The 140134-nt window shown below is 50.1% G+C and overlaps 3 protein-coding genes across 3 annotated transcripts; all 3 read left to right on the top strand.

Annotated features, from left to right (window-relative positions):
• The first annotated feature begins 1622 nt into the window (after positions 1-1622).
• On the top strand, positions 1623-15748 carry CRIP2 (cysteine rich protein 2). Its single transcript, XM_041420001.1, has 8 exons — positions 1623-1794; positions 10779-10873; positions 12739-12796; positions 13260-13400; positions 13579-13647; positions 14101-14195; positions 14422-14479; positions 14634-15748. The coding sequence occupies exons 1-8, from the start codon at positions 1752-1754 to the stop codon at positions 14699-14701; spliced, it is 627 nt and encodes a 208-aa protein (XP_041275935.1). The 5' UTR covers positions 1623-1751; the 3' UTR covers positions 14702-15748.
• A 7862-nt stretch (positions 15749-23610) lies between these two features.
• On the top strand, positions 23611-27620 carry CRIP1 (cysteine rich protein 1). Its single transcript, XM_041420002.1, has 5 exons — positions 23611-23792; positions 26511-26605; positions 26698-26755; positions 26881-26928; positions 27275-27620. The coding sequence occupies exons 1-4, from the start codon at positions 23753-23755 to the stop codon at positions 26919-26921; spliced, it is 234 nt and encodes a 77-aa protein (XP_041275936.1). The 5' UTR covers positions 23611-23752; the 3' UTR covers positions 26922-26928; positions 27275-27620.
• Positions 27621-32565: 4945 nt separating this feature from the next.
• On the top strand, positions 32566-102637 carry TEDC1 (tubulin epsilon and delta complex 1). Its single transcript, XM_041419983.1, has 10 exons — positions 32566-32663; positions 32828-32969; positions 35093-35284; positions 36211-36289; positions 41969-42171; positions 53936-54094; positions 59629-59727; positions 78405-78491; positions 81470-81679; positions 101427-102637. The coding sequence occupies exons 1-10, from the start codon at positions 32566-32568 to the stop codon at positions 101781-101783; spliced, it is 1626 nt and encodes a 541-aa protein (XP_041275917.1). The 3' UTR covers positions 101784-102637.
• Positions 102638-140134: the final 37497 nt, after the last annotated feature.

The following is a 140134-nucleotide window of genomic DNA, read 5'->3' on the forward strand; positions in this document are numbered from 1 at the left end:
TAAGACACGACCAGCTAAAGCCACTTTGCTCCTGAACCAGCATATCCGCTTGGGATTTAGCGCATTTGCAGGCAGGGATTCACACCTTTAGGTGATTTGTCTTAATTCCCCTCCGCCTCCGTGTGTGAAAAGCCCTTGGCCGGCTGGTTCTGCAGCGTGGCAGAGCCGAGGCTTTCTCCTGTGGCCTCCCCAAACAGGTCAGAGGGTGAATGCAGCCTTCTTCCTCCTTCTCTTGCACCCCTCAGCCCCCAGGGCTGGAACACGAGCTGAGGCCGCCTCAGATTGTGGAGGATTTAGACAGGAGACCCTTTTCAGGCTGTCCCCTCAGCGTGTGAGACTGCTGCAGGCACAGGGACGCTGTGCTGGCACCTGCCTGCTGCCCTGGGGGGCTTTGGGGCTGCAGATACACCGGGTGCCACAGAGGGACCCACAGGAGTGCTCTGGGACTGTTCTGGAGCAGGCAGCTGGTCTTCTGGAAATCAAAAGCTCCACAAATCCCCGGCTCCTGCCCTGGTGGCTGCCGGCCTGGGCTGGGACACACCGGCTCTGCGGTGGCACACGCAGGGCTGAGCCCCTCCCGGGCGCCCCGGAGGCAGCGCTGCCACCTGCCCCCGCGCAGGGACCCCTCCGGCCACAAAGCCACACATTGTTGTGACAGCAGCTGGCCGAGGAGTGACAGGGATGCCTGGGCCTTCCAACCCAGCGGGGTGCGCGGGCCGTGGAGAAACTGTCGGACATCCCCGGCCCCCGTTCTCGCCGGCAGGGTCACTCTGTCCCATCCCGGAGCCCCGGGTTCCCTTCCCAAGGCTGTCGGTGCGCCGGGGGCCGGGCGGGCGCTCGGCAGCTGCACCAGCTGCCGGCACAGAAAGGAATTCTGTGACAATGGCGGCGGAGCAGAGCCAGGCTCACGGCTGATGAATAATGCAGGGCTGCGCTGGCGGCGCGGCAGATGTCGTGTTTACCAACACGGCAGCTCCCCAGCCACGGGCCCTGCGCCCCTGTCATCAGCCCTGTCACCCCCTGCCCTGCGCCCACCACAGCCCCGCCGCGGGGCACCATCCGGGCACAGAGGGGCTCCCCTGCCTCGCCATGGCATCCTGGCTCCTCGGCTGTCTTCGCCGCGGCTTCACGGCTCCCTGAGCATCCCTTCGCAGCCGGAGGGGCTTTTGAGATGGGAGTTTCCATGGCAACGGAACGGAATGGCGCCGGGAGCCGGGGGATGCGGGCGCTGGAGCCGGGCAGCGAGCGGGGCTGGGGCGGGGACGAGCTGCGCGTTCCCGCGGGGGATGGGAGATGCCCGAGCCCCTCTGCGGCGGCTGGCCGGGACCGCCACCCCTCACTTATGTCCCGGGGGCGGCCGCTGGCCGGATTCAGCCGGGGAGGCTCCCGGCCGGCGCCTCTGGGGCCGGTAAAAACCCACAAGTCGCGTCGCTCAACTACAACCTGTTTATTATGGAGGTTTTTTTCCCAGGCAAGAGAAGTCGGGAGCACTCGTGCCCCGACTTTGGTCTTTGGGGACGGGAGAGAGGGCAGGGGGTGTTCTCTCCGCCGCCGGGACCGGGCACCTGCTGCGCCGGGCTGGGGCCGGGCGGTACCGAGCCGTACCGAGCCCGGCGCCGCTCGGCGGGCAGCCCCGCCCCGGCTCCCCCCGGGCGGCTGTGGGCGGGGGCCGGGCGGAGCGGGGCGCACGGCGCGGCACATCACAGCACGGCTCGGCACAGCACGGCTCGGCTCGGCTCCGCTCTCCCGCCATGGCATCCAAGTGCCCCAAGTGCGACAAGACCGTGTACTTCGGTGAGCGCATCCCCGGGGCCGGGCCCCGCATCCCCTTCCCCGCGCCGAGACGCATCCCGGGACCTCAAACCGGTCCCGCAGCCCAGAGCCGGCGCTCATCCCTGCCTTCCCCTTCCCTGAGTCCCGGTGCATCCCCTTTTGCCCCACTGGGATGTATCCCCGCGGGGCTCACCCGGAGACCTGCCCGGCGGCAGCTCCTTCTCCCCCGCGGCGCCCCCGGGGTGGTCGCGGCCCCTCCGCCCTGCGTCCCCGGGCTGGGCTGAGGGCTGGCCCTGGGGCAGGCGGCACAGAGGGTGTGGGTGATCCCGGGCTTGCTGGGCTGAGGGGGGCAAGCAGGCGATAAGGAGCCCTGGCTGGGGAATGTGCCCGCACCTGGGGTGCTGAGAGTGGGGCGGCTCCTGTCCCCAGGTACTGCTGGCTTGGGTCAGGGGAACCCAGCCCACCCGACACGGCCCGTACTGGGATGGGGCTCCCGTGATTCAAAGGATTTCTAGGGGCGAGGAAGTTGGCAGTGGCAGGTGCAAACAAAACCTTTTCGCAGCCGGTTTCTTTGATTCCCTGCAAATCTGGCCCCAGGTGTGCCATTCACCCCTCCCTGTCTCGCCGCGCAGCCAGCCCCCAGCGGGCTGTTCCCAGCTGGGCGAGCTAACGAAGGGTTTGGGGTTTCTACGGGACTTTTTCAAAGGCAGCTCCTGGGCTCGGAGGTCCATCTCAGCACGCCCGGGCTGGGTTAGGGCAGCAGCGAATCCCTGCAGGTCTCCGAGGGCCCTGCTTGGGGTTGTGATCTCTGGGAAGCAGGGCTGGCGTGTCTCCTGTCAGGCAGCGCGGGCTGAGCGCCGCCGCCCGGCTCGCAGGGAGGTGGGAGCAGCGGCTGCTCCTCGGCCTGGGTGCCCCCGGGACGCTCCCCGAGGAGCTGCCCCAGCCCGGAGCCTCCCGGCAGTGACCGGACCCCCTGGGTGAGCACCCTTGGGCCTGCACCGTGAGCTCAGGATGGCTCTGGGGATGGATCCAGAGCTCCAGCCCGAGCTGCCGCCAGGGACCTGCTGACCACGGGGTCCGGCTGGCCTGGCGCTGCCTCCCCACAGCCCTCCCTCCCTATCTCCCCCCGCTGCTCCGGGGTCCAGCCCCTGTTGCCTCGGTGTGTTTGTTTGGTGGAGAAATACCAAAGGGTCCTGATGATGTTTGAGCATTGGAGGCATCGGTGCTTTCATTCTTTTCCGGCCATCTCCAAGTAAACACAGGGAAATAGGAATTTGCTGCCTTCCTCCTTTAAATAAACCTATTTCTGTGTGGGTGGGAAGGGCTTGGCCCCTTGGATGTCTTTCTTTGAATGAATCTTTTCCTTTTTAAGCAAAAATAGTGCCTCCCCAGCCAGCTGGGCACTGACCCGGGGGCAGAGTTGCTCCTCTCGCTTCAGGGATGAGCCTGCCCTGCGTGGGGGGGGTCGGGGCTGGGCTCAGGGAGCCGAGGAGGAGGCCAGGCAGGCTGTGCCAGGAGGAGAAGCACCAGCCCCCAGCAGTGTCTGTGCTCTTTTTCTCTCCCCATGTCCTAGGGCACTTGTGGGTCTCCTGAGGATGTGGTTGAGGGGTAGCAGGGCTGTACCCCTGCCCCAGCTGCTCTCTCCCGGGAGGGTTTCTGTAGGTGCAGTGGTCCCTGTCCCTGCCCGTGTGGGGACTCCCTGCCCTGGAGGCAGGTGCCTGCAGCGGGGCAGTGCCAGCCCCCATCCCACACCTTCCCGCAGGGAATGCTGCCCCTGAGGGAGACGTGGGGAGAGGGGGTAGTGGTGAGCTGAAACGGGAGCAAAAAACTTCTCTGTGCTTAGAGCTGAAATTAGCTGGAGCACGTCCCTGTTGATGCCTTCAGCTTTCCCTTGAGGAACCGCCCAGGCTCTGGAAGAATAAACCTGAGTCAGTTTATTCAATGCATGAAAGCTCCATGCAAATTCTGAGCCGTCTTTCCGGGATGCGGGTCCCGGGCTTTCCGGCCGGTGGGCCGCGTGGGTCGGTGGGAAGGCGATGGGAGCTCCGCGTCCGGGCTTTGGTGTCGCTCCTGAATTCCTGGGCCGGCCCGGAGCTTAACGGGGAGGCGATTCATAAAGCTCCGCTTGTTCGGGAGCCTCCCTGGCTGTGCTGAATGAGCGCTGGCAGCCCGGGCTGCCCGAATGCCTGGGATTGCAGCCGCGGGCCGTGAGTGAGAAATGCCGCCGGCTCCTGTTCCCGGCCCCGCGCGGTGCCCAGCGCCGGCACTCCTAGGTACCCATGGAAAACTCATTTCCAGCATGCCTGTTGCTTCATGCTCCCTGGAAAAATCCAGTGGGCTCCTCCCTGCGCAGTCAGGAGGATGTGGGCGTTTCCTGAGCTACAGAATGAGCTTTTTTCCTTTAAAAAGAACAGGGAAATATAAAAATAGTTTTTTGGCTTTTTTTTTTTTTTTTTTTTTTTTTTTTTGAAAGGAGGTTGAGGTCTGTGACATTGTTTCCAGGAACGGTTGGGGCTAACTTTCCTGCTTCGGGAGGTTGGCTGGATGAAGTGAATGTCCCATGCTGGCAGGTGGCAGCGGGCTGCGCTCGGGGCTGGCTTTGGGCTGTCACTCCTGGCAGGAAGCTCCAGGGGGACCAGAGTGTCCCGCAGCCAAACAGCCACACATTTCCCCAGCTCCCTTTCGCATTGCTAAGCCTTAAATGAGTTTTGCAGGGTCACCGGGAGCCCTGGCCAAGCCTTTCCCCCTCCCATCCTTTCTTCCCAGAACAGCGGGGGATTGCAGCAGCAGGGGGTTTCCTGTTTTCCCATCCCGAGCACGAGGCAGGCGCAAGCCCCAGGGATGCAGCAAGCACACGTGTGGGGGGCTCCGGCTGCGGGCGGCTTTTGGGGAGATCGCTGGGGGCTGGGGGGGCTGCTGGGAGGCTGCTGCTCTGTTTGTTCACCAAGGGGCATCACGAAAGCAGGTGGGAGTCACTCAGTAGCACCCCAGGTTTAAAGCTGCTCTCCAGCGTTGGTTTGCCAGTGGAATTCCAGGGGGGGGACTGAGGACACGGACACTTCCAGCTGGGAAGCGAGGCAGGCCCAAGCCCAGCGTGCTGCCAGGGGCCTGCAGCAGTGCAGGGGGACAGGGGGTGCAGCCAGGTCCGGTCCGGGGTGCTCTCCCTGCACAGCACGGCACCACCGGGGCCGCCCGGCGAAATTCAAGCTGCAGAAGCCACTCTGCAATTAATAAGTAACTGCTGTGCTTGGCTCCAGGCAGGGAGACGGTGGGGCAGGAGCGGCAGGAAGGCTGGATTTCCATTACAGCCGTCCCTAACAAAGGAAGCGGCTCTTCGAGTGCAGCCGGGGCAGTGTCGGCACAGCCCTGGTCCTCCAGCTCGGAGCGAGCTGGACTCCTTGGGCACTGCCTCCTGCCAGGCCTGGGAGCGGGAGGGCACCTTGCAGGGTGGTAACTAAGGATGCTCCACTTCCCTGCTCCCTGCGCAGGGCCCTGCCGATGGGAGGGATGCCTCTGTGGGAAGCTGAAGAACAGGCTGATTAGCATTAGCTTTTCCCTCAGGAAAAAAGCACAGGCTACAGCAAATGGTCTGTGGGAGTGTGGAACAGGGCGGTGTGAGGGCTGGGTCCCCTTGCTCTTGTGTTCTGGGCTTTGCTGGGACGCCTGGCAGTGTGGTGCTGGCATTGCCAGCGGTGGGAGCGGTGCTGCTCCAGGGGCTGTGGGTGCAGGGGTTTGGAGCTGGCAGGCAGCCCTCTGCAAAGCCAAGGCTGGTCCTGGGTGACTCCGTTTGGTGTCTGGATTTTGGAGTCCTGCACCCCTGTCCCAGCTTCTAGGCAGGCAGAGATCCTCGTGTTCCCATCCTCCCTCCCTCCCTGGCAGGAGCACAGGGATGGGGAGAGGTGAGGTGATGGGACTGGAAAGGAAAGGCAGGGAAAGGCGGAGCAGGAACGCCCAAACAAGAAGTAATGGAAAATCTGTCACTGCAGTGTTGCAATCGAACGCAGAGCCTGGAGCACAAGCCGTGGTGCCACTCCTGGTTGTGGTGGTGCCCATTGCTCCTGCCATGGGCCCTGATGCTACCAGGGAGGTGATGGTGGGAGATGGGTCCTGGCATGAGGATGGGGAGAGCTGTCCCGCCATCCTGCTGTGCACTTGCTGGTGGGGAGCCCCAGTGCTGCAGCCCCTGAGCATCCTCAGCCCTGGGCTGAACCCTGCTTGGAGCTGTGGGGGGCCAGCAGGGTGGGGAGGTGAGGAGCCATGGGGCAGGAGGGGCACTTTGACAAGCTTGGCTGCTGCCGCACGTCCCAGAACCCTGCTCTTGCTGAAATGGGCCAGGAAACTGTCTTATTCTCCCAGCACTGCCTGCCAGAGATGACATCTCAGTGTGCAGAAGGAAGGAACAGCGTGCTCTGAACCAACAGCTACCCAGGGAGTGGTTTGGTGTGTGCCTGCCTGTGCCCGGCTCTCCCTGGCCACTCTGCCCCTGGCTGTGTGGTGGGCGAGGGCAGGGCTGCAGGTGGGCCTCTGATTTTTCTGGCGGTGTCCCCCTGGCAGTGTGGGCTGCAACCCCTGCCCCCTCTGGGGTCCTGCCTGCCATGCCTCACATGCAGGGCTGCTATGGAAAGCAGCTGATTCCTTGGGCTCAGGCCTGGCTGAGCTCAGTGCCTGGCTGGAAACACCGCTGATCCTCCCCCAGCACGGACACAGCCAAGCAGCCCAACCTCAAACGCATCCCATTCAGATGCTGCTTGATGAAGCCCTGTGGAAAATGGTGAGGGACTTGCTGGAGGCTGCCCTGCAAACCAGAGCAGGAGATCGGGGGCTCCTGGCCAGGGAAGTGCCTGCAGTAGGTGAGGCTGTGGCAGAGGAGAGGCAGGGAGCAGCAGGGTGGACGAGAGCAGTGCTGTGCACCAAGGCTGTGGCTGGAAATCGAACAACCTTCTCTTGCACCCGAGTGGCTCAGACCCCTGGAAGTGGGAGCCCCCCCGGGACAGCCTCTGCTCCCCCCCAGCTGTGCTCCGCGGCAAGGCCGTACTGAGCTGGCTTTGTTGCACACTTGGAGGGAGCCCAGCAAGCTGGAGGGCTGCCTTCCCTTGCCTTGCTGCAGGGAAGCTAAATATACACGTTTGGCCACAAATCAGGGTGCGGTGCAAGCGTCAGCACCGGCTGTGGGATGGGGGAGAGGAGCTGTGCCTGAGGAGGGCAGGGCTGGGGATGGGCTGGGGGGCACAGGAAGGCAGTGCAGGGCAGCGTGGCTGGGATATATGGCTGGCATGGCAAGGGCAGGAAATCTTCAACCTTCCTTCTACCTTTTCCATCTCCTGGCCACTTTGTGAGGAACTGGGGAAGGGATGAGGCTGCTGGCTCATGGCTCTTGGCTTTGTTTCCAACCGTTTACCAGGCTCCTTTCCTTGCACTTTTCTTCCTTCATTCCTTTGTGTCTGCAACTGCTCTGAAGTGAATCTACAGTCAGTCTGACAGCATCCCTCTCTGCCAGGGCTGCCTGTCTCTGGATCCCTGTGGGGATTTGGCATCCTTACTGCCAGACTGGGCTTTGTCAGCCCGTCCCCGTGCCCTGCCAGGACTATGGTAGGATGGATGGGGCACAGCCCAGTCCTTTGCAGAGATGCAGCTGCAGTTATGGTTCCTTTTGCTGAATAAGCCTCTGCCTGGGAGCAGCACTGACGTCAGGCTGTGGAAATACCTGTGCGAGGGCCTGGGGCTGGCTCGGTGCGGCCGGCGGCACAGAAACTGGGAGGAGGGATGCTCTCTTCCCGTCCTGAGAAGGTGCAGCCACCTCTGGCCTGTGCCAGCTGCTTTGTCTGGGCACGGTGGGTAATTAAGGGCTGAGCGCGCTGTCTCTGGGGCGGGGCTGCTGTGGAACCATTGGATCAGTCTGCCTCGACAGCCCCCTCGGCTGCTTGCCTGCTCCTGGCCTCTGGTGTCCCTCGGTAGTGTGGGCTGCATCCCCTGCACGGAGCAAATCCACCCCACGACCACGTCCTGCAGCCAGCCGTGTCCCGGCTGTGCCTCCACCTCTCCTCGGGGGTGTTTCCTCTGGGGAGAGGCTTCTCATCCATGGGCACCCCGTGCCCACCCACACAGGGCTGGCAAACTGCTGAGCCACACACACGTGGCAGAGGCCAAATTCCTGGCTGCAGAGCTGAGTGTGTAAGGGGGGATTCGGGGGCCAGAGCAGGATGTGCTGGAAGAGCACGGGACACGGCCTTTGGTGGCCGAGGCTGGCTGCAGTGACCCGCCTGCACTGTGCCATCCCCTGCTCCCTGCTCGGAGCCGGACACAGCCCCACACTGCCAGCCCCGGGCTGCTCCAGGGGTGCGGAGCGGGGCTCCCCCGGCAGCAGGAGGATGTGGCCAGAGCCTTTTCCTCTGGAGCTGATGCAACAGCGGAGCAGCTGTGGCCGAGTGACAGGAAATCTGGGCGCTGGTCCCTTCCCTCCGCAGTGATTTATGGGATGGTGTGGCCGCAGGCTGCTGCCCTGGAAATGGGCTGGGGTGGCTCCAAGCTGCTTCCTCTGCTCGGTGCAAACAATGCCTTCTGGAAAGCCATCCCGGCTGTGCCGGTCCCGGATGCATCCCCCGGGAATCCTTGTTTGCAGCCAGAGGATGCCCGACCGGCCTCTGGGCGGCATTTCCATCTGGAGGCGAGGGCAGCCCCCGTGGTTCCCGGGCTGTCCCTGTGCTCCGGGCGCTGCGGCCGCCCCTCCCTCCTGCCCCATCCCTCCCGCGGGCTGTGCGTGCCGCTGAGATCCCTGTCGCTCTGCGTGGCTCAGGGATGCATCGGCAGGGCGGTGCACCTGGCAGGGAGGAGCCAGGATTTCCATGTGCTGAAATATTATTTGGGGGGGGGGGGGGGGGAATCATTGGGGGAGCGTTTGGTATCGCGGGAGCAGGAAGGAGCTGGTGGGGGCTGTGGTCAGCTGTAATTGCCATGGCCTCTGGAAAACATCCGCCGGGAGCTTCCTCCTTGCTTTGTAGCCGTGGCGGCGCTGGGTCGGGCCGGGGGGAGCTCGGGTGACGCAGCCGGAGCACAGCCCGGCTGGCTCTGTGCGCATCCGCTGGGACACAGCCCAGCGGTTCTTTGGCCCCGAGCCCCTGGCTCGGCTTTCAGCCCATCACGCTCGGTTTCCCTCCCTGGTCACCCCCGGGAGGAACCTTCCTGCCGGGAGGGCTGGGAGGATGCAGGTCCCCTGCAATGGCCCCAGGGCAGTGGGGTGCTGGGACCTCCCTATTCCCCCAGTTTTGGGGAATCCCTGGGGTCTGGGGGGCCTGAGGTCTGTTCACCCTGCAGCTGGTTCTCTGCTCCCAGAGGCAGATGAGGGCTGCAGAGGAAAAGGAGGACAGCTCTGGCCCTGGCCCCTTCCTGTGTGCTGCCTTCTGTGAGGGGCTGGGGAGACACAGGCCCTCCTGAGCCCCTGGGCTTGGAGCCAGCAGGGATTAGCCCTGGCAAATTTGGGCAGGCAGGCCAGACCCCAGGCTCTGGTGGGGCATCCCTTCACCCTGCTGTCCGCTCCTGCCTGGGTTTGGTTCAACAGCCTGTGTGTCATCAACGGGAGGTGGATTTGGAGTTTCTTCCAACTGATGCGAGTCCCCGAAGTCCATCTCTCGTGTGCTTGCTTGGGGGTGCTCTCGGGAGTCTCCTGTGCACCCTGGTGCAATGGCTCTGCCCTGTCATGCTGCCCCTCCCTCCTGCCCGGCTTTGCACTGGGATGGAATTTTTGGGTGATGATGGCATTGTTTCGGCTTATCTTGGCCTTGTGACGTGCCCGGATGCAGCTGTTTGCCTTGGGAGGAGGGTGGCTCTAGAAGCCAGGACCTGCCCTTTGGGGAGCTCTTGACCCCCATCTCAAATGGATGCAAACAGGTGACATTTGCGGAGGTCCTCAGGGGGAAACCCGACATCGCGGAGGAGGTCTTCTCATGGAGTGCAGCCAGCTCTGGTTGCACTTTTATTTGCTTGTTAAATATTTTATTTGGCTCTCCTGATTTAGTTTTACGGTGGCTTTAAGGGGCTCACACTGTTTTCCAGCTGTCTCTGCACATGAACAGGGCAGAGGGAGGGCCAGCAGGAATCTGTGGGGGGCACAAGGCAGCCCACGGCTGAGCTTGAGCTGGGAGGGAGAAGGGATGGTGCAAGGCTGGGGATGCAAGTGGAGCACTGGCAGCCTGTGCTGCCTCCCAGGGTGCTCCTGGAGACCTACAGCTCAGAGCCAGATGGAAGGATTGTATTTGTATTCATACAACCAGTCTCAAAGCATTTGCCTTGCCTGAATTTGCCCACTGGTGCTGTGTCACTGTTTTCAGTGCTGGCAGCGAGTTGCTCTGCAGGTTTGTGGCCGTGCAAGGACAGCGGCTGTGCACCCATCCACGCATCCTGCCTGTTCCTGGGCTGGGGGCAAGGGGGACAGGTGTTATCCAGGCCACATGTCCATCCTGGGTGACAGTGGAGGCCGTCTGCCATCCCTTCCTCCTGGGAGCATCTCTGGAGCTGCGGCTGAGGCTCCCCGGGGAGCGGCTGGCTGTGCGTGGGGGAGTGTGACTGCAGGGGCGGGGTGGGCATGGAAACGCCAAATATTTGAATGGGATGAAGTCATTCCGGGTAACGGGGAGGGTAAAAATAGACACGGGGAGTAGGAAAGAAAATGCTACCGTTGCTGGACTGGCGCGTGGGAAAGCACGGCTGTGGGACGGCAGCTGGTGGTGTCCTGCTTCCAGCTGGGACAGGGTTAATATTCTCCTTAATAGCTGTGAGGGGTCAGAGAGCAGGGCTTTGTGCCGTGTCCCACAGGGCTGCAGGGGCCCTGGGGGGTGCAGCACAGTGGCTCCTCCTTCTTGCAGCGTGGCTGAGGTGCACAGTGTGAGCAGCCCCCCTTGAGCGAGTGCAGCCCCTCCCGGGTGCAGCCCCGTGGTTCCCAGGGCCTGGCTTCCCCCAGGGCTTCAGCGGGTGCTGGGCAGTGGCTCACCCCTCTCTTGTGTCCCCTGCAGCCGAGAAGGTGTCTTCCCTGGGCAAGGACTGGCACAAGTTCTGCCTGAAGTGTGAGCGCTGCAACAAGACCCTGACCCCGGGTGGGCACGCCGAGGTAAGAGCTGCCAGGGCGGGCAGGGTGGGAGCCGTGCTGGCACTCAGGGGGGCCTGGTGGGATGAAAATTCCAAAGCCAGGGCTGGGGCAGATATCTGATGCCATGTGGAGGCGCTGTCCCTGCGGCATGCAAGCCCAGGAGAACACACTGTGGCTTTAAACGCTGCTGCTGCAGCTCAGGGTGCTCTTGTGCACAGCCCTGGGCGAGCCACAGAGTGGTGCTGGCACCACGTGTGGTGTCCCTCCTCTGTCACCCTGGGCTCCCAGGCAGCTCTGGTGGAGCTTGGCATTTGAAGCAGTTGAAGCTCTATGCGCTGGGCAGACTTGTTTGGGCATTGCACAGCTCTGGAGAGGTGCGTGTGCTGAGAGCCTGCACTGACCTGCGGTCAAAAACACCAAGAACGGGCAATGTCCGGGTTGCCACGGCAACGAGAGCTCGGCACTGGTGCTCTCTGTGCCCGGAGCTTGTGCTGGAGCGTGATGCCACTGCCGCTCCCCTGCGCCTGGCTGTGTGGAGGTGCCACGCTGCTGGCTGCAGCTGCTCATGCTTAGGAGCAGCTGTATTTCTCCTGTGCAGTGTCCCTGTGTGACACGCGGCGCCCTGGCTTTGCACAGCACCTGTCATTCCGCAGTGTCACCAGCTCCTTAGCTTGGCTCTAGCAGGCAGCACAGCTGAGGACCAGCAGGGACAGCCGTGCTGGTGGCCCCCAGCCCGTGGGGAAGCGGGGCCCGTCCTGCCAGCGAGGTGGATCTGTGCTCCAGACCGGGTTAAGCCCAGAAGATTTGCTGCTTCTCCATATAAGGTTGGATTCTGTTCCCATAGGGGATGGCAGCCAAGCCCCACTGACTCTGCCGACAGCAGATTTGGCCCTTCCCTGCTTTTTCTCCCTCCTTTTGAGGAGGCTAGGTTGGAAAGGTGTCGCGGGGAGACCAGTTAAATGTTTACCCTCCCCTCTGGCATGGCAACGCTGTGAGCACACTCATATTTATGCCTTGCAATATTTTGCAGCTGCCTTTGGCCAGCCCAGAGCCTTCTCTGTCCCTCAGCCTTACCTCTGGCAGTCCTGGCCATCGCCTTTGGGCACCTCTGCTCAGCTGCCACCCTGCCCTGCCTGGGCAAGCAGTCCTTGCCTTGCAGCAGAGGGATGGAGGGCAGAGCACGCAGCAGGAGCAGGGCTCAGTGGGGCCGAGCAGGCGATGGGGTGGGATTCTGCCTGAGCAGGGGCTCCCAGTGGGTTTTCTACCCGGGGCAGTGCGTGTGGCAGCCCTGCTGGCCCCCTGCTCCAGCCACAAATGCTCTTTCTTTTCTCTTGGACTGGATTCCAGCTGGCCCATGAGAAACGGGGAGTTCTGGGGCTTATCGCCTGCCTCCTGCCTTCCGGTGGTAATCGCCCCAGACGATAGCAGGGTCGATAGCAGCTGGGCTGGGACCAGAGCCCATGTGGGGCCTCTGATCTCAGGCCAAGGCAAGGGAAAGGCGAAGCTGAGCTCCCACGGTGCTCTGAGCACGGAGAGTGGCCTGGCTGCACAGCATGCTCAGGGGTGAGGCCATGCCTGGCTCCGGTGCCACACGGCTGGGCCGGGGTGTGGAGGTGCCCACGGCTGAGCTGCCGTGGCCACTGCTGCTCCAGCCACAGGGCACCAGCCGTGCACAAGAGCCCAACCTGTGCACAACAGCCTGAGTGCTTGATGCAGGCAAAGCCCCCAAGTGCTCAGGCTGGGTTAGGCTGGTGCTGCAGACCCAGAACTGGGTGGTTTTAGGGTGCTGGCATGGCCGTGGTGGTCTCTGAACACCAGAGGATGAAGGTGCTCCTGAGGGAACCGTGGTCACCGCTCAGCATCCTAACACTGCCCTCTCTCCCCAGCATGATGGGAAGCCCTTCTGCCACAAGCCCTGTTACGCCACACTCTTCGGTCCCAAAGGTACGTCCGTGTCCCCCCTGCCTGTGGTGCTGGGCTCGGGGCTGCAGGAGGGACCAGGTCCCCTCATCCCCACTGGTGACCCCAGCAACATCCCAGAAGCCAGGCTAGCATGGGCTGAGCATTGAGCCAGCAAATGGCAGTCCCAGGCCTGCTGTCTGCTTGTGCAGAGGGAGAGAAAAGCTGCTGGAGGGAGGGAGGGAGGAATCTATTCTGACAGCTGCCTTTTTTTTTTTTTTTTTTTATATTTAAAAAAACAAATTCCCATTCAAACAGAAGGTGGAGTTAGTCTCCTGTCCCAGATGTGGCTGGAGAAAGCCTGGGTCAGGAGAAAGCAAGCTGAGGCTGAAGTGCAGCAGTGGCCCCTGACTCAGTGGGGCTGGGGGAGGTGGGACGGGGGGCTGGGGGGATGATGGAGACCCCGAGGGCTCCCAGGCCACCGCAGCCTCTCTGTGCCCCTCTGCAGGGGTGAACATCGGCGGGGCCGGGTCCTACATCTACGACAAGCCGCAGATCGAGGGGCAGACTGCTCCGGGACCCATCGAGCACCCGGTGAAGGTGGAGGAGAGGAAGGTGAATGCTGCACCTCCCAAGGGACCCAGCAAAGGTGAGGGGCAGGGCAGGACGGGCAGCCTGGCCCTTTGCCGTGCTGGGCAGCCAGTGCAGAGCCACCGTGTTTGGTGACGGTGTGAGCTGCAGGGCTTGTGTGTGGGGTCCACCCACCCCAGTGTGTCCTGGCTGAGATGTCCCCTCACTTCCCAGGCACATGTCCTCTTCTCTTCCAGCCTCCAGTGTCACCACCTTCACCGGGGAGCCCAACATGTGCCCACGCTGTGGCAAGAGGGTCTACTTTGGTAAGGTGGCAAGTGGGCAGTGCGTGCTTGCCTCGGGGTGGCATGGCCCCGCAGGGTGGCATGGCCCCACAGGGTGGCATGGCCCCATGGGGCTGGGCTCTGTGCAGGAACCCTGGGGCATGCAGAGGGGCTGGGAGTGGGGTTTGGATCAGAGAAGCGGTTGTGGGTCCAGAGGGATGTGCCTGAGGGGCCTTCAGGGGTGGGTCCTCTTGGATATACTCCTGGGTGCAGGGCTTTATCTGCATTGTACCTGCTGCTGTGTCACCTCCCATGTGGTAATAGCTGTCCTCAGCCGTCCTCTGTCACCTGAGAGGCACTAGAGGGGTGGGAGGGATGTGGGAGGCTGGAGATCCTGAGGGCTGTCCTGGGATTTTGTGATATCCCCATGGGGAATGCTCCCCCTCGGCACGTTGCAGGGGGCTGGTGTGACCCTCCCTCCTTGTCCCACTCCAGCTGAGAAGGTGACTTCTCTGGGGAAGGACTGGCACCGTCCCTGCCTACGCTGTGAGCGCTGCAGCAAGACGCTGACCCCGGGGGGACACGCCGAGGTAAGGGGGTGCCAGCAGGGCAGGGCTGAGATGTCCCAGGCCATCCCGATGGCACCCACTGCCTTTGCAGGAGGGCAGGGCTGGGAGGAGCAGCCCCTCAGCCGGGGGAGGTGCTGGGGTTGTTGGGGTGTCTGCAGGAGAAGAGCACGAGAGGTGTCCAGCTGGGGACTGGATTTTTCCCCAGCGCCCAGCCCAGGTGACAGGTTTCTCTCTCTGCCCCACACAGCACGATGGCCAGCCGTACTGCCACAAGCCCTGCTACGGGATCCTCTTCGGGCCAAAGGGTGAGTGAGAGCCTGGGGACACAAGGGGGGCACTCAGGCCAGGGCCGCGTGCCCTGCCGGGGCTGCCGCTGTCCATGCTCGTGCCACCACCCAGAGGGGACATCTCCCTGGAGCGTGCCCGTGTCCTCACCCTCCTGTTTCTCACCCCGTGCAGGTGTCAACACCGGAGCTGTGGGAAGCTACATCTACGACAAAGACCCCGAGGCAAAGAACCAGCCCTAGGCAGCGCCCCGCCCGCCTGCCCGCACGCTCTGTGCCCCTCCCGTACTAACCTGCTGCTCCCAGCCCAGCAGACCCTCACCGGGCTGGCCACGGAGCTGTGCCCTCTCTGCTGTCTCTACTCCTGGCAGGACAGTCCTGCCCCTGGGTTATTATCATGGTCTCTAATATAAGCTTCAGTGTTTTAAGGCTAAGGTAGAAGGTATCTCTGGTGGTTCCCAATGCGCTCTGCCCTCCCCAGCCCTCCCACCAGCCCCCCGAGTGTGGGAGGCAGTAGGGCAGGTGTGGGGATGTCCCCGTGGGCAGGGGATGGCACCCAAAGGGCTGAGGATGGGCGAAGGTGGTGGCAGGAGTCCCACCACGGGATGGTGCTCTAGGCTGTCCCTCAGTGCTTGAGGCTGGGGTGAGGGTGCCCAGCCCTCTTCCTCACCAGCTGCTGGAGATGTGTGACATCTGGCAGCACTGCCCTTCTCCTGGCCCTTCCCAGGCTCCATGCCCTGGCTCTCTCTGTCCCTGGGTCCCACAGCTGACCCTGTCCACTGTTAGGTCTGCCAGCTCCCTACATCCCTGTTTTTGAATCCCCATAGGTGCACCCAGGCAGGTGCCCCAGCCTGCTCTGCGGGCTGGTGTAGGTTGGTGTCCCCCACCCTGATTCCCCCTGGAGGCACAGCCTGTGCCAGGGGGCACCTGGCAGCTGCAGCCCTGGTGGAGGGGGCTCTCCTCTCCCCACCTTTGGAGGACAGAGCGCATTGGGCTGGTGGCCTGGGCAGCAGGACCCCCCCGCTTCCCAGAGCCGGAGGTTTCTCATTGTTGTTGTTTATTTATAAGCAGTTGTAAATGTGCTCCTTGCTTTGGAGAATGACACGTGCCCCCCTCTCACCCGTCCCCCGTGCACGCCCAGCCCTGCTGCTGCCCGGGAGAGCAGGAGAGGGCTGGGGCAGGACCCGCCAGGGCAGTGAGCCCTGGGCCCAGCACCCCGCTCTCTTCAGGCTCCCTGTGCTGCTGCAGGGCCGACTTTTGTTATTTGCTGACAATAAAGGTTTTGAGAGATGTGCTGTGCAGCTCAGCTCCGGGTGGAGTGGGGGAAGCTGTGCACACCACAGAGCATCCCTCTGTGCTGTGACACATGACAGTTTGGGACCCTGTGGCTCTATCCCAGCTGGCTCCTCCTGGGGCCGGCCTGAGCAGCTCCCGAGGAGCTGTTCCTGCGCTGCGAGCACAACAGCCTTGTAGGAAGCTGTGCTGGCCCTGCAGACAGGATGGGATGGGGTGGGATGGGTCCTTCCCAGCTTTGGGGAGTGGGAAACCAGTGGAGAGAAGTAAAAGAGCAGGTGCCATTGTTGCCCCCAGCCCGCACTTGCTGGGCAGGCACCGCGCCTGAGTGGGGCCCTTGGGAAAGCTGAGCCTGGCAGCAGCAGGGCAGGAATGCAGTGTGGGGGCATTGGGCAGCCCCTGGCGGCTGTCCTGTCCCCAGCCAGATCGCAGCCCTGCTGCCAGGCCTGCTTTTAGACATCCAGCCGTTCCCCATCGGAGCCGGGCGGCTGGAGAGAGAGGCACGGAGCTTCGGGCTGCCAAGCCAAACACGGGTTCTGGGAACTGCTCGGGCTCGTCCCTTCTGTCACGTTCTTGCAAGAACCCATTGGGCCGCCTTGCTGGCCGTGCCCCCCTGGGGAGCCAGGCGTGCCACTGGCCCCGTCTGCCGGGGAAAACAGAGCCCCGGTGGCCCCGCGATGGCCGGAGCTGCTCCGTGCCGTGCGGAGGGGCTCTTGGCAGCCACAGGCAGGGCACAGCTGCGGGACAGGCTTTTCCCTCCTGGCAGCAATCCCAGCGGCACGAAGCCTGTTCCCAGGCACAGAGGGCTCGGCAGCGCAGCTCCCGGCTCGGGAACGGGCTCAGTGTGTTGGTGTTTTGGTGCGGTTTCCATAGAGACGTGACCCCGCGGATGCTTTAGGGACAAGGCTGCGGTGTAAATCAGAGCGCTGTCGCTCCGCCGCTCCTCCCCTGACCCGCGGCCGCAGTTTGCCAGGTTTGCCCCGTGCAGCAGCAGCGCTGCCGGGGTGCGGGGTGCCCATCGCTCCTCCGGGGCCCAGCAGAGCTGCCCGCGGCGCCCTCGGCACGAATCCATCTCCCCTTGCAACTCTTATTTCCCATCATTAATTAACGAGCTTAATATGCCAGCCTCTCTGCTAGCCTGTGGCCGTCCCCTGCAGCAGGAGCTTCCCTGATGGCCTGCGCAGGCTGATTCTCCTCCCTGGCCCCATGCTGTGCACCAGCCAGGCTCAGCAATGCCAGCAGGATGCCATCACGGCCTGGCTGTCCCCTCGATTCCTTGCTCTTTCTTTTTTCTTTTTTTTTTTTTTAAATCCTTACATTTTCTTTTCCCCATGAGAGTTTTGCTGAAGGAATGCAATGAAATCAAAAATAGACAAAATTCAGCTCTGCTGCACCATGGAGTGCTGGGAAGCCTGCAAATATCACAGCATTCTGCTATGCCAAAGGGCACAACCTGGCTGCTCAGGCTCTGGGTGGGCAATGTCTCCCCACCCTCAGGTAGGTGGAGGGTGCCTCTCATGACACAAAGTGTCCCCAGGTACAGAAGGTACCCACATAAGAGCAGGAACGTGAATGCTGTAGAGGGGCTGGGGCTGTCTCTGTGCTCATGGGTCACTTTGGGGACCAGGGCACAGACACAGCAGAGTGGCACTTTCCTCAAGCAGGGAAGGCAGCTCTGGCCTCTAATCCTTGGTGCATTTTTGAATTTATTTTTGGGAGGCCTATGTGAGCTTAAAGTGTTCCTTTACTTGAGGCTTGGAAAACATCCTTCCCCTCAGGGATGTCAAATATTTTAATTTTTTTTCAGCTTGGACTTGCTAGTGGGATAAAAAAGTCGGAGGGCCCTGGTGATTACAGACAAGCTCTCCAGGGTACAGATGAAAATAGAGAACAAAGTGGATGCAGCTTTGCTTGGAAATCCCCCAAGTCCTGTGAATTTGTCCTGGGACATTTCACTTGCTGGCTCCCAGGTTTCCTGGGAGCCAGCAGAGCTCACCAGAGAACTTAGCAGCTGGTCAAACTATTCTGAGGGCAGTCTGGGTGATGGGTGCCAGCCTGGGCGTCCCCAGGCTGCAGGAGGAGCAGGATTGTCACCTAGTGGTGCTTCTCAACACAAGGCTGAGGGTGCCTGTGCCAAAAGAAATGGGGCTGCACAGCTTGTGCCATCCTTCATGGCCAAGAAAAGGGATGGAGAGTGCACAAAGGCTGCTCCTAGAGAGGCACAGAACGCTGAACACATGGGAAACACCAGGAAAGGAGCTGGTAGGGGTGGGAATGATGAGGGCAGCCCTGGATACATCTGAGCCAGTCTGTGCAGGGAAAGGAGATGCAGCCATCATGGAGTGGAGGGTCCTGAAATGCAGGGAGACAGCAGGACTGGATGGCTCTGGGACACCGGGGGCCAGAGAAGCACAGCTGGGCAGGGAAGCCAGACAGATTTAAAGTGTTTGCTGGGAAGTCAATAAACAGGAGCCAAAAGGGATGAAGTGCTGGAAGATGTGATTTAAGATGGGATATTGAAAGTGACCCAGTAAGCACAGCTTGTTTCCACGCGGGCCAAAAGCTGGCTCAGCTACTCCCTGGAGTCAGCAGAGGGGCTCTCCTGGCCTGGCTGAGCCTTGGCTTGGTCCCAGTGGGAGGTTAAAGAACTGGGTGCAACTACTGGAGAGGGTGTAGGAGGGCAGGCAGAGATGAAGAAGGAGGAATGGCACGAAACCAAGCAGAGGAGAAGGACTTGGGCTGTAAATCCCCCTGCCAGTGCAGTGCCCTGGAGTGCCATGCAGGGAGAGCTGCTGGTGCAGGCGCTGGCTGTGACTCTGGTGAGGGATGTGCTGGCTTCCCCCTCACCAGTGTTGCTGCCTGGGGGCATCCACGAGGGAACACCCCAGGATGCAGGTGGAGCTCTGCATCAGCCTTTAGGTTTTCAGGCAGGGTGAGCAGCTGGGAACCATCCCGGGAGCTCCAGGGGCTCCTGGAGTGCCCAGGGGCACACTGCTGGGGGAGGAATACTTGTGCCGGGATGGAGGAGTGCAGGCTGCTAATGTGAGAAAACTTGTGACTCCTCCTCCTCTCCTCTCTCCTGCTCTGCCCTAGCCCTCTGTCGTGCCTGGGGATGTCAGAGCACAGTAATCACATCCTTTTCACCTTCCTGCTCCACTGCCACGGCATGACCACGCTGAGCTGTGTGCTCACAGAGAGAGCAAACACTTCGGCACCCCTTTGCCTCACCTCCAGTGAATTTTTAACCAGGAATAAAAGGTGTGGCATCAACAGCCTGGAGCCAGCCCAGGGCAAGTGGTGCTGCCAGAGAGGCTGGGGAGGTGATCCCTGGCACAGATCCCCTGCGAGTAGCCCCTGAGTGTTGTCCACAGTCCCTGCCAGCCCCAGCACCCATGTGCATCTCCCTGGCAGGCAGAGGCAACCCCTGCTGGACACTGGGCAGCTCTCCAAAGCAGCAGACTTTGCTTCCTTGGCAATCCTGGCCCCATTTGATAGCCACAATAGAAACAGCCAGGCCACGCCAGGAAAATGTACCAAATCCTCCCCCAGCAGGATTTAGCCGGGAGGTTTCCTTGGGCTGCCACTAATGGAAACTTGCAGAAAAGAGCAGATGGTAGCAGAGACTTTGGCCAGACTGTGCTCAGGGAGACTGGGGGAGCCTGGGTAGAATTGGAGGAGATTTTCCACATCTTGGCAGGGTTGGAAAAGCAGACAAGGGCTGCCACACCCTTCTGTCCCATGGATGGAAGCCGCATCGTGTCCCTGTTGTCCCCACGTGGGCAGCCCTGCGTGCTCCATCCGCGCTGAGCCGGGAGCCGGCCGCAGCTCCGTGTTTGTTATTGCTCGTGCAGTGTAACATTAACCCCGTGATGATAATTCACACCCTGCCTCTGAGGGTGAGAGCTGACCTGACAAGGGGCTGTGCAGGCAGCCAGCTGCCTGAGCTGGCCTGGAAGCGTTTTTACAGTTTCAGCTGGAAGCAGACATGTGATTGCCTGTGCCCGAGGCAGGACGGCTCCGCACTGTGTCCCCAAGGGCACTGAGCACAGATTTTGGCGTGGCAGCGAGCGTATTTGACAGGCTCAAGCCATTTGAGGCTTTACAGCACCAGTGGGTGTGTGCTGGTGGATGTGCCACAAACCCGCAGAGTGCCCCTTCCCCAAGCCCCTTCCCCAAGCTCCCCCACCAGAAGGCCTTTCCTGCTGCTGTCTTGCTCACAATTACTCCCAGCCTGTCAGCTTTATGAAGACGTATCCCAGAGGTTTTCCTCCGGGTGTAATTTGCCCTGACAGCCGCCTTCGTGCCGTTGTTTTCCTGTCTGTCTGGTAATGGGATTAGCCGCGTGCAGATCCGGAGGTGATGGAAGGGGAGTGGGGGCAGAGGCTGCCAGCTCCTGTTGCAGGGCATTCCGGGAGCTCCACAGGCCTTTTGATGGCATCACGCGCCTGGCAGCTCCCCCCAGCTTCTGCCGGGCTTATTTTAAGCCATCCTATAATTTTCTTGTCAAATTAGAGTTCCACGCTGGGTTGTGTGGTGCATATTTTACAACAAATAGTCTCGTCCGAGAGGGCCTTTGACATGCACAAATGTGGGCTGAAGCACGGCCAGGGAGGGAGATTTTGCAGGACTCGCAGTTGTAAGAGTGCTGGGACAATGCTGGACCGGGGTGTCACTGGCCCCTGGCCCACTGGTGCACCCTCTCCCCTCTGTGCAAGGGTGCTGGGGGGCTGTGAGAGCTGTGGAAGCCACTATCCCACTCCAGCAAGGTGGGGCAGGAGGGGGAGCCTGGAGCTGCTGTCAGGGCAGATGGGCTGGTCTGCTACATGGAAATAGCTGGTTTTTTCTTGCTGTGTTAGCAAAACAAATCTAAATGGGCTTAAGTCACCGCCCTGCCTGCAAAAATGCCAGTGGCTTTTCCAGTTGTTACTGCAGGAGTCACCAGTGGCCAAGATGCTTGAGGGAGATACTTGGGCAGGGAGCTGTGGCACACTCAGGAGCTCTTGACTTGCAACGGTGCCCCAGGAGCCCAAGAAACTCTTGGGGGCTGGAGGGACCTTGCACAAAATAGGGCACAGATGGAGCTGGTGCTGGCTCTTGCCCTGGCCATAACAACACCACCCAAACAAACAAATGAGACAGCCCAGGTTTTGCGAGGGCTGTTGCCGTGCGGTCGGGGAGCACTGGCGCCTGATGCTTCAGGATAGAGCCTCACCCACAGATTCCTATCTGAGGGCATTGACAGCTGAGGCATGCTCAGTCTAATGGTTAAATTAGCTGGAACAAGGTCTGCAGATAAGATAAAGCTGTGCTTTCCTGAAGAGGCTGCTCTCCTTGGCGCTGGCTGGGTTGTTTCCCTGTCAGGCTATGAACCTTGATTTGAAATGATGCTTTGGGTGGGACCTGGGTTTGCTGAAAATACCACCCCTGCCCTTCTCCTGCTGCTCCCCGGCGCTGTCTCTGCCCAGCACTGGAGCTGCCCACTGGATGACCTTGTCTGTATGCGTGGGCATGGCACCATGGGCAGCACCCCAACAAAGAGGCATGAGCTGGCTGCTGCTCACTGCCACTCCAAGAAGGCTCCCACACATTCGGTTTTGTGTCCTGTGGGACCCTGGATGGCAGAAGGAGCAGTGACCCCAAATGTCAGCCTGCTGCAGCATTTCCAGCCAGCTCCCTTCAGCACAGTGGGACTGCTCCATCTCAGAGCACTGACGGGTTTCTCACACCGGCATTCCAAGTGTTTATGGACTCAGTCCCTGTAAAATGGGCAGGAGGCTCTATCCCCTGGGCTCCCGAGATGCTGCCGTGCTCCAGGAGCACCTGTAGCCCTTCCTCCCTCCCTGCTGGGGCTCTCTGCCAGATGGCTTTGCTGCACTGCCCCAGCCCTGTGCATGCCTGCTGATCAGGGGAACAGCAGTGGGCAGGGTGCAGGCACAGCTCCCGTGGGGTGCAGGATCCAGGGCTGTGCCCCACAGCAGCCTTCCTGCTGAGATAGGCTTGCTGGGATTCATGGAGGTTTGCAGGGCACACAGCACCATGCTTTGGCTCACTCCTGGTGAAGCAGGCTGGGTGTAGCCCAAGGTCCGTGGGTTCTGGTAACCCAGCAGGGCCAGCCAGGACAGCCGAGGAGCCAGGAGGGGCCAGCAGGCACACAGCCCTGTGCAGGCAGGCTTGGCAGAGAGCACCATGTGGCTCAGTGGTGCCTTCTTTGTGAGAGTGGCCCTGGTCCTATGCCTGCTCTCTTGAGTGAACAGAACAATCTCTAGAAAGTCCATGGGGACACGGAGAGGAGGAGATGGCCAGGATCTGCTCCAGGTGGGTCACTCGGTGTGCAGTGCCATGCAGAGGCACCTGCTGCCCCAGCCGGGGTAGGAGCATTCCTGACACAGGAGGAGCTAGGCCAAGTGGTCCATGGGGACTGGCCGCAGGACTTGGCCAGCTGGAGGAGACTTGCAGGAGGGCAGTTTTCAGCTGCCAGCTGGCACAAAACCTGCCTTAAAAGGGATTGCAGCTGAAGTCATCTGTCCGAGCCAGTCAGAGGCCCCAAAGTGGCCTGGCACCGTGTAGGAGGGGGAGCAGGGCCACCAGAGGGGGGACAGGACATGTCCCCTATATTTCATCAGGGTGCCAGCTGCACCCCTCATGGTGTGGGGAAGGATCCTGGTCTGGGTAGCCCAGCGGGGTGCTCACCCAGTGTCTGGGCATGCATGTACTGGTGCCTCAGGGCAGGGAGAATGGGGAGGAGGCAGGGTGGAGGCCCTTGCAGGACATTCTGCCTCCCCTCCCATACTGCAAGACACTGTCTCAGCATCTCAGCATGACTCACGCCTCAGCCAGGAGCTGCTCCCGGTGACATCCTGCTGGCATGGGCGCTGCCCACCCTGCTGAGCCCAAGGCTGCCCTTGGAGCAGCATGGTGCCCCCCAGCCTGCAGTGGGGCTGCCAACTGTGGGATCACAGACCGGGACCACTGGCAGCAGCAGGGAACATCAGCAGGGGGATTGTGCTGAACGGGAGGCTCCTGGTGCCAGGTTGGGTCGTAAAGCAGTCTCAGCTGAACGTGAACTTCGCCTCCGGGCACAGCTTGCCGCCTCTCCTCCTGCACCCACGGGTGGGATCCGGTGTCGGGAGGGATGCCTCGCATTTCGGGAGGCAGTCACTAGGCGTCCTGGCGCTGGGTTTCACAAGCCCTCATGACCTTTCCAGCACAGCAACGTGCCCTGGGGAGGATTGTTTCATACAAAACAGACCTTTGGATAGGCTTTTCATTTCCTTCACAGCCAAGCACAAAGGAACAACAAGTCCTCCCTCCTAATAAAATGACAAAGTCAGTGACACAGATGGGCTGGCTCTCCACAGTGAGCGGCGCCGTGTGACGCACCCACGCCATTCCCAATGTCCTGCAAGAGCGGGGTTACAGTCCTGAACTCCCGCCTGCTTCACCCCGCACCCCAAAATTCCCCATGGACAGGAGACCCTGCCTGAGGCTCGACTTTTACGCTCCCTTGGGAGAAAAACGTATCTGTGCTCGGAGGGGGTGAGCCCAGGTGGGCAGCACCCCATGAATCTCTGTCTGGGAGTGGGGTTAAGTGAGAGATGCCAAGCACAGCTCCCGCTCGGAGCGGGACTCTCGGCCACCCCCCAGCACACGCGTGGGCCGGGGCCGGGGTGCGGAGGGGACAGGGCTGTGTGTGGGGCAGCGGGGGTGCGGGGCTGTGCTCTGCGAAGGGCGCAGGACGTGCAGCTGGAGGGGCTGCGGGGCCAAGGGCTGCGGAAGGTGTAGGGCTGGAGGGGGCGCAGGACCCCGTCTCGGGAGCCCTCGCAGGGCCGTGCCCCGGGCTGTCCCTCCAGCTGCGGGCGGGGCGCACATCTGGGCGGGGCGGGGCGCACATCTGGGCGGCGCTGGCGGGGCGGGGCAGGCGAGCAGTGACTTCGGCGGGGCCGGCGCGGAGCATCCCACAGGCGGTGCGAGAGGAGTCCCGAGCCCAGCCGAGCCGACACCATGCCCAAGTGTCCCCGCTGCCAGAAGGAGGTCTACTTCGGTAAGGGCTTCCTGCCCCGACCAGCCGCCCCCACCTCGGGGCACCTGCCGGGCACCGATCCCGGGCTGTGGGTCCTCTGGGCACCCCGGCTTCTGCCCCCCATGCTGAACACCCCATCACTGCAAATTCCTGGGGTATCCCAGAACTCCTCAGCCCTGCGCTGTGGGTCCCCGGGGTGCCCCGGGGTGGGTGATCCTGTAGATCCACCCCCAAGGAGATGCCTGGCTGCAGAGCACGGGCTGCGCTGGGTGCTTCCAGAGCAGCAAGGGAGCCCAGCCCTTCCTTCCCAGCACAGCCCGCAGCCCTGAGCCGCTTTGGAGCCCAAAGGGCCAGCTGGTAAAGCCCCCTGCTCTGAAAGCCTGGGCAGGTGAAGCAAGCACCTTCCCAATGGCAAATCCTGCCCTCGGGCAAGTGCCTGGGTCAGTGGGTCGCCCACACGTTGCTCTGCTGTGCTAAACCTAGCGCAGCAGGATGACACCTCTGGGCGCTATTTTTAAGTCGCCGTTGCAGGGTAGGTGTGAGCCTTGTTGAGCTGCTGTCTGCTGCTGGGCTTCCCGCAGGTGTCTTCCCTCCAAACTGGGGCCCCAAAGCTCCTGCCCCTTCTGGGGCCATGGACCTGCTGTCCTGTCTGAGGGTATTTGTGGGGTTTGAGCTTCTCACTTTGCTATCAGCTTTTGGAATGGGCAGGTTCCTTTGCCAAACCTCTCCTGGCACAGCTGAACTTGAGACTTGCTTGGCATAGCTGAACTCGAGGGGTTTTGCTGGGAGCAGCTTAGAGACACTTCCTGCTTTCTGACTTACTCAAGATGAGGGATCTGGAACTGAGGTGCCATCCCTGACTTCTTTCTCTACTTTATTTCCTGTGCCCCAACTATTTGTGCTCAGCCAAGGAGTTGGAGACTCAAACACAGGAGCTGCTCTCTGTGCCTGTCAGCGGTGCTCACCCTGGGGAGCTGTGCTGGGGCTGGTGTGGGCGCTGCCCAGAGCTGCTGGGGCTGTGGTTCCTGCGGCTGGGGAATGTTCCCTTGCCTTGAACTCACTGCTTGCAGCCAGGCTTTGGGATGGCGGTTCAGGCACAATAGAGTTTGTGGCTCCCTCCTGCGACTCAGGCTCCTGGCGTGCCTCATTTACCTGTGTGCCTTGATATCAGGAGGCACCGAGGCGCTGGTGGCAGCGTGTGCCTTTCCCTTGGGTCTGGGTCAGTCCTGGTCGGGACGCGCTGGGTTTGCTGTGCCCACAGGTGTGGCCATGGAGGAGCAGGGATGGCACCGTTTGATCAAGGAGGGGTTTGACCTTGCACTTATCATGCTTGCAATTATTACGAAATGTGTCTGTTGATGCAGAGGATGAGGAGGACTCAAAAGCTGTTGGAGGACCAAGCAGGATGCATGATTTCTGCGCCTGCAGATTATCCAGAGCGTTGGCAGAGGAGGCAGAGCAAGCCTGGCTCTGGGGCACCCTGAGGCTTTTGGAGCCTGGCGGTCCTGCTTGGGCGTGCCTCAGGCTGCTCTCAGCTAAATCGTGTCTGTAGAGAGCAGGGGTGGGGAGGAGGTGATGCTGAGAGGACTAGAGATGGGGTTTGCAGGAATTTTGCCTTCATGCCTGAATGCTGTAACGAGCCTTAGCAGAGCTCCTGCCCAAGTGCTGGTGCAAATGCATTACAAGAGGTGGGGAGGCTGTGCTTCTTGCAGAAACCCTGTGATAGGAGGGTCCTGCCTCGGGCCAGGCTCAGGCTCCTAGGGGCACCCGGGGGAGGACACTGTTGCTGCTGCCAGGCTGTGGGCACAGGAGGCCCTTTGTGCCACTGGGGAATGGCAGCAGGGCTGCCTTGTGACATTTGGGCACTGCCCCCACTCCCACCTCTGCAGCCACCAGCTCTCCTTGCACAGGCTGTTGTGGGCATATTTAGGCTCCAAAAAGGTGCTTGAGGCTGCCCAGGGCTCCCCAGGGCATGCACTACCCACACTGGCTTGGTCCCATTTGCAGGCATGGGGACAGTGTTCAGACCTGGCTTTGACATGATTCCTGTGGACAGCTCTGTTTAATCACTTAATAAATTTCCAGGAGCTCGGCTGCCAATATGAAGAGCACACATGCCTGCAGAAAATACCCTTCTCCCCTGCTGTGCCCCAATTAAAAGGCCCCCTGTGCTCCCCCCTCTCTCCACAAACATGTCCTGGCTCCCATGTTGTCCCTCCCATGGCTGCCTGAACCCCTGCCCGGCTCCAGCTCTGCTCTGGTTTGCCATGCTGCCAGCAGAATCCGAGGTGTGGCTGGAGGGGACCGGTTTGTGTTGGCAGGGTGTGGCAATGGCTTTGCCTCCCCAGTCCTTGCCAGCATCCCCTTTCACCCCTGCCAGCTCTAGTGATTTCTTGGGCTCCAGCTCACTGGGGAGAAATTAATCCCCTTGCAGGCTGATGTTGGAAGGAGGGAGGTCCTCGGGTCTTTGGAAGATGGGGTAGAAGTGAGTCCATCCTCATGGATGCAGCCCTGCTCACCCTGGGCGTGGCACCACTGCTGTGGATCCATGTTCCTGCATGTGCACGGCATTGCGTGTGCACACTTGGGTCTGAACGCAGTGCCCTCTGTCCTGGACAGACAGACTTGAGAAAATGCCCAAAAATGTCCTCCCTAGGGCTGACGGCAAGGCAGCCAATATGCCAAAACTAACTTGTGCTTGTTCAGTGCCTTAACTCACCCATCTCCTTTCCATGGCAGCCGAGAAGGTGACTTCTCTGGGGAAGGACTGGCACCGGCCCTGCTTGAGATGTGAGAAGTGTAACAAGACCCTGACGTCTGGAGGCCATGCAGAGGTGAGGTCTGCTGCCCAGCGGGTCTGGGTTTGCTGCACCTGAGGGCTGGGACAAGCAGAGGTGGGGCTGATGCTCTTTCTCTCTCCCTGCAGCACGATGGCAAACCCTACTGCAACCACCCCTGCTACGCTGCCTTGTTCGGGCCCAAAGGTGGGTGCCTGTGGCGGGGTCATGGAGGGAGTGAGGGGGCTCGGGGCTCCTGTCTCCTGGCGAGCTCCGGCCCTCGGTGTGCTCACCGTCCCATGGCAGTGCTGACCCCGCTCTGTCTCTTCCAGGGTTCGGCCGGGGAGGAGCTGAGAGCCACACGTTCAAATAAGCCTCAGGTTGGTCCTTCCCTCGGAGCTCCCCTCCTGTCTCTGGCTCCATGGGCTGGCTGGGGCTGTCCTCCCTCAGGCCAGTGGGGAAGGCAGGCCTGCCACAGCATCCCTCTGGGCTCGCTGTGACTCCCAGCCCTTGCACCAGGGCTCAGGAGCTGCTGCCAGCTGCTCCTCTCCTCCAGCCCCAGCTGACTGTCAGCAGCCGCTTGGCTCCGGCACCGGGTGCCAAAAGCTCTTGCTTTGTGACCCGCTGGCAAAGACAGGATCTGTCCTGGAGCACCGCTGTCCCTGGGATATCTCTGCTCCCAGCCCAGCCTGACTTCATCCACTCCTCTTTTCCATCCCTCTCCAGGTCTGACGTCCAGGATTCCCAGCACAACCTGAAGACAGCACAAATACACCGCAACAGACATGCATTTTTGTTTTTAATTCACCCTGTACTAGACTAGCACGTTCAAAGCAATAAGTAACCAAGGCTGGGCTGGTGTGGAGAGAGGCTGTGCTCCAGATGGAGTGAGGCCAGGGTGGGGACGTTGGGTTGCCCTGCCGGGTAGGAAATTTGGCTGATATTGCTGAAGGCTGCCTGGAGAGGAGACCGCGCCCTTCCAGCCAAAGCCTAGCTCTGCTTCAGGCATCCAGCTCTCGTGGCTGGGCCCACAGTTGTATTCTCAGTCTTTAATAAATGAAAAGATGCTTTCCTCCTGTAGCAGCTGTGCTCTCTGTAACAGGAGTCCCACGGGACCCGCTCGTGAAGCGCTTGCCACCTGCTTGATACCCCTGTGGCCTTTGGATTGAGCCCCACACTGTGTGATGGCCCCACGTGCCCTCAGCTGGGGCAGAGATGTGTCTTGCTGGGGGAGGATTGACTGTCACATCAGGACAACCTGGTATTTGCTGCTTTTGATCTGAGCAGCCACCTGAACAGGCTCAGGGAAGCGCGAGGTTGCTGCTGAGGCAGAGCCAGCCTCCCCTGGCAGGGACAGCAGAGCTGTGGTGTTAGAAAGCAGGAGCTGGCTCAAGAGCTTTGCTCTTTTGTGTTTCAATGTTTGTGCCCTACTGGAAACATGGATGACAGATGTCAAAGATGTCAACTTGAGGAATGTTTCTAAAATGATTTCTTAACCATGTCTTCCCTTAACCTGAACAACTCCATTTACATATTCAGAGATATCTCATCAGCCACTGGGATATTTTTGTCTACAGTTTATGCATGCATTTCCTTAGAAGCTGCTCTGCATTTTACTGTCACATCAGCCTTCCTGGGACTTGGCCAAAGCCCTCAGGGGTTAGAGACACATGTCCAGTGTCAAAATCCTTGGTGTCAGAAGCAGCCTGATCTGATAAGCATCTTAAAACTTCCAATTAAAGCTTGCTTGATGCTGCGAGGCGCTGCCTCGCCTCCCACCCCAATAGCACAACAAACACAGGCGTCTGTGTCAAAGGCAAGCCCTGGCTATTGCTGCTCAGCTGTCATCAGACTTCCCTTCCCAGCAACCAGGGCTCGTAGGGACCTCCTGCTCCCACTGCTGCCTTTGCCAGCAGCCTCCCAGGGGTGCCAGCAGCCTCCCGGGGGTGCCAGCACCCATGGACCTGTGGCTCCTGGCCATCCACAGCCGTCCCTTTCTGCCAGCCTGCCTCTGGGCACTGGGACATGGCTTTCCCCTGCCAGCTGAGCTTCAAAGCAAACTAGTGATAGAATCTCAGCAGCCTGACTGTGCCACTGAGATAGTGTTTTCCCTCAGGCATTTAAAGTAATGGCAAACACAAGCCCTGTCATCCTCAGGGTTGCATAAGTGTGTCCATTGGAAAAGGACCTGTGGATTTGGCTCAGGGTCCTTCCCAGCAGGACCTTGCACTAAAATTTCAGAAGCATCTGATTCCAAGTACAAGGGGCCAGGCCAGCAGGGATGAGGAAGGAACCAGTGAAAGGTATGGAAAAGCAGGGGCTGCACAGGGGGAGGCTGGGGTGATCCAGCCCTTTTCACTGGCAGTGGCTGCAGCTGGGGCAGGAGGCAGTGTTCTGCTGTTTGCTGTATGCCGCTGTTTGCAGTGTGTGCTGCCCAGGGCTCCCTTTTGCTTTTGTTCCTGGCCATGGATTTGCAGTGTACTTGTGGTGGCTGGGGACATCTCTCCCTGACCTGAGTGCATGCAGGGATGCAGGAACTGAGCTGTGCCAGGCCTGGGCTGTGCCAGGCAGCTGCAGCTAAGCTTGATCCTGCAGGTGCCTCCCTCTGTGCTGCAGAGGGAATATATGTGTGCATTAAAAAAACAGGGGTCCCTCAAGCATGGGCTGGGGACAAGCCCCTTGGTATTGATTGCCAAAATCTCCTTCTTAGAGTCCTGTTTTTCTGCTTGCCCTGCAGTAAGAGCTCCCACCGAGATGGCTTTTAGCCCCAGGACTTTCTGCTGGGATATTCATCTCCAAGAGGCGTGCTTGTACAAGCCACACTCTCTGCCTCATCCAGCCTCGATGCTGTGAGGTTGGGCAGTTCAGGCACAGGTCACATCCACAAGGAGCCTTGGTCAAAATAAATATATGATAAATTGATTTTTTAAAAACTCGCTTTGGTCTTTGGAGAGGAAGCAGAAACAGCTGTGTCTCATTTGGATAGGAAATCCACGCCTGAGCCAGGCCTCCCCTGGATGCTCAGTGAGGCTCGGCAGTGGCCGGCGCGCCAGGGAGGTGGGCTGTCAGCAGACACAACCTTTTCTCCTTTTGAACAGTAAATCTCTGTGGCCTGGAGTGTGACTGCACAGACAGCAGTGTGCTTTCCAGCGCCTCTCATCTGTGATGCTTTTGGTTCTGAGCCTTGGCAGGAGCTTGGGACAGGCAGGACAGTCCCTTCCCTCCCAATGTGGTGATGTCCTGGCTGTGCTGCTTCTGCAGCAGGGAGAGCAAGATGCTGCGGGCAAATCCCAGCTTTCTGCCCATCTGGGACAGCAAAAGTTGTTGGGTTATTTACAGCATGGGGATGCCCAGCACAAAACTTCCCTGCTTTGGTGACCTGAAACGCCACCGTTGGTGACCCTGAAGAAAGGGGCTGTGCTTCCTCTGCCGTTATTTCCCAAGCTGGGGCTGAGATCAGTCTGTGGGTTGTGGAGTGATAGTTGCTATAAACACTTCATCACTGTGACAAAAAAACAAACAACATCACAGTTCCTCTGGCAGCTGGGTGTGGGCGAGCCCCAACGCCCTGGGTAGGGAAGCAGAAGAGATTTTGGCAAAGACATAAAACAGGATGGGTTTTGAAACTTAACTGCTGCTGCTCCCCATCCCAGCTTTGTGACTTTCTGAATGGAAGAGAAAAGGAGAGGGGAACAGAAAGGGGGCTGGGGGGCCCTTCAGCCATGGGGGCACAGTGCAGGCAGGAATGGCCAGTGAGGGTGATCTGATCCTGTGTCCTCCTCTCAGCACAGATTGACAGACCTTAATCTCAAGCAGGGGACAGACGCTTCCCTGTGCCTGCAGCTGGCAAGGGAGGTAGCTCAGGCTGGAAGTCCTACAGCAGGGTTCTCCTCAGGGTCATGCTTAGGGAGGGCAGCAGGCTCAGCCCCTGGATAGGGCTGTGTTCTAGCAGTGTGGCTGCAGCCTTCAGGTCACATCTGGACTAACATCTGCTGGATGCCCAGGTCAAAGCTACCTTGCTGGGGCACCAACAGGACCACTCATCCTCTCCTGCCAACACTGATGGGGACACTGATGTGACACTTCTACCACTTCCCTTGAGGTGGTTTATGCAGCCTCTGGCTGGGGGAGAGTGGCACAGGGGCTGTGGCTGCAGGAGCTTCCTGCTCTGTGCTGTGCCAGAGCTCATGGGGATGAAGCCGGGCTGGATTGGGTGGTATCCAGCACGCCACCACTTTGGGGATTTTTAAGGCTGATTTGTGTTAAGCTCAAAGAGCTCTGCTATCTTTTAGGTCAAAAAAGTGTCTGCCCATCTCCTAACGCCTCAGAAATCTGCCTTATGCAGACAGTGGGGTAAGAGGGGCCGTGCAGCGGATGTCAGGCAGCAGGAACTCTGCCAGATCGCGGGGGGAGATGGGACTTCCCATCCAGCTCTGCACAGCAGTGGTTTGGGGAACCCCCATCTCAGCAACGGAAACAGCTCTGCAGGTGAAAAAGGGGGGAGGTCAAACCTTCTTCCTGATGGGGAACAACACCTCCAGCAAACACTGAAGATACTGAAGGCAGAGGGACTCTGGGTATGACAGCCGGTGGTGTAACAAGCAGTGAATGGGAGCATGAACTGAGGTCCTGGAACCTGAGGTCTAGCTAGGGAGCAAGGAGAGGAGGGCGCAGGCTGCTCCACTCTCACCCTTCCTGCTGCTGGTGATCCAGTGCAAGAGAGCAGCTGGGTGCAGAAAGCCCTGGGGGTGTTTATCAGGTCCTGGGTGGCTTGCCCAAGCAAGGAGCAGAAGCAGAAAAGTTGACATCAGACACTAGAGCTGAATTTGGCTTTCACACCTCTTGTGTTATTTTCAGTGAAACAGGGAGAGTTTCCAAGAGGGAAGGGCGCAAGGACTTCCCACTGAAGCCTCTGTCTTCTTTTGGTGAGTCTTGTGTTAAAGGCCCTGGGGGAGGAGGTCAGAGGGAGTTTCCCTCTGTGCAGAGGAACTTGGCTATTAGAGTAAAAAGGCTGAAACTCCCAAGAAGAAAGTTGCTGAGACCTCAGACCTCTTTTCTAATTGTTCCCAATTCACTTATCATACTGAAAGCCCTGCATCAGAGGGTCTCAAACACCAACACCTTTCTTAACCACCCAAATGCTGGGAGCTGACCTTGAATTTTGGTGGTAGAGCCCACACACAGGCATGCTCCTAACTGCCTGTGTCCAGGAAAATCTGCACCAGAGCATTTGTGGAGTCATGACAGCACTGCTGCAGTCCATCTATGCAGGCAATCCGTGTTCACAGCCCTGTGCTTGCTTGGCTCCTTTCTGCCAGCACCATGGCCATGCTGCCAGGTCATGCCTTTTCCCACTCTGCTTAACCTGATGTCCCAGCGAGGGAAGAGCAAATGTGTATGAAAGGGCCAGGAGGGTGCAGGGAAGGAGCTGGAAATGTTTGCAGTGGAAAGCGGCGCAGCCTGACCTGCTCAGGGTGTGAAACACCGGCCACCCAAGGCTTCCCTCGAGCAGGCAGGGAGGGAAGCTGTGCTCTGCTCTGATGGCTGCTCAGCAGATACCACACCGCAGGAAGGAGAGGGAAAGGAGAGGGGAAGAAGAGAGGTGAGGAACTCCGGCCACCCGAGCTGGTGGTGGAGCGCAGGAAGCACTGAAGCCTGGCTTGGGGGCCTGGCCAGGAGACAGGCTGGCTCCCGCCCACGCCTTCACGGGGATAAAAGCATTAAGAAAAAACCCCAAAAGACCAAAGAAATTGTTGTTGCAGGAGGAGAGCTCACACCTTGCCCTTGGCAGAGCGGGCTGAGGTGACATCAGGGAGCGGGCAGGGATGGCTGCTATCGCATACAATCGGCATGAGGCAATGGGACAGGGCCACCGTCATCACCTCTGGCAGCCCTGTGGTGCACGCAGCAGGGCCGTGTTGGTGGCGAGTTGCCATGGCACGGGTGCAAACAGGCGCCCTTGGCCTCACTGAGTCACCCGGCACGGCAATGACTGCAGCTGACACATTGCACCGAAAATGGAGGCTGTGTGGCTGTGTGGCACCACGCAGGCCCAGGAACCCAGAAAGGGCAAAGTCCAGCGGCCTCTCCCAGCTAAAGCATCCCTGGCCACTCAGTACGTGCCTGGACTTTCCCTTCCTGTTGTTGTCCCCACTGCCATGCTCGTCCTGAATCTGCCTCAGAGCCTGGGAGCCAGGGACCAGCTGATGAGCCAGCTCTGTCCTGCTTCCTTTCTATAGAGAGGGTCCTGGGGGCTTCCACCCTCCACAATGACATCAGGGTTTCCATCGGCCAGGACGCTATTGCTTGGGAGAGGGGAGGTGAGGGTGACCTGGACGAGCAGGGCTGTGCTGCCAGCGGGGTGCCATCGCCACCCGTGCTGGGACGGCACACCGGGGGCCGTCACACCGTCACCTCCGTTGTCTGTCCATAGCACACAGTCCATCTCTGCAGCAGGAAACCATCGCCTTCCCTTCAGCCGCCCCCACGCTGGGAACACGGCCAGGCAGTCGGCAGAGCAGATAAGTGGGGCCTCGCGGGCTGGCACCAAGCACCCTCGTGCTGCTGGGATGCTGAGAGCCTGGGATGCTCTGCCTGGCCTCCAAGCCGCCCGTGGCCAGGGGCCAGCCCTGCACAGCGCCAGGCGTCCTGTGTCAGCTGCGCCCACGGGGCTGCGTGCCGGGGGAGCCACGGCGCAAGGGACCGGGGAACACCGGCCAGCAGGGCAGCCAGCCAGTGCTGGGCTGCCACGGGGCTGGTTTGGCCAGCGGGAAGGACAGTGGCACGGGGGCTCTCGGTGTGAATCCCAGCTGCTGAGTGGTGATGTTCGCCGGCCCGGGGGTTGGCTGGGGGACAGGAGCCCACAGGAGGGGTGATGGACAGAACCACTCACTGGGCGTGCACCGGGACATGCAGGAGAGCCCTTGTCTCTGCAGCTGCCCTGGGGAGGAAAGGCCTAGACAGAGGAATGTGTGTGGGGACAGGGAAAGCTTTGAGCTGGGTTTATGGAGTGGTCAAGAAAACACAGGAAATTGGCTGCAGCTGAAGGTCCTCCTGCCTGGAGACTGCAGCAGGGACGGGAAAATAGACAAGCGATGTGTCATGGAGGGAGCAGACAGCGCCCGATAGCAGCAAGGCTGGAAAGCCAAGAAGAATGCCAAAGACAGCAGAGGACTGTCCCGGTTTGATAAGGCCCTGGGCAATATAAAGGGACTTTATGGGCTCTTGGAAACCAAAGGCAAGGAACCATGTGGAAATGCCAAGCCTGTCAGGAAGGAGAGCAAAGAAGTGGATACAGATTGCTGAGCTAGAACTGGACAAGGGATAAGGAAAATGCTTTCCAGGCCATTAGGAAAGGAGGATGTGAGACAACAGCTGCTAGAGAAGATATTTAAAAAATCCTTAAGCCTGGATAACTCACACCCAGGGGTCCTTTCAGGGCTGGCTGGAGCAGGAGCCAGGATCCACAGGACAGGGAGAGCTCTAAAGCAGCGCTCAGCACTGGAAAGTGCTGTGCTCCTCAGCACAGGGGTGGGAGGCAGGGAGCAGCAACCAGAGGGAAGGAGTGCAAACACAGTTCACGTTGCCTGAAGGACTCTTTGGACCACTGCGATTTCTCTCCTCATTGCAAGCAGCCATTTGGCTGCAAGAGCCTGTTGCGTAGCGGGAAGGAATTTCACATGTTGTTTCATGTTCTTCAGATACTGGTGGGAAAAAAAAAGTAAAGGCATCACGCTAGATCCATAGTGAGCACATTAAATGGGCCATGAGCTGGGGAACTGGCCAAGAAACCACCAGTGGGGGCTTCCAGCAGGTCTCATGGCCAGGCACAGGCAGGATCCCCGAGGCGCTGGCGGAGCAGCCCCGTGTCCCTGGCACACACAGCTGTGCTCCCTCTGCAAACCCACAGCAGGAATCCATCTCTGTGCCAGCTTTTGGTTCTGTAAATCCCGGTCATGGCCAGACTTCCCTCAGGAGCTCAGGCTTCTCCTACAGAGCAGCTCCGTTTCTCCTCCCCCACGGCCCCCCAGTGATTAATCCCTGGGATCGCTTCATGTCGGGGGTTGAATGCCTGGGGACCCGAGGTGGCCGCTGAGCGAGGCAGGAACACGGCAGCGCTGCCGCTGCTGCCCGGCGCTGCTGTGCCGTGTCCGCGGAGCTGTTCTGACTGCAGCACAGCTGTGCTCTTGCCAGCGCCGAAGCCGGCTTCTGCAACAGCTCTGTCCACCGGGAAGGGTGGGGGAAACTCGCAGGGTTTCCCCGGGTGTTTTCTGCCGGGGCAGGAGCGGTGTCCATGGCTCGGGGAGGTGACATGTGTGGGTCACTGCCCGGGGCAGGCCGTGAGCGTTCTGTGCCCCGAGCCGTGCGCGCAGAGCGAATAAGCGTCGGGACCACCGGCGGTCCGGGAGGTGCGGGGAGATGCAGGGACATCCAGAGACATCCAGGGAGCTGCAGGGTGATGCAGGGGACATGCAGGGAGATGCAGGGACATGCAGGGCGAGAGGCAGGGCTGGCGCGCCCGCAGTGCCCCCTCCCTGCGGCCAGGGGGCGCTGTCGCGGGGAGGGCGGCCCGGAAGGGCGCTCCCGCTGGGGCCGGGGCGGCGGGAGCGGCGCGATGCTCGGGCGGCAGCGGGAGCGCTGCCCGCCGCCGTCGGGGCGCTGTGCCGGGCCCTGCCGCCCCGCGCCCGGCCCGCCCCCGACACCCTGCGCCGCGCCAGGTTCGACCGGCCGCAGGCGGTGAGAGCCGGCCGCTCCGCCCGGAGACCCTGCGGGGCACGGGGACAGGGCAGCGGGGACCAGCGGGACACCCCAGTGCGGCTGGGCCCGGGGACAGGCTCGGCATGGCAGCGCGACGGGCGCTGAGCCTTGGGCAGGCCCTGCGTGCGGGGCCGCGCTGCGGCCCCGGCTCGCTGTGCGCCCAGCTGACACGTGTTAGGGAGCTCTCGGCACCCTCGCCGCTCTGGGAAGGGCCGTGCCTTGCTGTGGTTGTAACTTAAGGCTTGGTGTTTCACCCTGGTCTGCGACACTTTCTCGGTGTCGCCTGGGGTTTGCTGCCCTTTGCCGTACCCAGCTTGGGTCGTGCTGCTTTGCCTCCGAGGCTTCCAGCTCGCACACAGGGTACCTCCCTTCCTCGGCTATTTTAAGGGTTTTACGAGTGTTGACTAAGATTCCAGCCATAAGAATCACTAGTTGAGTTTGTCAGCATGCTGTCCTTGTGCAGCCAAGCAACGATTCCCAGTTCCAGCTCGTTCTGTTGTGCCGCTTTGTGAGTTTGACGCTGTGGTGGTCAGATCTTGCCGGTGTGTTCAGGTGCTTGTTTGAGTGCGGGTGAGCTGTGCCGTACGTGGTTTTATCAGAGCAGATTTTGGAATGCTCCTCCGCACACGGGTCTCGCAGTAGAAGTGCTGGGTGTTGCTGTGCAGCCCCCGTTAGTCCTTTTCTTTCTGCGTGCTCCTTTCTGTAGATTCTGTGTTCATCAGGCAGGAACATGAACAGCAACACTGACATACATGAACCTGCCTGATCAGATGGTGTTGGCTGGATCTGCAGGTGTGCTGTTCCATGTGTGATGTCCAGATATGGGTTTAATTGCCTAATTAAGACTAAATAGTATGGCAGATATTTTTCCTGCTGATCTCCTCTTCTACCCCTCTCTTTTGCAGAGCCTGGACTTCTGGAAGCTGCTGTATGCGCTTCTGAAGCAGATCCACGGGGGCAGGTGGACAGAGTCTGATGCCATAGGTAATGTCATTCTGGCTGACTGCAGTTTCCATCTGTCCTGGGACTGGTTTTGTAGCACCTTTGGCTCCTTTCTCCCTGTTGGGAGTGCTCTGTTTTGAACGCCTGTGCCACCAATGTACCGGGTGTCAGGTTTAGTGATGAGGGAACGAGCTGTGAGGCAGGTTTGCTACTCTTTGATGTGCTTTGTCCTGGAAACTGGGATGTTTCCACAGACTCTTGCATCCCTGTGACATTTTATTGCAGGTAAATCTCTGCAATGATGTTATGCATTCTCAGTATCTGCAAAGACAGAAGTGGATTTGGTTTTCCTTTGGTTCCTTCTTTTCCCATTCCCATTCATACCATGATTCTGTTGGTACTTTTCTATCAGTCCTGTGTCAGAGCCAGGAATTGCAATGTGAGAACCATAAAGGCAGTGTTTCAGATTGAAGTTCTAGACAAAACAAGAAATGGACTGTGTGTGATTATTTTAGGGGGACTGTGAATAATGTCTTTATGGACAGGACCACTGCTCCAGAGAGGAGCTGAATGCAGATAGGCTTCTCAAAACAGCAGAAGACAATTTTCTTCTTAAACCTATGTTATTCCAAGTACAACACTACTCCCCATCTTCTCTCTTGAAACATGTCTATCTAGGGCCTTTTGGGAATTGTATTGTGATGAGTCAAGGTCTCCTCATGCCAACTCGACTTAATATTCACTTTTGCCCTTGAAAGCAAAACACCCTAAACAGCACTGTGTAAGCCCTTGATTAGCTGTGAGCCTGGTGGCTCTGCAAATGGAATTAAGAAAGGTTAAGCACTGTGGAATGCAGAGCAAAACCACCAGCATAGTTTAGCTGGTAGCTCAGCAGGAAGTCCTGTTACTCGCAGGACTGCTATTTTTCATTTGTCTGTTTTTATTTTTCCACTCATCCACAGTCTGCTGTGTATGGCAAGTCTATTTATTGACTGTCTCCCACAGCATTGTGGATGTGGCCCTGCACATGTGCAACCTTATTGGATCCTTGCTGCTCCCATACTAATTGCCTGTAGCATTTGGGGACAGAGTTTCCAAGTGCATGTGGCAGGATCCTGGCTCTGGAGACAGCAAACACAGCCTCCACTGGTATATTGTGAGGTAGCAATGTGTGCTTCTGCTGAGAACTGCTCAGCTGATTTCTGAGAAACCTTTTTAGTCACAACTTGGTGATTAAAGCTGAAATTCAGGCTGGGGAGCTGTACTGTTTTTCAAATGACACTAATTACTTTTGCTTGGCAAGTGAATGAGTTGTCTGCTCTGAACACAATCGATATTTTACTGCTTTTCTTCTCTGCCCCAGCTCTGGTCTCTTGTGTATTTAATGCAAATGAAATAAACCTCGGGCATAGGCACTAAATAACTTTCTCAGGTTTGTGTAGGATCCTGTTACACAACAGAGAACTGAAACAGATTCCTCTAATCCAAGTCTAGTGCCTTAGTCCACAGATCAAGCTTTGCTTTTCTTTGCTCTTTTTGTACAACCTCTTAATTACCTTGGTTAAAGCAAGGAGAGCAGCAGTGGCCAGATCCCAGAGGAAGGCTGTGACGACTCCTTCGGTCTAGGGGTTACTGTGCATAGAAACAGCTTTCTGGAAAAGAGAAGCCATTCTCCAGTGATCTCATATCCTTTATTTTTAGAAAGGAAACACTGATCTTTGGCCAGTTCAGGAATCCCACTGATGCCTGCCAGTCACTGGTTATAAAATTCTGCAGCTGGCTCCTGGTTTCTGGTTCTGTGAGAATTTTTTCTTCCCACAGTGAAAAGCACTTAACTGTAAACTTTGGTAAAAACTTAATGTAAAACCCAGCCCCTTAAACATGTCACAGCAGTGGGCCACTGGACAGTGGAGAGTCAGAGTAAGCTGTGTGAATACGCTGGCCATAACCTTGCTGATGAAATCATAGGTAATGGTTTCATGCTGCTTGTTCTTCACAGAGGCTGATGAACTTGGTTAACAACCTGACAGGTAGCAGTGCAATATGTCTTTGGATGGTTGGAGGAAACATTTGTTTTCTGGGATTGCTGTTCAGTTTTTATAGCATGGGAAAGAGGTCTGGAGCTGCAAAAGATTTTTGTTTGTTTGACAAATGCAGCAGAAAATGTTTTCCTGAACAGTAGTTTCCCATAATACCACTACCTATGCAGGTGTTCTTTGTCTGAGTGCATGAAGTAATGGATCTGTGTCTGTGATTGTACTTGGTTTGTAGTTCCTTTCCATTTTAGCCTGCCAGGCTAGTGCATAGCTCTTATTTGAATATCATCTTGTAAATCACTGAAAATGTTTGTCAGGACTCACAGAAAGAAAGAAGAGCACAGCTTGAGTATAGTTTTAAGTGAGCTGAACCCTGAGGTTCATCCCCAGCTTGGTCTTGCTTGCTGAATATAGTTTTATAAATAATATCTGTGGAGAAGCGGATTAGTTGGGAGCCTTGTGAAGGTCTTCCAGTGTAAATCTCCCAATCCTAATGCCTTAAGAAGACATCAGAGAGGTGTCTGGTGTGTCTCTTCTGTCTGAGTGATGTTTTTTCCTCTCTCTTGGTCGCCCATTATGGAAGAATCCATCTTGGTCCTGGGTGCTCACATAACCTTTACTGCCATTTATACTTTTGCCTTTTAACTTGAGCATTCTAGAGATGGGGAAAACTAAGGGACGTCTCTAGGTCACAGGCAGGCTCCTTGAGCCCCATTTCCAGGTCCATGGCTTGACTGCTCACTCCCAGTTCCTGCCTGGTACACCAGCTGTACCCTCTCCTGTGAGGGCAGCATGTTGCAGAGGGAGACATGAAAGAGGAGGAGATAAAGGACCAGAAGAACACTGAAATTCAGGTGGTGAATTGCTGTGGTGGATCTGGCCTGAGTGATATATCAGAGCAGGGAAATGGTGATAAAAGAAAATAAAAAGCACCTGACCTGCTTTCCTTTCCTCCACTTTGATATGTGGTTTTTTGAGGAGCACCTTGAACTGCAGATGGCAGCATGTGATGCTTATTTGCTTTGAAAAAGGAGGAAGGCGTGTACTGAACCTCCTTCCTTTTGGAGGATTTCTGCCTTTACCTGTTATGGCAGTTCCTTTCTTGACAAATGCACACAGAAGAGGAAAGGATGACATGAAAACCCTGCTCATGTAAGAATGTTCACAAGTTATCAAAATAAATTCTGTAATATCTCCGTGCTCCTCTTGTGCTTGAGGGATTGGAGAGCACATCTACAGGAAGATTTTTAGCAAGCCATAGGCATTTCTGCCACCCTGACATGGGGAAGGGAAGCTGCTTGTTTCATTCACAGGGTCTGTGGAAAGAGCAAATGGAGTGATTTAGGTCTTTTGCTCTGTAGGAATGCCTGAACTGCCTGAAACTGTAGATTCCTCTGGCTCCACCCAGCTGTGACAGCTGTCAGAGGGAAAGAAAGGAGCAAATCTAGGAGGATGCTTTCACGGCATGGGGGAGTATTCCTCCAGCAGTTTACATCTCACGCTTTCCAGTCCAGAGAGGATGTTTTTGTTTCATAAGTTTCCATGAACTGGTGTTCTGTAAATCCAGTTTCTCCTTGAGCCTGAGTGACTCTTAGGAGCAATTTCAGAATTGTGCTGCGTGTGTGAAGAGCATCTCTTCTATCATGTTTTGACTCACATGCTTGCTAACTTTGTTGGCTCACAGTTCTTGTGTTGAGTGTTGTGCAAACAAATCATCCACTCTTCACCCATTGCACAGCACTCAGAATTTTGAAGAGTTTTGTCATGTCCATTCTTGCTCTTCTTCTTGGCCTACTTCATCGCTTCTTACAATGCAGCTGTTCTGTACTTGTGATTGTACTTGTCCTTTCTCTTAGTTTCTTTCTAAATCTCCTGTAGCCTTAATGGGAGAGAAGAAATAAGGGTCACGGTGGGTATTTGTGTTCTGTTCAGTGTCCTTGCTAGGTTTCTCACACTGTTTGCCTTTGGATGCCTGTCAGAACCAATTGTGATACTGTCATTAAAAACCTTATCATCTGAGATTGTGTTCCTGAGCCCAAGGAGCAGTTCCAGGTCCAGTCTTATGTTGTAAGTCAGTAACGTTAGGAACACTTCTTTCTTTGTGCACATAATTTTTCATTTTTTTCTAAAAATACTTTTATCTGTCTTTTTAAAGCTTGGGCTCAAGGTTCTGAAGTCCTTCATGATCTGTCTGCATTCTTTACTACTAGTATCACATCAGCACCAAGTTTTCTGTCACTGTCACGTTGTCTAAGTGTCATTCTGAGTTGTTTGAGCAGCAGCTGTTTAGCACAGAACCCTCACGTGAAACCACTATTTGTTCCTGCCCTCTGGTTCTTGTCTCCTGGGTACTTGTAATTGATCCAAGCCTTTTCTTCTCCCTCCACTGCAGTGCCTTGGTTTCTTTGTGCAAGCTGAATCCCAGTGGGAAGTCTAAATGTCTTGCATTGGTTGAATCTTCCTTAATCATTTGTTTCTTGTTGCCCTCAGAGGACTCCAGAAACTTTCTGAGCAGGTCTTCCTTTTACAACTGTTGGTTCTTAGCCAGTATGTGTTGTTTTCATTGTCCCCCTAATTATGTTCTTTATTCTGTTTTTGACTTAGTACAGAGCCAAGGCTTATTGAACAGAACCTTTTTCAATAACAACCTTCTCTATGTTTCCTCAGTATTTCACAGTCCTGCAGTGCCTGTCTTGTAGCTGTCAGGTAACATTTGGTGGTGTGAAGGAATATGGATCAGAGCATTCCTGAGAATTTAATAGCCCATGTGCTGTGCTGCATTATCTCTGCTCTCTGGTGCTCAGAGATTTGCAGCAGGCTGTGAAACTCCTATCTCTAAATTCCAGTTTAGTTCAGGAGTAGAGTGGTTCAGAGTGTTGACTAATTCATAGCGTGCTTGGTGACTCATAAAAAATGAATAGGTGAGTTGGAGTGCCCTTGTAGTGGGGGTGGCTAGTTGCCTTTGTTGCCTTTGTTTTCTAAGAGGCCATTACTGGTCTTGATCCCAGCTTTGAATTTCTTCTTTTCCCTGAGCAGTTCTTGCAATCAGAATGGGGCGGTATAAAGAAGACTTGTATCCTTTCTCTCCTGTCATTCACCAGTTGTTGATTGTTGCATATAGATAAAACCTTATAAAATAAAGGCCTTATAAAATATGGTTTAAACCTTGCTATTCTGGATAAACTAACCTGTTAAGTTCCCATGAGAAAAAAAAATTATAAAAATAAAAATCAGCTTATATAACAATCTATTCTTATGAGAAAGAGTTCACACCTACAAAAATAAGAAGTCTATCCCGTGAGAATCCATGAAGAAAAGATATAAACTATCTGGAAAGAAAAAAATTTGATCAACATGTACATTAGCCATTACCAACCAATCAAATGAGTTTCAATAACTTGCTAACCTATTAAATTCAAACGTGGTACCTATGGTACCTTCTAATACCATACAAAAGTAAGCTGTGTACAATAAAGATTCAGCTATTCTTCACAAAAACCAAGCATCTCATCCATCTCATTTCTATCTCTAACACAAGGCTACAGCGACACTTGATAAAGACTAATTCCCCACTCTCTTCCTAGGCTGGGTTACAAGTGCTGCCCTCCTCGGAGGCAGCAGCTGTGGAGCCGAGTGGGTGAAGGCAGTGCTGCAGGCTGTTGCTCTCTGTTGTTTTGCTCTCCAGGTGCCCAGGTCGGCTTTGTGAAGTGGGCGCTGTGGTACCACGGCTACGGCCGGCCCCAGCTCCAGCGGCTCCCGGCCGACGGCTCCGCGGGCAGCCGGGAGCTGCTGCTGGCCTTCTCCTGGCTGCTGCACAGCCCTGGCCTCCTGGAGCAGCTCCTGGCTCGGAACAGAGTGCAGACCGGGGATGAGACCTCTGTGTGCATGGTGAGCATGCTTGTGTCCTTCCACCCCTCCCTGTCCACGAGTCACCTGTGGCAGCAGCTGTGTCACCACCAGTGTGTGATGGGTGCTGTCCTGGTGCCTTGGCAGGTAAGTGACTTCAGCTTCAAAAAAGGCCAGCATCTATTTTCTTTCCCTTCTCTAAGCTTTCCGTGTGCAAAGCTTAGGGGTTCTTTCGCTTTATCAAACTCCCACCCCTGCCTGAATTCCCTGATTCCTGTTTCTGGTAGGGGTGAGACCACTGTGGAGGTAAGTGAATCTCTTCAGTCTCTCTGCTTCTGGATCTTGGGCTTCCAGACTGAGCTCTGAGTGGTTCTGCAGGGCAGGCAAACAGGTTAGCAGTGAGTGCTGGCTGTGTTGGCACTGTTAGGTAGAGCAGGTAAGGGTAAGGCAAATAATACTTTTTGCAAACAACAAGGTCTCAAATGGCAGCTCCTGCCCTTGAGGTAACTAATGACCTTTGATAACACACTGGAGTGTGTTGTTTTTTCCGTTAATAAAAGCTGTTAGTACATAAAAAGTCTGTTCTGAAGTAACCATCATCTTGTCAGGCACTAATTACTGCTCAGTCTGCTTCAAAATGACAGGCTCGCAGAATTTCTTAGTTTTTTGGCAAAGGACTTTGTAGGTCAGAAGCCCTACCTGCTGATTATCTTGTGGTGTCTAAAGTGTGTGGTCTTTCTTGAACCCACATATGTTTTTTCCCTGGTTTTCTGCAGCCTTTTCAGGGGGCAGCAAAGCCGGAAAGCTGCCATATAAAAACAGTGTCTTCAGAAGGAAAACACTTGTACGAATGGAAAACAGTTCAAGGGAAAGAGTCCTTTTTGTAACAACATTACAAGAAGTATTTTGAGGAAAGGGACCACTCTTGCTGCACTACAATTATTTGCTGCGCAGAAGAGGGAGCACAAGAGGCTGAGCTGTGAGTGGCAGTGCCATCTACTTATGTGAAGGGTGCCTTGAGATTTCAGAAAAAACACTGCTGGACAACTTTTCACTTTCAACTTCTCTTTTACCTTTTTCTTGTTTTTCATCTGCAGTAGCAGAGTTGTTTTTTTTTTTAATTTTTTTTTGTTAAAGTTTTCCTTAATTTCTGTTACAAAAGAGTGACAAGTGAAATGTGACATGAATTCAGGGAGTGGGGCAGCACCTGTGTTGTTTTCTCTGAAGGCTTTAAGTTTTGCATTTCCCAAAAAGGGATGAAAGAACTATGATAATACAATGTTATCTCTTATGGCCACACATACTGGTATGTCTTTCACTTCAATTCTCACCTGCTGTACTCGTGTTTCTCAAAAAGCTGGAATGAATATTAAATGTTTTTACTTCATCACTGTCCAAAACAGTGTTTGGAAAGGCTTAAGAGTCTGAATTTTTTTCCAATAAACCAGACAAAAATTGTATAGACTGAAAGTTGGAGTTAGCTTGTGTATGTAAAGCTCATTGTAAAAATGGAAACATTTCTTGTATGGCGTTCATCCAGCAGTTTTCATGCTCCAATAAAAATAGATGTTTGCAAGGGAAAAAAAAGAAGAATATAGTTACAGCATAACTAGTGGGTTTTGTGATTCTCCATCACAAGAAAGTTAAAACAAATGGAATTTTGAGGGAGAGGTCTTATCTTTTATTTGATCAACTAGGCTTTGCAAAATCAATAAATTCAGCCTTTAAGTGCCAGCCAAATGAAGATCTAGGAATGCACTGGCAAGATGCAAGGAGGCAGTGGTGGGTGAGGAGGAGATGGGTGGGTCACACACCTCATTTTGGTCAGTGAATCAGCCACTTGTAAACCACTCATGGAAGCCTGTTTTTGTTTGTTTCATAGAAGTGTTAAGTTTTATTGTTGTTAGATATCGTTATTTGCTAGCTGCTGTTATTTGTGAGGTAATCATGTGGCAAAGCCTGCTCATCAGCCAGTGTTCAGCAATAAAATGCCAAAATCTCAGTAAGAGAGGGGGAGGGCGAGGTTGTCACTTTGCTACCTGACATTTGTAAGTTAGCACAGCAGACACGTAGTCTCTGCAGTCTTGACTCTCTTCTATTTCAGTAAAGTGAAGGGAAAAGGTAAAAGAAGAGGAAAAAATCTTCATTTGGGAAAGATCTGTCTCAAAAAGTGTGGTCTCTGCAGTCTTGACTCTCTTCTTTCAGTAAAGTGAAGGGAAAAGGTAAAAGAAGAGGAAAAAATCTTCATTTGGGAAAGATCTGTCTCAAAAAATAGGAGAAAGAAAAGGGAATGCTCTTTAAAACAATTGAAATTAAATTCTCTGTTGAGAACTTGAAAAATCTTCCACTGAATGGAATCTTTAATGATTACAAACAATTTTCCTGAAATGAAAATGTTGCAAAACAAAAATCCATGAAATACATTTGTTTCTGTGCATGGCTGAGATCTCTGCCAAAATGAGCAAAGTGTGAAAGCCACTACTTGCTGGAAAAGTACATCTGTTGGTGTACCAGTGAGAATAAATTTGGAGAGAATCCTTACCCTTTGTCTTCATTTAAAAGGAAAGGAGTCTCAATAACTGCAGGCATAGCTGTAGTTCAAACTGATATTCATATGGTTTGCTTTTAAAATTCTGTCTGAAATCCATAAAGATGAATAAGATCTGTTGTGTGAGAAGAGAGAATGGTGCTAATCCCTAAATTAAGTGTACAGTCATGTTCTGACTGTTCTTTCAGCCTAAGTTTAGAACAAAGCCTGCTGAATTGCTGATAATGTGCCAAATAACCAACATATCAATGGCCAATTAATTTAAATAATTTCATTTCAGGCTACCACACTCTGGCCTTCTTTTCCTTTGCAGTTCCTTAGCAACACCATTTTCTTTCCCTGCAAATTGAACACTTCCATCAGCTCTAAAGGATTTTTGGAGGTACAAGGGTATTCATGACACATGATGGACAAGGAGCTCAAGCTCTGCCTGGAATTCTTAATCTTTTGAACCTGAGCTGGGAAAAGCTTCCACAAGCTGACTTTTACATGTACTTACATCTTCAGAACCAAAAGTTAAGGAAATTATAAACTCAGAGGTGATGAAAGGTGGTAAGAGGTAGTGCAAATTTAGTCAGAATTCACTCTGAGGTAGCTGTGGTAAGGACAGGCATGGCTGGTACCCTGGGGTGCTTCTGGGGGTTGGCTGCTTTAATCTGGTAGGTAAGAGATTCCTTCAGGGCACTTCCAGCTGGTGTTTTTTGGCAGGGCAGTGCTGCAGTGTCTCCTGAGCCAGGATCCTGGTGCCTGTGGCAGGTTGCCCCAGTGAGCAGGGCTGAAGAACCCTTCCCTAGCCATGCTCCCTTCTAGCATGTGGAGTTTATAAACTGGGAGGGGAAACAGTTAAAGGAGCAAACTGTGTTGATGTGCAGGAGGAGCAGAGGAAGGAGGAGGGGATCCATAATCTGTGATAAACTGAGATCCATAACCCACGATAAACTTTAGAGCTGGGCTGCAGCAGTTCAGGTTCTCTGAATTTACTGTGCTCATCTTCAGCAGGTTGGTGACTCCAGAGGCAGTAAGTGAAAGTTCAAACCTTGCATAGGCCAGCTCTTTAGAAGAAGTAATCACTAACTCTGTTAGATCTATAAAGACTTAAGCACAATCTGAACTGGAGGCTCACATCGCTGCACTGAAGTGTCTGCTTGGGAATTCTCGCCTGTTAATTGCATTAAAGCACTGGGCCAGTAATTGATGGGCATGGTTTTCAAAGGCTTTTGACACCCCTTGTGGATTTCCATCCCAGATATGCACTGCTGTGATGTCTCAACGTCTTCTGTTGCTTTGGTGATCATGTACAGGCAGATTATTCTCAAGTGCCATTTATTGATTCCTATTCACACAGAACAAATCCTAGTGTACAAGACACAGCTGAAAACCTGTAGCTGAAACTGTCTCCTTCACTGAACTTGTGAGGGACACCTGGGGATTTCTCATTCTGAGAAGCATGTAATTGATATAAACTTGCCTTTTTAGCACATTCAATATTTGACTAATTCATATTTACCTCGCATTTTCAATTTCAGTGATACCGTCCCAGCTTTCTCCAAATCTGTGATGGTTTGGGCAGGTAGTAGCAGTACTTTGTGAGCACATATTTTTCCTGTTTCCAGGGAGGAATACTGCCTGTGCTTCTTTTATTTCTACAGCTGAAATTAATCTGTGTGCCCTGTAATTTGATTATGTGTGGAGGCTGTTGAGCTTTTTAAATGGGTGTAGTGATGTTATATCCCTCATGATCATCAGGAGCTGTTGTACAAACACTGGTTCTTGTTTCCACTAATTCCCCTGTCTGCTTCTGGCCCTCTGAGTGAAATTGGATGCCCCTCCCCTTTTATGAATTTGTAGTAATCAACAAATAGAGCTATTATGTCTCTTGTGCTTGGAATTCATGCATGTGTCTCTAGCATGCCAAAGTGAACTCAGTTTAATTACTTCTGGTGGGCAAAAATTAAGATAAATATGCCTTCTGACCCTTAGGTTTGCAATTTGATTAATGTTTTGTTTGTCATGGTCTAGTTTGGCTCACTGGCTATTTCCAGTACAGTGTAAGGCTTATGCTTGGTCCAGTGTTGTTGTTGAAATGCCTTTCTTTTACAGCAAACTTGAGTCACTGCTGTTCCATAAACCACGTTTTTAGAGGAAAGTGTTAAAGTAGCAGCCAAGCTTAACGTTTCCCCCAGTAGAAATCCGGGAAACCTTGGGCACTAGTTTCAGTGAAAAGTAGTTTTCTGCATTTTTTCCATGTCTTCATCAATTCCAGTGAGGATAGAGGAGGGAATTTTATTAACCTTATTGATTCTGACTCAGACGCGTAATTACTTTCCAGATCTTTATGGGCTATATTAGTCTGTCAGCTTTCATTTTTTGGTTTTCCTTCCTTATTCCCTCAGCTTACACTTCTATTCTCTTTGTCCTCCTGTCTTCCTAGTAACTCTCACCATTTATGTTTTTGCCCTTTTTCTGCTATTACTGTTGCTGGATTCAGTAGCTGCTAAGGAACACTCTTTTTTTAAAAGCCATCTGTGAAACCTGAGCAGAGGGTGCAGGATCCCTGAGGTTTCTCCTGCAGAATTTTCCTCACCTCAGTGTGGCTGACAAATCTGTTGTCTGTTCAAAGCATACTTTGAACTTGTCATGGTACCTTCTTCCTGTGCTACACTGGAAGATGTGCAGTTACCAACATTTGTCTTTGCTTGACACAGTGAATGCACAATTAAGAAGTGGGGTTTTTTTCTAGACAGCATGTCAAAGTAAAACACTCTAAAAGACAAGTCTGAACTGATCAGAAAGGCTTATAATTTATTGAATCTGCTGTGTCTCTGGTAATGTCTGAATTGCAAAATTTCTTGAACTTGACATTACAGCTGACGTGTTCTGGATGGGGTTCAGCAAACAGGCCCTTGAGCTGTGTGAGGAGAAAATTATGAGGACTGGCGTGCTAGTAGGAAGGTTTACCGTGGTCATACTGGTACTTTGCTGAAATCCTTGGCTGTTGGGGAAGCAAGAGGGATTTTGAGATGTTTCAGTGCCTCTCCTGCCCTCCAGTGCCCGGGAGCAGCCAGTGCCTTTGGTACGTTCTGATTGTCTTCACAGCCTTTGGAGTTAAATGAGAACTTCTGGTTTTGGTGTCCCACTGTCAGCAACCTGGGTCTAAGGCTGAGAGGCTCCTTTGAAATGAAGCGCTTTTCCCTCAGGAGGACTTTTCCTTCAGGAACGTGTGGAGAGGGGCATGGCAGGCTCTTCCCCACGGCAGAGCTCTGCTCCTCTCTCCTGGAGGGCAGGCGCTGTTCCCCTGTGTTCCTCCAGCTCCAGGTGTGCTGTTGCTGCAGGGAGCTGCATCTTGCTGTCTCCAGGGGCTCCCCACTTGCCACAGTGGAGCCAATGGCCGTGGGCAAGGGGAACTACAGCTGCAGGCAGGGGAAAAAAAGCAGTGCAAGGCATTATCTGTGTATTGCATTCCATGAGCCCTGGGGAACGCTCTCCCAGTTAAGGTCTGCCCTGTCACGTGTTGGTCTTAGGATGTTTAGTTGCCTTGTTCTGTCTGAATATATAATGCAGTGAGCTTTGGGATTTTAACATTCTTTTAAAACCTTGCAGCTCCAAAGATTAGGCACCACTGCCGAGCTCATTTAAAGGCATCGTGCTTTTGCTGTATTGCAGAGCTCTTAGACAGCCTCCCAAATGAGTGGGGAGGGATGGGATAAAGGACTGATGTGCTCTAGTGCCTCAGGCCCGTGGCTACTGCCAGAGAGGCTTGTTTGAACAAGGCAGGCATGGGTAAGAGCTGTGTTCACATTTTCTGTCTTCCCTCAGCACCTTCTCTTTTTCACTCTTTGCCAAGAGTAAGCTCTTGGGAGTGCTGTTGTGAGTAGTAATTCTTAGAAGAGGCATAGAAATTTAAAAGCTAAAAGGCCTTGTGGAAACACAGGACTTAACTTTTTAATTGCTGAATGTGATACAAGCGTAACTTCAATGTTGTGAGCACTTATGTTTGTGGAAAACTTGCTCTTCTATGCAAATATCTGGAGATTTAATTGGTATGTGCACCATGTGGGAATGGGTTTTTACACCATCTATCTTTCCCTGCATAAATCTAATCTGGATCCTGCCTTGACTATGAGGAAATCCATTTAGTGTTGTTTATGGTGCCATTAATGAAAATAGTGCTGTCCCTTTTGCATTCATCTGTTCAGATTGTTCCTTTTCACATTTTCCCCCCTGCAGATAGATATATGGCTGTATTAATTGAGAAAGCATGTCTGATACTGTTATTTCTGGCTATGGTGTTTAATTAGGAAAAAAAAAACAACAAAAAATCTCTGTTCTGTTTAAAGATGTGTAATTACAGAAGTTAACATATGTTATGTCACATCAAAACCAATGTCTGAATTATGAGCGGTTCGGAACGAGTGCTCAGTAAAAGCTGCAGAAGCACTTTATTGCCTTGATTTATGTGACTGCCTTGCCTTTCCTGAGCCCTGCAGTGAGGATCTAAATGTGCTCCTACCCACCTTTGTGATTCCAGGCTGTGGGTTTAGAGTAGTTAAGATCTGAGTGGTAACTGAGTGAGTATTTTCTGTCTAGACCCGGAGGCAGTGCAGTGCAGGTGAGCAGTGGGCTGGGGTGTGCACTGGAGGGTTCAGCTGCTTTGTGTTGCTCTGCTCGAGGATTGGTGTCAGGGGGTTGACCTAGAGCATCTCTCCATGGGTTAAACATCTTATCCATGTTCCAGCAGGCTTGTTTCTCCATGGTTTTCTCCGTGGTTTCTCCATGTTTCTCCATGGGTTTCTCCATGAGCAGCAGATTGTTTGCTGGTTGTCCAGATGTGGAGGCAGTGGTGCTTGGGGGGATTTGGAAGATGCCTGGGAAAAGCCAGAGCTCGGTGGGGATCAGCTGGGCTCAGTCCTGGGCCGACAGGTGGCAGCTCACAGTCAGAAAAGAGCATCCCTGGGGGAGCCAGCCCTGCCATCTCCCTGTTTTACAGCAGTGCAGGCAGCACGGCCTTTTCTGTTCCACTGCCTGCACGGGGCACAGTGAATTTATTAAGGTAAGGATTTATAAGCCTTAAAGATTACTATATCAGTAGGAATAGTGTAGAAAGTCTAGATGAAGTTGCACAGCAGAGTGTTTCCTCTGCAGTCCTGCTAATGACATATTGCTGGATCTGCAAGGCATTTTGCATTAAATCAGTTTTTGGAGTTTTAGTAATTCAAAATATAAGAGCAGAGCAAGACCTACTCCATACCAAGTCACTAAAATTCTCACACAGAGCAAGTAGTGGAAAAAATTCTCCCTTCTCACGTGTCTGTAAACACACTGGTGCCTGTGTTGTTCTTTGATGAAGTATTTATATGATGAAGTACTTGTTTAATTTATGTCCATCCGCTGTTCGTACACCTGCTCTCTGATTTCTGATAACGTGGGATTGCTTTGTAATTCAAACCAAAAAGAGCAGCTTCATTTCTGCTGTAGAAGTTGAAAGTTCTTAATCTTTAATTTCTCTCTAAGCACGTTGCATGCAAGTTGTTTCCTGAGACGTATGGAATGTGGCTGAAAATTGATAAAGCACCATGTCTTTTTCACGCCCTCCTTTCTCCCACCCCTTATTCTTTTCCTCTGAGTACTTTCATAGCTGATGGCTGTTTTCAGTTCACTGTATTTCATGACTCTGACTTGTCTGCTCAGACCAATTCTGCCAGGAGGACTTTGGCAGTGTTGGGGGTTTTTATGCACTTACTGCATTGTCTAACCACAAGCCGATTCACACTTTTTGGGTATGATCTGACACCTTTTTTTTTTTTTATAATTTGACTTGAAATAGCTTGGGATGGAATGTTTAGGGCAAAACTTGTGTGTTAAAGACTGAATTCTAGGCTGCTTTGCAGAAATTCTTAAATATATGCTTTTGGGACAGAAACCATGTTGAGGTGTATTTAAGGTTTATTTGTGAGTCTGGGGTAGGTTTTGTCGTTTGTGAGCTACCTTAACTGGGATGGGTGGTGTCTTGGAAGGGGTATTTGTTCTGGGGCTTAGCTGTTTATTTCTCCTGGATCTTTTACCCCAGGAGAGCTGGTTCTGCTGAAGTGTGGGCAGGGTGATAGTTCACAAACTGGCTTTGGAGGGAGCTCGTGTAAATGTATGCTTGTCACTTTGATCAGGCTTGTGCTTGCTTTTCTTAGTCTTGCCAATGAGGTGATACTGAAAACTTCTAACAGCAGTATTTGGAGCTTTTAGGATACAAAGCTCCTTTGGGGTGAGTTATGGTGGGAGTGAAATGAGGAGCTTCATTCTATCTTCTGCTTAATCAGTTTTCCTAAGTTACACTGTTCAGGGGTGCTCTGGCAGGTCCACATTACCCAGTTTGACCAGACCAGCTCAGGTATCACCAGTGATGGGAAAAAACCTCAACATGGTGATGAGGGCATTGATATTTGCTCATGTGACTTTTGAACTGCAAGGCTGTGGCACCAGTTCCTCGATCTGATCCCAGCACGTCCCTTCTCTGAAATGGAATCAGAGGGAAGCATTAATTGCAGCAAACAGTTTGCAAGCAAAATGCTTCTCTGGGAAGCTGCTGTGGAATAATCTCTTCCAAAAGTGGCATGGATCATCCCAAGTGTGGGAAGACCATTGGGGTCCCTGGGTAGTTGTCTAGGCTGCTCTCTCTGTGAACTGGACTAAAAAAATCTGCACTTCTGTGTCTCAGAGTGAATGTGGGCGTGTACCTGGACTGCTGCATAGATTAGATAAATTCACAGTGATACTCCAAGCAAAGCCTTTAGCTTGGGCTGGTGTTTTAGTGATTTTTCACCCTCTGGGAGAGCAGTAAATAGTCTTAGATTGTGAAGATGGGACTGGAAATTGAGGTCACAGTATAATATGCAAGACCTTTTTTTTTACCTTGTTTACTTTATGCTGGGCTAAGTATTTCATAGCAAAAGTAAATTTTTTGTGCAGTTTGTGAAATAAATAATGGAGAGATCCTGTTAAAAATGCATTGGCTGGCTTTCTTATTTTAATATTAATAAGGCAGGTTGCTACAATAAAATTAGCTCTGCATGGTGTTTGTCACTGTACTGCCAAAGCAATTGAGTCTAATGCCATTCCTTCCTGAAATAAATCCCCAGGAGAGCAGTATTTGTGCTGTTCTGAAACCTCTAACCAGGGAAGTTGGAGTAGGACTGTAAATTATGGACACTGGAGATTTTAATCTGGGATTCCCTAGTCTGTCTTTGGCCTTGTGGCTTTCTAGCTGCTTATGTGAGGTGTTTTAATGTTCTTTACAAGTGGGTTTTCTCTGCTGCCATGACTAATATCCAACTGCTTGGCTTACCATGCTGATGGGCAGCTTGGGAATCATGTCTGCGTGGTCTCCTGGTCCTGAAACCATCCTGGGGCAAAACAGTCTGAGCTGTGGAGGTACTTGGCTTGGGCTGCAGTGTCCTAGGACACAGTGCCTTGGAGACAAAGGAGCAGAGGAAGAAAAGGGACATTGGAGTTGGCACAAACACTTTTTTCTTTTCTTTTTTTTTTTTTTTTTTTTTTAAAAATGAATTTNNNNAGAGGAAAGGAAGAAAAAGGACATTGGGGTTGGCCCAAAAACTTTTTTTTTTTTTTTTTTTTTTTTTTTTTTTTTTTTTGTTAAAGATGAATCTGTGCCTTTAAAAGGAGAAGCCCTTTACCAGCCCTGCACCTCTGTGATTTATAGCATGTGTTTATCTGAGCCACAGAGCAAAAGGGAACAAACCTGTAACACTGATACAGTTTGGTATGTGACCATAACAGCATTTTTGTGCTTATAAATAATAGGAACACTCATTGTAATAGAGGCTCTGTCAGCTGGAGATATTTAGGTTAAAACAAGTGTTAAGGGGTTATTTGATCATGGTTGTAGACGCAGTTCTGTTGAAATCTGCATTTAAGGCAGGATTAAATCTCTTCATTTTACAGTTTGCATTGTTAGTTTAGGATCCAAATTGGAACTACATTCAAGCTTTGCCTGCCAACTGGATCTTTTGAAGATTTTATTGAACGTGGAAATCTGTGAAGCCGGGAAACATATGTTTAAATACCATCAAGGTCTGTGGGTCCAAATAGCTGCCTAAGTGTTTTCTTGGAAACAGTCATGTTTCAAATAGGCTTTTTAAATTTCTACTTAAAAGAAACGTCTTGAGAGTCTAAGAACTGGGAGACATTTCCTTTCAGAATGGCAAACATCCATTCTGAATAACCAGGTCTTTGCAGTTCTGTGTTATTTCTGCTTCTTATGACATGTTGTGGTTAAAACATTTGGAATAATGGGTTGTGTTTATTGTGTGTAATTCCTATAGACTTCATGAGATGGAAAGCTTTACTTTAAATGGTATTACTGGCATCAGAAATAAAACTACCCATGTCTTCTTCCCCTTTTAATTTGCAATCTGCAGGAGTCTTAGCTGAAAATGGAGAGATCTGTCTGTACATGTGAATGATCTCTTTGTGCAAGGGGCTGGGGGAGGTGGAATTCCCCGTGTTCCTGGAAAGAGATACGACAGAAATGTGCTGCAGGAATTTCATGCAGAAGATGAAGGTGTTGGCTGTTGTTGGGTTTTCATCTGCAGCAGAAGGAAAGTGAGACAAGATGAACAAATGGAAACTCTTTGCTTCTCTGTTCTTCCTTCCAAATTACTCTAGAAAAAGGCAAAACAAGACAGATGATACAACTGTAGCTGGAAGTGCCTCTGTGGAGTCCTGGTATCTGCCAGCTGCAGGATTTTTTCTTTTCCTCAATCCTGCCAGACAGGAAATGCTGGATGGAGAAAAGAAAATAGCTGGGCAAGCACAGGCCCACGATTTTGTCCCTGTATAAGTTATTGATTTACAAAATGGGGTCTCAGGAAGACACTGCAGGAGCTAAATCTGTTTTTTATGTTCTTTGGCATAACAGAATGCCATCAAAATACAGTTTTTCCCATCTGGGTAAAGAACATGCTTGCTGTCTCAGGAACGCTGTGTCTTCCTGGGTATGGAAAATGAAAGATGGGAGGGGAGACAGCTCACTACGTCACAGCTGACAAGCTGATATTTGTTCCACACTTCTCTACTTGTTTAGGCTGTTCCTCGTCCTAAATTCTAATTTCTTTGTACTGCTGGAATTGACTTCATTTTAGGGCGATTTTCCTCTCTTTGGCCTATATATCTTGTATGTTCACTGCTGAATGACTTGAAAATATTGAAACTAATTAAAACCTGTCTGGTGTTCTTTCCTGCTTTCAGTGTGAAGATGATCTGCCCAGGAGCCAGGAAGGCAGAGGTGAAGCAGGACCTGAGGACAGAGTGGATGTTCGATACCTGCAGTGGTTGAACGGGAGGCTGAGGTTGCAGTGGTGCAGTTTGCACGCTCAGCACCAAGAGCAATGCAAACTTTTGCACAAGGTAAATGATTCTTTTAACTCACTAGGACATAGTTTATTATTTAAAAGCCTTGTCAGCTAGAGCTAAATGTACAAATTATTCTTGTTTGCTAGTTCTGCATTTTCTGTAGGTAAGAGTGAATCACTCTAAATATAAGCACCTCTGCCTTTCCCCAGCGTGGCAGAACCATGAGAAAATGTAGTATGTTCAAGTGTTTGTAAGGTTGTAATTGTATAAAAGTCTCTTTTGCAGGTTGGCACATCAGTCACTTCTGCAACCACAGGCTGCTGCTGTTTTTCTCAGAAAATTCCTGGTAGAAACAAGACAGAGCATTCTGGCTCCCCAGACAAGAAGTAGCAATGCAGAACTATAAGTTCACTGGAAATGTGGATTTAAAATGTTAAGCATAAATATTGAAAGTAATAGCAAAATAAAATGCAAAATCTCTCTCCAAGGTACTAGGGGACATCTCAGCAGAACCAAAAATTTACCTGCTTTTAAATCAGGAATCAGTAATGGTCCCTACACTGCTAAGGTTCCAGTTCTCTTCCCATTTATGAGTGTTTAGATGCGTGTTTAATCATAGATATCTGGGAGCATTATATCTGTTTAGGATGGAACCAGCCTTCAGTCCCAAAGTGGTGGTGACTCCAGAAGCAAATGAAAAAATGCAGTTCTTAAGATAGTCCTAAAAGTTAGTATGTATTGCTTTCCCTAGGCCCCCTTTCTCCATTTATATATCTTTAAATAACTTAAATGGAGTGAGCTATTACTGTACTCAAAACCTTCACAGAAAACCTTTTTTTGAGACTAAAAACAGTTTGGGGAAATTTCTTCCCAAAGTACACATCAAAAAGTTGTCATAACCATCTTCACCTTTGAATGAAGATGCTTTCTTGGTTTTAATCCTGCGTCTGACAGAGCAGTGCTAAAAACTATAATGAGGTTACATTTTGTTCTTTCCATGAACTGATTGCTAGGGCAGGTGTCTGATGGACAGCCCTAGTGCTGTGTGTGCAGCATCCAAAATAACCTTTTGCTTCTCTCTGACCACTGCTGATGGGCTGCCCTGGTCTGGGAGCAAAGGTGGCAATTCCCTCTGAGTGCAGTCCCTGGCTTTCTGCACTGTGATCACAGATGTGGTGGGGCTGGGAGAGGTGAATCTCACGTGAAATGATTGGCATCCTCTCCCCCTGATAAACTACCTCTATTTAAGGTATGCTGGTTTTTCTAGTAGGTGAGGCAAGTGCCTCCATAACTCATCATCAGTGCCCTGATTTATGTGAGACTTGACAGTAACAAATCATTAGGCAGCTCCAGTGCCTCAGCTTGCAGTTAATGAGGCCGAGGAAGAATTAAGAGCAGGTCAGACCTAGGGCTGGAGTACAAACAGAGACATTCTCAGCGGTCCAAATGAGGCTCTGAGGTAATGAAGAGATGTGCTGATGGAGCAACATGCTAAAAACTTGTTGGCAGGGGAGATGAGAGATGATGACCCTCCTGTGGGAGTTGTACTTTGAAATAAACTTGGACTTTTTTTCCCCCCTTTCTGGCTATCTAAGGCAAAATGTGTGCTACAGTTAGGACAGCCAGACAACTACAGGAGCTGTCAGCAGGTTAGTTATGCTGCAGGTCCCTGGACCACGATTTCCAGAATCTGAAGGAATAGGCAGGAGGGAGAATTGTGTCTCTGTTCATCCAGTTTCCCAAAGCTGTCATTACTGCCTTCTCCAGCAGTCATTGCTGGGTGCAGCTGAAGGCAGCAGTGGTGCTGGTGGTGACTGTCACAGTCAGGGCTGCCACCATGGGGGTGCACACAGGAGGATGGAACTGAGCCCAGCTCCTCCACATGTGAGCCCACACTGGTATTATGTGTGCAGCTGTGGGAGTTCTGTTCAGAGCTGTAATAAAATGCAGTGCTCTGGTTTATATTTTAGTTTGAATTAAAAGCAGGAGAATAGAAAGGTAAATGTAACTTTGGAAGGACGTCATTACAGTGCCACATTAATGTTAGCTTTTAGGGTAACACAAAATATAACATACTTGCACAATTTAACAGCTGTATAAACAGTAATTGATATTTCCTGACTCTTTCTAGAGAAATTGCTTTTACTACTGCATTAATTTCAAAACTTTTAAACTATTCTATGTGTTAGAAGACTGAACTGACCCAGTATGACCTCTATATGAGCTGCTGCTTTCCTCTAATAAACCACAAACACAGTATGCCAAAGGCTAATGAGTGTTATGTTTTTTAATTATGTTGGCAGATTTACAGAGGGCTTTCTCTACAAAATGATAATTATGGCTTTTATTCTCTCTGTTTAATAAGGTACCAGGTTATGTGTCTCAGCTGTGGAACAATCTTATTTACTGCTCATCTGGAGCTATAATTTTTGTCAACTGGTGGCGACACTTCTGCAGATTTCATTCTGTGACTCACACAGGCTCTGAAATGCCATTTTCTCTATTTGGGCCTTTCTGAGAAAAACACAACACAGTTGGAAAAAATATTCTTGCTCAGAAGATGACTGCTCTTCCTTCCACTCTGTACCTTTTAGTAGGAATATTGCTGTGCCCTCTGTCTACTCCATCCTGCCTGCAGCCACCTGAGGTTGGTGGGCTGAAGTTCTGCAGTCCCCAAGAGAGGAAAGCCCCCTGGAGCTACAGCTGCTCCTGTTCTGGGAATTGCTTGTTAGGTGGCCTGCCTGGCTGTTCCTCCTTGCTGGGAGCTCTGAGGAGCTGCTGTTCAGTGACTTCAGCTCCCAGAAGGCATGTTGAAGCTCACAGAAGCACACATGTCCTGCTGTAGGAGGAAGACTTCCTGAGGGAACTCTTCACCTCTCTGAGGAACTTTGCAGCCTGAGGCAATGAGCTGTTGAATAACATTTTAATGGCTTCTCAACATGGACAGGTTGGCTTGCTTTGAAAGTATAATGTAGTAATACCATTCTAATTCCCTCGAAATTCTCAGTGGTACATATTTACCTGCTGTGCCTTCAAATGCATGGGAACGTGGAGAATAAATTACTGTGTTAAGGCACGTCTCTTGGTTCCTTCTGTTCCCTTTCTTCTTCTTTCTATCAAATGCCAGAAGAGTCTGTCTGCCTGGGTTTTGATCCCTCTTGAATTCATAGGAGAGAGCAGTTGTTTTTATTTAGTCTTTGAGTTACCATTTTGCCTTAAAAAATGTGAATAAGAAGCCTTGCATGGTTTCAGCAACACAGGAAGGAACCTGTGTTGTTTAAAGCTTTCATTTTTGGGGGGGGGGGGGCTCTGTTAAATGCATTGTGCCACAGTTGGCATGTTATAAAAAACAGAGGAACAGGTGAGTTTCTGCAAAACTGATGGATATCCTGGGGTTATTTTCCATCCTGAAGTAATGGAGGGTTAGATCAGGCTCAGAGATGATTTTTTTCTTTTAAGGAGGTGGATATCTGATTATGGGTTGTGCATATCGGTTAGTAAGAGTAAAATGATGTTAAATGGAATTCTCAATGATAGAAGAAGAAGAGTTTTTTAACATAACTGGAATTATCAGATCATGGTAAAGCAACAAAAATGGTTTCAATATGCTTGGAAACTAAGAGCAAGAGTTGTATTGTCAGTAAGAATGCAGAGCAGCACTGGGAATTACCACCTATGAATAGAGTTTCTTGTGCCCCCTCTAAGATGTTAACAACATAAAATAATTTATCTGATAACAATATAAAATAAGATGTAGTGCAGCAGATTGGATGGGTTGTATCTATGTATCTGAGGTAGTAATAGTAAAGGGACAAGGACAAAGTCTTGATCTCTGAATAATAGAGGGCAGGGACTGGTGCTGGGTAATTACCTCATTGTCAGTAATTTATGAGTGAGCTAAACTGCAATTGTTAGATGCATCTGTATCTTGACATGAAAAATCTACCACGTTGCTCTGGGAATTGCTACCTTGTTTATTTATATTTTTTTTTTGTCTATTTGGTTTGAAAATCTTCGCTTTTCCCCCTAAGGTGAATTTGCCGTTAGATCTCAGAAGCACATTCTTTAATGCAGTAGGATTTTTTCCTCTCATGTGGAATGAGAGTGATGTGAACCATAAGCAAGCCCCCTTTTCATTTTCTCTAGGTGGATTAGGCACCCTGCAGGGAGAGCAGCTTGAGTGAGCTCAAGGGCATTTAGGAGTTGGTGCTGGAAACTCCCCAGAAGTGGTGCTGAGTGTGGGGGCTGTGCCTGTGCTCTCTTGCAGAGGTTCGTGTGAGGTTAAATCAGAGCTGCCTCCACCTCAGGGTGTTCCAGTGCCAAGGAGCAGCAGCTGGGCATGTTCTGCCTCTCACCCTCTCACCTGCTACTTCTGCTTTGGTGCTCTTTCCCTCTTTAAGCCTTGTTTATCTTCTGTTAGCCATCAGTAAGAGACAGCAAGAATATAAATACTGGATTATTTCAGTATCCATCCAGTGTGGTCTCAGGGGAGCACCTTATTCTTCTCTTGTTACAGCTTTACTCTATTTGTTTTGGGTTTTACCCAGGGATGCTGCTGCCACCTGCCTTGGAGAAGGGGCTGAAATTCCCTGCTGGGGCTGGGGGCCCAAAGGTTTGGCAGGCAGAGTTACACAAGAATGCAGCAGGGAGAGAGAGGAGTGGCAGTGGAAAGGAAGAACATTGTGTGGGGAGGTGCTCTTTTATTTTTAAACTCGCATAGCTCTGCACATGTGACAGATGGTTGTCACCAGCAGTGAGTTTTGGGAAAGGAACGCTAAAATATTCTGAAGTTTCATGGAAGGGTTGATAATTACCCAGTGCCTGTCAACTTTAAAATAGTTGTCAATACCCAAGTGTGTGATAAAGTTCGTATTAGAATAAAGGAAGAAAAGCAGGAAACATTCTCTGTCTTCTGGCAGAAATATTAATGAAATATGAGTGATTGTCTGACAAATGTGCACTGCTATCTTGTTTGGCAGCTGCAGTTATTACAGTTACAAAGGGATCAGCTGTGAATAGGAGGAATTGCTTTTTATTGTTCCCTTGACTAACTTGGGAAGCTTCTTCATCAAGTAATTGATGATACTATCACCAGTGCAGCTGGGACAAGGTCTTGGTAAGCAAAAGCCAACAGTATAGAGCAGCAAAAGAGAACCTTACTGTAACTAGGTAGCATTTTCTACTTAAAAGAAAGAAATAAAAATTATTCTGAGAGTATACTTTAGCTCAGTTAAGACTGCTGCTGTCTGTGTAAATGGTTTCTCCTTTCATGCCATGCACCCAGCTGTGTGTACTGTAAGGAAAAAGACAGGATGAAGAGAGAAACCTTCAGTTTTCCTGTGGTAGCAGTGGTTGCAATTCCTGCACATGGTTCTGGCAGTGCTACCAGATGGACCATTTTGTGAGGTGGTTGTGGTGCCTACTCCTTCTTTTCCATTCTGGCTGTTGTGTTGTCCATGTCCATGGGGAAGGCTTTGTGAGCACTGGTCACATCACCCTGCCAGCCCCTGCAGCTGTTGGGTGGTACTTAATGATCTTAATGATCTGCTCCTTGCTCTGACAAACATCTTTAAATCAATCTGTTCCAGATCCATTTATTCACAAGCGGCTCCCACATGGACCAGAGCCTCAGACATTTCTCTGTCACAGAAACAGATCTCATTAGACAGCCAGAGAACTACAAGCAGGTAATGCTTCTCCTTAGTTCTTGGATGCTCAGTATGCTTTACACAAACATTGTGAAGACTGCATTCCTTATAACATTTAAACTTAGTTTCCAGCAGAAAGAAGGGCTTATATATTGAATTTTCAGTTTCTTCACTTATTTGTATTCATCAAATTTGGTTTGATAGAATGTAAGCCCAAAGGTATCAGGGTAAGTTTGATAAAACCTGATAGACAAGAAACGGGAAGAGACCTGACTGAAGGTGCCACTGGAGAAAAAGCTTGTAGAATAAAACACTCCAGGTAAGTTGGCTGACCTACTGTTGTATCTTGCCAGTAACCACATCTGGACCAGTCAGGCACAGTGTCTGCCTGTGGCCCTGCCTGAGCAAGACAGAACCTCTTAGGAAAACATCATTTTTCCCAGTCTACTGTTTTACCCCAAAGGATAAATTCCTACTGCTCTCAATTACTCAATTACCATAGGTGTTTCAGTTCATTATCTGAAGTAGTTTAATTCACTTCTTTTAATGCAGTATAATACATTTGTTTTAAAAAAATCACTTTCTAAAAGTTCATTCAGTGTGAAACTGAAACAAGATGGAAATTTCAAACTCGCCCCTAACAAAATCAATATTTGGCAAATTTCTGCAGTCTGTCCAAACCTGTTTGCTCAAAGAAGATATTATTTCTGCTGTTTGCTTAAGAACGAAGGTGGACATTGTAAATATTCCGCACTAAGAAATTCAGGAAAGTAGATTTGAAGGTGGGAGGATAGTTTTATATTCAAAGCCCCTAAAGTAAAGTGCACGTTAATCTTTCATTGCTGAATATTTCTTGGATGAACAGTTCAGCCTCTTGGTAAGAGTCATCTGTTTTGAACATTTTCCTGGAAAACTACTGTTTTTCTGGAGCAAATGGCCTTAAGTCAGCTTGAGATTTCTTTTTCACTTGTACTTCACAGTGCCCCTCCTGTGGTTGGCTCAGCAGCTCAGAACACACAGCAGCACCTTGCTCTGAAGTCTGTACTCTTCCAGATCTTAGCAAATGCCTGTAAGTTCTGGCAGGTTGCTATTAGAAACTTCCAGGCTCTGCAGAGGGACTTTGCAATGACCTTTTCCCCCAAAGCCTTACCCTGAGTGTGTCACTGATCTGTTGCAATAAAGCTTAATGGTGCTCTTGGTATTTGGTTTTGACTGCTTTGGTAATGAATTATTCCAGGAGTTTTTCCTTGCATTCTGCTCCCTTTCCTGGATGCCTGCTCCAGGTGTTCTGTTCAGGGGAGGCTCAGGGTAAAATGGATGGAGTTTTTCTGTGTTGTAAGCATTGTGGTTAGGTAGAGTGCTGGAGTTAAGATGCTTTAGAGGGCAGCTGTGTTGTTTAATTAAAATGAACAAAGTCTTCATTCCACCTTTCCAGGCTTAAACAGCAAATACGTGAAACAAAACCAGGGCGATGACTGAGAGGCAGGGTGACAGAAGATGTTTTCTTTAAATAAACTACAAGTGGCCACAGTCTGTCTCCAGTTTCTGGGCTCTGACAGGTGCAGTCCCAAACAGGCTTCAGCTCCAGTGCATTTGTTGGAAATTCCTTTCTTATGTTGCCTACTGCTCTGACTGATCCAAAATTGGAATTATTTGTCAGTATAATCAGCTGTGAAGTTCTTAATCTCTTGAGGCTCTCAAACCTATTCAAGAAAGGTGTTCTAAGCTGCTCCCTTGAGCCTGATTTTAAAATAAACAGGAGAAATTGCAGGAAGTCATCACAACACTTGAGTATGGATGCTTTTGAGAACCTTATAATTGTTATGGTCACCATTTGAACACTGTTAGTAGATTTTTGTCTCCCCTTACCCTTGTTTCCCAAAAGCAGCTTCTGGAAGTCATATGCTCAGAATGTATGAAGAGCCTGGTACAGCAAGGTGGTATGGGCTTGAAAAGGCATTGTTGTTTTGAGTGTCACTTTTCCAGATGGATCTAATACTCCATATGCAAAGTGATGCTGCTTTGGTTGGAAAATGTAATAAAAAGCCTCTAATTTTCCAATATCTTGCTAAGATTAAGTAAATTATGAGTGTTTGAATGGCTTGGTTTTCAAATATTGGTGCAGATGGCAGCACTCTGCCAAATGTTTTCTCCAAAAACTGTGAAATTGGTTTTTTTTTCTTTTCAAGTAAATGAGATATTTCTCTTAATGTCACCTCAAGTAAGGTAACATTAGGAACCTGCTGCATGGATGAATAAAAAGAGCAAGCATGTCAATATGCTTTACTGTAATGCACCCCTCTTGGTGGAGGGGGTTATAAATTCCTTCTCATCCTGGGCATCCTTGAAAGCCCAGCAGTGCAAAGTGAATTGCAGCATCAGAAATTTGCTGTCACAGAAGGGACTTGGGCTCTTCTTTTTTAAGCCTCAAGTTCATTTTAATCAAAAATACCCTGCCAGAGAAGTTGCTCTGTTTGCATCAAAACAAGAGATGTTTAGTCTGACAGGAAAAGTGTGATAGGGTACAGATAGCTGTGAAGTCAAGCTTCACTTTATGAAATGTAAAAGCCACGCTGCTCCTTTTCTATGGAAGATGCATATTAACTTATTTAAAATGTTCTTTCCTTGGATTTTTGACTGTAAAACACTTTTAGTGATTTTTATGTACAGGGATTTTACTGGGCATTATTATTCCTCTATCGTCATAAAAGTCTTTGTCAGATTCATAGGGCTGGAAGTTTTCCAAACCTAATGGTTTTAATTATGTTTTTCTCTAGTGAGGCACGATCAAAACTCCAAGTTCTGCTGCGGTTTGGCTGTGGTTATGTGTATGTGTGTGGCTGTGAGATGCAGGTCACTGCAGTGTTTGGTTCCTGTGCTGCCTGGGGCTGCCAGAGGAGGGGAGGTGGTGTTATTTCAGCTGGAGCTCAGTTTGCAGTGGAAGCACAGAAGTTCTTTGGTCAGTGGGGATGGTTCTGGAGCTGTTTGCCTGAGCCCGTGCTGGAGCACAGAAACAAGGGGGGTCATTGCATCTTCTTGTGGAAATCTCTTGCACTTTATCACTTGCTGTCCTAGAATATAGTCCAGAGCACCCTGAGTCTCTTGCGTTCTGATGCGTTTTCCAGGCTGATGGGTACTGCTTGTGTTTAAATGGTTCTCCCCAGCAGCTGGGGTGAGGCAGGGGGCTGCTGCTGTTTGCCAGCCTGAAATATCTCCAGGGCAGGAATGGAGTTCTGGTCTCTGGCACTGCAGCTTACACCGCTGGGAAGCACACCTGGGAGAGCATGCAGGTGATGTGGCTCAGGGTAAGCCACATCTGCCCCAAACGTTCCAGGGCAGTAATCCTTTCCAAGGATGTAGTCTCATTCCTTTTTCTTGTCTACCAAGTCCACCTATCTTAATTCTGCACAGCAGTGTAAGTTAACCTTGGGCTCAAAAAAGTTCATGTTGCACTTGAGTCATTAAATTAACTTTCTCACCATATTGTTACTTTATAGAGATCAATGAACTTTAAATCAAAGCACCTTAGTCCTTCAGTTTCCTCTGTCTCTTCATGTACTGCTTTGTATGTGGAATTCAATCTTAGGAGAGATTAAAAGTTGAAACCCAGGTCATTGGTGCAATGCTGGCAGTGCTGGAGTGATCACTGAAATTGTAATGAGTAAAGATGACACCTTTAAATGCCAGTAAATCAATTTACTGAGTGTGACAGCAAATAAATATTGCAGATGTCTGCCAGATGGACATGCAGTGAAATTTATAGAACTTAGATGTGAATAGCTAATAATTTTGTTTCAGAATTTTATGAAGAATGTTTATGTTTGTTGATCATTAACATGTTTTAAAGGTGATTTATTTGGCATAAGAAGCTAAGGTTCTTGGTAGCAAGTAAATGGGAGCAAACAAATAGTCTGTCTGACTGTGCCTACATAATGTATGGTCAATTCCATGCCCATAAAAGATTCAAGTGAGCTTAGCTCTCCAAGCAGCAGGGATTGGGTGGGATGGGGTAGGATGTGCAGGCACAGCGCTGATCTGCTTTCTGGGCTGTTGATTTATCAGGAAAGGACACCAGTGTGCAGTATCTGTGTTGCTTCCTTCAGTCAGGTGGGATCCATAATTTCTTATTGGGTCATTTGAGGGGTAACTGATCAAGATATATGGTAGGTTGTCAGTGAACCCTAAATCTTGTGGCAGTTTCCATTTGAAACATCTGTCCCAGATGGCTGTTACAGATGGGTGACACAACAGGTTTATTCTCTGTGAGTAATAGCCTGTGGTTTGAATTCATGCAAAGCTAGTGAGCTGCTGTTCTTTCCAGAGCAAGTGCATTCACACTGGAAGCATTAGGAGCTGACAGTCTTGGAATTCTCAGAAATGTTGAATGTGCATTTAACAGTTGCTTTTTCATGAAAAAGTTGAGTCTTCAGTTGGTGTCATGGGCTCGTGCACTTGCATAAAGTGCCTCTTACCTGCTGAAGTTCTTCTCTGCCAAGACAAACCAGGGATTTCAGTGCATCCAAAGGACAGCACCACCTCCTGGAACGTGTGTGGGGCAGAGCTGCCAAAGTCAGGTCTGTCAGCTAACACAAGGTATTTGTGTGGCTGCTGAATAATCACTGTGCTACTGCATTATCTCCAGAAATGGATCCCAGGCTGTTCACCCCCTTGGGTGAAGATGGAATAACTGTGGCAGGACAGTTCCAGCTGCTGTGTCCCAGGCTATATTTGGTGTCCTTGTGTTGGCTGCTTGGGCCTTCCTGGAATGTTCCTGGTGGTGACAGGCACTGCAGGCAGGTGCCAAATGAAAAGAAACAGTTAAACTCTGATAAGCTTGACACCGTGTCACGTTATTGATTTGACACAGACCTGTGCCAGTATTTCTGTAATCAACCCTGTTGTGGTCTTGTATGGTGAGGTGAAGGATATGTAACCTTATTTGAATTTCAAAGAGCCTGTTAGGGAGCCATCTGATATTTTAGAATGTCCTTCCATCTGTTGTACAAGAAGCAGTTGAAGCAACACATTTCTCAGAGTGTAGATACCAATGGGAAAAAGTGACGTTCATCCTGTAGACCGTGTTGCTGCTGGGCAGAAAATTTAAGTCAGGAAATGAAAGCATGTAAATTCCAGAAAAAAGTTTTGGTGTTTAGTGAAAAAATGTCCTTGAGCTTCAAGGACAAGCTGCCTTCACTGGTATAAATTGTCATAGATTCATGATCTTCTGTGGTGCTCTGGAAACTAATTCTGTTTGGTCTGGCCCTCAGCTGTTTATTGTGTTTATTGTTTCATTCCCTTGGTAAAAGCCACAGTTCTGCCATTTCTGTCCTTGAATGGGATCAGTATTTTATGTTGTAGCTCCTGGTCTAATTAAGGGCAGTTTTGCCTATTTGCAAGGTAAAATTGTGCTTTACTTTCCTGAAAAAAAAAAAGAATACTTGAAATTTCTCAATTGGCTCCTGCATAAAAAATAATATAGCATAAGAGTAGCTGTACTGGGGCTTGTGAGTGTTTGTGAAAACGTGGGGTTTTCCTGTTTTGGTTTTCTTTTTGTGCCTGTTCTGTCCAAAATCCCTCCTTGGCCAGTCCTGATGTCTCAGAAATCTTCATGGAGTTTCATTTACTAGGAGTTGTGCCAGGGTCTGTGTGAGCTTTTCTCACAAAGAACCAGTTTTGAAGGTGGGCAGAGACTGTTGCTGCAAATGAGATTCTAAAGGTGGAGAACAGTTTTCCCCAAAGGAGCACAAAGATCTGTGACAGTTCTTAGAGCAGTAGCTCAGAAGAGACAGCCAAGCCCTGGAGAATCTAAATACAGTGAGATTTTAGACTTACTCTACACACTGCTGGAATTAACTTGGTTTGAATCTGTACTGATGACTTCTGACTGTTTACCAGATCTGCTTCCAGGGCTTCAGATGGACCTGAACCCTTGGATTTTGGCATTGTTAAATTTTCAGAACAACAACTAAAGTGCTAGGTTCTGTAGCAAGAACATTTTAAAAATTTTCTTTTACAGCTTTTTAAAGATACAGGTTTTGCTGGTCCAATGCATCAAAATTTTTACCTATTTCTAAGCAAGTTTGTTTTTCCTTGATGATTAGTGATGGCTGCATGTTAAATAAGTTCTTCAATGATTAAATGAAATTAAGTTTTATAGCTGCTGACCTTTAATAAATTTCAAGGTTCACCAAAGAATTGTATGTTAGGTCCATGGACACACATGTTTTGAAAAGGTCGATTATGACAAGTTTTTTGAATTTGCATAATTATGCTCACCATGACACTTGGAATAAAAATAGCAAATGCTTTGTCCTTTTAAAGTATTTTCCTTTCTTCCTGTCTCTAACTTGCTTTTACTAAGCCATTCCAACATTATTCATTGAAGAACACAGGGAATGTGGACTGTGTTGGGAGCTGGAGCAGGACTCTGGGAAGGGATAGGATGGAGAATGAAGAACCTTTTTGCTCTGGCCCTTGTCCAGTGAAGTCAGGAGCTGGGAGAGGCACATGGACAAGAAGCCTGGATGTGGCATTTTGGAAGCAGGGTAGCTCTGATGTGAAAGAATTCAGATGATAGGGGTGAAAAGAAACCGAGTGAGGCATAAGGGGCTGAATATAAACAGGAAGACCAAGATTGGAGAGGAAAATTAGGACAGGGAAATGACCCTTGATGCTGTTTTGTGAATGGGGAAGATCTGTCTAAAGACTTGGATCACTGTCTTGCTCCTTGTGGGAGTCTGAGAAGTCACCCTCTTGCAGGAAATGTCATCCCCCTCCAGTGATGCTCTGAGTGTTCCACCGCCTGATGCTGCAGGAGTTTTCAAAAGTGTCTTTCTAAAAACATCCAAGTTATCAGTAATCTGAAGGGGAGCACAATTTTGGAGTGTAGGATGTGTTTGTTAGGAGCCATGGTGTCATTCAGAGGGCAGGATAAATGCCCTGTTTGTGGATCACAGCTGTGCTGAAGAAAGGGGTTGATGAAGGTGAAGAAGGGTGGGAGAACCATTGGGAGAGGAAGGAAGCCTTAGCAGCTGAGGCAGTTGTTCTTTGTCCTGGAGTGCTGCCACACACAGCCTTCTGTGCCTTTGGATTCTCAAGTTACTCTCAGTAAGTTACCTAAACTAATCTTTCCATGGAGGGCTGTGCACAGGGTTGCAAGTTGTTGAGCTGTGTTGGGTAGATGTGCCCATGAAGTGCTTTATAGTAACTTCTAAATTTCCTGAAAATCACGTCTTGGAAGTCTCATTTAAGGCATCCAAAAGCAATGGAAGCGTTTTACTTACATCTCCTTGTTTTCATTTCCCATTTGCAGCCTGGCAGCAATGCTATTATCTTGTCTCACATGGGTCATTAGGGAAGATAACTTGTTTATCTTCAAGATAAAAATTCTGCCTTTAGAATGGGATTTGAATGATGTGTGACAAATAAGGCTATGGTTTCCCTCTGAAGAGCAAACAGAATAATATGCCATTTGAAAAGAAAAGGAATGGCATGTGGAGCGAGCACCAGCCAGTCTTTGCCCTCGGTGAGACAGATTATGAAGGGAAACGTTTTGGTTGCATAATGCTAGACCTTATACACATGGGAGGGTCAAATTAGTGTTGCTCAGGCTGCTTGAATTCTGGCACTTTTAAACTTCGAATGCTACAGTTTCCAACTTTAGCATTTATCCTGCTGGGCTGTGCATTAGAGGTGTAAAACACGCTTCCTGCCATGTGGTCTGAACAGCACTGCCAGTGAAAGGCAATGCTTTTTTCCCCCCTGTTAAATGACTTAATGTTTTGTGTTGCTCTTCCAACAACAGTTAGTTTAGACATTTTACATGCATGGTAGTCAGGCTGGTGAGAAATAACATGGGAGCTGGCATTAATATTGCAGAGGAGAGCAGATCTGATGATGTATTGCATTATATATGGAGCTCCAGCACCTAAATGCGGGAGGCCTGGAGGCTCACACAAGAAAGCTTGAGGGGGCTGAATGATCCAGAGTGCTGGAATTGTGATGGTGGTTGTTCAAAGGAGGTTGTGAGGATGGGTTTAATATGAAGGTCACCTGCAGGCTACAATGAAGTATACCCTTGATGAGCAGGGTCAGGTGTGTAGGTGGCCCTTTTCTGAGCTGACCTTCTGACCTTGCCAGTGACTCTTGGGCTGCTGCTTTCCCCTTGGTGCCCTGCCATCACTCAGATGAATGGTGGAGCAAGAACGGGCTTTAAACCTCCCTGGGTTGGTTGAAAGGTTTATTCTTTCTCTCTAGCTGTCTCTGGTGTTTTGATGGTGTCATGTCAGGAGCAGAGTGGCTGCTGTGGTGCTGTGCACCTGAGGTGCTGTGCTGGGATGGGTGGAGCTCCAGAGCCCCCAGGGAGGGTGAGTTCTGTTGGAAATCCGTGTTTAGATACATGTGAAGATGCTCAACACAATCCCTTTAAGTGTTGTGTCTTCCTAGTGGGACTGCCTCGATCATCTTTAAAATTCAGAATAGTTATTACTTGTTCCTTTTCTGTGGGAAGGCTCTGTTGGTTTGAAGCTTGGTACACTGAAGGTGGTTAGGATTGGGAAAAGCTCTGGTGGATTTTGTTCCTTCTGCCTGTGTGCCTGGGAACCCCTTCCCCCCCCTTCCTGGAGCAGCAGTGGGTGCTGACTTACAAAAGAGGTGATTTGGTGGTTGTTATGTATGTCCTGTAGAATGGGAGAGTGGCTACTGATAAAACAATTTAAAGCAGAAATCCAAAGAATGCTGGGCAATTCAGCTGTAATTTTTCTTCCTCACATTTCATTGCAAGTCAGTAGTAAGTGCTAAGAAAGCAAAGGAGCTGTCAGTGACAGCATGTGCTGCCCACCCTGTGCTATGTGGCAGGAACAAAGAATATTATTCCTGCCTTTTTGAATGATTCACTTTACAGGAGGAGAGGGTAGGCTGCCATGTCATTTTCCTTCCAAAGTGCTGTAGACAAATGGTTTTTGGTTCGTTTCCTGACATTTTTCACATAAAACATGGTTTGCTGTAGCAGTTATTAAAACCTCTTGGAATCCAGGTACTCATTTGCAAAACTGAGGCAGAACAGATTCCACCCTTGTCATCCATGTGAATTCAGGAAGAATTACAGAGGTCAAATGGCTTCAAAGCTGCTTCTAGACAGTGTCTGCTAGTAGCCAAGCGCCTGATCCTTCTTAAGAAAGGGAAATCTTGGAAATCTCTGCCCTGCTGTGCACTGTGGAAGCAAGAGCAGTCAGATTATGTGAGATAATGTATATTGGTTGTTTCTAAGGCAGACTGAAGTCGATTTTAGAAGGTAAGGTGAAAAAACATTTAATATAAATGACTTGCCTTTGAACACTTTGTGTAGTCTCCTCTAGGGGCAGGCAGTGGGCCAGTTGTCTTGGGTGAGGAATTCTCTCCCAACTTCCCTGTTCATCCCTGTGGTGCTGCTGCTGGAGGTTTTACTCACCCTCCAGAAGCAGGGGGGCTTGGCTTCCAGATCCTGTCTGGAAAATGGACAGGCAGTATCCAGAGCCATGGAGTAGGTGGAGGTCAGAGTGGAAGTTCAGGCTTGACAGGAGAAAGCAGAGTTAATTGAGGGAGTGTGGAGAGGCTAGAAATGTATGAATGACTTCCTCATGCTGTAGGAAGAAAGAAGCCTCTGCAGGAGCTAAACTGCTCTAAATCTCAAGAGGTGAATATGATCAAAACAATTCTCCTTCCCTGCAACTGGCTGTGGTATCAGATGGTTTCTGCTCCTCTGATGCCTGCTGTTCCCAGCTGGTTCAGTTCCACCTGCTCTGGGACAGGCACTTTCCACCTCTGCAGTCCCTCAGATCCTGCTGCTGCTTCTCTTTCAAAGCAGTGTGGAGTGTCCCATCCCAGGAGGAGGCAGGGATGTCATTAAGGAGCTTTGAGGAAGGCAGGGAGGCACAGAGAATGTGCCTGTGTTTGTGCATCGCTGAAGGAAAATCCCGACATCCTTATGGCCAAATTGGTTACAGGGGGGTTGCACAAGGGAGCAGTGGGAAATTGTTTGGGCCACTGAGCTCAAATTAGTGTCTGGCTGTTAGTGGTGTCCCTCTGGGGTCAGCTGGTGGTCCAGTACCCTTTACCAATAGCTGGGGGCTCAGAGGGGCAGAGGGCTGCCCAGGAGTCAGCAGTGTGCCCAGGCAGCAAAGGCTGACTGCATCCTGAGCACTGTCAGCTGGAATGCTGGGAGGGCAAGGCAGGAATCCTGCCCCTCTGCCCATCCCTGTGGTGGCAAGGCAGGAATCCTGCTCCTCTGCCCATCCCTGGGAGGGCAAGGAAGGAATCCTGCCCCTCTGCTGAGTCCCTGGGAGGGCAAGGCAGGAATCCTGCCCCTCTGCCCATCCCTGGGAGGGCAAGGCAAGAATCCTGCCCTTCTGCCCATCCCTGCCAGCCTGAATGCTTGATGTCCCTGTCCCAGCACAAGGACCAGGAGCAAATCCAGTAAGACCTCTGAGGTGGTCAGAGCTGGAGCATGGACCAAGCCCTTCTCAGAGGTGCACTGGGACAGGAGAAGAGGCAGGAGGCACAAGTTGGATCTTGAGAAATTCTGGCTGGGTAAAACAGGAAAAAATTGCCATGAAATGATCAAACTCTGGAACCAGATCCTGGAGAAGGGGTGACATCTGTGGCGTTGGTATTCAGCACTTGCTGGGCAGAGCCCTGAGCACCTTGCTTTGAGCAGGAGATTGGATTAGAGGCCTCCAGAGGTTCCTTCCCACCTGTGTGGTTCAGCAGTGCTGGCATGGAACCAGCTCTTTCAGCTCACAGCACTAGCTTATCATCAGCCATGAATCACTTAGTTGTTAAACTTTTTACCCAGTTTCACTTTCCCAGTGCCCCTTCTTGGGAAGGATGCTCTGGGTTGTTTTTTTATTACTCCAGACAGGTTTAGTGCTAAAATATTTCTTAAGTTATTTTTTTAAGCAAGGTGGCCTCTGGCTGCAGTTAGTGTCCAGTTGGAGGGACCTGGCAGCATTATATAGCAACACTAAAGCAAATCATTCTACCTCATAGCATTATTACCTTGATCTGAAAATTTCCCCAGGCTGCAATTTGTCACTAATATTGCTTTCAGCTAAACTTATCCATACGAAAAAGAAAGGAGTTAATAGAGCTGCAGTTCTGTAGTTGCCATCACCATTTTTTTGGGGATGAGTTACTGCTTAGCACATTTTACTGACCAAGCTTATAGAGTTCTTGGACCTTGAAAAACGATGCAATGGTTTATCACAGACTCCATAAATTGTTGGACTATGCAGCAGCAATATGTTAGACTCCTCCAGCACAAGAAAGGAAGGTGTCTCTGAAACACATGGAACACAGGATATCCATGCTGCACTGGTGTGAGCACGTGGCTGTGATTGCCAGCAGCAGAACTGATGGAATGATACTGAGCTTCACTGCTGCTTCTGTGCTTTTGCTTGTTTTATGCCATACTTAACATAATTTGAATGCTGTGACAGTGACAATGACAGTGATATACTATAATGTAATTCCACCTGAGACAATGCAGCTGGAATTAATAAGCTGGAGAGACAAGGCTGAGGTATTTTGTCATTCAGTTTTTTTTTTCTTTTGCTGGTGGAAGTGCTAGCAAACCCAGTGGGGAGAGCAAGCTGTCCAGCTCAGGGGATGCTTTGGGTCAGCACAGGAAGGACAGGAGGCACTGTGGTCCCACAGTGCTACTGCAAAGGTTGGACCAGCATCATACCTGATGTCTGTAAGCTGAAGATGGAACTGCCAGTGACCAGCTGAAGCTGGTGTGGTGAGAGGAGTGTCTTGTATCCTCATCCAAATCCCCTGGTCATGCTGTGCTGCCTCTTGACTTTCTGGCAGAGGAGACTCAGAGTGAGAGTGCCTTACTTGCTCAGAGCTTTTGGTGATGGAGTCAGAAAAGGTCTTGCTGGTGCAGCCTAGTAGATGTTATCTGGGGTATTGAACCCTGAAGGAGCAAATTAAATATCAGGGGAAAAAAAGTTTGGGTGTAGAGCTGTAAAACTCCTGACTCATCTCTTGAATTGTGCCTAATTCAAGAAGCTAACAGTAGTCACTAGAAAGTGCAGAGCTGCTTGAGGAGTCTACCCTGTTGTTGTTTCCATGCCAAAGAGAAATGAGTTATCAGCTTCTGACAGAAAAGAGGCTTCTCACTCTTCTTTCGTGCCAAAGTACAGCTGTTGATGGAGGCTGATCCTGAAGTGCTCCAGAACTGTGATGATGTTGTGATCCCTAACTGGGGCCTTGTGATGTCCTGCATCCACCTCTGAATCAAAAATACACTTAACCCATCCAGAAAGTCAAGCAGGACAGGACCACTGCTCTCTCCTGCCTCACTGCTCGTTAAAGAAGCAGACCACAGTTAAATTCATATATTGCAATGGCTTTGGCCACAGCTGAACTGTTGCTGGAAAGCTGAACTGAGCTGTACTGCTTTTCTGGATGTGAGAATGCAGCTCAGATCGTGAGGAGACTGGTAGAGCTGTTTTTATAGCCTTGTAAAATTAAACTTTCTGTGCAATTGGCCCATAATGTTAACTCAGCTCTACTGGCAGGTATTTTTGGGTTTTAAATAGCCAAGGAAATAAAGTTATAAAATCAGCTGTTACTCATGTTTTGCAAGAGATTTTGGATTTGTGGTTATTTTTAAAGTTTGTTGCTTAATTTAAAGGAATGTGAAACAGACTAGCAAGAGAAATTAATTGACATGAGGAACTACAGCAGACTTTAAATTAGTAGTTTCTCTAGTCAGTAACACGTTTTAAAATGTGTGAAAATACCTGCATGCACAAACAGTCTGTGATAGCTTGTCAAAGAACTAGGCTGGGAGAAACTGTACTCGTATAAAGTGGCAGTCTTAGACTCATCCACATATTGAATAAATTTTTAAATTAATTGTCTGTGGCCAGTTAAAAATACTGAGAAATGGGCAAGTATATGGGGGGGAGGAAAGAAAAAAAATGAGTATGGATAATGCTTTGTTCTGTGTACAGAAACAGTCTGAATAAAAGCAGAAGAATAATGGTCTTTTTTTGACATCAGCTGCATGGGGGTTTTGGTTGGCAGTACAATAATAACAGCTGTCAGGCAGTACTGTGATACAATTTGATGCTTTTCTTTGAAATCCTCTAGCTGAGATTTCTCTAAAGTAAATTGTGATTTTTGGTATCTGCTGGATGTGCTTTAACTGAGCTAAAGGTACTTGGTACTGCCTGAAAATTTGGCTCTTTAGAGATGCCAGGTTAGGCACCCAAAATCATTGGTACGTTCAGGGAAGAAAATATGTACCTTTTTCATTCTTACATTATTGATCTTGGCTGTTGAAGTGTAAAACTTCAAGCTTCTTTTTCCTGGTATTTTTTCCACGTTTTAATACGTTTCCATGGGGAAAATGCCAAGTGGTCCCTTCACTGACCTGCTCCTCTGCAAATGAATGTCATCAATACATCCCAGTTCACTGCCTAGCAATGTGAAAGCTGTAATACCATTTTTATCTGCCAAATGCCTCATTCTGTTTGTTTTAAATATCATTTTCTCTCAGTTGCATTTCATACAGCTGTCTTCTGAATCCCTCCACAAATAGCAGTTACGTTTTATAATGACCGTCTTTGTCATTTAAGTTTTTAACTAGTGGTTTGATTTCCTGCTCTCTGAGATAGCTCAATTGGAGTTTGAGCTGTGGTGGCATAAAACTGGCGTTGGTGTGTGGAAAGGTCACACATTTTGGTTTAGGTGTAGGAGATTTTGCACATATCCAGACATCTGGAATTATACTCCGGCACCCAAAACCGCTGTGTTTTGTATTTTATGTATTGTGTCTTCTGCAAAAGATTGAAGTCCTGCTTTCCCTTACAGTGCAACTCTCCCTCATCCCCCCAGCATTACAATTCCAAAAGAGAGGATGCTCAGCAGACACAGAAATACCATTTACTGGAGGCAGAGGTCTTTTCCTGTCCCTGCTGGTATGTTGGTCAAGGTCCCTGTGGGATCTGTAGCCGGTGCTGGAAGATATTCTCATCCACTTCTGTCCTCCAGGAGCCTTTCAGGTCCACTGCCTCGTGATGGTTGGGTGCAGTGCTCCTCCTGCTCTGTCTTGCCTTTCAGTGGTATTTCACAGGCAGAGAAATTAGTGTTCTGTAGGTTTGTGCTCTTCAGCTGCTGGTATTTCACACTACTCTAGCATGACTTTCTAGTTTTCAGGCCTATTTATTTTTGTTTTAGCCTTCAAGGGATATGTGGCAATGTCTTAAACCAGCTTTGCTTCTGGAAAAATCAGAATGTGGAGCTGAAACTTGAAGCACTGAGTGTGTCCACCTACAGTGTTGTTTGTTTGTCCCGGCCTGAGGTGGTTGTGATACTGAGATTTGCTCAGTTTCTTTTGGTGAATAGGGGCGGGTCTCAAAACTTAGCCATGCCAAAGTTCAGTTTGGGTTGTGTGGGCCATTTTAAACCAAATTTAAACCTAAAAACCTGCCAGCTACGGGGCTCTCATTCATCGAGGTTTGCAGGTTTTTTAGTTAAGGGAGTTTTGTCTTGGTAGAGGAGAAGATATGTTGAATTCTTTTTGTTTCATCTGATGCTTGGTTAGGTCTCTACAGCCTTAATCCCAGTTATGGTTTACTTCTGGTACCATAAATGGTATAACCTTCATGCATGTTTACCCCTTTTCTTTGTATTTTTTTTTTGGAATGGACTTCTCCACTTAGCTTCTCTCCTGTGCTTGTGAGATATTCAGAACTAGAATTCAGATTACTTGACTGCACATTGAATAAAGCCATTCCCAATTAAACAATTATTGAATAGTCTAGGTAGCTTCCCCATATAAGTTTTCCTGCTAAGCCAACCCTGTCTCAAGCCTTGAGTAATTCTCCAGAGATGTTGGCATTTGGGTGAGGTTTGCAGGGCTCAGGAGTCCAGTGCAAGTTTTCTGTCTACAGACATATATGAACAGTGATGAATTAGCAGTGTTTTGTCTCCGAGCCAAGAAACAGAATTTATTGCTGAAAGACTATTTTTTTGGGTCTGACTAACAATAAAATGATTTTCTGAACATTTAGGCAGAGCAATTTTTGATTAAAAATAGTTTTGCCAGTGCTATGGATGTTGAATTATGAACTGTGGGCATCAGAGATTAAATACTTGTTGCGGGGAGCTCTCTGGAACTGAGCCTGTGAAAAGGTGCATTATGCTGCAAATTCATTAAATATTGATTTCCGTAACAGTCTACAGGCACTAATGATTTTTCTAATATGGTGGTAAATAATATGAAAGAGATTAATATCTCTACAGAAAAAGTAATTGCAAATATGTTTAAACAACATACAAATTACACTTAGGGACGCTGAGGACGATTCAACTTTGGCCTCCTGTTGAGTGTCACAGGATGGGCAGGGTTGGAAAGGACCACTGGAGACCACCTAGTCTGATCTCCCTGCAGATGGCTTTTGAGTATTTTCAGGGAAGTGTCCAAAACCACCTCAGTGCTCTCGTCACCTTCTGCTGCTGAAGCTCCCACTGTTTCCTGAGGTCTGTGATCTGTGCTGGGGCTGCATGTTTGCCTTTGGAGGTCACAGCCACGTGCTGGAGGAAGCAAGGCATGCTCTTTACAGAGTTAGCATCCTTCTGCATGACACTGGGCTTTCCTGGCAGCCTGCTCTGAGCCAGCTCAGCTAGGCACAGTTTACCCTCTGTAGCAAAGCTGTTGCTTGCACCAGGGGTGGTTTCTTTACCACGGCTCAAAGAAGTTCCTGCAAAGCTTTTGCTCTCAGCATTCATTATGGAATTGCCTCTCCACAGAGATTAGCAATTTGAATTTGTCATTACTTTTTCAGTCAGTGTAAATATTTTAGAGCAATGACTTCCTCCAGAAGAATGAAGGAAATGGATTCGGTTGTCTTAATTTTGTGTGGAGGGAAACACAATTTTCAGGCATTATCCTTAAGCATCACTTAGATACCCATGTGAGGCACTTTTTTGACTCGCTGCTTCACTTTTTTCATGAAACAAAATTGATGCTCTTCTACAGGCTTCAGTCTTTAAATTTCATTAGGAGGTGTGACATCGGGTCCTCAGTTCACTGAAAATGGGCTGGCAGCTTTAGTTGCAGCTTGGGAATTTGTTTTATGTTTTGAGAGGTTTGTATAGCATCAGAGGTGGAACTGCTCGTGGCATGTGTGCGAACTCTTGTTGGTAGTAAATGAACCAGAAGTGGTGCCGTGTTGTGGTGCACCAGTTTAGTTGTCCTCTTGCACTGGGTGATTGGGAATTGGCACAGAATGGTTTTGATTCTTCAGTGCCGTGTTTGGGGGGGAATGCAAAGGCACAATTTGTGCTTTGGTTTCTGAAATACCAGCTCTGTGATATGTGACCTAAGAAAATGTGCACAATTGCAGCCTCAAAGTCCCAAAAAGCAGAGTTTGTTAAGGAACATGAAATGCTGTTTCATGAGAAGAAGGTCGTGCAAAGGATGAGGCTGGGGAAAGGAAGCTGCCTGACAGAAATGTTCATTCCTAAAGGTAGGCATGTCTGAGTGAAAACCTGTCACCCCTGGGACACATGGACCCTGTCTTTGTGGCCAAATTCAAGGCACACAGACATACAATCCATTGTCCCTTCCCAACCTTGAACATTTTCTTGTTTGTATGATTTTTGCTAAGGTATCTCAAGGATATTTGTAGTACATTATTTTTTTATTGCATTCTGCTTTATTCTCCATGCTGCAATAACATCAGAGCCTTGCAAGGCCTGTAAAAGAGGGATGGCAGAGGATATTGGCATTCAGGAGCATTGCCTAAAGTCCCTCAGGGTGGAAACTCAAATGTTGGCTATTGCAGGCCTGCCTGAGGCTGCCACGGTGTATTCCAGCTCTGCTGGAAACTGTCCTCCAAGGGCTGCTGCAGTCATCCCATTACTGATTTATGGCTGAAGCAAACCAGCACACAGTTGCTGGCCTGCTGTTTCTGAGGGTGTTAATACCTCAGTGAAAGGTGAGGATGCTGTAAGTGGGTGAGTCAGATGAATGCTTCACACAAGCTGCTCGGGTTTTTTATAACTAATGAAGCAGTTAAAAAAAAAAAAAAAGGCAACAGCAGCACCCAAATACAGAAGATCCCAAAGGGTTTGAGATTAGGAGACTGCTCAGGAATCTTTGATTGTTGTTAAGGTCAGTTAACTGCAGCAGATCTGTAGAGGTTTGGTGAAGTTTCAGAACCATATCCTTTCAGTTGTGCTGTGAAAGCAAGTGGCATATGGTGCTTCTAACATTCTGGTGAGAATTAAGATGATGACTGTGTTTTTATTAAGATCACTCTTTTTTTGAAGGCTCAGAATGAAAAACTCTCCATCCCAACTTTCAGGCCTCTTTAGCTGTAATGAGACATATTCATACTGCAGTCACACGCAGCTCGTGACCACATTATAGAGCTCCTTTAAAGTCAAGTAACTTCCCTGTTGCCTGAATATTTAATCAACTTTTTGGCTGGGTTTTCTTGCAAGCCTCAGATTCCATAATGTAAGCCATTTGTGCTGTAGATGTACCTATGAGAAAAAAAAAAGGAGAAAAGAAAAAGAGGGACAGAAAGCCATTCTTCCACCTTTTATATCCCAGCTGAGCTTGAAACTAGCAGGATCATTAAGTGTAATGCCAAGTGTCTGGTGTGTGAGCAAATGTGTAATAATTGTATTTTGGATCCAGCAGTGTTTTAGAGCAAACTGCATGCAATTTCCAGCAGTTACTCTTGTAAAGTGGTTTCCTTTCTTTGGTTCCTTTATCTTCAAGTAATATCTGCATAATAAAATTGCAAAGTCAACTCATGCTTTGCATTTACTTAAATTATGTTATGTACTAAGTAACTAAAACAAAAAAAGCTAGCAGAAGATAGTTGTCTGTATAAAATGTAATCCATAAAATGGATTTAGCTGGTACTGGTCTGGTCTTTATCATTCTCCTCAAGGCCCTACACTCATTGTGGTCATCTTAAGAAGTTGCCTTTGCTGTCAAAATTGTTCATTTCAAAGGTATGGTCAGGACCACAATTGTTAAAGCTTGTGAGCTCTGATTTGTTCACCTAATCATTCTTTACAAGAGCTTTTTTTTTTACTGATATGTAAACATTTAGCCTTGGAATGTCGCCTTCACAATATATGCGTGTGCATGCATGTGTATCATGCATATATTTGTGAAAAAATTATAATTTGTGTACCTATAATGCAGCATCTCTCCTTTGAGTGCTCTCAGGCAAAGGGAGGGATTCCTCATACAGCAGATGATACAGTTTATGAAATATATAACATTTTAGAGAGAGCTCTTCCATGCTCTTTCAGAGTGAAGGGATGGACAGGGAAAAATACTTTTGGAGAAACAGCTTATTTTGGTGGTCAAGAAGGATAGAAGATTTGAAGCTGGTCATTCCCTAAGCATGTCTATCAGGACTGTGTCTCTTTGTTCCCTCAAAACAATAGGAAACTCATATTTATGTGTGGAAAAACCAATGAAGTTGGTACATTTGGGGTGAGGCATAAATCAGTGCTACTGACAGAAGCGTTTTATTTCACATTTCTCCATCTGTTTTTAAAATGTTCTTGTAAAGCCACCCATTGTTGTCCATGTACCAGTCACACTCTTTTTATACCTCAGGCTAAGCACACATTTCATGTAGTTCTCAAGTGGCCAAGGTTACCTGATTTCCTTTATTTTGTCTCCTCTCCTGTAGCTGTTACAGCTCCTGGAGTCTGAGACGGCGCAGCTGGAAGCCTTTCTGGAATGGAAGCAACTGGAACCAGTTTACTGGCAGTGGATGGTAACAAATCAAACTGATTTTGAGGGGTGCATCTTTCTTGACTTTAACATAGCTGGCTAATCCCAAAGGCCCACAAGTCCTACAGAATTAAATGTTGCAAACCATCTGTTCAACAGCACTTGAGAAAAAGGAAAATAAAAGTCTCAGTAAAGTAAGGAGTGTTTTCATAGTTCTCTTTCATTCCTGTTTTCTTCAGTAGGACTCACCCAGCTAAGCTGAGGAATTGCAGGGCAGAATGGAAGAATTTCATATAGTTAACACAAATGAAAAGGTCTGATCTTCATATTTTTTAATAGTTTTTAAACGTAGCAGTTGCACATTTTTGTAAAATTAAATGGCTTTTCAGAAGAGGGCCTCTAAGCTTTATTACAGTCTTGAGAACAACTAAATTTGCAGGCAGCTGATATTGAAAACAACTTCATTTTTCCCCAGCCAAACAGTGTGTTGACATTGCTGATTTCCCCTTGAACTGTGTTGAATGATCATAAGAAAATCAATAACCCTTTCTCTGTGCATCTTAGGATTTCTCAAGTGAGTGCAAACGATGCCATCCATCTCACTTCTCTCTACAACTTCTGCCCATTCAGTGTTGCTGAAATAATTCTTTAGCACACCACATTAGCTCTATGAGCTTACAGAATTTTGAGAATCACTTGAGCTGACTGCTAATTGCCCATGTGCCTTTTTCTACACTAAAAGCAAGGCAAAGGGCAGTGTGAAATTACCTCACCTGTCTCAAAGAGTACTTCCAATTTCCATTAGTTCTCTAATGGTTTTTGCTTTACATGTTTACCATCTTAGGGTTTTTTTTGAAAGCATCAACATTAGCACAGGCCTGGTTCCCAGGAGATAAAATATAACTGCAATTATTTCTGTGTATCTGCCAAAACATTTGCCTTTGACATGTTGAAGAGCGTTAGCCTGCTTTCTGGAGTTAAGTTCTAAAGAAATACTTGAAAACTGACCAGCAACATCTTTTTAAGCTACTCAGTGTGCTGGATGGTGAATTTGCCTTCTTTTGTTTCATTGAGGATGGTGGTAGTTCCTGGATGCAGTGGGGTGTATGGGGATGAGATGTGCTTAGAAAAGACAGTAGTTTTCTCTTTCTACCAAACTTGTGTTTTGCTTTGCTGATCTGATGGATGGGGTGGTTCTTGCCCAGCTGCTGCCAGCTCTGCCTGCTGGTGGTGAGCAGGAACACAACAGAGCGTGACCTTACTGCAGGGACTGTAGGAATCACAGAATATCCTCAGCTGGAAGGGACCCACAAGGACCATGGAGTCCAACTCCTGGTCCTGCACAAGACAGCCCAAAAATCCCACCACGTGCCTGAGAACATTGTCTGAATGTCAGTGTAACTTTACAATTCTGTCGTTTAATCAACTTCAAAATAAGACATGAACAGAAGAACCCCAAACCCCAAAAAGCCAAAGCTTTTATCTCCTTGCAGTTTGTTATCCTGTCCATGTCCCTGCCACGTCTGTGTTCCCATGAGCTGGGCTATGGGGCAGCAGGAGCTGCTGTCCTCAGTGCTGCTTTGTGCCATTCCCAGCACCAGTGCTTGCTTAGAAAGGAGCTTTTGCAGGATGTTCTATGCCATTCTTAGCTTAGCTGTCTTATGAAGCTTTTTCTTGCATGAGTCTAAGAATCTCTTGCTCTGAATTAAGACAGAGTTTTTAACCTACCTTCTGAGAAAAGAAAGATGAGAAAAAATAAAATTTCCCATCCTCTTTATAGCAATCATTTATATAAGTGAAGGCAGCTAGCATGTCACTGCCTTCCCAGTCCCTGTTTCTAGGCTAAGCTGAAGTTTTGATGTCTTTATGTGTCCTTGTAGGCCATTCATTCGAGCTTTTGATGTTTGTTGCTGCTCTCATCTGGGACTTTCCCTCCCGTTTGTCTGTGTTTAACTTCAAGTGCCTCACCTGCATGTCAGCATTACAGTCAGCACTCTTCTATCACTGGGACTTGTGTTTCTAGTTTGTGACACGGTGCTTGACTTCAGCAGTGTGACACTGGTGACTTCAGGCTCTCTGAGTCTCCTCCAGCAGTGTTGCTGCTGTGCCAGTAATTATGCACTTGGCTTTTCTTTGCTCGTGTATAGACCACGCTGCTCAACTGCTGAATTTCCTGCCAGCGTTTCTAAATTACTTCTTCAATTGCTAAAGATAATTTTGGATGCAAATTATGTCCTTAAAAGAGATTATGACCTCTCCTATTGAATGTCTTCTTGATAACAGTATGGAAATAAATATTTAATATTCTGGGAATGAGGCCTATGTCCTTTAGTTATGCTGTGCTATTCAGGCTTGAAAAATGTGTGTTTCTGCACAGTCTGTGCACCAGGGTGTATAGATGGGCTCTGAATGTTTTGTTTAAATGCTTTTGTTTTTTGGTTTTTTTCTTGAGTATTTGAAACAGCAGTTGCTACCTTGGAAGGCAGTTGCACAGTTAATTAATAAACCAGCTAGATGGTCATGGTCAAGCAGGGCTGTCAGCTCCTGAGCAGTCTGGAGCAGGGATCCCTGGATGTTTCTCACCTTGTGGAGTTTTCCATGGGCACAAGGGACCCTGTGGGTGTTAGAGCAGGTGGGGCTCTCACCTCCCTGGTCATCACTTTGTTACAAAAAGCCCTAGAAGTGCGTCCAAGTGCAGAATTTGAGAGGAAGGGCATATCTAGAGCTGCTGCAGTGCTGATCACCTCCATCTCAGGAGTGTTACTTTATGCTTTAGTGCAGTGGAGAGTAGCTGACTGTGCAGTGCTTTCTAAAATAAGCTAGGTTAGCAACATAAGTTTTCTGTTAACTTGGAAATATGTTATAGTGAACTGAGGGGGTTCTCTCTTAAAATAACTCTGAAATGGTGGAGCAACTGTATATTGAGATGGCAGCAGTGAATTCCTAGCTATGAATTACCAGGAGGATGGGGGAACCATTTTAGCTTCTGCTGAAAAGTATCTTCTATTGTTGTTTGTTTAGGAAACTGTGTTGGATGATATCGCTGAAGAGGGAAATATGTGTGAGTCTCCAGATGCTCATGTGGAGAAAAGGCTGCCAGAGGTGACCTCCTGCTGCCCCTGGGCTGACAAGCTGACTGGGCAAATGGACAGATTATCCAGAGACCTGCTGGCTCTCCAGCAGCATCTGCATCAGCTTGTTGCTCAGCGAAAGGCTGCGTGGTGGGAGAAGGTAAGGCCTTGGGAGGTTCATGACCTCTGGAGATGTTTAGGATCCTACATTTTTCAGCTCTCTGTCCATGGCCCATTCTAGGGCAGGGCCCTGTGGCTGCTCTGTGCCACCCTTGCAGCAGTCACGGTGCCAGGGCTGCAGATCCTTGGGGCTTTGTGCCCACAGCATGCCCAGTGCTCTTTGAAACACAAATTTGGCATCTGTCCTGGAGAGGACAAACAAAACAAGTGTTCTCCTGGAAGGGCAGGCTTCAAAGCATAGGCACTGCAGAGGAGAGGAGAAAAGAGAAAGAGGAGGAATCATGGCAGCCCCCAGAGGGGATGGATGCAGCAGTAATGGTCACAGTGAGAAAATGGAGTATTTACAGGGAAAGAAGCCAGAGCTTGTAATCTTTCACTGAATTAGGAGTCTTTGAAATGTCTGATGGGGGAAGGAAGAAGAGGAATTTGAAACCTGTGAAGTGAGGGAAGAGACTGAGCACAAGATTTGATGGCAGAACAGACTGGCAGTGGGAGGCTGGCTGTGGAGGAAAGCAGGTGATATGAAGGAAGTGTGCCTGGTATTTGCTGTACAAGGATGGGGAGACACTGGGAAGCACCCGGTGGTGGGCATAAATAAAGGAGGTTTAGGTAATGTAGATGTGGAAGGTGAATCTGAGTATCAACATCCTGGCACAAGGAGAACAATGAAGATGCAGGCATAAAAAACTAGTGATTCTTTCCAGGCAGCAAGTGGAGAGAAGGCTACCAGAGAATCTACAATACCTGTGGAGGAAGAAAAAGTGAGAGAAACAGTTGGGATGACAGAGCCGTAATAAAATTGCTGTATCACCACTTTGTGTCTGTCTTAAATCAGGAGAGGGTTTTTTTAGCCCAGAGTATTTGATTTTTTTTTTCTTTTCAGGATGGAGGGGAGTGTGTGGTTTTAGATGGGCGTGTTGGTAGACAGGATTGCAGATCAGCTGACAAAACGGAAAGTGGCAGGTTGTCAGATCAAAAAGTATCAGCCCAAGAGTTCAAAAGGCGTCTGGCATGGAAAAAGTACGTGGAGAGCTAATTGCTCTCTTCCACCTTAAGCACCAGGAACTAATTAGGATCAGTTGGCTAGGGAAGGCACAAGGAGCTGCTGCTTCACATAGAGTACAAAACTTCTTCCCACAGGGCACTGTGGGTATAAGCAGCGTACACAGATTTGAAATCTGCTGTACACGTTCTTGGGAGTTGAAACCCATCAAAGACTATAAAATATGCAGATACAAATTGCAACCTTATGAGTTAGTGGGAGAACAAATCATTGCAGGGGAATATTCTGAGGAAGCATATCCGTGTATTTACATTTGTCTTAGAATCTTCTCTGGGCACTTGCTGTCACTCACTGTCAGTGATGTGGTACCGGATTAGGCAGATCTCTAGAATCATCAGATTTGGTTGTTCCTGGGCAAAATGGACATGACTGTTGCAGGACCACTCAGACCTCGAATTCTAAAAATAAAATTTCCAGTGCATGATTTCTAAAGCAAGATATGTTCTGACTTCTCTTATATGTGACAATATATATGGTGTTAGGTGTTACATAATGTTATCCTGTGATTCCAGAAGGGATGATCCATGCAACACACTCAGGTCACCAATTATCACTGAAGGGGTGTTGGGGACAGCCAAAGATGATGCAGAGACTCCATCATCAGAAGGCATGAAAGACTCTTTTTCATTAGAAATCTACAGTTCTTACAGAAACAGTGGTGGGCCTAAGACCTGATTGGCCTTTAGGAATCTTCTCTCACACTCTTGGTGAACTGTGAATAGCACACTCTGGAGAACCATATCCATAAACAATAGTTACAGAAAGAGAGAGAATAATTGTTTGAATTCTTGCTGCTAAGTTTCCCACAGCTTCTACACAGCTTCCCAGGATTTTCCTGGGAGAACCATGTCTCTCTCTGATCAGAGGATATGTAATTACTACATAATATCACACTGATTTTTTTTTTTTAATACTTAAATTCAGGGTTTAAGTCCAGAAAGATTTAACTGATGATTTCTTCTTTGAAATAGATGCACTGATTGGATTTGAATAATGGTTGGTCATGTTCCAGTGTTTCTGAGATTCTCTGGACATCATATGAGTTTGTGACTGTGATAAATGGAGTGCATCTTAAGTGTGTTGTTAAAAGGCTGGTTTACCACAAATGCCTTCTCTTCTACATATGCCCTGAAACAGAATTGTTTTGTAATGCTACATGACAGCATTTTTTGGAATGATTGGGGTCAGATGACTCTCCATCAATCCTCTTTATATCAAGCCTTGCTTTGCATAGTGCTGCTGCTTGTGTGATGCTTTCTTCTTGTGGTCTGTCCTTTTTTCTCCACCCACAGCCAGGATGCTGAATGTAGACTGCTCTATCATGTGTATGTTTCTGACCCCTTCTTTTCCCTGGAGAAATAAGCTTATCAAATCTTTCCTTCTGTATTATTTTTTAATCAAACAAAGAGAAGGCACAGCAGTAGCTGAAGTCATTATCGCTAACTTTGTATCTTGCAGTACTGAGACATCTGGAAATTATCTTGGCTCCTACAGGCATGCCCAGCTGAGGGCCAGCACAGTTTATTACAGCTCTTATGTCCACTACCTTGTACTTGACAAAGAACCTGATAATCCGCAGAGTGTTTGTGTCTGTTGTTGCCGGTAGGCCTGATGTCTGTGCCAGGCAATGGGGTAGGAGCTGTTCTGAGCAGCAGAATTGAGTGCTAAAATGTGATGCAGAGGGGGAGAGACAGCACAGTTCCTGCAGGGAGGAATGAGGACTGGAATCTGCTGGAGCTCTCTGCAGGGACCGGTGAGCGTGTGGGCAGGGGCGGCTGCACTGATGCTGCTAATCGCATTTGCAAATGGCATTTGGTGAAGGCTCTGAAAAGGTGTTCAGCAAAAATAAAGTGCCCACGTGGCTCTGTTCCTCTCCCCCTTGAGCAAACAGCATCAGGAAGCTGGGAGGAGGTGGCTGGGTTGGTGGAGGGGGTCACTGGTGGAGCCAAAAACCAGGCCAGGCAAAACCAATACAGGGCAGCATGGCGAGGAGGAGACAGGAGACTGAATCCCTAGAAGCAGCAGTGAAGGATTGTTGAGGGTCCTTGTGCTGAGCAGTGAAGTGGTAAAACATCAGAAAAACTGCATGGAGATAAATCCAGGCTAACACATCTGAAGGAGCATCATAATTTTGCACGTGTTTCTTTGGATTGTCACGGCACGTGAGTGAGCTCTGTGGAAAGGTCAGCGGTCAGAAACAGTAAATTGGATCCTAAAGCTCGTAGGGAAGCAGAAAAAAAGCAAAACTTAAATAATTCCCATCTGTTTCTGGAATGCTATTCATAAATTAAAATAAAAAGTGTTTGAACTGGAAAGGAACAGGGAGGGGTTGCAGTGATGACCCAAGTTGTGAAAGGGTTTCTCTGAGGAAACTTGCTGGGCTCCTTGCATAAGAAGAGGAGAGAATGGAGAGGGGTGTCACAATGAAGCAGGAGGAACCACTTTTTATGTTCTTCTGATGCTCCTTGGTTTTCATGATGGGTGAACCTAGAGAAAATTACTCATCCTGCTCTAAGACTGTGGATTGGGCTTGAAAACCTGTTGAGTGTCTTTCATTTAGGAAAGGCTGCAGTTGATTCAGTTGGACTGTGCAGAGGTGTTTCAGATGGGTTAAAGTCATTGCTATGCCACAATGCCTGGTTTGCACCACTGAACGTAATTTCTCACAATTCAGGATGTGGTTTCAGGGGGAATGAATCTATTTGTTGCAAGTTTGGTCATTTGCACACCATGATTCTGGTAGTTAAAACGATCAATCCTAAGTCTCTTAAAATTAAAAAAAAAATTTTCTGCTGCTTTTCTTTTGTTTTATTTTTTTTTTTATTTCCTTGTTTTCTTTTGTTTGTTTCTGCCTATCCCCAGCTGTTTCTTTGGTTATGTGCTTGGAATGACCCTGAAATGATTTAACCTTTCAGGGACATTCACTAGAAGACATTTGAATGCTGCCATGGGATTTGGGTGATTTGTGAAACCCTGATTAATAGGACATTTTAACTGATACTCATCTCTAGGTAGCAGTGTGTTCAGCACCTTGGAGGAGAAAAGGCACATGACAGAGGTGTGATCTGAATATGGGGCTTTCTTTCTGTTAGCTTTGCTCTTTTCTGTGCAGTACTGGGCAAATAATCATTTCTTTGGTGACATTTTGGGGATCTGGAAATGATCAAAAAGGGGAGGGAAATGGTTAAGCTTTTAAGAACATTTCTCCTCTCAGCAACAAACTTAACTGTAAAAGATGAAACCTCCTAATCTCAGAAGAGAACATGTTTGTTTGCTTTTTCCTTTCTGAATATTCTGTTACCTGCTCCTCTATTAGAGGGGAGGATTTGATTTCAGTCTGTGTTAAAACATATGGCATCCACAAGCTGGAATGCAGAGTGTTTGACTCCAAATGCTAATTGGCTCAGTTTCATCATGCTTGCACCATTCCCAGCTTTTGCTGAAACTTGGGATATGTATCCTGGGACCCAAATTCTCTTGCATTTAAAAGCAAGCCAGACTCCTTTGAGATGGTGGTATGACTGGGATGGAGCTTGTTCATGTATACACCTCTGAGGCACAGACCAGGAGGGCTTGGAGCCGTTAATCTGAGCTAGAACAGGCTCTTTCCACACCAGAATTCCACCCAGAAATTCCTGTGGCTGTGCTTGCTTGGCTGGTGGTATGTCTGAGTGCCCCGGTGAGACTGCAGTCCCTGACCTGGACCAGACCTCCATAATCACAGTGGGAGGGCACTGGATTATGTGCATTTTGTCTTTGTTTCTGTATTTTTCTCCTGATCCATCTCCTCCGTTCCATTCAGTAATCTCCAGCCTTCCCAAACCCTTGAAGCTGTCTCCTGGATAGGGATGGGAGGATGCAGGGCTGCCCCATGTTGGAAGAGATGCCCTTTGGATTCACAGTGGGTTCGGGAGGGGCTGGACAGGACAGGGATGTGTTGTTTTCTCTTCCTGGGGACAGGGGGGGATGCAGGGGTGTCAGGAATGGCCTGGAGCACCCAGTCAGGTGAAGGTGGTGGGGACTGAAACACAGAGGCACTTTCACTCCATCCCAAGAGAGAACATCCCAAATGTTCACCTAAACATTTTGCCATTGCCAGCTCATCACAGCACACTGCCAGAGACCTCGTAGAGTCTACAAAGAGATCTTTCTTCTAAGGTTCTTACATTTATAAAAGGCTAAATGGTTTTTGATTCATCTTGATTTAAGGCTTCAATATTTGGAGTAGGGAAGCAGCTCCAGAAGCTGATGCTGGAACATAGTCCTACTTCTGTTTGTGGTTGGGTTTTTTTGTTTCTCTTACCAAGACTGAGTTGAATTTTATCAGCCCAGAAAAATGCACTTCCAAAGCTTTTCTTTATGCCTCATAATGATTGGAGAGGGGGTTGAGGAGCTGTGGGTCCCTAGGAGCCACTGCTAGGAAAAGATAAGTCTTATTGCCTTCTGCAGCCTGGAAATGGTGAGGGGCCAGGCTGAGCTCCTTCCTGCACTGGTGCAGGGCTGGGTTGTGTTTCCTCTGCCTTAAAGCAGGGATTTGTGGCAAAGCTACAGCTGAGCTCTCACTGAAGAACTCTCTGAGGCTTGTCAAAAATACCTTTTTTTGATGTGGTTTACTTTTTTCTGTTTTTGGTTTTTTTTTTTTTTTTTTTTTTTTTTTTTTTTTTTTTTAACTTTTCCCCCCCCCCATTTTTTTTTTTTTTTTTTTTTTGTGAGCACACTGTTCCCATTTCATCTTTGCTGTTGCTGCTGTTCATTCTAGTTCCCTGGGCTTTTTGCTAATATGAAGATGTTAGTGTAGTGAGCAGTTAATTATCCCTGCTGTCTGGGGTGGAGGAAGTGGAGGAGTGGTGGGGAATGGCTCAGTGCTGGTGTATTTCCTCAGTCAGCAATTCCCTTTCCTGGTCCCAGAACGCTTCTGTGCTCCACTTTGTATTTGCAAACCTCCATCTGGAGCACTGAGCAGCTCTCAGTGGAGCTCCTCATGCGAAAAGGAATTGAAGAACTAGCAAGACCACAAGAGCAGCTTTTGGAAGTGCGTGGTTGGCTGGGCCCAGATGCCTGGCTAGGGTGGGAAGCCACAGAGATCCACCAAAACATCCATCAAAGGCAGCAGTGGGGACACGGACAGGAGGAGGGCAAGGAGGGACAAGTCTGCTGGCTCTTCTGTGCAGTTCTTAGTTAAATGTAGGATTAAATTTGCTGCTGGTGGAATTGCTGTGGCTCTAGCAGATTTAGGCCATTAGAAAACATGAAGCTGCTGTAAAAAGAAGGAACTAAATACTGATCTTTACATTTGCTCTTTGCTCTTGGCTTTCCTTGCATTGGTTTGTTCCTCACTCATCAACATTGCTAGCAGGAGAGCCGAGGCTGCTTGTTTGTGCTAAGTGCATGTAGTGATCCAGGTGATTGGTGGTGGAAGGCAGGGTACTCTCTCATGATGGAAGGAAAAAGGGAGTCACCCCTGTGCACCTGGTTCTCCTTTTGACAGCAGGATCTAAGACCTGCAGGATCTTTAGACCTGAAGTCCCAGGTTGGCCTGTTTAGGGCTGGAGTACATGTGAAAAGTTACTGTACATAAGCAGAACTGGAAGATTGAAAGACTCTTGCTCTCTTCTGAGAACTCTGTGTAGGCTGCCCAGGCTTGAATAGTCAATGTTGAGCTTGCAGCATACAAAGGGTTGGAAAGATAAGTGTTTATTCTTCGTTTGCAGATGGAACTTTTTGTGCAGATTGCTGAAAGAGTGACGAGCTGTGTGAGACACAGAGGCACTCTGTGTACCAGTGGCTAAATCAGCAAACTGATTTCAAACACACAAAAAAAACTGTAACTGGAAATAAATTACCTAGCCTGACATTTTTCATGGGGCTTATGTAGACTAAAAGACTGCAGCTCCTTAGGGAGGAGAGGAACATGAAGAACTCGAGTGCTGTCTCCTGTTCTGTGTGCAGAATTCTGGGGTTTGAAGGAAGCGTGGGTGAAAGTTTTTCTTGCTTCCCAGAAGATGCTGCTTTCCCTTCCTTGCCAAAATGCAGAATGTTTGCTCAGGTGACAGGATCAGTTGAAGTACAATAAATAACCAGAGTTAATATTTTACTTGCATTATTTACGAAGACATTGGATACTGACCAAGGCAATGAAACATGTAATAAATGCAGCTGGAGAATTATACTCCAGTAAATTTCAGATGAGCTTTATTTAACGATACAGTGTAAAAAAAAACCCATTGCAATGAGAGAAGCCACTGTTTTGTAGCCACTGTAAATGTTTTAGTGCATTTTTAAGAAATAAGTATAGCACTTAGGCTCTCACAGTTAAAGCACACAATAAAACAAGGATGAATACTAGGAATGTCTGCAGGGCTCAGATGCACAAGATATGGAAGCACAGGTCCCCAGCACTGCTATTTTTTGAAGAGCTTCGGGGCTGATGAGTGGGATTGGAGGCACCAGAAACCACAGAGTTGCTGGATTTTGTCTTGCAAGTGGTGAGCCACAACAGCACACATCCTCCACAAGGGCAGCCCCTTGGGGTCACAGCGAATTCCGGCTGGCAGAGGCCATGTTAAACCCCCCAGTCTAAACTCATTTTCGACAGCTCCACCCATTCGTGTGTTTTATTGCACCTTTCAGGGTGGGTTCTGGGGACAGGAGCTTCCAGGAGGTACCTGGCTGGCTTTGCAGCTCCAGGCAGACTGTGGGGTTGGGTTCACCTCTGCCAGCAGGAGCTGGGGTCACTGAGTGCTTTGCAGCGCTGCTTGGGTTCTTTTTGGCTTTTTGTTTTTGGTGAGTTGTCAGAGGTGCTTTTAGAAGAATTTTTTGCATCCAGGCGTTCAAAGCTTAACTTTGTTTCCTTTGTTCTTGAAACCTTGGCCTTGTTCTCTCAGTTCCTGCCTGAAATCAAGGTACTTGATCATAAGAGAAGAAAATATCCACCTTGTTTCTGTCTTTGTCCCTTGTGCTTGTGGAAGAGCTGACATAAAAGTACATCTGTAATTTAGTGTTGTCACATATCTTCTCTCCAGCCAGAAATGCATCTAAATAACGCCTTAGTACTCTTCTGAGCTCCAAACTCACTGTTTTTCTTCATTTTATGGGCTCTCTCTAAGCCCTGAGAGCTGTTTGATTGTCTCCCTTTGCAGGCTGGCTGTAGGACCTGCCCTTTGGCTGCTGTAGGAGTCACAGGGGCCATCCAGGCACCTCACATCCACCTACAGCTGCTCCTCTCCCTCACACTGCGAGATAACAGACCCTGCTGAATGTCTTCTAAGAGCACTGCTTTGGAAAATGACTGCACTGAACCTCTGAAAGTGTTTTCTGCAGAAAAATCTCCACCTGGGAGTTAAAGTTCCTTTTCCTCCTGCCGTAGCTGTGTTTGGATTGTGTTGCTGGAATGACCTTTACTGCTCTGGATCCCAAAAGCTGGGATAGGAGCTGCGGGGCTGGCTGCTGGGGGAGGTTCTGCAGTGGTCATGCAAATCCCCTGGAAGGGGCGAGGGCGTCTTTTCTAACTGGGAACAAAACCAGTTTGGGAGTGAACAAATTCCCTACAAGTCACGGGGGGTTTTTGGGCTTTCCTTTCATCTGTAATTCTTGGGTAAGAAAAACCCTTTTCTGAAAATTTGTATGCCTAGGTGGTAATACCTTCCTCTCATCTCTGTTATTTTAGGAGTGGTTCGTATGAACATTGCTTTTGTTGGCTGTCCATACAAGGACCCCATTGCTTGAATTTCAAGTTTCATCTCCTGTTTTCTTGAAGTAGGATGATGCAGACAAGTGCAGGGCACAAGCAGCACTCTTTCTGAAGTGGCTACTTTCATGTTGTGCAGTGATAAAAATATCCTAAAAGCAAAGTGGGACCCTCCAAGCCTATGCAGGGCACTTGGATCTGAGATGATCTATCATCAGTGTTTGTCTCTGCTGCCCAAGATAAAAGTTTGGTAGAACAAATTGAAAAGTAAGTGAGCAATTTATTATCCAAAGCAATACTTGTCTGTTGCCTTCCTTTGTAATTTGTAGTTGTCAGGGTCTTTTTCAGAGTAGCACTGCAGCCTTTTTGCAAGTGTCTAAATTACTTACACTGATGTACTCTGGTTTTCCTATCATATATGTTCAGTATGTGCCTATTCCTACTTTAATTTCTGTGATCTTCTAATGGAATTCAAGGGTTTGGGAAAGGCCAGAGATAAAAACATAGCTAAAAAGAAACACATTTTAAAAGGCTGGAATGGTAGAATGGAACTTTTAAAATTACTGTAAAATGCTCAAGATTTCTAACTTGGAGAAGAAAAGAGGGTTTTTTTCTCTTATTTCCTGTGGTGTGCATGCAGAATTGTGTGGCACATGGGCCTTTCACAAGTCTGGACTGTGTCTCCTTGCAGTTGCTGGCAAAGAGTCTGCAAGTGTGCTGATGCTGGCCCCCTTCTCAGGGCAGAGGCTGTCCTGAGTGGCAGGCGTGCACATCTGGGCAAGGAGCTGAGGAGGTTTAGGTGAGCTCCTGCCTCCAGAGCACAGGGATTCTGGTCAGCTTGGATGCTCTTGCTGAAGTTTTGTGTCTGCTCTCTTTGTGCTGGCATCCTCTTCAGGTGAGCTGAGGTGGTGCAGAAATTTCTTTGAAGACCATTTATTATTTTAAGACCTGTCCTTGTCTGGATCTGCAGGGTTGCTGATTACATTTTTGACTCCTGTTTTTTATTCCCCTTTGATTTCAGTTGTTCTCCTCAAAAGTTAACCACTGGGAAGTAAAGTACATATGCCAAAAAATCAGAAACTGAGAGTACAGAAAATATTATGGAACAGAATCATGGAATCATAGAATCCTTTAGATTGGGAAAAACCTGCCAAGATCATGGAGTCAAAGCCAGCACTGACAAATCCAGCACTAAACTATGCCACTTACTGCCACATCTACATGTCTGTTTAAATTCCTTGGGGATGGTGACTCAGCCATTTCCCTGGGCAGCCTGTTCCAGCATTTGTCAGCCTTTTAAGTGAAGAAATTTTCCCTGATATCCAACCTAGTCCTCCCCTGGCACAGCTTGAGGCCATTTTCTCTTGTCCTGTTGCTTCTTCCCTGGGAGAAGAGGCTGATCCCCTCCTGCTACCACCTCCTTTTGGGGAGTTTTAGAGAGTGAGAAGGTCTCCCCTGAGCCGGGATACCTTTTGTAGCTGTGTGGAGGAGGGATGGGTGTGATGAGGCTCTCAGCAGTCTGGGCTGTTTGCCTCAGGTCCTCCCTTGGGGATCCATCCCAGGCTCTCTGCAGGAGCTGCCCCTGCAGCTGCAGGGCAGGGCAGAGCTGGGGCAGCCCTGAGCCCAGCAGCTCTGCCACCCTGCAGCTCTCACAGAGCTCAGCTGCTGTCAGGCCCCAGGGGATTCATCTCCCCTGGGCTTTGCCTGGGCTGTGGCTCTTTGTAGGCTCAGCACACAGGCAGTGCTTTGATCAGCTGTGTGCCTTTGCATTGATACTCGGTGGGGTATTTGTAATCTTCTGGTAAAGACCCTGAAAAATATTCATGTTGTTCTCTTTTCTTAATCCTGTATCCTTTTCCTTTACCTTGAGCTAAATTGACTTTTCTGACTCCAATTTAGAGACATGAGTCTTAAGTACAGAGCTATTGGATTATCTTAAAGAAAAACCAAAGTGAAATGCTCCCAAAACAAGCCAAGCAAACCCCAAGAAAATATGTTATCCATCCTGACAAGATCAGGTCACTTCTTGTTACAAAATTATCTGAGTCAAATGATTTAATTAACATCTAGCTTCCCATTACTGTGCTTCCTCACCATCTTTTCTTTGGAGAGAACAGTGTGGATGCTGATCTGAAGGCTTAGGAAGTGCTCTGCAGTATATAATGTTTAATTGAAGCAGGGAGCAGCAGTGCCAGCTCTTCTCCTCAGATGCAGCTAAGGGTGTTCTGGGTATTAAAACTGTATTTTTAGTTATCAGATCTGTTCCTAGGTAAGATAGGTAACCAGCTTCTCCCTGGCTTCCCTGTCAGTATGTTTTGGAATGACAATAGGTGCACCAGGAGCCAGCATTCTGATGGTGGATGTCTTGCTTCAAAATGCATAAGATTGGAGATGTATACATTCCACATTCCTCCTTAATTGCAGGAAATTGCAGATCCCAGCAAAATTTGGAATGCAGCTGCTTATATAATTACATCTTCTGTCAGTTGCTGTAGCTCAGCTTTACAGCCCTTCTAAAATGTCTTCACAGTTTATGGGACAAATAATGCCCCTGTTAATGTTACTTTGGGATCACCCCTTTCATTTATTCACTACCAGTTCCAAAGGACTGAGATTTTTCCTCATGCTGAACTAATAACAAGTGTTAAAAATCAGTGATTATATTAAGGTGACATTTTGCTTTAGCTGCTGTAATTATTGTTAAGCCAAAAGACATAATTTCAGTTTCTTCCTGTTGCAGGGGTTAGGTTTAGTAAGAAGTGCCAATTCCTGTACCTCAGGTCGGTTTGATTTTGGTTACATGCAAACCATTCCATTTTTTGGCCTTTGGAAATAGAGGGTAATGAATCATGGAAAAGCTGGTAGGTTACTGGCAGCTAAGTGTTGCTATCTGCCGCTGGTCACTGAAGGACAGATAAGTTACAGATCACAATTCAGAGTTTAATGAAATGTGTGGGCACCACTTATGCCACCATCACAGGCAGGAGATGGTTGAAAGGTTGGAAAGGATTAACGGAAGGACAGTAAAGGAATTAATTCGGTCTGGCTTTTTGAGAAGTGAGAAAAGTGTAATTAAACCAAGGCAAAGTTCAGAGCTGGACCATGTTCTGCAAATTCCTAGGCAGGAGTGGGATTTTGAGGGTGTTGCACTTTGGATGAAAGATGGTATGAGCAGGCCCAGAGGCTGAGGTGGAGCTGGCTGGAAAGGGCTGTGTTTTGAACCATAACTGCATTTCACTGCTGGGCTAATGCAGTGATAGGGTAGTATTTTAATCTGCTGGAGGCTGTGTTTAGAAACCCAAAACTGTATGTTTCTAGTTTACCAAAATGTAGCAGAACTGTGCAGAAATTACCAGGTGAGAGACTGTAGCCTGTGCTTTGTGATAGATTAGACTATTCAAACAGTTTATTATGACTTTAATCCTCCAGTGCATGAAAACTGGCATTAAATGGGCTATTTCAAGTCTCTTTGTGTACAATCAGTGCTCTCACGAGAAGAAAGAAGCCTCATTTAGGTAGGACAGTGTGGGAAGTCTTCAGCTATTAAAATAGAAAGTGATGGTTCCTAGCTTTTTAAACTGGTTAGTTTTAAGTGTGTAGAAATTGCAGCAGAAAATTAAAACCTTTGAAAGCTGACAGCAGAGAAGCTTGATTCAATGAGACAAGGTTTATAGAGCTGCAGTACTAACTCTGGAACTTCCTTACAGGCTTGAAATTACATTTGGGCAAGTTACTATAAGACATGAATTTGAAATTAGGGTAAGGTGGTTTTTATAGTAGAACACCTGCTTACTCAGTGTTGTAGTGTTTCCAGAACAGCTGATTTCAGATATTGCTTTTGCTTTAACTTGTGGGCTTTTGTATATAAGCAGCAAATGTCTTTAGATTATTTTTGAAGGTTGGGGGCCAGATTTTCCTTCTCAGCAAATGTCTGAACTTCATGGGCTCTGCAGGGTCCTGTCCCCCCTGCTCTATTATTTTTTCCAGCAGCAGGAGCTGCAGGATTTGATTTTCTATCAATTACACATGCACAGCACCCCTTGAAATAGTGCCTTTCTCTGCTCCTCTGGGCCTGAATGGGTCACTGTCTACAGCTAAGGAAGGAAAGCATTTGTCATACCCTCAGCCATCATTGTTTAAAAAAAAAAAAAAAAAAAAGCAAACATTTTTGTTAAAAGAAACTGGTGCCCCAGCCAAATTATTGTTTATTGTTAAAGAAGGCTAAAGCCCTCACCCTCTTTATGCGTGAAAAAAGCTTTGTTTTTATGGCTTTGGGGTCACACAGATCTCTTGGGTTATTGATTTTTGTTCTGTACATAGAGAAGCAGTGCTGGCATGTTCAGTTCCTGCTATCTCTGATGATATTTGAGACAAACTCTGCTTGGGCATCCCCTTTGGGTGCTGCTTTTCATGGCTGCTCCGTGTGCAGCAAGGTACAGAACACATGTTGAGCAGTGAGGAAATCCTTGTACAGGAATACAAAGGGCTTGTGGCTGGGAATTGTGGGATCCCTCTGGCTGTTTTGGTTATATTCTACTTTCTTTTCATATTTACAGGTATTTCTCCTGTACTTAGAGGGGACTCTGCTCTTCCCCCTGCTATGTTATTATACTTCTGCTTATTATTTCCTTTTGCTCATTTCTTTTGTACTTGGTGCTGTTTTTTAGGTGCTTACAGGGAAGACTTTCTTAAAAGCAGTTTGCAAATCCTTGTTTATCCCTTTTTCTGTATCCCAGATAGACTGTCAGCTGGGATTGCAGCTCTGCAAGGCATTTCTTGGGGGGTGGTAGTGAAAAAACCACTAAACTGTAAGGCAGCACAAAGTATAAATAATGCACCTTTATAAAGTGCTTGTATCAATTAAAGACAAGTGCTTGTAAGGTTCAGCCCCTGGACTGATTTGGACTCCACTCTGGAAAGGGAGAGTTCCTAAAGCAGTGCTAATTTGCCATCCCTGGTTTCCAGTGGCAGCTGTCAGGATTTCTGCTCCGTCCCAGCAATATCTCTGAGCTTATCCCACTTTCATTCCTCACTTACAGATCTTTATCTAAAATTCATTCTTGTCTCTTGGATTAGAGTCTGCTGAGTTTGCACAGAGGCTCAGAGCCCTGGGCAACTCCTCCAGGCTGGTGAACCCATTGCTGGGGATGTTGTGATGTGCTGGGGAGCTGTTTGGAGCCAGGGTGGAGAGTGCACTGGCTGGCCTGCTTGACTCCTCTGTTCCTGTAGTGTGACCCTTCATTCATCTTATATTGCCAAGAATGTAATATTTCACTTCATCTTTTTCAACTCCCAGGCACAGGGGGCTTCTTAGGCATGATGGGTTTAAAATGCAACTTGGAAATGAGCAGCCTTTAGGAGTGCAGCATTCTGCAAGCCACATGATGTTTGGTGTTTTCAGAGTTTATGAAATGTGTTGGGTTATTATGCCCTGATGGCAAAGGAGCATGGCTTGGTGGCTTGGATATTGTGTCTGTTTATATTTCCTAATTTCCTTTCACTTCCCAACCCCAAAAGACAAGATCTGAGATTTTTCTGTTTGTTCCTTGTGTCTGGGAGCACAAAGGAGGCTCATTGTGTTTTCTGGCAAAGGCAGTCATCACAGTTTGTAGTATCTGTACAGCTTGGCAAGCTTAATTTGTATTTCGTCCTCTATGCATATGGGGTCTTCTCCCTTTTCATAAGGGAAGTATGAGAGAAGGAGTGGAGACAGAAAATTTGCCATTTCTAGGCTTGTGCAGTGTGGTTTTTTCTGAACAATACGGTTCTAGCTGTTTCTGCAAAACTCCTAGAATAATATGAAGAGATTGTGATTTAAAAGTAATGACATGATTCTGGTCTTTATCATCCACTTCAAAAGAAATTCCAACCATTTATTTGCTATTCCTTCTTTGAAGCTGCAATACAATCATAAAATGGAAATGCTCCTATGATCCCCCCTCCTCTTCCTGGAAGTAGATGTTTGGACCTTTCCTTGCTGCTGCTTTTTAAACCTTCATCTCTGTCTAGTGGCTTCCTTCAAGGATGCAACAGCGAGGCTTTCAGGTTGCCATGTGAAGTTTCACCAAGCTGAAATGCTGACTTCCAGCATTTGGGAGATTGTCACTTCAGCTAGGCCATTACTGGGAATGATTTCAGTAACATGATGTGGTTATCTAGATCTCTCAGCATCTCTTTGGGATGTCTTGCGTGTTGGTTACATTCTCTCCAAATAAATTCACATTCAGCCTGCTTTGCAGCAGCAAAAGAAATAATCTGTGTGTAATTTTTACTTCATTTTTTATTAGTGAGTTATTAAAAATGGCAGAGAGATCAGCCTCTCTGGCATGATTCCAGACCCTAAGGAATGAAACACAGAGCTCTGGGAAGCTCATTACCAGCAAGGTGCAGGCAAGTGTGAGGGAGCTGGGGGCTGGAAGGTCTCCTGTAGAGAGGGATCAAGTGAGCTGAGTGTGGGGCATCCGAGCAGGTGATGGAAGCAGAGCTTCACTAGCAGGAAGACTGGGGCTGTCCACAAGGCAAACTGACACATGGTCAGGGGAGGAGAATGTGGGTAACACCCTTCTGGCCTCAAAGCTGTGGAGCATGCAGAGAAACTGGAAGGCAGCTTACTCAAAATATGCAATGTTACCTTTGCAATGATTTGCCCACATTGTTACAAGATTTATTCAAAGCCAGAGGATTCCCAGGACTGAAAACAGGTGAGATAGTACTGGCTGTTCTTTTCATTCAGCCAGCTACCTTTGGGTAGGAGACATTTCAGAGGAGGTTGTGCTGAGGAGGTGCTGGAGGAGTTAATCATGTGTGTAGGTGCTTGCAGGCTCCAAGCCTCTTCTGTGCATTGGTGCAAGAGTTAATCCACCGTGGCAGTGGATTAACCAAGCTGCCTGCTCAGCCTGCTGTTTGGATGTGCCTCCCCTTGGATACTCCCCTTTCCAGGCCTGGGCTCATCCTCTTCTGCTTTGGCTTGGCCATTTTCCTCAATCAGATGCCAGCCTGAATGGTTTTGTTAAGGCAGCATCCCAGTGATGTCCCAGGGGAGGTGGTCAATCCTTCCATACCTGCTGGATGTCCTGCCTGGCTTGGTTCCACCGTGCCACCCCCTGTCTGCCCACCCTGCAGCCAGTGTTGAAGAGGTCTGTTTCATTACAGTGCTTGTTCCTGTGCACATTCCTGCTTGTGGATGTGCCAGGAGGATCTGTGCCTGTGCACATTGCAGCCCTCTGCACTGTGCCAGCTCTGGGCAGGACAGCCCAGGCTGGCTGTCACTTTGGTCCCTTCTCAGTCTGTGATTCAATACTGCTCCCTGCAACTTCACCGCTTTGTTGGCTTCTTCTTAGAATATCTAAATTATTTCAGTTTTCCTGTTAGCTTTTTAGTTCCTAATGCCTTTTGAAGACGGAAGTTATCTAAAGGAAAACATCTGGGCACACCCAGGGCAGTTTTTGGCCACTGTCCTGTCCCAAAGAGCAGCCATGAAATGAAGAGCTGGGAAGGGAGAAGCCAACCCACTGCAGAGCAGGATGTGTGTCAGTTTGAAGATGCTGATTCTTCATCAGCTCTGTGTTTGGAGTGGAATTTCTCAAAGTGCACCAGGTCCCTTTGGGATAAATATGGTTCTGTACCAGTGGAAAAGATGATTATCATGTTTTTGTATTTATTTGGAGAGGATGTGCAGCAGTTTTCAGACAGCACCACACACCTAATTGGGAATTCAAACTCCAGCTGGTAGATTGAGGCTGAAAGGCAGAGCTGTGGGATGGAAACGGGCAGGCACAAAATGCTGAGGCTCCTAATCTTTTACAATATGTTTGTTTAATACAAAGTGGTCTATTGAGATTGTTTTGCAGAGTAGAATAATCATTGTGTGCTGACTAATGGGAGACAGCAAGCTGTTAAAGAGCATCAATTAACCATACAGGAGGAGATTATTGAGTATTTTCACAAGCATTCAGGATGTGAAGAGTGAAGGATATTGCTTGAAGGTAACCCTTGGTGATTTTTAGCAGTTGAAATCTATAAACTGCAACAAGAGTATCTGTGGGCATACATATGTTTGCACAGCCTTCCAAGAACAGAACTGGAGTTAGCTTTCCAGTTCCAGATTGTGCTGATAGGAAATAATGCTTTGCTGAACTTGTTATCTTATTTAGTATTGATAATTAAAAAAATTTCCCCTCTTTAGTTGATCTAATGTTAGCTCAGGAAACACTGGTCCTCTTTATAGAAGCTGGCATGTGCAACATCCTTCTGATGCTTGGGTGTAGGTTCTGTTACACTTTTGTTTTCCTGGCTCTAGGGCTGTTGTCCTTGTCCTTGCAGCTGCTCCTGCTTCCCTGTAGTAATTCCTATCCCTGCTGTTGCTGTGGGTCAGAGCTCGATGCACTGAGTGCTGAGAGGAGCACGCTGCTCCTCCATCATGTGCCTTGATTAATGGATAATAAAATTCTCCCATTTTGACTGGTGGAGAGTATGAAAACCTATGTTTCATTAAGAATGCTTTTATACAGTCTTACTGTGCTTCTGCTGGAGTTTAATGTGAAAAATAAATAACATCTTGTGGGCTCTGTTTGCTGAGTGATGTTGTTGTTTGTAACTGATGGGAAATTTTTCCCATCCTGGATTCCAGTGTTAAATCCACTTTGTGCAAACATCATTTTCCATTTATTCATTGGCTGTGGGGAGACCAGATAACACTGAATTTATTTTTTCAGTTTTGTTCCTTCTGAAGTGGTGTTAGAGGATTGCACCTCAGTTATTCTTACAGCCAACAGCAAGAGCTGTCCCTGGGATTCCTTGGGGATTAAGATAAAGAGGGACCCCTGGTTCTTGGACAAGGACAAAGATAGACTTCTCTCAGCTTCAATTCTCTGTTCAAATGCCTTAATCAACAGAGGTCTCCTTTAACAGATGGTTCTGCTTCGATAAAGCCTTTAATGTGTTAGTAAAATTCAGAGAAATTTACTCCTTTTCTGATTTGATTGATTTTCTTAATCTTCTTTAAGCCAAGGCTGAGGGGTGAGAATAACTCATCAGAAGACTATGGAGAGGATTAATTACTTGGCTGCAAAACTCCTGAAGATACTCTGAAGGCAGATGGGATGGGTGAGCGAAGCCCTGGTGAGGTTGGTGTCAGTGGAGGAATTCAGCTGTGGCTGCAGCTGTGACACCTGCAGTGTTTCGCTGTCAGAGAGTGCAGACTGATCCCCTGCATGCCATACCCTTCTGAACTTGTTTCAGTAATAAAACCTTTCCCCTTGATCTGGGGGATGAAAATCCTTTTCTTCTTGCGGACAGCAGCTGCTCTGACCCTGAGCAGCTGTAGCTCGACCGGGAAATGCTGCAGGTGCTTCACTACCTTCGGACTCCTGTCCTTGCAGCTGGGGCTGCTTTGAGCTCTGCCCGATCTCTGGTGCTTCAGAGAGCTGCCAAAATATCCCTGACTTTACAGGGAACTTGTCAAAGCTGTGATGTCCGGGGCACCAATGTCTTAATGCAGATGTGCAGATTTAACACCCCGAGGAGCTGTTCAGCTCCACCGACGGGCAGGAAGGGGAGGGCTTGCAGAGCAATTTCAAGGCTGGAAGGGGTATCATTAGCACTGAGCCTGACCTGAGCTGAGCTTTGGCCAAAGGATTCATCCCTGGAGCTGCATTGAAGCATTTCATGGTTCATTATCTTCACAGTAGGAAACAGTATCTTACTCTGAAGCTGAATATCTTAACTCAAATTTTGATCTTCTTATGGCTTTGTCAGCAAAGTCTGATCTTTACCACCTTTTCCCCCACTTCCTTTTAGGAAATAAACTGCATGTCTGTCTCCATGAATGGAATATTTTGAACTCTCTAAGTTTCATATTCTAAGGTTTGTTTCCTGGGCTGTGGGTCACTGGGTGCCCTGCCTGTGACTCCTACTCTCTGTTTCCCTGTGGTTTTTTGAGGCACAAACTCCAGAACTGTGCAAAAGTCTCAGGAGAGCTCTGGGATTTGTTCAGGTTGCAGAGGCAGCATTGCTTTTGGGAAACTTTGGTGCTTTTTGACTGAGTTGATTTGGCAGCTTTTTGCCATAGCAGCAACAGAAAATCCCATTGGGCCAAGAACCATTTCCCTGAAGGCCTTAGCAGGGTGCCTCTTTTACAGATGTTTCCCCACTGACAAGTGCATTTTGAGATGAGTCACTGAATTCATATTTAATCCACGAGTAAAACTGGCAAGGCAATTATCATCTTGCAAGTTCTTCAAATCAAATTGTTGGAGAACATTAAATCAAACGCTTTGGAAAAATCCCAGTATATACAATTGCTTTTATAATCCAGACTGTGATGCTGTCACAAAAAAAGCTTTTATTTTATTAGGGCTTGTCTTCAGTGAAAGTGTGCTGCCTGGTACTCATTTTGGTCTGGGCCTCTCCTTGGCTCTGCTCCATTATTTTCCTTTTCCTAATTGTTACCCCATAATGAGAACTGAGAATTAAGGAATTGCTTGCTCACAGTTGTCACCCCTACTTTTCAGCATTGCCAAGTGCAGGAGACATTTGCAAACCGAAATAATGCTGTTGTTCACGAGACAATTAATCTATTACGACAACCTGGTGGCTCGAAGCACAGCAGGGATGCAGGTGACTGCTGGGTCTCCCTTTTTGCTGCGTGTGTTTTGCTCTGAAGCCACCCCACCCACTCTCCAGGGAGAGGGCAGAGACCTTGTATGTAACTCATCCCTGGAGGGGCTGCTGGATGGGAGTCTACAAACAACTGACTACAGGCAGCTGTCTGCTACTGAGGCTGCTGCCTGGCTGGCAGCACACCTTAGTTTAATTCAGTTTGCTCTGCCACATGCTTTAGTTTACACTCACAGCTGGCTCCTCTTTTTGTTACGTCCTTGTCCAAACTTGACATTTTGTGTTGTTTCTGGGGGGAGGATTTCTTTCACGGAAATGTACCCTACTCTTCCCTTCCTGTTCTTTTTCTTCCCTCTACAGGTGGCGACAAGAGAAGAACTACAGAAGGAGAGGTTCTCTGCCACTGCTAGAAAGATACAGGGAAGCATTGGACTAAAACTGAGAGGTCTCACATCCCTCTGTGCTCCACAGAAAAACAAAATGCACGGTTCGTGCAGGCTGGTGCTGAGGAACAAACACCCTGCCAGCACAGCGGGCTGTGGTCAGTGTGTGTCCAGGGAGGCTGTGGCAGCTGTCAGTGCTGCAGAGGTGATCAGAGAGCTGCAGGTGAGAGAGGCCAGCCTGCAGAGAGAGCTGCAGCAGCTGCGGCAGCAGTGCAGGCACAGGCTGGATGGAATTGCAGAAGGCTCGGAGGGAGTGATTTGTATCTCGCCTTGAAGAGAGAAACCTGGGCTGGGAGAAGCAGAGGAATAGAGTGGCTTGGTCACATGGTGCAGCCTGGCATGGGGGAGTGTGAGCTGAGGAACCAAATGTAATTTCTAATTCTACAGCCTGGGAATCATAACTTGTTACTGTTTTGAGAGTTGTACTGGGGGCACAACCTCAGTGCTCTCTCTGCAGCCCCTTTATTGCTAACCCTGCCAATTAAATTCTGCATTAGGCCTTGGTGAGAGTGTGCATAAATCTCCCTTTTATCTTCTGGATTTCTAGTTCTTCTGCCAAGCCCTGGGCTCTTTTACAGTGCTCAGCTGCGAGGCACGGTGTACATTGAGGCTGTGCATTGAAGTACTAATTGCATTCAATATTTTCCAGCAATTGGAAGAGTTCATTAGTCAGAAAAATCCAAGTATTGGAGAACATGAAAAATACCAAGGCTTAGAGAGATTGGAAATACTCAAGAGTGTGTTGTTTTAATTCAGCTGCTCAGAGTATTTGTGGCAGCTGTAATGTAGTCACAATAAAGAAAAACAAATGCCTAATAATAAATAAAGCACTGCACTGATTTCATTTACTGGTGTGATACACTTGAAGTAATTGGGTTCTGAAAGAGAACTGGAAACCCATTCCATCAGGTTATGGGTCACAGTGAGATGGATAACCTATAGACCTGCTATAGGAAGTTTCTGTGATACAGAAATACAACCCTAACTCACAACTTTGAGGCATCTCCAAGCTCTGTCTCTGAAGGCTTCTTCCTTTGGAACAGTGAAATGCTCTTCCTTTGGCCTTAATATCCTACCCTTTTTTTGTTTGCTTTCACCAAGGAATATTTTTTTGTTCTAGTTGTACACTTCAAGGAATAAATAATATTTAAAGAAACCTGTCTGCTTTTCATTTGTGAATTGCTGTGAGCAGTGGGATTTCTTTTGTCTGGGGAAGCAGCCCTTGGGAGCAGGGTGTTTGTGTGTGTTGTGCAAGGCTGTCAGTCACGAGCAGTGTTCCTGCTGGCAGCTGGCACTGACGCACAGTCCTGGAGCACAAAAACCCTGTGGGACTGGCAAGATCCACGTCTGGGGCAGGTGGCCCCAGACTGCTGCTCCTGGAAGAATCTCCATGGCTTTGAAAAGCCAATCCACACCACTCTGCTTTCCAAACCATCTCTGTAGGTGCAGGGTACCCATTTCAGGCTGATACAGCTTTGGGCAGGCTGCAGGACTGCTGACATTTAATGCATGAGAGGACTCATTCAGACAGATTTCACAGAAAATTATTCATAAATGGGAGTGAAGCAGTATATCCCAGAACTAACAAGAGTGGCAGCACCAGTCTCTCCCTCTTTGAGTATTTTATATCCTCCTTCAGCTTTTATACAAGGAAATTTTCATACTGCATCACATTTAGGTTTAAAACGTTGCCCTCAAAAGATCTTTTCTTCTCCTGGGATATTCGGCAGAGAAGAGTGAGCAAATATTCTTGAGCATGGCAAGAGCCCTCAGATTCAAGTGCAGCTCTAGCTCATGGCCTGCTGTGGCTTTCTCAGGGCTGGCTCAGTGCTGGATGCCAGAATTCATTATCCTGCTGTGCACTGAACCTGCCAGGAGTCACTTGGGGATGCCTGATTTCCTGGGATCAGCCCTTTGTCACCACACACACCGAGTGCCCTGTGCTTCAGTGTCCAGCCAAGGGCCCCCTCAGCAGAGACTGCAGCTGGCAGCACCTTGCCTCTGTGTGACCCTGAAGAAGTGGTTTTGTCTCAGGTCAAGAGTGGCAGTGCTCAGTGTGTCTGTACAACGTGTGTGATGTGCAGAAGTGCCCACAGTGACTGGCAGAAATCTGCATGGCACAAGCCACTGTGCTGGAGTGGCCACACGGAGCTGTCAGGAGAGCTGGAGTTGGAGCTGCCTGTCCTGGAGTGTCCATCTAGAGGGGCTGCAGCTGAGGCAGCTGAAAGGTTCACCTTTCCACCTGGGCTGCTGTGCTGGGCTGGGCTGAGAGCCTGGGGGGTCCTGTTTGGATCTTCTGGCACCCATTCTGCACTGCCTCTTGGTTCAGGTACCAATTAGCTTAAACCAGAGCAGCTACTCTGCAGGCTCTGCTGAGGGTCAGCAGTCTCTTCTGAGCTGGCAGCGGTTTCAAATAAAATATTGCAGCCTCCTCTTTGCCTCTCTTCTCAGCACAGAGTGCACAAGGTGCTATAAGGACTTGGTGCTCTCCCACACAGAGTTTTGGAGGATCATTTTTCCTTTTAAAAATCACAGCACCTCCCTAGCAGCTGGACACACAGAGGCTGAGCTCTGGTCATGCCCTGGTGAGTGGTCACAACTTCTGAGGCATATCCATGCATCTGGAATACAGCTCTCCAGTCCTCAAGAGCTTGGTGAGCCATCAGCTGTCTCTCCAGTACTGCTGGGAGATGATGAGTGATAAACACCACTTAAAAGCCTAAGAAAACATCCCTGGATTAACACCAGCTGCAGTGAGGGCGGGAAAGTGAACGGAGTGACCACAGCTACACTAAATACCACTAAATATGGTACAACCTAGGAGCAGATAGGTATTTGTCACCTCACACAGTTACCACGGCATTTGTGGTATTTCCCTTTCAGTCACTGGGGCCTGACCCGTGTCAGCAGCTGAGGATGCTGCAGAAAGGGCAAGGGCTGCCCTGGGAAGGCATGACAGCCAGCACCCACATCCTGGTTGGTCTGTGGCAGATGCTGTGACAGGAGGAGGGTCACTCAAGCGGTTCATGCCATCCATGGGCTCCTGCATGCTTCTGAAATGTTAAGCATTACTCCACAGAAATTGTAGAGTGTTGTAAACAACCCCCTACAGGCTGCAAACAAAGCCGGGAGCTGTTAGGAGGTTTGCCCTTTGCCATACCACCATGCTGGTTGTACACGTCCTGGGAAAGCAGGAATCTGCCCTAACATTGTTGATGGAATGGAGCAGAGGAGAGTAGCTGGGTGTGGGCTGGGGAAGCTGTGTGAGTGTCTCACTGTGTGCAGGTGGTTGTTGAACTCCAGTGGTGGGGGAAGCTGGTGGTGATGCTGTCCAAATATTTGACAGTGAGTTTGGTTTGCTTTCTGCTTTGTTTGAAGCAGTTCTCCTTGGAGGTGAATCCTGAAGGGTGTAGTTTGGGTTTGGATCCAGCTGGGAACTAAGTGATGCTGGGAAAAAGAGGAGCCTATGCTGGAAAAGCAGGAGACCAGGTTTAAAGCAGCACCTGGCAGAGATGCTGCATGTGCTTGTCAGGTACCCCTGGCGAGGATCAGGCAGAGGAGAGCTGTCCCAGATGTTCACCTGGTGACAGCTGACAGCACAGCCTGTCCACTGGAGCCCCCATCACAGCTGCCCCCTCATGGGGCTGAGAGCACCTGGCCTTTGCTCCATGCTCTGCTGATGCTTCACTGCAGACAGGCTGAGATGCTGCTGCAGTGTTTAAACCACTCTGCTGATGGATTGTTTTCCAGCAGAGCCTTAAGAGAAAAGAAGTCCTTACAGGACTTGTACAGGCTGTGGTGGGCCAGCACGGAGGTGTTTGTAGGAGAGCACCGTTTAACCATTGCTCTGATGTAACTGGGGCTTGCTTTCCAAGCATCTCACTAGGAAAATGGAGTTGGCCATAAATACTTAATTGGCTGATAACTCTGGCTCACGCTGTGTAGCTGGAAATGTTCCTCCCCAAATAACTGAGCGTGGTGTAGCTGGCAGTCCAAACAGGAGGTTCCCTCTGCACGAGGCGAGCGCGGCACCCGCAGTCCCCGCTCCCGAAAGCACTGAGCCTGCTGGTAAATAAGGGCTGCAACCTGTGCTTAAAATAAGAGCTGCTGTGAACAGTGATTTCCAGGCTGGAGTGTTTTGGGTTCCCTGTGGGATTCCTCCCCCAGCCCCTGCTGGAGGATGAGCTGCTGGCAGTCGGTGTGAGCGTGTATGCGGCAGCGTGGTGCAGCTCCGTGGGAGTTCACACATGCCGGGTGGTTCTGCTCCCTCTCCTCTGACCTCAGCCTCTTCCAGCGAGAGCCTCGGGTCTTTCACCCTCACGCTTCGCCTCCTGGAGCCAACAGCCCGTGTGGAGCAGTCTGGCAGGGCTGCTGCTCCTCAGCTCACAGCCCAAGCCCTGATTGCCAGTGTCTCACCTCCAGGCTGGGAAGATCCTTGTCCTTGGAGGCCCTCCATGCCCACCCTGTGTCCCAGCCACGGCCAGAGCCCTGTTCCTGTCCTTAAAGTGTTCTGTTCCCCTGCTGCTCTGAAATGGGAGGCAGACAACAAAGGTGTGCACCCTCCTGTGAGCATCCAGTCTCCCATGAAAGCTCCCGGCCCAGGCTGGGATGTCTGGCCTGGCCTCAGCTTCTGTCTCCGATGGGATTTGTGCTTACAAATGATGTAAATTTGTGCTTACAAATGGCTCTGCCAGCCACACCGTCATCCCCCAGCCATGAGGTGACCATGTCCCACTCAGCCAAGGAGCTGTCACCTTCACTGGCAGCAGGTGCCTTCACTGAACTGTGCCACCTTGTTTCCCAGCCTGAATCCTGGTCCTGCTGGTTCTGAAGGGCTGGAGAGCCCTTTACTCACCCAGAAATACCCCTCCTGAAGGTCCAGCTAGACACTGAACCTGAAGAAAGGGACTGCAAGCAGCTGGGGAAAGCCACCCCCTGTGAGGCACTGGGAGGGTCAGCAGGAGGAGGGGGACAGGCATGGCCCCAGGCAGCCTGGGCTGAGGGGGCGGTGGGGCTGGGAAGAAGCTGAGCTCTCTTGGTGGCTCCTGCTTTCATTTAGCATCAAGTACAGCTAAGGAATATTTCAGCATGGCTGCCTGTATCAGAGAGCAGCGAACCAGGGATTTACTGGGGTAGAGTCAGAGCGGGCTCTCAGGCCCTGCTAATGCTCTTCTTCTCCCATCTGACCTTATTAAATCAGCCTGCTTGTTTCACAAGCTTTGCCTTGCAGCAGCCCCCAGCTGCTCTGCAGGGAGCAGAGCTGCGAATCCTCTGGACAGACACACGGCTCAGTGGAGCAGGGCAGGGAGTGGGCTGTGGGGCATGAGCAGGGCTGTGCCAGCCCTGGGGCTCGTCCTGCAGCAGCCACCAACACCCTTTATGTTACAAATACAAATCCAAGGCAAAAAGCTGGTGTTTTCTGCCATTCCAGCTGCTCAGCTGGTGACATCTCCAGCGCTTGGCGGGGCTAAGTGGAGGACTTTGCCTAATCCTACCAGCCTCTTGTCCACCATGTGGCACTTGCAGCTTTCCTGGGCCATGAGCCACGGGGTGCCAGGGCTGTGCTGACAGCCAGGTCCCAGGAGGACACAGGGCATGAGAGACCTGGCTGTGGAAGGGCAGGGGGCAGAGGTTTTCTCAGGGTACTGTTCCATGAAGGCTCCCTGTTGAGCCAGGTTGGCCTGGAGTGTGGTGTGGGAGCTGCTGTGTCCCAGCCCCGAGGCTCCTGCTGCTGCGGCCCGATGGCAGGGAGGGATGAAAGGCCTGTGTGTTTTCTGCAAGACAGCCATCAGTGCCTCTTGCCCTGTCCCTCACAGCCTCAGGCCCTGGAATGGCTTGGCTTTTCCAGGCTGCACCATTAATGACGAGACAAGTCCATCCCTGCCATGGGCTCAGCAGGGAGGGGGAAGAAGCCTTGGACCGAGCACGGGCTCTGAAGCACAGTCCATCCTTGGTGGCACAAGCTGGCCTGTGACTCCTGGGGCAAGAGGAGCCCCCGACCAAGGGAATGAGCCTTGGCTGGTGTGAGGTGTGGGAGAGCCACGAGCCTGAGGAGGTTCACTCTGGAAGCCTTGCAGCCCTGAGGTGTGATATTAATTCATCAGTGTCCTCTAAGGAAAGGAGCTTTCTAATTAATTTTTATAGAAGTATCTTTCTTGTTTACACTGATTAATATTAAAAATGCTAATATGTATTTTTTAATGCTAACCACTGGCGAGGAGACCATTCTATCACCCTTGATTAATGCCAGCTTTCATGGTGTTGACACAGTGCCTTCTCGCTTCCCAAACCTCTTTTAAAAATGAAAATACACTGTAAAGCCCCCAGTGAGGGGTCCAGGCTGCCTGGGGGCTGGGGCAGATGTCCTGGCCAAGGCTGTGTGCCTGTCTTCTTGCCTGCTGGGTGCCAGCACAGGGGACAGGGCAGCGTGCCCAGCCTGTGCTGTGCATGCTGCTGTCTCCTATTAATCCTTGCTTCCCTGCAGTTTCAGGGCATGCATTTATTTCAGGCTTGTAGAGGTTTCCATTTGTATTCCACCATTTCTGTTGCTACCCTCTCGAGGCCAAGGCCAGCAACAAAAAGCGTCATAACAATAAAACTCAACTGCAAGTTATTTGCTTGGCATCATTGCATCTGCCAAACAGCAATATTAATTTTGTCTCTCAATGAAGGAAATATTCTTCTGATTAGCCACGGGGGCAGCATTTGTTCTAGAAATCAGCCTTTAATAGGCCTTTATATCATGCTGTAATTCAGATTGCTAAGGCAAGAAGAGCTTTTCACTGACACGCTTGGGGTCCCCCTCTGGGATGCGCACAGGATGAGCACAGACCTCTCACCTGGTGGAAAGGAAAACGCCATGGTTTGGACTGGAAGTGCTGTGGGGAAAGGAGGGCTGCAGGACAGGGAGGGCAGTGGGGAGGGACAGTATCACCCCAAGGTGCCATCCCTGTGGGGACAGGCAGCCGGGGATGCTGCCCTGCTGCTCCCCTGGACCCTGAGATGGGGACAGGGACAGGGACAGGCTCCCCGGGCTGGGAAGCTTCCCAGGGAGGAGTTCCCAGCCCCAAGAGGGTTGGAGAACACACTTTGTGCAAGAGCACACTGCTCCCCCCAGCCAGGGCCGTGCTGCAGCGGCAGGGAGAGGGGTGGCACTGCTTGATGCTCCCACAGCAGGGATTCCTCGCTCGCCGGTGCTTCGTTTTCTTTGGAGATGATGATGCTTTTTAAAAAAAACCAGCTCCCTCCCATCCCCTTCAGGAGAGAACCCGGCAGAGGTTTCCTGGTTAGGCCCTGGCAGCGCCTAACGCAGTCAGGCTGTGAGTGTTTAATGTGGGCATTAAATACTGAACCTGCCTGAGGAGCTTGTGGGGGCATTCCCTGTGCCAGCTGCTGCCCACACCCTGTGCTGCTCTCACACGAGCCCTCACTGCATCTGCACTGAGCCCTGGCTTCTCTGCAGGGGCAGCACTGCTGGCTCTGGGGCCTTGGCAGCTCCCTGCCCAGCAGCAGTGCTGTGTGTTTTCCCTCTCTCTCAGCACCGTTTTCTCAAGCACAGGAATGTGGCACCAGGCTCTGAGCTCTGCAGTGCCTGTGGCAGCCCGGGGGTGGGCACAGGTGGGAGCCAGCTTCCATCCACTGGCTGCTCAGGGGGAGGCAAATGCCCAGGGCAATGCTGAGGGAGCAGATGGCATTGAATTTCTAAGAGTGCTTTTTTAAAGTTTGGGGTTTTTTTTCCTCATAAATTGCTCAGAAATTATCTTGAAAAAGCGGGTTAGAACAGAGCAAGGAACAGGGATTTTGCTGTTTTGGCTGCAGGGAGTCTCTGTGCTAAAAAATTATCAAAGGACCTGTGTCCCCCTGAGAGTCCTGCTGTAAGAGATGCTGTGACTGCCACTCACCCCTTCCATTGCCACCTCTGGCTGTGGGGACGGGGCTTGTCCCTGCTCACCCATCTCAGGAGCAGCCCCAGCCAGGAAAAGCGAGGGGATGTCACCAGGCTGCCCCTCGTGTCCTCTCCCACGTCCCTGGGGATGGGAGCCGAGGCGTGTGCTGCTGGGGAGGGTGGCACTGGGCGCTCCGGGGTGCATTCACCTGCTCCGTGCCCAGCCAGCCTGGATCCACCCGCGCTTCCTCTCCCCTGCCAGGGAGCAGAGGCAGCTCTGGGGTGAGCTCAGAGAGGGTTTGGTGCCAGGGCATGGCCTGGAAGCCTTGCTGGCACATGGGGCTGCTCCCAAGGAACCCTTGGAAGTGCAGGCAGAAGGCTGCAGTCAGGTAGGAGCTTGCTTATCCTGCAGAACATTTCAGCTTTGCTCAGTGGGAACATTTCAGTGACAGGGAGGCATTTTCCTCAGCTGCTTCTGAAGAGCTGCCATCATCTCTGATATGTACCCACAAAGTTGTTGTTTCATAAAATATTTCTTTAATAGTATCAAGTTTTAATGCCGTTTCAAGTGTGTTTTTGTGTGGGAAGTACAAACCTTTAGGGATGCTTATTTGATAAGGAAGACCTGCTTATCTGATAACTTCGGACCTTTCCCGACACTTAGAATCCCCGTGCAGAGCTCCCGGGCAGAATCACACAGCACTGTGTTCGTGTGCATTCGTTTGGAGGAGGGGACAGGGGATGTGTGCAGAGTTAGGCAGTGCCAGCCTGCCTGCCACACCAGGGCAGCTTCGGCTCGCTGCCTCAGCAGCCCGCTGGGCAATCTGCATTTCACTCCTCATCCGCCCCTCTGCTGCACTCGACACCTCACGTGGCTGCCATTCAGAGCAAGGGAGAAATTTAGGAATTATTTCCGCTAGACCTGAAGCTTTTAATCATTTCAGTCTGCAAAATATTCTTTGGAGGGTCATCTAGATAACATCCCCAAAATACAGTCCGGTAATATGTAATCAAATATTCAGGTAGCCTGGTTTTCACTTGGGTTTTTTGCTGTTGTTGTTTTGTTTTGTTTTCCTTTTATTTTTGGGTATTGCTGCTGCCCTGATTCCTCCCAGTCTTACACTGTGTGATGACACCTTCACACACGAAGGGAAAATCCCTGGCATCCCTGCCGGAGCTGCACATCCCAGGCGCCCTTCAGCTCGAGAAACAAACTAATACAAGATTAAAGGGAATTATGGCTCTAATAAAAAGGATTATTTTTCCACAGGACAGGCCGTGTGCCTTCAGCCCCGTTACACAGAGCATCTCCGAGCCTCACTAAGTGTCAAATGAAATGGGCTAATGAAATGGATTAGGATCTTAATAGCACATTTGATTAGTGAAGCTCTCACCTCCGGGCACTCTCTCATGTGTGTTAATGGGCGCTGCGGGGGACAGCTGCCTAAATGAGCCCATTAATGAGCAAGAGCTCAGCCAGAGCCCCTGGCAGCCCACGGGGAAAGCCGTGTGTCTGTCCAGAGCGGGAAGGTGCACTTCTGTGTCTGAAAGGAAAGAAAGGAAAAAAAAAAAAAAAAAAAAAAGGAGAAATGCTAATTTTTTTTTGTTTGACGGGGAAAAAAAAAAAAAAAAAAGGTCGGTCTATTCTTAACTGGTGCCAGTGGGAGGGCCTGACATTTGGTGATGGATGGGGATCTGTGAGTGGGGCTGCTGTGCTAAATGCGGCCGTGGAGTCCTGCGAGAACGTCCTGGGATAATTCCCGAGCGCTGTCAGCTCGGTGTCACCGGGGGCTCGGGCACAGCGACAAGCGGTTCAGCCTTAGCCCGATGTAATTAACGTAATTAACGCTTCCCGCAGCGGCGCGGGTGCAATCAGTGTCTGCCACTCACCGAGGCGATGATGCTCCGGAGGGCTCGCAGGAGGATGTGGGGAGGGATGCAGGCAGGGATGCAGGCAGGGATGCAGGGAAGGAAGCAGGCAGGGATGCAGGCAGGGAAGCAGGCAGGGAAGCAGGGAGTGATGCAGGCAGGGATGCAGGCAGGGATGCAGGGAAGGAAGCAGGCAGGGATGCAGGCAGGGATGCAGGGAAGGAAGTAGGCAGGGCTGCAGGCAGGGATGCAGGGAAGGAAGCAGGCGGGCAAGCAGGCAGGGATGCAGGGAAGGAAGTAGGCAGGGATGCAGGCAGGGATGCAGGGAAGGAAGTAGGCAGGGCTGCAGGCAGGGGTGCAGGGAAGGAAGCAGGCGGGCAAGCAGGCAGGGATGCAGGCATGGCCACTGCAGGCTGGGCACTGAGGCTTCCACTTACCACAGCTGTGCCAGCACCTCCCCCCTTCCTCTGGGGCACCCAAATATCTCCTGAACAAATTCTCATAATGTTTCTTATTTCGGTGTCAGGCAGTAAATAACACAGAGCCATAAACAGTTGGGATGCTTTAGGGAGGCAGGGGTTATAAATTGCTGATGCAATAAGCTATCACATATCCTTAAAGAAGGGATTTAAAATATTTAAGTGAATAAACATTCAGAGCTGGCCTGGTTGGGTTTTGGGTTTTTTCCCATCAGATTGACTGCAGGATCCAGCAGATTCAGAGGAAAGCAGCCACAAGCTGTGAGCCCTGCACCCACAGCTGTCTGCTGAGGGCAGGAGCTTCACTGTCCTGTGAGATGTCTCTGACTGGGGCTTTTTATGCTGTTTGTTAGTTCAAAATTAAATAATTGGAAGGCTAACCCCCTGAGTGCCTCTCACGTCAGCCCTGCTGGCAAAGCACCTTCCTCCTGGAGTTTTGCCTTGTTCTGAAGTCTGATGGATGCTCTGCAATGATGGACTGCTGGGATAACCAGCATCCCAGACACTGCCTGCCTTCCCTGTTGGCTGTTCAGGCTCTCTCCAGTACCTGAAGTTTCCAACATCTTTCCAGTACTTATGAAAAACAGGGAGAGGGACATTTGATGGGGGAATGGCTTCAGACTGAAAGAGAGCAGGTTTAGATTAGGTGTTAGGAAGGAATTGTTCACCGTGAGGGTGAAGAGGCCCTGGCACAGGTGCCCAGAGAAGCTGTGGATGCCCCATCCCTGGGAGAGTTCCAGGCCAGGCTGGAAGGGGCTTTCAGTGACCTGGTTCAGCAGAAATTGTCCGTGCCAGCCGTCTCTGATTCTGCCAGAGGCAGCAATGGTTCTCACACCATCCTTGAGCATTAGGAGGGGGCAGGCAAGTGTTGCATCAGCTTTCAGTCTTGCTGTTGAAACTGAGCTGTTTCTTCTTCCTCTTTGGGGTTAGCCATTGTGGATGCAAGCCCTGGAGTGCACTGTGGGGTTGTTGTTCCCTTTCTGAGCTGCACAGCCACAGCTGCCCTGCCTGGAGGGTTCTGGGCACGGCAGTGGAAGCTGGGAAGCGTTCTGGAGTAGGAGCAGAGGAAGCAGCTCCTGTGAAGGACAGGGACATGGAGGCACTTGCCATGTGTGCAGCTTCCAATGGTGTAGCCAGTGGCAGAAATGGTCACAGGGGCAGCTTGAAGCAGCGTGCTGGAAAGCTGCACTTTCTGGGAGGGGAGGATCCTCATCCTGTGAGCCTTTGACTCCAAAGAGCCACAGAGAAGGAAGAAGGCACATAAGGAGGAAAACAAGAGAGAAAAAAGAGCAGGGAGACTGCCGTCAGGAGCAGCAAGTACCACAGATCCTTGAGAGCTGGAAAAACAGGAGTACCCCCTGAACTGGAGTCTTGGCACTACCCAGGCAGCTTAAATAGGTGCAAAACGGCTCTCAAGAAGCACAGAAAATTAGGATTTAGCAGCCCCTCTGTGCCACACATCCAAGCCTGGACAAGAATCCCCAGCTGTGCTCCCACAGCCCTGCACAGCATCCCTGCAGGTGAGGGACACTTTTTGGCATGTGTCTGGGTGTTAAATACAGATCTCTGGGAATTGTTTCAGCAATTTGGCTCACCGTTCCTAAAGCAATTAGTCATTGGAATAACGTTAGCAGTGCCTGATGTCAGCACGGTTTCCATGGCAATGGGCAGATTCCTGAGCAGACAGGAGTGAGGGTGTGTGTATGTGTGTGTGTGTGCAGGGAACAGCCAGCCCAGCCCCAGCCCAGACCTTCCCCAGCCATCCCAAAGCAGAGGGGCTCCATTCCCTTTGGGTTTTTGTCCCTTGCTGGCTGCTGAATGGGAAAATGATGGCAGGAGGGAACATCCCCCCGGGGTGAACACCTGAAGGAGGGACACCCTGTGCTCTGCAGCAGCAGCCCCAGAGCAGGGAGACATGACAGGCTATTTATTCATGACAAATGTCACTAGAAATTACGTGAACTGCAAGGTCAGGTGAGTTATGGCCTAACTTGTATAATATTTTAGCACACCAGCTCTGTAAGAACATTTATTCTGCTCTTTTCCCTAAGTGCTGTAGCACCAAAGTGACACCTCACTGTCTGGAGCTTGCAAGGCTCCAGGTATCCCCTGGGAACCTGCTGGGGTGGGAGCAGAGCCAGGCTGAGGAGCTCAGGACACAGGAACAGCCTCCAGAGCCCTGGCTAAGAGCTGGGATTGAGGAAAGCAGTGTGGCTGCACCCCTGCTTAACAGAGAAGGTCTGCTTGGTCTCTCAGCTCCCTGAATTAACCCTTGGTGAGGCTGGGTGAGGATCTCTGCCCAGCCTGGGCTCCTGGCCCTCCCCTCCAGCCTGCAGCTGGAGTCTGGGAAACCTGGGAGAGCCTTTTTGCTCCCATTCTCCCAGCAAGGTATGACAGGCAGGGCAGACACTTTTCCACCTCCTGAGCACTCCCATCTAACCTGTGCTGGGGCAGACTTGGTGAGCTGCTGGAGGTGCAAGGGCTGGGAGGGAGCAGAAGGCAATTGCTTCGTTCGGAGCAATCAGAGCAGAGCAAACCCCATTCCCAAAGAGCCCAGCATTGGGGAGTGATGCACGGCTGCTCCTCCTTAGGGCAGGCCTGAGATGCAATTTTTCCATGTGCTGGGGGCAGAGCAGAGGGCAGGGCTCACTCCTTGGGGGTGGGGGCCACACTGGGAATTTTCAGTCTGCATTGGAATGAGCTGCTCCCTTTCCCAGCGAGTTTAGAAAGGGCAGGAACAAGAGGACAAGAGGCACCTCCCAGCACCTTCCAGGCTCTCAGTGGCACCTGTCACAGCTTGGGTCACACAGCCAGACTCCAGCAGCAGTTGTGCTGCTGGGTTCTGGACCGTCCTACCCTCCTGAGACAACTTCCAGCCTGGAAACTGCTGTCAGGGGATGCAAGGGGACGCCTGTGGCTGCCGGGTGCAGCAGAGGGGACCGAGGGACATCATAACGTGTATCCCAGCCAGCTCTTGGGAGAAAGGTGATCAGGAGAGCTGGGATTTAATCCCATTGATCCTGCCTCGGGATCGAGGCTGGGAGATGACAGTGTGATGTATTCATCTGCAGATCAGGAGATAGCAGCAAGAACAAAGGAGCAGGAGAGTGCTGCTGTTTTCTCTGGCACTCGGAGATGGAGCTGAGGAAAGTCATTCCCTACAAATGCCTTTTTTGTGACAAGGATTCCATGCAGGAGTCAGAGAGGAATTGAACTGTTGTCACAACAGAGCCTGGTAGCCTGAGATGTTTCTATACCTGTTGAGAAGAAGACGATAATAATAATAATAATAATAATAATAATAATAATAATAATAATAATAATAATAATAATTAGTAATAAGAATAACAAAAGCACCAAGAGGAAATAGGTACTTAATGCTCTGAATGGACTGTGAGGCTGATCCTGTAATTTGTGTGGGAGCTGAAGGGATGGCTGGTCCCTGGGAAGGTCACAGCCACATTCTGCTTCCTGCCAAGCCCTCAGTGCCTTCCTGTCCCCCCATGCCTGACGTGTGGCTGCCGTGGTGCCAGGCGCAGTGGTGTCAGCTGTGCCCCTAAATCCAGGCTGGGACACAGAGCTGTGGTGGTGCCTGGCCCTGGGCAGGAGGAGCTGCCTGCTGGGCTGCTTTGGTGGGGCTGAGCCCCGTGGCAGTGGGAGCCCTGCCCAGGCAAGTGCCCACTTATTGACCAAGGGTGTCTGCAGCTGACAGGGCTGGTGAGGAGCTCCCTGGGAGCCCTGGTTCTGAAGGAAAATGGCTCTTTCCGTGCTGGCCCTGGGCTCTGGGTCCCCTGGGAGGGACAGTGGCTGCATTGGTGCCTCTGTGGTGCCTCTGTGGCACAGCACAGCTCAGTCTGCAGGGCGGCTGCTGGGATGGGCTGGGGACAGCAGGGACAGCCATGTGCAGGCCAGCTGTGCACACAGGGACACATCCAGCTCTGAGCTCAGGGGTGTGCTGGCAGCCACAGCCATGGGGCAGAGCAGGGGGGTGCCAGGCACCAGGAGAGGCTGGAGGTCTCTGGGACAGCAGCATCTTGTGATATTTATCCAGCCTCTCCTGTTCTCATCCCAGAGCGCCTACACCCACAGCCCTGGCTTAAAAGTCACAGGCTGTGAGATTAATTGGGCTGTCAGTTCTATTTTCCAGCAAATGAACTATCCAGAGAGTCTTTTCCAAGGTCCTATTTCCAGTGGGCAGAAATGTCATTTCAACATTTGGAGAGAAATGTAGGTGGGAGCTTTGTGAAACAGGATTTATATCCTTCTCTCCCTGTTTTAAAGCTGGAGCTAATTGGAGCAAGCCTTAATGGCCAAGGAGAGGATGTGTTTGATTGATTTGAGTTACTTCATAGCTGTGGGGTGAGCCAAGCCCTAATTGATGCACGGGTTCTGCTGTGGGGTGAGGGGAGGGGTGGTGAGACCTCCCATCTGGAAGGAGAAGTGGGCTCTCTGGTGTCTAATATGCTTTAGATTTGGGTCAAACCTTGTCCTGCTGGTGGGGTCTCCCCATACCACCCTCAGTGCCTGCTTTCTCCAGCCTGCAGTCCTGTAATGTGCTGCTGCCCAGCCAGGACCTCAGCAGCACTGGAGAGACTGGGGGGAGTCTGTGCCCAAAGGGGAGTTCTGATCCCTTCTCCTCCACCACTGCCACAGCACCTGCCTGCCTTCCTCAGCACCTGAGCCCAGCGACCAGCACAGCTCATCACACCCAGCCTCTTAATAACCAACTAGAAATTAAGTTGTATTAGCTTAAATGCAGATGCATTTTCAACAGCCCACTAACCTTTCCATCTCGAGTCTTTGCTTGTGTCTTAAAAATCCACTTTTGGTATGAGACTGTCAGATTTAATCCTTTTTAAATATCCTTTTCCCTGGTGAGGCAGCAAGATTTCCCAGGCAGCCCTGAAACTTGCAGATAAGATTTTACTGCAATAAGACATCCAGATGAAATGAAGTCTCTATTAAAAGCAGCCTTTTGGGGGGTATCCCACTTTGTCCATGTTTGTCTAAAAGTTTTGAGTGTCTGTTTTTTCACAGGACAGCTCATTTGGGTGTGGCTGGACAAAAATCAAAGCTCTTTGTGCCTCACAAAGGAGAGTGCTGAACCCTGGAAGCTGGTGTGTCTCTGACAGCCGCTCCTCTTGGTGGGCAAGCTTCATTCCTGCCACACATCTCCAAAGGGCTCTGCTGGGATCTCCTGGGCTTTTCCTTGTGGATGAAGACCCCAAGGAGCCAGAGGAAGGGACTTCAGAGCAGTTTTAGCGCGAGGCTCCAGGGTGAGCAAGCCCCTGCCGGTCAGTGCCGTGTCCTTCCCCGGCCCCAGGAGAGCCACGCTGCTCTCCTGTCCCAGCAGCTCGCAGCACATCCCTGCGAGGTGAAGGCCTGGAGCACGGGCTCCTCCCGAGCTCTGGCATCAACAGGAGCATCCAGAGGCATGCTGGTGGGACCAAGGGAGGGTGAGGGGACAGCAAGGAGAGGCTGGGGTCACAGGCACAGCAGGGAGCGGGAGGGTCAGGCTGGGCTGGGCTGCAGTGGTAGTGGGGAGGGAGAGCACGTTGGTTTCTCTGGGTCTGGACTGAAGGCACTTGAGACAGCAGTTCATGTTTGGACTCAAGTGTTTATTATTTCTTATCAGTAAAACAGTCTCAAAACCCTGAGTTCAGCAGCAAGGCACAGAATGGCCAACAATCTCTTGTTCCAAGGTCTTTTAAGACTAAACTATCCAATTAAGAACTGACACCTAGGTTATTTTCCCTTTTAACCCAATAACTGATCCCAATGAGGACTTTTCTGCCCAATTACAAAATGCCACCCAAACCCACGGAGAAGAAGGAAGCAGCATGAAGAAGAAAGCCAGGTCGACACCCTGTGCCCTCCATCTTGCTGCCATCCACAACATGCTAAAAATCCCAAAACATAAATTTCCCACCAAGTGATACACCTACGCTACTCTCTAGAATCTATTGCACATTTTGGTGGATTCTGGTCTATCTTGAAGTCTAGGAAACTTTCTCCATGAATGAGGGTCAGAGTCAGTGCTTCCCTGGGGGTCAGGGCACCCCAGAGCAGACAGAGAAATATTCCTAGTGCCCTGGGTTTCCACAAGAGCAGAGACCTCTGCCCTGTCCCCATGTGCCTGTGGCCAGGGCTGGGCCAGCAGGGTGGGGGGCTCTGTGTCCCAGGGGTCAGCAGCAGGAGCCCCCCAGCTGCAAATAGTCCTGGGCACTGAGAGCTGGGGGGAGGATATTCTCCAAGGATAGAGAGCTTTGTGTGTCTCTGTGTGCCTGAGTTATTTTTTTTTAAATTAATTCTCTGGCCAAGTGTGGAGCTACCTGCTGCTGGGTCACTAAAAATAGCTGTAAACAGGACGCTGAGGAGGCGGCGAGCAGGAGCGGGGCTGTGTGCCTGGATTTCGGGGATGGCATCGCCATTCAGAGATGCACACCACAGTCAGATTAAAGCCTTAATGGCTGCAATTAAACTTCCTGCAGGAGTGATTTCCTTGCTGAGCCTTTCTCGGCAGCAAACCCTGCGGTGCCAGCATTTCTCCAGCAGGGAGGAGGTGAAGAGGGGAAGCCCAGCATGAGCCCAGCCAAAGGTGCAGCTTCTCGTCCCTTGGCCAGCTGTCAGGGTTAAACAAAAGCCCTGCTGCAGCTATCTCAGCAGCATTTCTGGTGCACCAGATACTCTGCAGAAGTAAGGAGGTATGAGGAAAAGCAGTGAACAGGTGTCAGGGTGCCATTGGGGAAAATCCACCCACTTCCAGCAGCTGAGGAAACCCTCTCCATTAAAATGAGCACGAGGTCAGCTCAGACACAGGGGGACAGGGCCTGGTAGACACACAGCTGAGGAGCTGGAGGTGGACCCAGGGACCTTTGGTTGCTGCAGCACGAGGATGAGCCAACAGGGCACAGAAACCAAGCAGCTGTGTTACTGCCTCTCAAATTAAAGCCAACTCTCTCTATTCAGTGAGAAGACAAAAGGAAAAAGTAGGATTCAGCCAATCAGGCAAGGGCAAACCCTTCCTTGGCCCCGTGCCACACTCTGGTGCAATCACTGGGAATGTCTTTGCTCAGCCAGGAGGGCACTGACACATCCTGGGGGATCAAGAAAGCCTTTGAGTCTGGTTAACAAGCTGGTCTGGGGGAGAAAAACACAGCAAAGAAAGCAAAAGCCATCTTTCTGCTCACCTTTACAAACAGGGCTGCTGACAGTGAGCTCTGTTGTAAAGCACTTTGCTGCCTGAGGATGAAAATTGCTAGATGAAAGCTTTGTATATAATTTTTGCTTCAAGTACAACTGTTATCATTTTAAGTGATCTTTAGTGCCTGATTTTGACATCTTCTTTTCAGCTTTGCAGACTTGTTTTCGTTGGCCTGAAGAGCAAATCTGCCCATTTCTGAGCTGAAGCAGCTTTCTGGCAGGGATTGCAGCCAGGTCAGAATTAAGGCTAACACAATATTGTTTGTGCGGAAATGGTGCTCAGATGGAAACAAACGTAACGAGGGCCCCAGAGAACAGCCAGAAAGTCAGAGCACTGCACTGCTATCTTTTTTCATTACAGCAGCAGTGCTTCCTTTGAGCTGCCCATTAATTTCTAAGTCTTTAAAAAAGAGGAAGCAAGAAGAAGTCAAGAAAGGAGGATCAATAAAACCAAAGCAATGAAAGGCAGCGAGACAAGGCTCATATGGAGGTTAATGTCCAGCTTTCAAGAATTACACCTTCACTGCTGTGGCACATTCAGAGTTCAGGAAAACAAAGACCTCTCATTAACTGATGGCTGTTCTCCTCAGGATCACCAGTGGAAAGATTTGATCCAAAAACATGATGGAGTTGTTCTGGTCCAGCAGGAGAGCAGGCTGACTGAGAGCTGAGGGTGTCATGTCCTCAGCCATGCCAAATGCATGTGGGGTAGGCAGCAGATCTGCTTTCTGGTGGTTATGAGAACCTGGAAATCAGGGCAGAGGGGTCTGTGGTGCTTTCTGCCAGGCAGAAAGGGCAGTGGGATGCTGAGAAGTCACCTACCACAATGGTGGTGTCCCTCAAATGAGCAGAACTGCTGGGAGGAGAGTGGGTGAGCAGTGGTGCTCCTGAAACAGCCATCCCCAGGGATGTGGCTCCTCACCTGCACCAGCTGGGCTTTCCCCAGGGGGATTTTGCCGACTGCAGGCAGGAGCTGGAAGCTGCCTTCGTGTGGACTTGGAGCAGAAGGAAAGCCCAGTTCCAGGGAGTCGTATCAGGATTGGCACCCAAGAGCCTGGTGGGATCTTCTCAGCTCCCAGCTGCTCTTGGCCCTCTCTCACACAGATCCCAGGCACTGGTGGGCACACGGTGCCCTCATCACCACCTGGGGCCACCAGCCCTGCACAGGACCTGTGGGGAGCAGGGGGCAGGAGGAGGGTGGCACCACCACAGCCTGGGCACTGTACTCACTGCCATCCACCACGGATGGTGTCCCAGCCCCTCTGCTTCCATCCATTTCCATGTGCTCCAGGCAGTGGAAAGCAGCTCCAGCCTGGATCAGCGATCAAACCTGGGGCAGGAGTGACCTGGGTAGCGCTGCAGGCTCCAGACAGGCAGCTAGGTAGGTCAGCCACTTTTAAATATGCCTCTCTGGTGAAAATAGAAGAGAGAGCATCCATCACCTTCCGCTGGTGTAAATGCATGCCCTCCTTCTTTCAATCACACCTGCCTGCCTCTTCTGCACTGCCAGCCTTTCCTGCCCACAGGAGGATCCTCTGTCTCTTTCCTCGCTCTGTTTAAATTCGCCTTCTTGGAACAGTGGCATCTACATGAACAGTGAAAATTTTATTATTACTTTGCTTCTTATCCCAATTTCCCGTGCTTCTCATGCCATCTTCTTCAGACACCTTTCCCTTTCTTGTTTCCCAGCTATTATTTTCTGATTTCTAACAGCTGTTAGCCTAACTTCTGGCTAAATTGTTCCCTTCACTGTTTCTACAACACTTCTTAAAGACCTCTTTCACTTTCCATTCACAAGCGTTTAGTTATTGTTTTTTTCCACCCAGTCAGTTTGCTGGTAATTTCCCCTGATTTATTTCAGCATTTCTGAAGCAGTGAGAGGTTCTATTGCTGGCTGGGGCTGCCCTCTGCTCCTACTGACTATAACTGGATCACAGGCACTGCTCCCCGAGCAATTACCTCTTCTTTAGCAATTAAATCACTGCAGCCATAGAGCATCCTCTTGCATCTGCCTTAATGGCTTCTGTATCAGGATATGTCCATCTGAACCCTCTGGAAATTCTCCTGACACTCACCCTGGTCACACACATGCCCAGAGGAGGTTTCCCCACAGCACCACAACCCAGACCCTGTGGGTGGGAGGCTGCTGGCACCAATTTCTGCTTTAATGCAGACATTTTCCCCTTTTTTTTTCTTGCAAAAAATTTAAATAAATTGTAAATTGCCAGATGAAGCCACCTGCATGTATGATCAAAAGGTTTTTATTGCAACACCCTCCCCCCAGTCCACAGCCCTTGGATCTTCCAGGCACATCTCCTGCCGACTGCACCGTCTGCATGACATTAGCCTGCAACTCAGCAGGAGCAGGAAACATTTCCCAGGTGCTGTATAACTCTCCTAGAACCATAAAACAAGTGGCTGGGCCCGTTTGCCCATTTATTCTGGATCAGATGCAATCCCCCACAGGGTCTCCTGCGCCCCTATTGCTCAGAAGGCCTGTTAAGTGTTTTTGCTTCAAAACTGTAAGAAGAATGATTTATAGCCCAGGGATTTAGTGACATCTTTTTCTTGTTAAATCATCTTTTTCTTACCCAAGGTGTAGGACTCGGTGTCTTTCTGACAAGAAAAAATAAATTTGCTTTTTGTCTTGCTTTTTCCAGTGGCATCTTGGAAGGGGTTTTTTTTTTGTTTTTTTTTTTTGTTTTTTTTTTTGTTTGTTTTTTTTTTGTTTTTTTGGTTTTTTTTGTGTTTCTTTTTTTTTTTCCACTGTCCCAGGCTGCTTCAAGCCCCATCCAACCTAGCCTTGAACACTTCCAGGGATGGGGCTGTGCAGGTCCAGGGAGACCTGCTCCTCAGAGCTGAAGGGGAAAGAAAACCTGGGCCCTTCAGATGACTTTTACTGCCAACCTACTCAGCTCCCTTCACGGCTAGGAGCTGGCAGGGGAGGACCTGAATTACCTTGTTTTTGAGAGCATCTCCTCTCCTTTGGCGGTGTCTGTGCCAGGCAGGGGTGCAGGGGTGCCCGGAGCCAGCAGCTCCCGTGGGAGCAGCTCAGCACGGGGCACGGCTGCAGGGGGCACCTGCAGCCCACCCGTGGCACCTCGAGGGGAGGGGAAGCCTCACTGTCCTGCCTCTGCTTCAGAGAAACCCGCAGGCAGAAAGAGCCCAGCCCAGCCTGTGCCACGAGCTGAACCTGCCTCCAGCTTTGGAGAAAGAAGCCAACCCAACCCACAAAGAAATAAAGCTTGCTTTGCCTTTCTGTCCCAATTCCAAGCCACGTTCAGTGCCAAGAGCAATGATGAATCTGTGTTTTTTTTCCTGGGAAAGGCTTTCTACCTCACTGTGGTACCAGTCCCAGACTGGATGGTTTCAGCCCCTGACCATTGCTGGGATTGCTCTTGTCCTGCTGCCTGTTTGTGCCCTGCGGGGGTGGTGGGGGTTACAGCCACTTCTCTCCACGGCCGAGATATTCTACACATGGCTCAGTCTGTATTTGCTGCCTTCTGTGCTATATATTTTCATTACTGGGAAGAGCTGAGGGCTAAGGATGCTTAAACTATAATAAATACATAAATTGTTCCTGAAGACTCCCAAACACCCTGGTGGAGGCCCGGGGAAGACACAATTACCTTCCAGTGTAATTGAAGCCCTCGGAGAGGTCACTTTATTTTCATAGCCCTGAATTTTTTATGACGAATGGTTCCTAATATGCAGCTGACAAAGATGCTCATATGGTGTTGCTAAGTGAGAATATGAGAAAAGGGAGGGAATGTGATTATGGGGCTGCAGAGAGTGACACGCTGTCTTTCACAGCACCACTGCCCCTGCTCCCTGTGCCAAAGGCACAGCAGGGCTGGAGGGGGAGAGGGGCAGGCTGGATATGGGGCCAGCAGCAGGATTGCCCCTTGAACACTGGAGACTTTCCGTCTTCCCTCTTGGACCGTTAGGAGGACCTGGATATGGGCTGGTTCCCCCAGTGCCACCACTGGTGCCCTGGGTGGCTGTGGGGTGGCTCCCAGGCAGTCCCTTGAAGCAGAATCGTGAAACAGTTTGGGTTGGAAAGGACCTGAAAGATCATCATGTTCCAGCCCTCCTGCCATGGCAGGGACACCTTCCACTGTCCCAGGCTGCTTCAAGCCCCATCCAACCTAGCCTTGAACACTTCCAGGGATGGGACACCCACACTTTCTCAGGGCAACCTTTTCCAGTGCCTCACCATCCCCAAAGTCAAGAATTTTTTCCCTCTATTTCACCTAAATTTTTCCTGGTTCAGTTTGAGCCCTTTACTCCTCATCCTATGACTACAGACCCAGATGGAGAGTCCCTCTTTGGCTTCCTTGGAGGTCACCTTCAGACAGTGCAGCTCTGGCAGGAGGTCAGGGAGCCCCTTTGTTGCCTGTGCCCTGCAGGAGGTGATGCTCTGGGAGAGGAAACCTCGTCCCCGGCGAGTGCAGAAGCTGCTTTATCTGTGGGGCTTTATGTCTGCTGCATTAACTCCTTGGGACTACAACTTATTTAGCTTTGAAATGGAGCTGGGACTCAGGATGGAAGAGACTGACAGCTCAATTTTTCAGGAATTTATTGTCCCCAGTATTAATTATATGACCCACTTTGGTTGCAGGCTTTTATCTTTGCCTGCCACTCGTTTTACTGTAAATCTCTGTCTGGGCATTTTGGCTCATGGGGTACCCTGCAATTTGGTTCTGTGTATTCATTAGTGCTTTCTGATACCGCAGTAAAACCTTTTTGCATAAAAGTGGCTATTCATTTTCTGGCAGTAAGCATAAAAGACAAACAATGTTACCCATAAAAATAGCAGTTTATTCCAGCAGCAAGTGTCTCCGTGGGTAGCAGAAGGATCACTGCCAGGCCAGCTGCATGGGGTGCTCAGAAAGTGCCCACTCACAAGGAAAAAGCGGAGCCCTGGGCGGGCACTGCTCCGTCCTCCTGCAAAGGGGACGGCTGGCACGGGCTGTGAGGGCACCCTGGGGACCCTGGTGGCAGCAGCACTTCTCAGACTGACACAAAATGCCACATTCTGTTTGTTCTTCTCCTCCCAGCCCGGACACCCGCAAGGCGATGTGTCTTTGGCTGCTCTTCGCACGCTTTGTTGCCGTCTCCCCTGCCACAACGAGCACTTCCCGTTTTATCCCAGCTAACAAATGACAGGCTCTATTATTGGGCTCATTACCGAGGCAACTGGCTCGTGTTCTCGGGCCTGGGCTGCCCCTCCTCAGGCAGCACCACGGATGCTGCCAGAGCGGGTACTGCTGGCTCCTGGGGGGCAGGCAGCCTCCCTGCTCCCCAGCCCCAGTTAGGCATTCAGGAAGGGTTCATATCAGAGGATGTAATTCCACTCCCACACGTTCCCCAGAGAAATGAGAGTTAAACAATGAAAAGATTGATTTTCCAATGAATGTCAATTTGTTTTCTAACTGAAATATCAAATTACAGAGGGCTGGGAGGAGGGGAGCACAGCACAGTGCAAGAGGGGACTTGTTTTAAATGGGCAAACAATTAATTCCCAGATTCATTACAACGATTGTAAGTGAGGGTACATGAAACAGTAAATGCATTTAATTTGGAGCCCAGCATTTCCCCTGATGAGCTCGGCAGCTACAATATGCTCTCGCCATTGGAGAAGCTTCCCTTCCACTGCAAAATTTAATTACCTCTTCGTTACTCCAGGAAATTGATGGGAGACTGACGCAAGGCTGGAATCTTCACAGGATGCTCCTTGAGCTGCTTCCTCCACCATGCTGCAAGGGCTGTTGAGACAAGGCTGAGTGGGACCTCACACCCAGAAAAGCGCCAGGATCCCTCCTGTCCCCACAGTGCACGTCCCTTTCTGCAGGAGAAGTGTCCCCTGGCTGCCCTGGGTGTTCGTGGCCGCTCTGCAGGGAGGCAGACCCCGGCCAGAGCAGGGCTGGGTGCCCCGTGCCAGCTCCCCAGTGTGCTCAGGTGTGGCAGCAGGCAGCTGGGATGGGGCTGCTGGCAGGAACAGCAGCAGCATCTGGAGGACAGGACAAGGCTCCTGCACAGATGCTACCCTGCAGAATGGCACAGAGAGGGTGGGTGCTGCTTTCTGCTCCACCAGAGCAGCTCAGTGTCTCCTGACACAGATCCTGAGGATGCCAGCGTCTTGCATCAGTGCCTGGGAGCAGCTCTTCACAGCTTGTGGGCCTGGGAGAAATCAGCAGGATGCTGTGCAGTAAATAAATGGATCCAGGCAGGCCCAATTGACTTCCCAGGTAATTACCTAATGACTAGCTGAGAGAAACACGGCAGAGAGAACAGCACAGCCTCCGGGAGGGCTGCTCCAGAGCCCCTGACATCATAGGCACGGCAAGGAGGTCAGGTTTGGATCCAGCTGATGCCACAGGTGATGCTCAGTGGGGATCATCATGGCACTGGATGCCCCTGCCAGCCAGCCCTGCTGATGGCTGGGGAGGATCCAGCTGCCAGGCACAGCTCCCAGAGCAGGCAGCACCCCAGGGGGATGCCTGGCACTGGTCAGCAGGGACAGCTTTTGCCCAGCAAGGATAAGGAGAGCAGTGTCCCTTGACTCAGGTGCTGATCTGTGGGTTTCAAGTGCATGCAGCTGCTGTCTCCTTTCCACACTGCCTCCAGCACTTTTGAGGTGCTTCCCCTGGAAAATCAGCTGCAGACAGAGCTGTCAGCAGTGCCAATGTGATAACAGCTTCCGTTGGCAGTGCTGGTAAACAAGTGCCTTGGAAACCTCCACTGAAAATAGAGTTGTGGCTGTCTCCTGCTCTCCTAGGAGTAAGGAGCATTTCCCCCCACCCAGGCACTTTCCCCGAAAAGCCCCCAGATCCCTCAGCCCGCTGGTGAAAAATGCAGCAGTGACAGGGCCCAGATGGAGCCCAGGACGTGGAACCTCCCCCGGTGCTCCCGGGCTCCCCAGCCTGCACCAGGCAGAGCCCAGCTGAGCTGCTGATTACCTGCCCATCTCTTTTAAGACAGATGATCCATTTTATGGGCTGCCATAAAAGCACAAGGAAACTCACACAAATCAGGCAAAACTGCCATTTCCCCAGAACGGTCCTTCCCTCTCTCAGCAGCAGGGACCCACGTGGAGCCCATTAGCAGCATTCCTAGGAGATGCTGGCTGATGCTGGGGAAGCTGCCAAAGCACACACCCACCACGGGAGAGGTCCCAGAGGTCAGCCCACCTGGCACAGGCAGCCTGGATGCTCCCAGGAGTACCCAGCCACAAGAAGATTCTTTGGACAAACTGTGGCTTCCCACAAACAGGTCCGTGTCCTGCAGACTGACCCTCTGGCTTCCAAACTGCTCTTTCTGGTACAATATATTGCAGCTGTGTACAGCAAGGTGATTTGAGGTGTTGGAAATTGCCTGGGGTTTGGGGAAAAGGCATTTTTGAAATTATTTGTTTTACTGCAGAGTGAATGGTGAAATGGCCCCTGAGGTTCCTGCCCTGGCTCCCCCAGCTTTGCTGTTACCTTCCAACCCTGCAGACACGTTGAAACCCTCAGATCTGAGACCAGCAAGATATGATTCAGCAAGAACACTACAGCACCTTTTAGGTATGAAATTAATGGTCTCTAATTAGGGTGACAATAATGAGAAGTTATTTAATAATTAATTTCTTCCTATGAATTAGTCAGTGTGTTCTTAACTCCAGGGCTCTGGTATTTGGCAGAGAAACCTCTGAGCCCTCATGGGGCATCCTCTGGGTGCTGCTGGCAGCAGAACCCCCTCCCTGCCAGCTCTCCAAGGGCCAGAGGGGCAGCCTGCGCAGCTCTGAGCTGCTTCCCCAAGCGCAGCCCCAAATGCAAATCCCTTCAACCTCAGAAAATCTCATTTCAGGCAATATTTCAGCCACAAGAGGCTTCTGCTTCTGCGAAGGGAGGAGAGACCTGTCATCCGCATGCCGGTGTTTACGGTTTGAGCCTGTTTGCTCTTGTTAGCTCTGAGTTACTAAATTTATAAGGGAGCATGTAAATCAGCCTTGGCCCTTCACAGGCCTTGAGATGTTATCTGCAGGCTGGGCTATGCACAGAGGGTCTGAGCTCAGCTTTCAGAATAAATGAGTTTTGGCTGTAGCCGTGGAGCCATCTGTGCTGCCAGGCTCAAGGCATCGTGCTGGGGACTCGTGGGTGCTGAGGCTGGTGCCAGCCGTCACCCTGCCCACGGGGCTTGCCCACCTTGCCCTGCAGCCCTGTGAGCCCGGGCTCTGCAGTCCCCTGGGCTTTCCAAGCCCCTCAGCCCTGCTAATTTGGCAGTGTCCTGGGCGAGGTGATGACACAAGCAGGACCATTTCTGGTTGCATTTCTGTATGTGCTGTTTTGTCTGGCCTGGTCAGAGCCCTGTGTCAAGGCTCACTTTCTGTGAGGCAGAGCAGCTTCTCCCGTGGGGCTGGAGCACAGTTAAATCCATCACCCTCCTCGGACCCTGCAACGCCAGCCCTGTTGCCATGGCAGGCTCTCACCGCTCTTTTCACTCCCCTCACCCTTCAGAAAGACAGCTCAGATGATTTCTGCCTCCATCAAGAACCCTGAGCCCCAGGGCGCTGCAGAGCACTGGTAATTCCTGCTCACAGCCCTGAGTGAGTTCCCTGGCCAGAGGGCACCGTGCCCAGCAGCATGGGCACACAGCCCTCGCCCCACCTGAGTTTTCCACCTGCACTGAGCACGCAGCCTTCCTGTGCAGGCTGACACTCTTACCTGGCCTCCTGGCACCCAGGGCTGGTTCAGGCCACAGAGGCACTGACGGTGTGTCACTGACACATTTTGGTGGCCACCTGAGCGTGGAGCTTTCTCCACTGGCATCTCCATCCTCATCAGGTTTCCTGCTTCACTTCTAGCTGAGCCTTGCTGTAGCTTTTGGGGAATATTGGGAACACTTGCTGGCTCCTTCCCTCTCCCTCCCCTCTGGCTCTTTTTTCCGTGGTTGTTTCTCCCCATGGCTCTCTGTGGCAAGGGAAGGGTGATGTGCCAGGACCTCGTGCAACTCACACATCCTCTAAGCTGCTTGGTCGCCACGTGGCTCATTCTCAGTCAGCCTGTGAAAACCTCAGCATCTCCCACCCCATCCTTTAACCCAGCCCTTCCAGGACCTCTGCAGCTCTGCAGAGGTGTTCTTGGTGGTTGGAGAGTTGTCACCCTCACATTCCTCTGCCCTTTCATGCATTATGTGACTGTGATCTTCAGCACAGAGCCCTGTGCTTGAACCTGATGCACTGAGGGCTGTTCTGCCCTGGCGTTGGGGGCTGCTCACAAACACATTCCTCCTGCAGGACACTCCTCCTCCCTGGCCTCTGCTGCTGCTGAAGGAGCAAGGGACCTGCCTGTCACAGCTGTACCTGCCTGAAGATCCAGCCTGGCACAAGGATCTCAGTGCTTCAATCACAAATAATTTAAAATTCATAGCTTTTTTTTTTTTCCTCCTGTGTGCTCGTTATTGAGCAAAATTCCCATGGTTCTTTGCTGCATAAGTCTGTTTAAATAAAGCAAATAAAGCAATCAACGTGCTTCAGCCCTTGTCCTGCCTGGCTGGACCCTGTGGAAGGGATGAATTTGGAGCAGGGAAATGCTCTTCTGGTCCCCACTGGGATGGCCAGCATGGCCCAGCTGATGGCTGCTGGAAATGCACAGCTACAAGGTTCCCATGATGTCCCAAGCAGCTTTTCTATCTCATACAGACATGACTCACTGGCAAAGCATGCCAAAATAGGCTCAATCTGTTCCTGGGATTCCCTCATTCAGGTGTCTCTCCATTTCTGGAGTTTTTACAGAGACTGCAGAGGGACCATTCACCTCCTGGCTCTGCAAAATGAATTGTGTTGGACATTTACACTATCATTACATTTTCTTTTTCAGACACATTTTAATTAAATGAACTTTCCTTTCATTTTGTCCTTTTTCTGGCTGATCAAGAAAAGCATCGAGAATTTAGATAAACCCAAGAGAAAAAGGTCATTTGCAAAGCAATAATTTTATTTTTTCCACCTTCTTCCCCACTGGCAAGGATTCAAGCAACCACCCACAGGCTGGTTTCAGTTTGAATTTAACCAAGTGCCAGTGAAGTGCCTCCTCCTCCCACTGAAGGATTGCTCCTGCTGTTCTAGCAGGCAACCATGCAGTGATAAAAATGATGCTGCCAAGGTGGGATGCTGCTTCTGGGATGGGCACGTAGTCCTAGATGGGCACTCAGGGCTGCCACAGCAAGCTGCAGCTCTTGGCACATTTTGCTCCGTTTTGTCCCACAGAGCTGGCACATGGCACCTGGCAGTAATTCCCTAAATTCCAGCAGAAGCATTGATTTGCAATATCCAGCAGTGCATTTCCTCTCACCCTCTCTTCAAGGGGGTGCAAAGGGCAATGCATCCCACAGGAGCTGAGGCAGCAGCTGAACCCACTCCAGGGGCAATCAGCTCTTCTGCTCCTGCCAGCCCTTGCACAACACCCACTGCTGTGCCCTGCTGCTCCTGGCCCCTCTCTTCTGCTCTGCCCTGCAATTTCTTCCCTTCAGGATTGCCTCCCAGCAGTGCCCTTGCAAATTTCTCTTCAGGCTGGCATGGCTCCTCAACAGCACTACCTTACAATGAGCTTTTCTGAGCTATTAGATAGCAAGGGTTTAATTTTCTTGCCTTTTTTCCTCTGCCTTCTGAAAACCTTTACCTGCAGTATCCTCTTGTTCTCTTCCTCCTGAGTTTACGTCTCAGTGGCTGTAATAAATTGCAATGGAAATAATGCTCTGTATTTCCAGGAACTAATCAAGCATGATTGTGCAGCAGCAAAAAGTCAGGGCAGCTGCTCAAAGGAGCAGATCCCAAGGGAAGGAGGGATTTAAATCCCTGTCTGGCCAGGAGAGCAGGGAGAATGGAGTGGGAATGCTGGCTCACCTGACCCCTGTCCTTCTCCCACTGGTGGGGATCAAACCCAGCACTTCGAAGCATTAGGCATTGAGAAAAAAGTTGCCTCTCATTTTACTCAGGTGTTAGCCATTTATTTGGTGGAGCTGGTTGCAGTTCAGGCATGCCATACAGAGGAGAATTCATCCCATGGAGAGCCTCTACGAGGAATCTGGGACCAGAGAGCTGCTAATATCAGCAGCAAGATGAAAAGATTTTTTGAGTTATGTACACTGATGTCAATCACCCTTCCCCTTGGTGCTTCCCTTCCTGCAGGGAGGTGCAATAAATCACACACATTTCCTGAGTGCAATCCTCTTCTGCTTGCCCTTGGAGGCAGAGGATGAAGCCCGAGCAGCGTGTGGGTGGGGAAAAGCAAGGACTGCCGTGAACATCAAGGAAAGCACACGCAGCTGGGCTGAGCCAGCAAAGCCAGCCATGTCTGAGCAGCCCAAGGCCCCAGACAGCCAAAGAGAGGCTTTAAAATGTCCTGGGGAAGAAGCAGCTCTGTCTAAACCCATGCATTATGTATTTCTGCCCAGTTTGCATGAGATCAAGGAGGCTGCCTGCATCCCTCAGCAGGCAGTGCTTTGATGAGCACTGTGCTGGATCCTGGACAGTGCCTGCTGGTGGGCTTGGGCAGGGAGCAGCTCCAAGGCAGGAGGAGCAGAGGCAGAAGATGAGGAGGAGGGTGTACCCCAAAGCTCAGGGAGGTCACCTGGACATTGGGATGCTGCTCTGGGTTAGGGCACAGAGCTGTGTCTCTGCAGCTTCTGAATTCATTGCTGTTATTTATGGACTTTTCCCTACATACTCTTATTTACACTCCCCAAGGAAAGCTGGGCAGTGACCCAGTGCCTTGTGAAAAATCCTGTCATGCTCATTGTACCTGATTTAGTGCCTGCTAAGTAATAGTCAGAAGATAGGCTTGGGGCTGCTTCACATCTCTCTTTTTGAGAAATACACCACTTCCCTGGACCACAGCAAACTCTCTTCCCTCCTGCTTTCCTTCTGCCACAGGGAATGAGTTTCAGGGCTCTTCTCAGCTCATTATTCTAAACAGTTCCCATTAGTGTCTGATTAGTGTCTCACAGGCTGTGTTGTGATACAACATCTGCTTCTGACATGGGCTGTGGCAGGCAGAGGAGAAATCCATCGCATTTTAGATGGAGATAACAGTTTAATCTGGGCTGCACTGGGGAAAGGAAAGTCTGCCAGGGGAAGCCCAGGCACAGGCGCTGCTGGCTCCCAACACCACCCGTGTAGAGAGGTGACAGAGGTGACAGAGGTGACCTGTTCCCTCAGAAAGCACTGGCAGCTCTGACTCGATGCACATTTTTCAAGCTGACTTTAAGCCTGCACTAAGACCCATGAGCAGGCCATGAAAGAAGAGAGAAATTGAAGCTTTCCCTGGTTTTGTGTACAAAACATAGAGAACCTGTGAGAGTTTGCAAATGATGCAGGAGGAGCAGCAGAAGAGCAGAAGATTTTTACCTTGCTTGAGGTAAAAATCAGCCCATTGTCTGAAAACAGGACAAGAACCCCTGCTTGGTCAGGACTCTCCCCTAGTGTGCCACATCAAGGGCTCACTCTCTGCTTGTCTCAAGTGCTACCACACCTGTGACAGCCTTGAAACCTCAAAGCTGGATTTAATTTTAAGAAGTGGGTAGCCAAGAGCAGCAAACAGATCTGTTCAGGTTTGTACTCAAAAGTTTTTAAGCTTATTCCTTCTTTGGTGATTGTTGTTGTTGTTTTGTTTTGTTTTAATTTTTTTCCTGCTGTCTGTAGTTGCATAAAAAAATCTAAACCTTAAAACCAAGCAAAGTTTCTGATTAATCATTTCTTATGTTTGAAGAAGAAAGGCTTTGGTTTGGAATTCTTCTGAAAACAGAATCCTTCCATGCTGGGCAAACAGAGTTACCTGGCAACAAGTCAGGGGAAAATAAAGGGAGCAGGAGGCAAGGGGGGAGAGGAGCAGAGCCTGTGCTCTCCCCGTGTCCCTGGTGGGCTCAGGTGCAGGTGCAAGGGTGGCTGTCCTGCTGTGCCTCTCCCGGGCCATCAGCACCAGCTGTCCTCCTCCCAGCACTCATCTGGAGGCTGTTGTGCAAGGAGCCCCTCCTTGGCAGGGTGTGGGGACAGTCCCCAGCCACCCATCTTGTTCCATGCAAGGCACCTACTACAAGACACCCCACACAGGACACTGCTCACACCAGCCCAGAGCTTCATTTCCAGCTTGTTCCAGACAGTTTGTTCCAGCTACACCCTGGCTCTTTGAAGAGTCATCAAAATCTGTCTTTGAAATGCCACATGATGAAACAGCTTGATTGGAGTTGTGGTGGAACATCTGAGGGTCAATTACACTCCCTGCATAAAAAACATTAGGGCGTCCTGTCCTCAATCTTTTTTATGGCTTTGCCTGCTTTAAAAGGCCTGTATATAAACTAGCCTTTAAATAAATAGACTTGGAAGCATAATCTCCTCACACAGATTTTTACAAAACTCAGTTCAAACCCTCTCAATCTTCAGGACAAACTAAAAGGGTTGAAACCATTACGTTTCTCCCTGTAGAGTGGCTTTCAGAAATGACCCTTCTTTGAGCTCTCTGGGTTTTCCTACCTGTGCTTTTAGATGTGTAGGCAGATCAGTAAATGCCAACAGCAGCCATCTCTCTCCTCAGCTTTTTCCTTTCTATTCATCCAAAGATCTCACCAGTCCATTTGTGCACAGCATTAAACTCCTCATGAGCACTCATAATTCCTCTGCATCCTGACAGTGTCTCCATCCCCAGCTGCACAGCACTTTAGAAGAATTACACTGTATTTGCTACCTGGCTGATCAGCACAGTCCTCAGTCATTAATAAAAGCCTGCATGATCAATGCCCTGTTGAATCACCAGGGGGATATTTTTAGAGGGATAAGCCTCTAAGAGTGGCTTAGGGCTAACCTATGCTCACCCAAGTACCAGCTGGAAGCTGTGAACTTCTTGTTCCTGACCAGGACAAAGTGCTGCCTCTATCCTTCCACTCTTTTTCACAATAGAGAAGTAGTAGCCAAGCCATGGTTGAGAGAGAGGTCGCGCTCAAAATTGATGGTACAAGTAAAGTTCATTGTAGCTCCAGCTGGCAGCTTCACAAGGCACACATAACTCACCTTCCCACATGGTGCCTGCTGGAAGTGCTGTTTAAAGAGAAAGAGATTGTACCAGGAAGGGTAGAAGCAAAAATCCCTGTGAGATACTCTGCCAGCTCAGAGGGACAGGAGAAAGGGAGCACAGACTGCAGAGATGATGGAAAGCACTGCATTTCCTTTCGGTCTTTTCCTTGGAAAGCTTTACTCTGAATTTGTTTGGCATTCATCTGTTCCCTCAATAACCCTCCCATTTTGCAGTTCCAGCCAGCAGTAGCATTCCCCAGGCCTTCTGGTGGTCTTGGTCTCTCCTCACCTGTGCTCAGTCCACCTCAAAGTCTTGCTGGCCTCCACTGGACTGGCTCCAGTATACCCACAGCCTTCTCATTCTGCTCCTTCTCCTTGTGTGTCCAGGGCAGAACTGCTTCTCTCTGAGCCTGCAGCCACGCAGCCAGGCCCAGTTTGGAGATGAAAGGCTTTCCTGAGAGCCTGCCTGCAACTGCTGCTCCTTATTGATGTGCTTCCTTGTGTTTGAGCCGTGTCAACGAGCAGCCAAATGTACGGAGAGGAAAATCCTTACATGTGCCAGTTCCTCCTCTCTTTCCTTCACGAGGAAATGATCCCGCAGGCAGCAGAGCTGGAAGCAGCGTCCTGTGCTTGTAGGCAGAGACAGCTGAGTCCTGCCTGGGCTGAGAACAGCCCTGAGCATCCCAGGGCCCACAGCCCAAGCAAGGAGCTCCGGGCTCGGCAGGGACAGGGTTCACAGAGGCCCCTTGGAGGGCTCTGGTAGGGACAGGACAGTGCAGGCTGCTGGGCCACCAACCTGGTGGGTCTGGGCCACAGCCCGTGGCTTCTGGGCCACCAACCTGGTGTGTCTGGGCCACAGCCCATGGCTGCTGGGCCGGGATGTTAATGGTTAAACGCTCCAGAAGCTGCCTTGGTGCAGAGCATGCAGCTTTGTCCAAGTGCTCTTCCAGCAGGACCTGAAGCCACCAGAGCTCCCCTCCTCAGCCACCCGGTCCCAGGCCCTCTCCTGCATTTATTCTCTTGCTGGACCCCCACACCTCTTTCTTTCTCCCTCTCCCTCCCAAAAGGCAGGTAACCCCTCCCTTTGTGCCTCCCTGGAGCAGCATCAGCCTGCTCTTCTGGGGTCCATCAGCTGCAGAGCCCTCCTGGGGACAGCCAGGAACCCACCAGTGCTGCTGGCACAGCAGCACATCTCCAGCTCCTTTCAGCCACTGTGCATCTCCTCCTCTTCCCAGCTTGCCTCAAGGGAATGGGAAATCATCTTTTCAGTCGCATGAAGGATGCTAAACATCTGTATGGAAGCCTATATCCAACTCAAAAGTTGTTATTAGCCTTGTTCATTAAGCCATTAATGATGCTAAAGCATGCAAAGTACATTAAAAACTTCTTCTTAAACAGCAAATACACCCTGTGGCTGTTAGGGTCAGTGCAAACTGATATATATGGCATTAGTGCTGCTGCAGTGCTCATTCTTTTTCCCAGTGTATGAAGTTACATAGATCTGACCATCCCAGTGAATAAACAGGTTCTTATCAAAGGAGCCATTGGACAAAAAATCCTGAAAAATTCACTTTTCTGGCAATAATAAATATATCACACCAAGTTTCCGTTGGGGTCCTCTGTCCCAAAGACCTGCAGCAGACTCTCTGGAGAGATACTAAGGTACCTTGTCCCATTTTCTCACCACTAGGATTTGAAAGGGACATCATATGGTGACTTTACTCTGACTGGGAGCTGCAGACTAGAATGTCTTTAGCATGGGGGATGCAGCACAGCCTTGGCAGGGCTGCCACCACCAAAGAATTTGGTGTTCACTGTTGCTGCCTTCCCCTTGTTCTTTGGAGCAAGTGACAGGAGGCGAAAGGCACTTGTTCCACTCTCGGGTGATGCCAAGGTCGTTTCTGTGGCACTTATGGCACCCCTGGCAGCTGTTACAGCCCCTCTCCCACTTCAGGCATCACCACCTCCCTCCTGCAGGCTCAGCCTTTGTACACAGTGCTGGGCAGCTAATACCAGCTGCTTTCAGGTCTGTCCCCCAGTTTTCAACACCAGTGTGGTGTCGGTGAGGCCTCGCTGGCTTCTCCCAGCACGAGATAAAAGTGGTTTATTGCACAGCGCTGACAATGGGATTTGTTCACACATTACCTAGAGGTGGCACAATCTCTGCCGGTTAAAGGGAAATGTTAAACCTGTCACTTCAGCAGGAGACATTAGAACGTGCTAAATGGGTCATGCTGTTAAAACAAATATTCCCAAGGTAAATTTATGAAGGACTGCAAAGGGACAGATGTGGGAATGCTGCAGCATCCAGAGCCTCTCTGTCACTGGTAGCTGCAGCATCAGGTGCCAGAGCAAACCCAAATTCCTGTGCAAGGCAACAAGTGCACTGGCAAGGCAGGTCGTGTTCCCAGAAGCCCTCAACAGTGGCCAAATAAGCCTGTTTGGTTGCCACCAGGTGGGGTCTGACAGTCCCCCAGGAGTGCAGTGCCACCTGTCCAGGGCTGGGGACAACACGCCGGCTGTGGGGCTCACTCTGCAGGCACAGCCCAGCAGAGCTGTGCGGTGGCAGGGCAGGCTCTTGTGATGCTCTGCACGTTCCCAGTGTGGCAGAGATGCTCTCCTGAGACAGGGGATGGCTTTGTCTGCAGCTCAGAAAGGACCCAAAGGAGCCTGAGCAAAAGGGAGAGCGTCTCACCAGCTCTGCTCGAAACGCTCTGCAGGGAGCTGGGCTTGCACGAACGACCTCCTCCTCAGCCAGCACAGACATGGGGAGGGGCTGTGCCCAGAGTTTCCCATTCTCCACCTGTTTCACAGGTGATAAAACATGTGAACCAGTGTCAGGTGCTGGCCTGCCCGCCATGTGTCTTGCTGGAAGAGAGCAGAGGTGCAGCCCAGAGCTTGTGTGAGCCACAACTTGCCTTTCCCTCCTGGCTGTGAGGGGCTGATGGCCTGTGGAGATCTGAACCTGATGTTTCCTCCCCCAGGTCAGCTCAGCCGAGTGCTCTGGCATTTAGCCCTTGGTACCCATCCCCTCAAAGGTGCAGAGAGAGCTGCTGCTCTCCCTGCTGCCTGTGGAAGGGATCCTGACAGTGCTTCAGCCAGCAGTGCTCAGTAATTGTGTGAAAAGATACAGCAAAAGGCAAATCCTGCTGTCACTGAGATAAAAGAGTCCTCAAGAGTGTGGCAGTCTTCCTGCTTGCACAGCCCCCTGGCATCTGAGAGAGGCACTTGTGCTCTGCCATCCTGGTCAGGTGCCTGCTTTGCTTAGATTGAAAAGGAAAAAGCAGCTGCCTCATGACCCAGCACTCCAAGGACCATGGCTTTTGTCTCTTTACAGCCAAGGGGTTTGCTTCCTTATCTGGTGTAGGAAAGACTAGGAACTTCTCTGGTTTTCAGCCCTTCAATCCATGCTGGACCCCAACAAGGTTTGTGCTTTCTGACGCTGGGGAAGGAGAAACTTGGAGCACTGGTCACCCTGGCACCATCCAAAGACCCAGGGATATTTCTTCAATACCTTCATCTACCAGTGTACATCTCCCCACTTGTACATCTCCCCACCTCCTTCCTTTTCCTGTGTTACAGCTCTACTATCTGATCTTTTCTTCTGTGGGCATGCCAGTGAAAGGAATGAAGGTGCTGCCTGCTCTGGGATTGGAGCACAGTCAAGTGCACGCAGCTGTGGGTATCTTGCAGTAACTCTTTCAGGCTCTCTGCAAACCCCAGCAGCTGTCTCCAATTCAATTACACGTTTTCCATGCTGAAACCAATAGCTGCAAAGCAAGAAGCATTGTTTTGGCTAACAGAGAAGGTCAGGGGATGAGGAAGAATTCCCGCTTCCCTAGGCAGCCTGCTTCCAATGACTGACAACCAGGGAAGAAATTTTTTATTGTGTCCAGTCTCCAAGTTGTGCCTCCTCCGGCACAACTTGAGGTCATTTCCTTTTCTCTTGTCGCTTATTATCTGAGACAAAAGCCTGACTCTCACCTGGCTACAACCTCCTTTCAAGAATTTGTGGAGTGATAGGGTTCCCTCTGAACCTCCTTTTCTCCAGGCTGAAAAATCCTCAGTCACTCCTCCTCACACTTATGCTCCAGACCCTTCCCCAGACTTGTTGCCCTTTGCTGAACACTCTCCCACACCTCAGTGCCTCCTGTCCCTCCTCTCAGGATTGTCCAGGTCCCCCTGGATGGCATTCCTTCCTTTTGTTGAGTCATGTACTGCTTGGCTTTGTGTCATCTGCCAACTCACTGAGGTGCAACCGATCTCACTGTCTCTGCCATTGATAAAGATATTAAAGAGCTCTGTTTCCAAGACAGAGCCCTGAAGGGCTCTTAATATAATATAAAGCAATCAACAGCAATAGAAAAGTATCTTAAAACTAGGTATTGATTTCCTGTCCAACAGGATATATCTCAGCCCCTTCCCAGCCTCCCTGAAGCCACACTGTGGGGCTGTGGACCCAAGATTAGGCTGAGCAAGGAGACCCCTGACCTCCAGCGAGACCCTGGCTCACCCCACTGTCTCCCAGGGAGTTAGATCAGGGTAAAACAGGAAAAATGAGATGAAGTCAGCTTCAAAAGTGTCAGGAGGAGAAGTCCCACACCAATAACCACAGTCTGGAAACAATATTTTAAGTTGAGAGTCATTGTCTACATAATCTCCAGGTGCTTTCTCACCTACGTTTGCAGTCCCCTGATCTGTTAGTCTGCAGCAGCTATCCCCACACCCCTGCCTGTCACAGAGTCCTGCAGCTGGAGGATCCATAGGAGGTGTGCAAGTCTCTGGGACAGGGTTCTTCTCAGTTACTTGCTTAGTAACATTTCAGAGCCATGCAGATGCTCAGCACTCACTGCACCCTGTGCTGCTGGGCCCAGCGCTTCAGTACCCACCATGGGGAAAGGAGCCAGCATGTCCAACATGCAGGGATTTGCCCTGCCCTGCCCTTCCTTCTCTCCCTAGCACAGCCTCCTGGGCTGGCCCTGGGACCATGCTGGCACATGCAGTAGAATGCTTTATTCAGAGGATCTCAGGATTGCAACCCTGCCCAAGCAGAGCACAGAGTCCCTGCAGACCACTGGTATTGCCATACCAGTGCAAAAGAACTATTTCTTTTGCTTGCTATTTTGGGAAATCAGGAAGTGACTGACAGACTGGCAGAAAATGCAAAGGGGCTCGTGTCTGCTGCCCATCATTCTCCTACCTGAGCAATCCACCCATTCTTGGCTGCTCAGGGTGGAAACAGCCAGGGCCAAAGAGCAGCGCTCCTGGGCTGCTTTGGTCATGCTCTGCTCTTCCTGGGGTTTGCCAGCAAGGCCATTAACTAAAGGAAGGACTGGATCCTCTCTGCTGCCCACCTGTCACTCCCACCCATGGAAATGCTTGCCATTGCTGCAGATTTGCAGGCAAACTGGCAGGAACCTCTTCCTAGGCAGAGAGGAACGTAATTGGCATAATTGACAGCATAAGGAAGGTCTTTATCAGTCCATTGATCAGAAGAGGATTTCTAGCAATAACCTCTGGGTTGCCAGCATGCTAAAAAAACCCCAACCAAACAAGAGGGAACGGAGATTTCTGGTGTTGTAAATGTTACACTGAATGTCACTAAATATGAATAATGATGACCACTAGTTGCATATTAGGACCTAGGTGCATACCTGGGTTCAGTAAGGTAGAACACCATGAAAATATCTCAGAGGAGCTGGGATTTCCTTTTTTGTTAAAACTGATCTAGGTCTATTAAACCTTGTGCTGGGGGTGATGTATCACACCCAAAACACTTTCCCACGGGCAAGTGTCCTGTGCTTTACCTTGCACAGCCCTTGGTTTGGTAGCAGGCCTTTGTGTGTATAAGTCAACATGTAACAGCCCAATGCAGTCATCTCACTGTTGTTGTCTTGTTAGCAAACAGCCTCTGCTGCTCTTGCTCTGCATGACAGAGTCCCCTGGAGCCCCCACAGGTTGCTGTCACTGCAGGTCACAGGCAGGACAACACAGCCAGGTGAAAAATAAAAAAGGTCAGTGGATGTTTTCCATGGGCTGCTGCCTCTGCAGAAGAGAAAGGCAGAGCCAGTAATGACCCCACACAGCAGGGACTGTGATCCTGCCCTGTGCCAGGAGGGTTTCTGCTCCCTGAGCTGCACCAGCAGCGAGAGCAGGGCTGGGACCTCAGCCAGACCTGGAGCAAGCGGCCCCCAGGGACAGCAGAGCTCTTCACCTCTCCCGTGGTCAGGAGCTGAACTCCTCAGGCTTCAGAGGCTGCCTGAGGAATTTTATTTTTAGAGGAACCTCTGAATTATGCATGAGAGAAGGTGGCATTTTAGAGGAGATTGTAGCACGGGGCTGCATCAGCCCCTTCTTAACACAGGCGCTGGGGGTCCAGTCAGGTGCCAGCAGAGTGTGGGACTGCTCCAGCAGGAGCTGGAAGGAAAGATTTGCTGCAAGTACACCCTGCAGACCCATGCCAGCCCCAAAGCCAAGCCTAACTTCAAGCACAAGGAAGCTCAGAGGGGAAATGTAAAGGATCAGTGGATGAGGATGCAAGGTTCCCTTTGCTCAGTGACCACCAGTCCTGTGTGGCACAGGGACAGTCCCAACAAACTTGGATCCCACTCATCTGAGCATGGTGCCTGCAGGCAGAAAACTGTGCCAAGGAGCTGCCTAACTAGGCATGGCTTGAAGCAGCACTCAGCAGGGAACCTGGCTCCATCCTGCAGCGCTCACCCTGCCTCCTTGGGAACCCCCCACAGCTGGGTGCAGAGCTCCCAAGAGCTGCCAGAGGTAGGTCCAGCTGCTGCCCACCTGCAAGGAACCCCCCAGAGCTGGGTGCAGAGGTCAGCTCCCAAGAGCTGCCAGAGGTAGGTCCAGCTGCTGCCCACCTGCACAGCCATCCAGCTGCAGGCAGCTTTTCAGCAGTGGCCATGCAGGCTGCAGGGATGGACATGCTGGGGGACTCTGTGGCTGGGACGTGCTGCAAAGCTCCTTCTCATCTGCTTTCCCAGGGAAATGACCAAACAGAAGAGTTTGCTAAAAGACAGCAGTGATTTTGGTGAGTTTTTTTTCCCTTTTCAGCTACACTATTTGAAAAAGCTGAACCCTGCTGGTTTGTTTTCCTTGATCCTCCTTTCTCTGTTTTTCAAGAG

The sequence above is a fragment of the Onychostruthus taczanowskii genome, unplaced genomic scaffold (genome assembly GCF_017590055.1).
Source record: "Onychostruthus taczanowskii isolate IOZ18803 unplaced genomic scaffold, ASM1759005v1 scaffold63, whole genome shotgun sequence".
Taxonomy (NCBI): domain Eukaryota; kingdom Metazoa; phylum Chordata; class Aves; order Passeriformes; family Passeridae; genus Onychostruthus; species Onychostruthus taczanowskii.

Excerpts from the sequence above, each read along its gene's own strand:
- CRIP2 (XM_041420001.1), top strand. The coding sequence starts at position 1,752 with ATGGCATCCAAGTGCCCCAAGTGCGACAAGACCGTGTACTTCG. Across the intron at positions 12,797-13,259 it reads CACACTCTTCGGTCCCAAAG|GGGTGAACATCGGCGGGGCC; the intron begins GTACGTCCGTGT and ends GCCCCTCTGCAG. Across the intron at positions 14,480-14,633 it reads GATCCTCTTCGGGCCAAAGG|GTGTCAACACCGGAGCTGTG; the intron begins GTGAGTGAGAGC and ends CACCCCGTGCAG.
- TEDC1 (XM_041419983.1), top strand. The coding sequence starts at position 32,566 with ATGGAGGCTGTGTGGCTGTGTGGCACCACGCAGGCCCAGGAACCCAGA. Across the intron at positions 36,290-41,968 it reads GACAGAGTCTGATGCCATAG|GTGCCCAGGTCGGCTTTGTG; the intron begins GTAATGTCATTC and ends TTTGCTCTCCAG. Across the intron at positions 42,172-53,935 it reads ATGAGACCTCTGTGTGCATG|TGTGAAGATGATCTGCCCAG; the intron begins GTGAGCATGCTT and ends TCCTGCTTTCAG.
- CRIP1 (XM_041420002.1), top strand. The coding sequence starts at position 23,753 with ATGCCCAAGTGTCCCCGCTGCCAGAAGGAGGTCTACTTCG. Across the intron at positions 23,793-26,510 it reads CCAGAAGGAGGTCTACTTCG|CCGAGAAGGTGACTTCTCTG; the intron begins GTAAGGGCTTCC and ends TTTCCATGGCAG. Across the intron at positions 26,756-26,880 it reads TGCCTTGTTCGGGCCCAAAG|GGTTCGGCCGGGGAGGAGCT; the intron begins GTGGGTGCCTGT and ends TGTCTCTTCCAG.